This window comes from Rana temporaria, chromosome 4 (genome assembly GCF_905171775.1).
Source record: "Rana temporaria chromosome 4, aRanTem1.1, whole genome shotgun sequence".
NCBI classification, from domain to species: domain Eukaryota; kingdom Metazoa; phylum Chordata; class Amphibia; order Anura; family Ranidae; genus Rana; species Rana temporaria.
In genome coordinates, this window is record NC_053492.1 from 440,621,173 (window position 1) to 440,765,351 (window position 144,179).

Sequence of the window (144,179 nt, forward strand, 5' to 3'; positions counted from 1 at the left end):
AAAAAAATGCAATAAAACTATCCCCTATTTTGTAAACGCTATAAATTTTGCGCAAACCAACCGATAAACGATTATTGCGATTTTTTTTACCAAAAATAGGTAGAAGAATACGTATCGGCCTAAACTGAGGAAAAAAATAAATTTTATTTATGTTTTTGGGGGATATTTATTATAGCAAAAAGTAAAAAATATTGAATTTTTTTCAAAATTGTCGCTCTATTTTTGTTTATAGCGCAAAAAATAAAAACCGCAGAGGTGATCAAATACCATACTATTGGTCCGGGGCTTAAGTGGTTAAACTTGTATAAGTCAAGCTGTGACCAGTTCTCTTTATAGTTTTCACCATCAGGCTATTGCCGAGATTGCCCCTTATATGATACGTAAATGAAACCCCAACCTCAACACAAAGCAAATACCAAAAACACAGAAGAGACCTCTCTGTTCAATCAAGACGCACATCACTGACGCGTTTTGCCCCAAGTCTTTGGTTGTATTGCAGTGATCATTTTATTGTGTATTTTACAGCCAAACAACTCTAACATGGATGTAACAATGTATTTACAACGTTCTTCTTTTAAACACAATTTACTCAACATAACAAAATAAACCGCAATTTGTTATAGGTTTCATGTATTTTTTTTTTTATATACAAAACATTTTATAAATATTTTTTTTCTCTTTTTTTTTTTTTCTTTTTTTAGAAAATGTGTACAAAGCAAGTCATGAAAGAATCTATACAAACAAAGGCCTATCCATAAAAATAAAAGTCAGTCATATGCAGTAAATAAAAGATATGTAAAGCGTCCGTCTTCTACTTCAGTTAAAATTGCTGAGAACAAATGTCAGTTTTAAATTTTTCCTATGATGAAAGTAGGCCTATGCTTCCTTCAGTGATCTGGCCGCCATCTTGTGGTGGCCGTTGGTATGACAAGACAACCAGCAATGCTAATGGAGCTTCCCCTGTCTGTTTTCACTGCCATCTCCTTCCCTCTAATTAGAACCCCCAAACATTATATATATTTTTTATTCCTAACACTCTAGAGAATAAAATGGCGGCCGTTGCAATACTGTTGGTCACACCGTATTCGTGTAGCGGTCTTACAAGCGCACTTTTTGGGGAAAAAATACACTTTTTTAAATAAAAAAATAAGACACCAGTAAAGTTAGTCCAATTTTATTTTATAATGTGAAAGATGTTATGCCGAGTAAATTGATACCCAACATGCGTGACGTGTTGGGTATCAATTTACTCAGCGTAACATTATCTTTCAAAATTGCGTCCGTTCGTGGAATGGCGACAAACTTTTACCGTTTAAAATCTCCATTTAAAAAACTCTACAGGTTGCATGTTTTGAGTTACAGAGGAGGTCTAGGGCTAGAATTATTGCTCTCACTCTACCATTCGTGGAGATACCTCACATGTGTGGTTTGAACACCGCCTTTATATGTGGGCGCTACTCACGTATGCGTTCACTTCTGCGCGCGAGCTCGGCGGGACGGGGCGCGTTCCTGGCTCCTAGATTCCAAGCAAATTTGTCAAGCCCTGGAGGCACCTACTACCAAACGTATGTAGACATAGGACACGCCCCTTGCCACACCCCCTTAAAGGTGAATTAACCAAAAAAAGGTTCATTAAATCCACAAGTGCTTTTTTTCAATCACTACTATTCCTTTATATTGGCTTTTACATTTTACAAATGTAGCAATTTAGAAATCAGATGAAAGGTTTAGCACTGGGAAACACTTTTTGAAAGATAAAAAGTGCATTTTATATACAATTATATAGATCAGACCAAAATGAGGGACAAATGAGGAGGAATGAGGGACAGAGGGACATTGCTCTAAATCAGGGACAGTCCCTCGGAATCAGGGACAGTTGGGAGCTATGCTTAAACCACGGCCAATCGAATGGTCTCTGCATTTTACATAGCGCTTTTGTGCTTGGAGCTTGAGGTTGGAGCGATGCCGCTCCATCACAAAATTCCTATCTATAGCAAATGCCAATGAAGTCTCATTTCCATTTCTATTAATGTGTTTTGTTTTCCAGGGAACAATGTAGATGTCGTACTTTTTTCCATCTTCCTATGTGCCGTTTAACCGCTTGCCGACCTCTGCACGCCGATGTACACCGGCAGAATGGTACGGCTGAGCATATTGGCGTACAGGTACATCCCCTTTGATATTGACAGACGTGGGTCGCGTGCGTGCCGCCAGCGGCGCGCTCCTGACCCGGTCAGGTACTCCGTGACCACGCCCTACGTCACACGCCAAGCCATACCCCCCACACAGTAAGAATCACTCCCTTAGGGCACACTTAACCTCTTCAGCTCCCCCTACCCCTTCACTGCCAGTGTCATTTTCACAGTAATCAGTTCATTTTTATAGCACTGATCGCTGTAAAAATGACAATGGTCCCAAAATAGTGTCAAAAGTGTCCGATGTGTCTGCCATAATGTCGCAGTCATGATAAAAATCACTGATCGCCGCCATTACTAGTAAAAAAAAAATTATTAATAAAAATGCCATAAAACTATCCCCTATTTTGTGGACGCTATAACTTTTGCGCAAACCAATCAATAAGCGCTAATTGCGATTTTTTATTTTTTAACAAAAACATCCAGAAGAATACGTATCGGCCTAAACTGAGGGAAAAAATGTATTTTTATATTTTTTTGGGGGATATTTATTATAGCAAATAGTAAACAATTATGATTTTTTTTTCAAAATTGTCGCTCTATTTTTGTTTATAGCGCAAAAAATAAAAACTGCAGAGGTGATCAAATACCACCAGAAGAAAGCTCCATTTGTGGGGAAAAAAGGACGTCAATTTTGTTTGAGGGGCCAAGTCGCAGGACCGCGCAATTGTCAGTTAAAGCGACGCAGTGCCGAATCACAAAAATTGGCCTGGTCCTTTAGCAACAAAATGGTCCGGGGCTTAAGTGGTTAAATTAGCTGTGACGTCAGAGAAAGCCCCCTTCCTCCCTCCATGGCTGTCTGACAACGCAGCTAGCAAGGAGACGGCTGCTTTGACAAACAGCACTTTTCTCCGTCTCCAAGCACTTGCCAAAGACAAGCATCTCATTATGCTCATCAGATAAAATGTTGCAGGCAAGTGAGCAAGCGCTTGGAGACGGAGAAAAGTGCAGTTGGTCTAAGCAGCCATCTCCTTGCTAGCTGCGTTGTTAGAGGGGAGGAAGGGCGCTCTGTCCAACCCCAAAGCTAGCTTTTGACCGTACATAGGAAGATAGTGTGCATGTAGTCATTTATCCTATCTCCTGATGAGTAGAATCATAGGTGTGCACCCTCAAGCACACTTGTGTACAGGGATGGACTGGCCATTGGGACTACAGGGAGTTTCCCGGTGGGCCGATGGCTCAGTGGGCCGGCTTCAGTGACAGCGGACTGCCACCCCCCTCCGCTCCTCTGTCTCTCCCTTCCCGCAGTGCTCACCTGGGGGGAACAAAGAAGCAGGGGGAGGACCAGAGGAGCAGGGGGGACGACAGAGGAGCATGGGGGGAGGGGACAGACAGCTGACTCAACAGCTATGGCCTGGGAGTTTCTCACTTCTGCCTAATCTTGTCCCATAAGGGCAGGCACCGAACTGATTCTTTGCCCCGGGTGAAATAATGTCTAGCTTCCCCACTGGTACTGCCTATAAGAGTACCAGCCGTTCTACTCTAATAAAGTAGAACAGCTAATGGCTAGTTAAGGGGAGAGGGGGCTTGGGTGGCCAGGGGGGGGGGGGGGGGTGCGGGGGTTGTCCGGCCGCCATGGGAGAGACCTGTCAAAGTGGGCCAGTCTGGATGAAGTCCAGGGCCACATTTTTGTCCCAGTCCAGCCCTGCTTGTGTATCTACACATAAATGGTGCCGGCAGGGAGATCAATCTCCATACTGGCACAGTGAAAGAGAAGTGCATAAGCCCTCTTATGGCAGAGCCGGTAAGATGGAGATCTTTGCCATCTTCCTGTTGGCACACGGAGCGATAATGCTAATGTGCATGGGGTGATTAGGGCGTGCCCAGGCACATCCGGCACAAACTGTGCGCACGCCTATGTGTAGAATACATTAACAAACACGGAAGTGAGACTTCTTTAAGGTTCATTAACACCACCATGAGCGGCGGTAAACATAAGGCCTCGTACACACGATAGGTTAAACATAGGACAGCGGTCTGATGGACCGTTTTCATCGGTCAAAACCGATCGTGTGTGGGCGCCATCGGTTATTTAACCATCGGTTAAAAAAAAGCCAACTTGCTTTAAATTTAACCGATGGATTCCTAACCTAAACCAATCGTTAGTACGCACAACCATCGGTTAAAAATCCACGCATGCTCAGAATCAAGTCGACGCATGCTTGGAAGCATTGAACTTCGTTTTTTTTTCAGCACGTCGTTGTGTTTTACGTCACTGCGTTCTGACACGATCGTTTTTTTTAACCTATGGTGTGTTGGCGCAACAGACCATCAGTCAGCGTCATCGGTTAACCGATGACAACGGTCCATCGGTCCGTTCTCATCGGATGGACTGATCGTGTGTACACGGCATAAGTGCACTGATGTTTGTTGGCATGCTGCATTGCGATACGTTGTGTTTTAACATGCACTTTTCTCCTCATTTTCTGGAGCACGCAAAGGGTATACGGCGCAAACTTGCTCTGGTCTGCTGTTTTACCTGTGCGTTGGGTCTTGTTGTGCTATAAAATTTAGGGCTTGTTCTACTTTTTTCTACCGCAAACCAGCGCATTTCAGTGTAATCCACAAGTATGAATATGCAAATGAGCTAGATACGCCGATTCAGAAACGTACGTGCGCCCGGCACATTTTTTTTACGTCGTTTGCGTAAGGCTTTTTCCGGCGTAAAGTTAGTCGAACAAAAAGCTGGCCTAGCCAATGTTAAGTATGGACGTCATTCCCGTGTCGAATTTTGAAATTTTTACGTCGTTTGCGTAAGTCGTCCTTGAATGGGGCTGGACGTAATTTACGTTCACGTCGAAACCAATACGTCCTTGCGGCGTACTTTGGAGCAATGCACACTGGGATATGTCCACAGACGGCGCATGCGCCGTTCGTTAAAAACGTCAATCACGTCGGGTCACGAGTCATTAACATAAAACAAGCCCCCCTGTTCCTCATTTAAATTAGGCGCGCTTACGCCGGCCCATTTACGATACATCACCGTAACTTAGGAGGCAAGTGCTTTGTGAATACAGCACTTGCCTCTCTGACTTACGGCGGCGTAGCGTATATGCGATACGCTACGCCGCCTCAAAGTTAAGCCAGTCTTTCTGAATCTGGCTACATGCATAAAATGTGTATCAGCCACTGAGAGTGTTTGTGGCTCAAAGCAGAGGCCGGTGACATGGTGACAACACAGGCACAACTAGCAGACAGTTGTCACCCCATAAGAGGAAATGCCTTAAAGCTGAACTAGACAAGTTGTAATCTTACAGTGGCACCCCCACCCATTGCAAGGATTAAATGCTCACCTAGTCTAGGGGTGCTGGAATAAGGTGGTTTACATACCTTATTCCTGGCTTTGTCAGGTGCCCTCCAGCTGTGCAACAGGTCCACTAAGGTGCTTCAGGCGCGGTCACATGCTCACCTCCTTCATGTACAATACAGGGTTAATAGCCCTGCACTGTACATAATGATGCTGAAGGAGTACCCACTGACCCCCCACAGCCCGGAGTTTGAGGACAACACCGCAGCCTGCCACAATAAGGAAAAGGGTAAGTATTTAAAGGGGTTGTAAAGGTTTGTTTTTTATTTTCTAAATAGGTTCCTTTAAGCTAGTGCATTGTTGGTTCACTTACCTTTTCCTTCCATTTCCCTTCTAAATGTTTTTTTTCTTTGTTTTCTTTGTCTGAATTTCTCACTACCTGTTCCTCCTCAGTAAGGTGTTCTGGCTGACTAACCCCCAGCCAGAACGGCTCGGATAATGGTGGAAAGCTTACTGAGGAGAAACAGGAAGTGAGAAATTCAGACAAAAGGAAAAAAACAGGAAAAAGGTAAGTGCACTTGCTTAAATGAACCTATTTAGAAAATAAAAAATGAACCTTTACAACCCCTTTAACCTTATCCCTGCACCCCGAAACAAAACAAACATTCAACCCTCGTAGCTTCGGGGTGGCCCCACTGCAGGGGTGCAATTTTTTTTATTCCTGGAGATCAGCTTTAACAAGGATGGCAGGCTAGATTACACTTCCAAGTTGCAGTAGGGCGCATTGCCCAAAAATGTATGTATGCAATTCCGACGGAAAAAAAAACATGCATACTCGGAAACCATTTGACGCCTGCTCAGAAACATTGTACTTCTTTTTCTTGCTTTTTCTTTCTTTCGTCCTAGTGTTGTACACCACCGCGTTCTTAAAGCTCAAAAGTTCAGAGAACTTTTGTGTGACTGTGTGTATGCAAGCCAAGCTTGAGCGGAATTCTGTCGGAAAAACCATCCAACTTTTTTCAGACGGAAATTCTGCTCGTGTGTACAGGGCATTAGGGTTGCACCGATACCGATACTAGTATCAGTGTCGGTGCCGATACCAAGCATTTGCACGAGTATTTGTACTTGTGCAAACACGCCGATGCTTGACCCGATACTTGGACAGTCAGGAGCGATCGATGCGGCAGTGGGGGGGGGAGTTGCAATCACCGATCTCCCTGTGTGGCTTTCAATAAAGAATCTGACAGACACTTCTCCTCTTCTCCCTCCACACGACTTTCAGCTGCTTTATTGAAAGCCACGCAGGGTGATCAGTGATTGTAACTCCCCCCACTGCCACACCAATCGTTCCTGACTGTCCCCTATGTCCTCCTCCGGTCCCCCTCTGTGTCCTCCTCTGGTCCCCCCTCTGTGTCCTCCTCTGGTCCCCCCTCTGTGTCCTCCTCTGGTCCCCCCTCTGTGTCCTCCTCCCGTCCCCCTCTGTGTCCCCCTTTGTGGACTGGAGGAGGACATGGGGGGAACTGGGGGACAGTTCCCCCCATGTCCTCCTCCAGTCCCCCTCTGTGCTCCTCCGCCCCCCCCGTCCCAGATCTTTCAGGATGGAGAGCCGTTGAAGGAGCCGGTATATATGTAATTTACTGTAATTTACTATAATTTACTATATGTAATTTACTGGCTCCATCCTTTTCTGAATGGACAAAGTCACTGACTCTGTCCATTCATAACTGAGCATTGTAAACTGTGTTTTTACGATGTTTCAGTTTATGAATGGAGAGGAGCCTCTGTCTCCTCGCCATTCATATTCAGTGCAGCTGAGGCTGCAGAGAAAGGGACTGGGGAATCTGTGTCCTCATTCCTTTACCCCATCTCAAAGGGAAAATGTCAGGGGTCTGTTTAGACCCCTGACATCTCACCAAAGCCAGAGTTGATAAAAAAAAAATAGGAAACATTGTAATAAATAAATATTTAAAAGTAAAATTGTAAAAATAATAAAATACAAAAAATGACATTGTCCACAAAAAAGAAAGCATGGTAAAAAAAAATTACGAAAAAAATATAAATTGTAAAAATGAATAAAAAATACATTTGTAAAAAAAAAAAAATTGTAAAAAAAAAACTACTGACACCGTCCATGCCTCATCAGTGCTGTATATTAGCGCCACTGTCAAATGACATTAAAAAAGTATCGGTAAACGGTATTGGCGAGTACTTGAAAAAAGTATCGGTGCTTGTACTCGGTCTTGAAAAAGTGGTATTGGTGCAACCCTGGTATCGCCACAACAAAATGTTAAAAATGCAGATTACATTATTTCTTAAAAAATCAAGTGTTCATTAATTGTACCCAGTTTGATCTCCAGTGTATATACTTACCGATTCTCATCCCGCTCCAGTATGATCACGTGATCTGCCCGCACTGTCACAGCCGGGGGCAGCTGCAAGGGGAGAAGAGGAAGTACCAACAATGGTTGCATAAGGGAGCCTGTGGGTAAAGTCACCCCTCCCGGAGCTCCCAGCTGTTATCAGAGCGCTTTCTCCCCTCCCCTGCAGCCGCCGCTGGCTGACACAGGAGATCGTGTGACCAGACTGGGCTGAGAATAGGTAAATATACAATTTTTTCTTACACAGGTCAGCCAGCACAGGTGTTAGGAGGGGGAGGGAATATTTTTAAGACTAGTTAGCTTTAGCCTGGAATTCTACTTATGGTGATAGAAAGAACAAGGACGGCTTCTTCTTTTGACAATACTAGTCATATTGATCCAGTGGCATCAGGGCTGGTGCAAGGATTTTTGACACCCTAGGCAAACCTCGTTTTGCAGACCCCTGGCTCCACCCCCAATTCCACCCCCTTTGCCCTGCCCATGTATACCCCACCTTTTTATCGAAGCCCCCATTAAATGCAGCCTACCAGAGCCCATCAATTAAAGCCAAAAATTGAACTTCTGCTTTTCGGAGCCCTTCCCCCTTCCGGTGTCACATTTGGCACATTTCAGGGGGGTGCTGATACTTGTATAATACAGGTATTTGCACCCACTTCCGGGGAGAGAGTCCCACGGGAGTCACTCCACTTCCTGTCCCCCCCCCCCCCCGCTGCCTTCTGGGAAACACACTGGTCCCAGGAGACAGCGGGGACCACTGGGAACGCATGCACAGCAGGGAACCGGGCAGTTAAGCCACAAGGCTTCACTTCCTGATTCCCTCACCGAGGATGGCGGCGGGGGCAGCCGAGAGACGAGCGATTTGCTCGTCTTCTGCTGCCGACATCGCGGGCACCCTGGACAGGTAAGTGTCCATTTATTAAAAGTCAGCAGCTACTGTATTTGTAGCTGCTGGCTTTTACTATTTTTTTTTTCTCTGGGTCTCCGCTTTAATGTTTGCTTGCTTCCATTCATTCGGGATTTGGGACACACACACAGTCCTCCGCCACCGCTGCGCCTCTGACACTATGTGCAAATGTAGCGGCGGCTGCCTGCTGATGCTGAGACTTAGTTGGTTGCTGCAGAGAAAAGAGAGCAGGAACGTCAGTGGCTGGGCGCCCTAGGCAGCAGTGCGCCCTAGGCGGCTTCCTAGTTTGCCTAGTGATAGCGCCGGCCCTGAGTGGCATCTGTACTTTCTGATTTTACTAACTTAAAACAAATAGGCAGAGCTGAAGTTTTGAATTCACTGGCTACATACTTGCACCAGGCCATTGATTCCACAACAAGGCAAGCAACTAGCATTTTAGGTGGAGGTCAGCAATGGAAACTCACATGTTTCTCTCCAAATTATTTTTCAGTAAAAATCAGGACACGTCACACCTGTGTAGTGCATTACTGCATTCACCTTAAGGTGCGGCAATCCTTGTGTTAACATGTTGTGTTAGTTTTAAATACCTAAAACTGAAAATACACTATATTGTGAAAAGTATTGGGACGCCTTACTTTACACGCACAAGGGGCCGGATTCAGAAAGAGATACGACAGCGTATCTCCTGATACGCCGTCGCATCTATGCGCCTGATTCATAGAATCAGGTTACGCATAGATATCCCTAAGATCCGACAGGTGTAAGTGACTTACACCGTCGGATCTTAGGCTGCAATCCTAGGCCGGCCGCTAGGTGGCGCTTCCGTATTATTACGCGAGGAATATGCAAATGATATGATATGAATATGCCGATTCAGAAACGAAGGACCGCCCGGCGCTTTTTTTTTACGTCGTTTGCGTTCGGCTTTTTCTGGCGTATAGTTACCCCTGCTATATGATGGGTAGCTAATGTTAAGTATGGCCGTCGTTCCCGCGCCGAGTTTTGAATTTTTTACGTCGTTTGCGTAAGTCGTTCGCGAATACGGATGGACGTAATTTACGCTCACGTTGAAAGCAATGACGTTTTGCGGCGGATTTTCGAGCATGCGCACTGGAATGTTTTCCAGAACGGCGCATGCGCCGTTAAAAAAAAAACGTCAAATACGCGGGGTCAAGCATAATTTAAATAAAACACGCCCCCAGCATCCCCATTTGAATTACGCGGCCTTACGCCGCAACACATACGTTACGCCGCCGTAACTATGGGCGCAAGTTCTTTCTGGATAAAGAACTCGCGCCCAAAGTTAGAGCGGCGTAACGTATCGTAGATATGTTACGCCGGCCGGACAGATACGCGGAGGTATCTGAATCCGGCCCATGAACTTTAATGGCATCCCAGTCTTAGTCCGTAGGGTTCAATATTGAGTTGGCCCACCCATTGCAGCTATAACAGCTTCAACTCTTCTGGGAAGGCTGCCCACAAGGTTTAGGAATGTGTCTATGGGAATGTTTGACCATTCTTCCAGAAGCACATTTGTGAGGTCAGGCACTGATGTTGGACGAGAAGGCCTGGCTCACAGTCTCTAATTCATCAGAAAGGTGTTCTATTGGATTTAGCTCAATACTCTGTGCAGGCCAGTCAAGTTCCTCCACCCCAAACTCGCTCATCCATGTCTTTATGGACCTTGCTTTGTGCACTGGTGCACAGTCTTGTTGGAACAGGAAGGGGCCATCCCCAAACTGTTCCCACACAGATGGGAGCATGAAATTGTCCAAAATGTCTTGGCATGATGACGCCTTAAGAGTTCCCTTCACTGGAACAGCTGCCACATATTTCAGCTTGTCAAATATTTTGACAAGCTGCTGGCAACAGGGGCTGGACGCTGCACCTGCGCCTCCTGGGAGCCAAGAACAGGGCACATGGGCCAACTTGCCAGTGTGTAGGAGGCCTAAATGGAACCTGTGGCCATGAACAGTCAAGTGTTTGCATATTTATAAAGGGCAGTAAAAGAGCTTTAAATCACACTCTCACTGACCTCTATACCTGCAGGCACATGTGGAGCGATTCATGTTCAAAGGTCGAAGAGACGTGGTAAAGTTATCAATGTCAGGGCTCCAAGCAACACTGATTTCTCCCTGTTCATGTGCACTATTGGGAGGGGAGAAGGGGAAGCTAAGCTGCAGAAAGTACTTCTGCTGTAAACTTTGAGCATGAATTCCTCCACAGTGCAGGCAGCTACAAAGGTCAGTTATGGCTTGTTTTAATTTAAAGCTTAGGCTACGAAACTCACCTCCTATCCAATGTTGACTCACACACATTTTTATCGCAAGATGTCCAAAGTTCCCCCAGGTTAGATGGCAGTACACTGCGCTGACTGTGAAATGATACAGAGTTATGCTTATATCACATCAGCACTGCTCTCTGCATCATAAGGACTGCCTACCACTAGAGAATATTGGGAGAGAAAGAGGACCCAGCAGGTTATGTGATCAGCCCGAAGACATCTGGAAAAGGTATTGTTTTTAAAAAGCATAACATTACATGTGGGGTACCTAAGCTTGTTACCACAATGCATATTAGGTGCATTGGTACAATGCAGTGCAACACATTCTTAATGGCACCCCAGTGCACCTGCCAATGGACTAGTGTTGCAATTCAACGCAGGACACAAAAATGCAATTACAAGCTTTGTGGCTTGGTGTGCTTCTAAAAAATACAACATGCACTTATTTTACATCAAAGGAGATTCTAGTCCCCAAACCCATCAGGTTCACTTTCTATAGCAAGACACCTTCCGCGTGATAAAAGCGCACACCGCCAAGGCCATAGAGACAATCCATTGATAAAGCACAACAAAGTACAACAATTTAAGTTCTTTAAAGTCAATTTAAAACTGACATTTTTACTCAGTTTGGAATGTTGAATTACAATGAGTTTATCATTTCCTAAAATTGGCACAAAAAAAAAAAAAAACACATGGCAATGAGAATGTACAAACAGAAAGTATCCCCAAAATGAACAATTACACCAAGGTTTAACGCTTACATTCCTATTGCTGTGGCTATCCCAGAGCCATCATTGTAACATTGTTAATGTCTAGCAAAATTGCCGAGGCTTATGCCAATACCAAAAAAAAAAAGGTTGCGTGTGAATGACATTAACTCTCTAAATAAATTACTCTCTATGAATTATTCAATGCATATTATATAGAAAAAAGGCAGCATATGATTAAAAATAAATGATAGATTAGGGCTGTGTTTATCAACTCCAGTCCTCAAGACCCCCCAACAGGTCGTGTTTTCAGGATTTCCCTCAGATGAAATGGCTGTGGTAATTACTAAGGCAGTGAAACTGATCAAATCACCTGTGAAAAATAATGGAAATCCTGAAAGCATGACCTGATGGGGCGCCTTGAGGACCGGAGTTGAGAAACGCTGGATTAGGGCGTATACCTTTGAAACAATGAATGTGACAGTCACCAAACATTCACTGCAGGTGAATCTTCCAGGTTATTGTGTTTTAAATGGGGCCTCGTACACACGACCGAGAAACTCGACGTGTGAAACACACCATTTTCCTCGTCGAGTTCCTTGTTAGGCTGTCGAGAAACTCGACAAGCCAATTTTCTCCATTCCCGTCAAGGAAATAGAGAACTTGCTCTCTTTTTGGCTCGTCGAGTTTCTCGACAGTTTCCTCTACGATAATGTACACACGACCGGTTTCCTCGGCAAAAAAATATCTCCCAGCAAGTTTCTTGCTGGTTTTTGCCGAGAAACTCGGTCGTGTGTACAAGGACTCAGAGTGATTGATTCGCTACCAGTGAAAGTCACATTTGCCTTTTGATAAATATGCCCCAGTTAACATGGCGCTGAAGTGCACCCAAAACGGATTTCACCCTTATGTGGTACTGATGGGTTTTGTGCTCACTGTCTATTATATCCTTCAAGCATTCTGGCAGTTAGATCTCTATGTCCAATTTTCCATGGCCATAACAAGCTAAACCTACCCTTGCTGCTGGACTTTCCAGATGTGGTCTTCGTTTGGTGATAACAAGCTGTGCCTACCCTTGCGGCTTGGCTTTACAGACATGGTAATTTTTTGTTTGGACATAACAAGCTGAGCCTACTCTTGATGTTTGGCATCCAGATGCGGTCATCCTTTGTTTGGTGATAACAAGCTGTGCCTACCCTTGATGCTTGGCTTTCCAGATGTGGTCATTCTTTGTTTGGCCATAACAAGCTGAGCCTACCCTTGATGCTTGGCTTTCCAGACGTGGTCATTCTTTGTTTGGCCATAACAAGCTGAGCCTACCCTTGCTGCTTCGCTTTGCATATGTGGTCCTTTTTTTGTTTGGCCATAACAAGCTAAGCCTACTATTGCTGTTTGGCTTTCCAGACGTGGTCATTCTTTGTTTGGCCATAACAAGCTAAGCCTACTATTGCTGCTTGGCTTTCCAGACGTGGTCATTCTTTGTTTGGCCATAACAAGCTAAGCCTACTATTGCTGCTTGGCTTTCCAGATGTGGTCATCCTTTGTTTGGTGATAACAAGCTGTGCCTACCCTTGATGTTTGGCTTTCCACACGTTGTCCTTCTTTGTTTGGCCATAATAAGTTGAGCCTACTCTTGCTATTTGGCTTTCCATATGTGGTCCTTTTTTTGTTTGGCCCTAACAAGCTGAGACTACTCTTGCTGCTGGAATTCCCAGATGTGGTAATTTTTTTGTTTTTCCATAACAAGCTGAGCCTACTCTTGCGGCTTGGCTTTCCAGATGTGGTCATTCTTTGTTTGGCCAAAACAGGCGGAGCCTATTTTTGCTGCTGGGCCTTCCAGATGTGGTCATTCTTTGTTTGTCTATAACAAGTTGAGCCTGCTCTTGCTCTTTGTCTTTCCAGATGTGGTTATCCTTTGCTTGTCTTTGTAATGGCCACAGGAAAAAGGGTGAAGGGTATCGGTTTACTGATGGAGTCCCCAAGAGATACAAGTGGGAGGGGACCTACCCACCTATATCCACACAAGGCTGATCTATATGTGTTTTCGCTGGACTCACCATTAAAGGGCCAATACACCTAAAATCATAGCAATGCTCTCAATTTGGGATTTTTTATTTATTTTTTACTGATAATAGAATGATTATGGGATTCCAAAGACCAAGAAGGAAAAAGTCAATGTTTGTCACTTTCTATACAATCTTGATCATCGAGTATTAACTCCTACCACAATCAGGAGGAACAGTGAATGTCTGTTAAAAAAGATGTCCAGGAAAGAGTTAAACTTTTCATACGAGGGATGTTCAGTGATGTAAAGATCATTCAAGGAAACCTTGCAAATACTTAGGCTGGCCATAGGTGGGCTTAACAAGAGTAAATTAATTGATTCTCCCATCCAGACTACCATTGTGGATGGAGGAATCTCCAATCCCGGCTGTGATATTTGAGTAGCAATGGCATCCATGGCTGTCTGAGTTTACCAATAATTTTCCACCCAATTGTAACCCACCTGAAAGTCTATTACATGTCCACAAATTGCTAGGTTTTGGTAGACCTAAAGGAGATTGTACAGACTATCAATCAGTAGTGTGACACTTGCTGGATACTAATACCGCGTACACACGATCATTTTTCAGCATGTCCAAAAAAACTACGTTTTCCCAACGTCATCATTAACCACTTAAGGACCCCTTCACGCCGATATACGTCGGCAGAATGACACGGCTGGGCACATCAACGTATAGGTACGTTGTCCTTTAAGCCCAGTCGTGGGGTCGCGGGCGCGATCGGTCCCTGGAGCTGAAGAACGGGGAGAGCCATGTGTAAACACGGCTTCCTCGTTCTTCACTGTGGTGGCTGCATCGATCGTGTCATCCCTTTATAGGGGGACACAATCGATGACGTCACACCTACAGCCACACTCCCCTACAGTTGTAAACACACTTCAGGTCACGCATAACCCCATCAGCGCCCCCTTGTGGTTAACTCCCAAACTGCAATTGTCATTTTCACAATAAACAATGCATTTTAAATGCATTTTTTGCTGTGAAAATGACAATGGTCCCAAAAATGTGTCAAAATTGTCCGAAGTGTCCGCCATTATGTCGCAGTCATGAAAAAAATAGCTGATCGCCGCCATTAGTAGTAAAAAATTTTTTTTTATAAAAATACAATAAAACTAATTTTGCACAAACCAACCGATAAACGCTTATTGCGATTTTTTTTACCAAAAATAGGTAGATGAATACGTATCGGCCTAAACTGAGGAAAAAAAATGTTTTATATATTTTTGGGGGATATTTATTATAGCAAAAAGTAAAAAATATTGAATTTTTTTCAAAATTGTTTATAGCGCAAAAAATAAAAACCGCAGAGGTGATCAAATACCACCAAAAGAAAGCTCTATTTGTGGGGAAAAAAGGACGCCAATTTTGTTTGGGAGCCACGTCGCACGACCACGCAGTTGTCAGTTGAAGCGACGCAGTGCCGAATCGCAAAAAGGGGCAAGGTCCTTTAGCTGCATTTTGGTCCGGGTCTTAAGTGGTTAAAAACGACGTTGCCCACACACCATCGTTTTTTAAAAATGATCTAGCAAAGCGTGGTGACGTACAACACGTATGACGGCACTATAAAGGGGAAGTTCCATTCGCCTTTGGGCTGCTTTAGCTGATTCCGTGTTAGTAAAAGACGATTCACGCTTTTCTGTCTGTTACAGCGTGATGAATGTGCTTACTCCATTATGAATGGTAGCTTTACCAGAACGAGCGCTCCCGTCTCATAACTTGCTTCTGAGCATGCGTGGGTTTTTTACGTCGTTTTTGCCCACACACGATCATTTTTTACAACCCGAAAAACGACATTGTTCAAAACGACGTTAAAAAATGCAGCATGTTTGAAAAAAACACGTAATTTTAAATGACGTTTTTTAACAACGAATTTTTTTTCATGCTGAAAAATGATCGTGTGTACGCGGCATAAGGCATTAATATTGTGCTAGTGTGTGTGTGTGTTAGTTGGCTGGGCTCAGTCTTGAGCTTAGGACCCTAGTAGTTTCAGAGGGGCACATAAAAGTGTGTTTCCTACCTAGCCAAGGCAATAGCATGTATCTTGTGGCATTTGCTCTCAGGCAGTACTTTTGGTTCCATATGTTTAAACTGGTTGATGATCTTGCTTTAAAAACTGCAGTGTGACTATAAATCAGGATACAGTTTTAATGTGAGGAAATCCTAAAACTGCAAGGCATAGTATGTTTTGTCTTCTATTAAAGCTGGAGGTTGGGTATGAAAATTGTTACATAGCTACGTTAGTCCAGCTTGGACCATAGGTATATATGTATGTGGCATACCTGTGGGATCCCCATAGAAGCTGAAAATCACAGTAGCAGGCACTGCTATGCCAGTGATTGCTGAAAGCTTCTAGGTTCCATGCCATTATTATGGGACACTGGTAGGTCCTGCGCTATTATATGGGACACTGGTAGGTCCAGTACCATTATTATAGGGCACTGGTAGGTTCTGTGACATTATTATGGGGCACTGGTATGTCTTGTGCAATTATAAGGGACACTGGTAGGTCCTGTGCGATTATTATTGGACAGTGGTATATCCTGTGCCATTGTTATGGGCATAGGTGTGCGCAGCCTTTGGCATTAGGGTGTGCACCCCAAAGCTCAAACACACTCTACCAATCATTTACGATGTTCATTCAGAAAGGGAAGGGGCTGGTAAATGGCATATTTACTGGCTTCTTCCCCCACTCACACTTAAATCCACAGCAACAACCGGTGGGAGAGGGGGAAGCCGGCAGTGCTTTGGGGGGAAGGAGGGGGAGCCATGTCAGTAGGGGGAATCTGTTCTTCCCAGGGTGATTAGGGTGTGCCTGGGCACACCTGGCACACCCTGTGCGCACGCCTATGGTTATGGGACACTGGTAGAGGAACAGGTGTGCCTGGGGACCATGGAAGTTATCTAACATTGGCATGCATAGTTAAGAGCAGAAATTAGCACTCATTATTCATCAATACTATCAAGATATTGAATATTTGTGATTGTGGAAATCAAAATAGGATTCAATAGAAGGAATACAATATTATTATCTGAAAATCACATGCACACTAATACTAATCGTGGTCCCCACTGAGTCATCCCAAAAGGTTTCCCCCAGCTTCAGGCATGGGCCCCCTGGAGCAGAGAACCCGGGGGGGGGGGGTGCTGCCGCCTGAAATTGAGAAGTGGGGGGGGGGTGCCGACGCTAATTGAGAAGGGGGGGGGCCCTTTACAAAAAAAATATATATATATTATTTTTGTTATATAAAAAAAAAGGGGGGTTGTATATATATATATATATATATATATATATATATATATATAAATACAAATACAAATACAAAAAAAGGGGGTTGATATCCAGGACCCTGGGGACCTCCGGGGCCTTTATTAAAAATAAAAAATAAAAAAATAAACCTCTGGGCTCTTTAATAAAAAATAAATTAAATATATATATCTAAAAAATTTAAATTTATAAAAAGAAATTAAAAAAAGGGGGTTTGCCATCCGGGGACCTGGGGACCTCTGGGCACTTTAATAATAATAATAATAATAATAATAATAATAATAAATATTATATATATATATATATAAAATTAAAAAATAAATATAAAGAAAAAAATATTTGTTTTATAAAAAAATGGGGGGGGGTTGTAATCCGGGCCCCTGGGGACCTTTGAAAAATAAAGAAATATATATATAACAAAATATTAAAAAAGAGGGGTTGCCATCCGGGGCCCTGGGGACCTCCGGGCCTCTTACAGGTGTACTGCCTGTACCCCCCTGATGGCGGCCCTGATGGTCAATAAAAAAAGGATAATTGTCCCCTTCCTGGACTCCTGAAGAAGCTAGAGTATATGTGAAACGTGTTAAGAAGGAAGACCTCCACGGGTGTCTCCCAAACAGATGAACATCTGCATTACTTGAAATACCATTGTATACAAAGCAAAGGGTCAGACCTTGTGGGGAATTTTTCGCAAGGAGGACTTTTATCAAATTGTATATGCATAGGCGTGCGCACAGGGTGTGCCAGGTGTGCCCAGGCACATTAGTGTAATCGCTCTGTATAGCAGCAGGAACATGGGAAAGATCTCCCTCTTACCGGCTCTGCCATAAGAGAAGTGTTTATGCTCTTCTCTTTCACTATGCTGGCAGGGAGATCAATGTGCCGGGGTCATATATATGTAGACACATCCACATGCATATGTGTTTGAGCTTAAGGGTGCACACCCTAATGCAATAATGCACACCTTTGTGTATATGTTACGTACAACGTAGGGGAAGAAGGGAATGTATATTTTTGTATATTTTTAAGCATTGTGAATAAATAGTGAAATATATTTTAATCCTAGAAGCCTATAAGTAACTGTGTAGCACTTTGAAAGTCCCAGAAAGCTATGGCTAGCAGCTTTTCATGTTGGCCAGTAAAAAGAAAGGGTGCAACTCTTTCCTGCACAACCATTTTAATGCAATTTATTTTCATACTGGACCAGTTTGCATTTTAGGTTTATTGGCCCCTTTTTTTTTATATTAGTATATTTTATGTTCATGTAAACAACAGCACTGACAAAGGCAAAATCATTTTTTTTTTATACTGACCATCTGCAAACATCATACACATTACAAGGACTATACAAAACATTTTAGGTGTTAACAGAAGTGGACAAATGAATGTGACATACAAAGCCCTCTTGACACTATGACTAGATCATATCAGCAGAAATGTAAATTGAAATTTTTTTAGGAAGTAACAGCTATTGGTATTGGTGGAGGGGGGCGGAGTCTCAGAGTGAAGGATAGTTTGCCTATAGTACCGAAAAACAAAATACTATTTCTTTTTAGATTCAAGTCAATTTCTAAGTGTCTTTGGACAGAAACTGCAACCGATTAAATAACCAGGACAGAAGCTGGTTGGATGACTTGACCCTTTTTTAATGGGAGCATTCACAGGTGTGAGGGTCACAGCATCAACATGTACCAATTTTGGGGTTCCACAATGTTTTAACGCACCAGGAAGCAAACCGATTTGTTCTAGAGTAAGAAAAGGGATTGTCGACACTGACATCCATTTTTATTTTTTTATTAAGTAAACATGTATAATGCTGTAAAGCCCCCTACGTGTTTCGGCCATTGGTCCTTAGCTAAGGACTAAAACCCGAAACGCATAGGTATTTACTTAATAAAGAAATACAATTTTTTGTATGTCATCCTGAGTGCCGACCATCCCTTTTCTTACTCTGGTACGTTGGAGGTGTCGGCAGCCTCGAGGTCTGAGCACCGGACGAAGCTTTTACGTGGGAAGGTTGTAACGCCTATACACCTGGTTTCCTTTGCTGTTTGTTTCAGTACAGAACTCATACATCAAACACTGGGGAGAATTTCATGATATCCAGCTGCTCCCTTAGATGCTCGTATGTACAGGATGTTAGCTGGGTAAAATATGCATCCACATTTTGACAAAACACACAGGCTCCATTCACCCCTATTGTCTTTTTAACCCTTTTTAAAACACAGGCAAAATATTTATCATTGCAGGAAATAGGTCAATTCACAGGAGCAGCTTCAAGAAATTCTCCTGTAGCCTAATGACAGAAGTGAACATCGAAATGCACATAAAATGGAAAGAAACACTTGATAATGCATTGTGTGCTTTTTGAAAAGAGAAGCCATATAAAATGTATTAGTTGGGAAATGTTTACCTTGAAAAAAAAGTAAAAAATAAACCCAGAGAAGCAAAGTCATTCATGTAGGAGCGGATCCAGGTTCAGTTTAAATGCACCATGTGCACTCTGAGTTTATCTCTAGTTCAAAGTGCAGAAACACATGGAAACTAGTATCACCCAGTTCAACAGAAACCGGCCAACATTTGGCCCATGTGTACACCAGCTGAACAGCCAGCTTCTGTCGAATGGGCATGCTGGAAAACCAGTGTCCAATCAGCATACGATTAGCGCTGGCAGCCAATGGCTGTGAGTGCTGAATGGTGTGTTCTTGCGTGGGGGCAATCTCCTTTTCAGAACGCAATAGCTCAGCAGGGAGATTGCTGTACTAACATCAGATAGTTAAGCCTGATACACACCATGAGTGTTTTTGGGTTGAATGGAAAAAAAAACGTACAGCTCTGGTCGGATCCGCTGTAATAACAATTCGATGTTAGTACTGCGATCTCCCCCATTGTTCTATTGTATTCTGACATGACAGGGGGTCAGTCCCCCCACCAGAGCACTCTGGCTGAGAGCGCTGATCGGAAACCACTAAGCCAGTGATGTCGATCCTTGGCACCCCAGATGTTTTTGAACTACATTTCCCCATGATGCACATGCAGTCTGCAGTGTAGTTAAGCATCATGGGAAATGTAGTTCCAAAACATCTGGGGGGCCAAGATTCGCCATCACTGCACTAGGCTGCTGGTTCTCCAGCATGCTAGTCTGAAAGAAGCCGGCCAAACAGCTGGCTTCTGTTGGACCGGCTGCCATACACAGTCGGCAAGTTTTTATTGAACCGGTCAATGTCACCGGACATTCGGCCCGTGTGCACTAGGCTTTAGTACAAAAAGCTCCTCCTGAGCACCTCAGTTTTTTTTTCCTTCAGTGCGCTGGATTGAAGGAGAAAAAACTGACAGTGTGTACTAGGGCGTGACATTTTTGTTTCTCCGGGAGCTCCTACATATGATTACTTCTCCATACATGTGCAATCCCAAGCTTAGAAAACATATTACATCACAGATTTATTTAGTTCTGCTGCTGTCCACTAGGGAAGGCAAGGTGTGGACTGGGTTCTAATTAGGGATGAGCTTGGGTTTGGCTCAGTATAAAATCAACATCATCCCTAGACCTAATAAAAGCAACCGCATTGTCTTAAAGAAAAATGTTCTTGTCCGTAGAACTCAATTTCATTGTGGGCCGCATCAGCATTATGATTGCCCCCAAAAGGGCCGGTTTTATCTGTAAGATTAGATGTCCAGCCGATCCCCTCCCCTTACATTAGATGTCAAGAGCCACCCCACCATCAGAAGTTGAGTCCCCCACTCTCCCTTACATCACAATGTACCCCCTTTCCTTATGCTGCTGCTGAGAAGAAGCTGGATGCATTGCTTGAAAGAAGAAAGTAAGGTCTGCAGGAGGACCAGAGGAGGGCTGGAGCTCTCCTGCAGCTGCAGGAGAGGTGCGAGGGCCACATGAAATGGCCTGGAGGGCCAGATTCGGCCTGCGGGCCTTGTGTTTGACATCTGTGCCTTAGAAAGATTCTTCTTTTGTACAAAAGAACCAGAGCAAGGGAACCTGTAGCAAAAAGGGAGCATTTGGTCATATCCACTAATCGGGTTTTATCTTTCATTCACTGACAAAATGTTCACTGGTTGCTTGCTATGGGCAATGGCTCCAGTTGGCCATAATATTCCAATGCCGTATGGAAAAATGAAAGAGGGAATCTGATTGGATACTGTGGACAAATAGAAGAGATTGCTCCTTTAGATATTTAAAAAAACTGTGTGCTGTGAGAATTTATGACTGCTCAATGGTTATGAGTGTGTGTTTCCTGGGGGGATAATGTGGTATCAACTAAACACTATCAGAATTTATATTCGCAAGATGGGTCCAAAAACATCTCTTTTTCTTCTTCTACCTAATACATGTGAATAAATATGACTACCTGAAAGGTTATATTGCTGTGATTACCTGCTAAACATTTGACTTCTAATAGAGTTGTATCATCTGTCTTTGTATACAATAGAGCTAAATAATCCTATGGAAAAAAAAAATGATTTATTGGAAACGATATAAGGAGTAAACGTTACTGCTCTAGCCACTCTTGCCCACAAAAAGATTTCCTGGGTGCACATCCAACTCATCGCTGATGGAATCTCCAATGCGTTTCACACATACGTGATCATAGAGTTTAAGGTTAAGCGCAGGTCTATAATGCTTTAGGATAAGAGATAGGGGGGGGGGTAACAAACCCTGGGACTTTAACGGTGTTCAAGATAGAAAAAGGGTGAAGACACGATTACAAAATGAATAAAATCGAATTTTTTTAGTACAAAAGTAAAAAACATGAGGAATTTGTTTAGTTCCGAATTAGTTTTTTAACGAATGTTGACATATTAGTTAATTCCGAAATCTCGGATATTTGAAAATTTCAAACTTCGAAATCTCAGAAATTTGAAAATTTCAAACTTCGAAATCTCGGAAATTTGAAAATTTCAAACTTCGGACTCTCGGAAATTTGAAAATTTCAAACTTCGAAATCTCGGAAATTTGAAAATTTCAAACTTCGAAATCTTAGAAAATTGAAAGTTTCAAAAACTTCGGAAATTTGGAAATTTCAATCTTCGAAATCTCGGAAATTTGAAAATTTCAAACTTCGGACTCTCGGAAATGTGAAAATTTCAAACTTCGAAATCGTAGAAATTTGAAAATTTCAAACTTCGGACTTTCGGAAATTTGAAAATTTCAAAAACTTCGGAAATTTGAAAATTTCAAAAACTTCAGAAATGTGAAAATTTCAATCTTCGAAATCTCGGAAATTTGAAAATTTCAAACTTTGGACTCTCGGAAATTTGAAAATTTCAAACTTCGAAATCTTAGAAATTTGAAAATTTCAAACTTCGGACTTTCGGAAATTTGAAAATTTCAAAAACTTCGGAAATTTGAACATTTCAAACTTCGGAAATTTCAAAATGTCAAACTTCGGAAATTTCAAAATGTCAAACTTCGGAAATTTCAAAATGTCAAACTTCGGAAATTTCAAAATGTCAAACTTCGGAAATTTCAAAATGTCAAACTTCGGAAATTTCAAAATGTCAAACTTCGGAAATTTCAAAATGTCAAACTTCGGAAATTTCAAAATTTCAAACTTCGGAAATTTGGAAAGTTTCAAACTTCGGAAATTTGGAAAGTTTCAAACTTCGAACTTTGGAAATTCGGAGACTTGAAAATTTCAAACTTCAGAAATTCGGAAAATTGGAAATTCGGAAAATTGGAGATTCAAAATTGAAAATTTAAAAATTGAAAATTTCAAAAATTCGAGATAAGAAATTGCAAAATTCGAAAATCTAAAATTCGAATTTCCGAATTCCAAATTTTCGACTTTCCGAATTTTCAAATCTACCGAATTTACGTGTTTACGAATTTTAGAATTTCCCAAATTTACGAAAAAAGCAAAAAAAAAAAAAACAATAAAATTAAAAACAAATTTTTTGACAGTGCACATATCTACCATTCATATCAAGATTGTATGTTCCATTGTGAGGCATATATACAGATTCTACCACTCAACATGTTTCGCTTTTTTGAGCTTCTTCAGGAGTTTCTGGTGAAGTGTATAATATGCTACGGCTAACAAAAGACAATGGTCTAATTTCCTCGTATTTTTTACTTTTGTAATAATATATTTGATTTCATTGATTTTGTAATCGTGTCTTCACACTTTCTCTATCTTGAACACCGTTAAAGTCCCTGGGTTTGTTACCCCCCCTCCCCTGTCTCTTGTTCTAGAAAAATGGGATGTGGTGTTCTTTCTGATCTCTCTGCCTTACGCTTTACTTATAATGCTTTAGGGATTCCATCTGTTTGCAACCCTATTTTATACAGAATAACATGGAGGGGAGTTAACAGGTGGAGAAAAGTAAAAGCTAAAACGCCTGTAGGAGAAACTTCTTTGAGTTTACAGTGTGCATGAGGCCTAAAGATATTTTGCATTGAGAACTTGGAGTGCTGTCATCCTGGTATTTGTATGGTCTTTAGATTTATTGGCTTAAAGCAAATTTGTCACATGGTCTGAGTAACACAAACAAGCATGTGATACAAAAATGCAAAAGTTACTTTTAGTGAAACTGCACATGTAATTGTCTATCTTGACCCCACCTCTTCCTGCCTCAGAAGACTTCCTGCTGCTTACCCTAAGAAACGGGGTAATATCATTCCCCCAAAGGGGAGCCTTCAAAACTGGCCAGGGCAAAATGCAACTTCCCAAGAAAAGAGTACATACCTTCACTTGTCTAATTCTCTGGATTTACTTACCATTTTTACAGTTATGTTATGTAGTCATGGCATGCTTGGCCCAAATTTACCAATTGTGACAAGTTTACTTTAAAGACAGCGTATATCCAGCCCTTGGGACACCATTCCATCCACCGACACCAACAATGGGGCATGATTCCTGTTGCTGACACCAACAATGAGACACTATTCCTCCGACTGACACCAACAATTTGGCACAATTCCTTCCATTGACACCAATGATGGGGCACAATTCCTTCCATTGACACCAATGGTGTAGCACAATTCCTCCCATTGAGACAAGCAATGGGGCGTAATTCTTTCCATTGATGCCAACGATCTGCTACTATTCCCCCCACTGATGCCAACAATGGGGCACGATTCCTTCCAGTGACAACAACGAAAGGGCACAGTTCCTCCCACTGACATCAACGATGGAGCAGAATTATTTCCATTGACACCAAGGATGGGGAACTATTCCTTCAACTGACACCAACAATGGGACACTATTACTTCCACTGACACCAACAATGAGGCCTTATTCCTCCCACTGACACCAAAGATAGGGCATTGTTTACTCCCACTGGACGCCAGGACATTTTTCAACCCCACTGGCCCTAGTCCAGCCCCACTAAAGTCTGAAGGACAGTAAACTGGCCCTTTGTTTAGAAAGTTTAGAGACCCCTGGTATAGAGGAAAGCACTAGATGCCCTCTGCTTTCTTCAAACTGAATTGCAAGGCATCCTTGCAACATTTAAATCAATGTGAAGCTGAAGTGGGCACCCACTTACGTGGGCTAAGCAATAAAATGTCAAGGAATAGGGAATGGTTTCTAAAATGGCATTAAAGGACCACTAAATAAAAAAACGTTAAACAAAAGCAAAAAAACTACTAATAACACTCATGAGTATCAAACGTCATGGGCAAGTGACAGCAGAAGTGCTACAATAAGAAGTTGGCTGTGTGTCACCCCCTGCTATACCAATTTTATTTTTTTAATATCTTTTGTTTTCAACTTATGCCGAAACGTTTACATTCTCATCAGTTAATGTTGGTAAAAACTATTTTACTTAAATCAACTTTGAACTTATATTTAGTGGCCCTTTAAAATACACACTTAATATGGTCTCGTGCTTTGTCCATGCAGGGCAAACAACTGGTTCACTTAGCAGACGCTCCCTCACCAGCTTCACATACTGTACCACCTTTCATCTCTCCCCTGTAAAGAGAGGTAGCCAGTACTTCCAGGTATGGGCACTATGTGACTTACTGTCCTTCCTCCCATGTGACCTCTCTGGTGCTTAGTGGTTGGCTGGTAAGTGCTGTCACATGGGGCTGGAGGAGGAGAGAGTCTTCAGTCTTATGTAAGCAACAAATTGTGACTTGATTGGCAGAGGAATGAAAGGAAGGAGACTTTGTGGGAAAAAAAAGACTGGGCAATAGTTTGCCCTACATGTGCAAAGCACAGATTCACTTTTTTTCTCTTGCATGTGATTGGGTATTCTTTGCAAAGTTATCCTTTACCTCATTTACAAAGCTCTGGAGCAATTGCACAGTCTATTTGCCTTTACTAAATCGACCCCAATGCATCACATAATGCACTGTGGGGTCCCAGTATATTATATACTGGACATAAGTGTTTCTCAGCTCTCAGTTCTTACTCCAGTAAACTCCCTCTTGAAGGCATGCAAGAATTTCCAGGGATAGCAGGAAACCTTGCAACAGTGGACTGAAAATTTATTACTACCAATCGGGAGCTGGGTGGGCCCATTTTTCACATGCACGTTTTTTCTAGTATAAGTCTTATGACAGGTTTACTTTAAAGCGGAGGTTCACCCAAAAAACAAGTATATAACATTACATTGTGTATACCTCAAACATGTACAGTATACTGTTTGTTTGTTTTTTGGGGGAGTACATACGGTATTATCGCTATTTTTCACCTGGCTTCCGGGTACTAGCTCCCGCGACAGTAGGCGTTCCTATGCAGTGGCGCAATGTCATCTGGGACTTCACCCAGATGATTGACATCCCCCGGCGGATAAGGCGCGGCACGAGTTTCCGTAACTAGCCAAACTGCAGGTCGGCTCTATACGGCGCCTGCGCAGTCAGCTCTACACGGCTCCTAGTCGGTGAGCAGGCGCCATATAGCGCTGTATAGAGCCGACTCGTAGTTCGGCTAGTTTCGGAAACTCGTGACGCGCCTTATCCGCCGGGGGGAAGTTTTTGTCAGGCACGTCAATCATCTGGGCGAAGTCTCAGATCACATTGCGCCACTGCATAGGAACGCCTACTCCCACGGGAGCTAGTACCCAGGTGAAAAATAGCAATAATACCGTATGTACACCCCCAAACAACAAACAAACAAACAGCATACTGTACATGTTTGAGGATACAGAATGTAATGTTATATACTTGTTTTTTGGGTGAACCTCCGCTTTAAGCTTAGCTTCCCCATTCCGACACATTTGATACTGTGTGCCAAACCATTTATTAACCATCTTCTCTATAGACTATTGCAAGCCTATTTCAATAAAGGTGAAAAATTGTGTATTTGCCCCAGGCCAACCAGAAGCTCATATGTCTGCGATCTGTTAGGTGGTATATAGTTCACATATCTCTCATGGCATTCTAAAATGGGGTGTTCTACTTTCACATTGATTATTCCAAGTTAATGTTCAATAAATGTGATTGGTTTAGGCCAGGGGTCTCCAAACATTTCAAACAAAGGGCCAGTCTACTGTCCTTCAGACTTTAGAAGGGCCGGATTGTGGCCCGCGGGGGTATAAAATGTGCCGAGCCCAGCATCAGTAAGAATAAATATGGCCTCAGGGTTGGTGGTCAGTAGGAGGAGTAGTGCCCCATTATTGGTATTAGTAGGAGGAATAGTATCCCATTATTGGTATCAGTGGAAAACATAGTACCCCATTGTCGGTGTCAGTGGGAGGAATAGTGCCCCAAGGGCCGGATAAAGGCTAGCAAAGGGCCACATCTGGCCCTTGGGCCGCAGTTTGGAAACACATGGTTTAGGCTGTCCAAAGACATGGGGTGACAGTTTGAGTATCAATCTCTATAATATCCTATGATATAAGTGTACAGGATTGTTTCAGCTGTGCATCCATGTTTACACACTGAACAGACACCTGTAGCACTAAAAATATCTTTGAAGAACCACTTTTTGGACAATTTGTTTCTCCCGTAGATTAGCTGGGCATGGGGCATCATAAGAGGCTAAAGGGCAAGGGTCATTTTATTCCAAAGAGTACATTTTACACTCATAAATCCTAAACATATTGTAGCTCCCAAACTTTCTTTAATCCCTAATTTAATAAACACATTATTATAGTGCAAACTTTGTTTTGCTGCACTCAAGAAATTTTATAAATATCCTTTCAGGGCTAAAAAAAAAGATTGTCTTTTAAGGTAGCCCGTTTAGTATTGAAATATCCATAGAGTTTAAAATGTCTTCAAACTGTAACACTTGGTGTGCGTTGCCCACCCAAGCATTCCATAGACACTGCTGCCCTCTAGTCCCCAGGGCAACAAATAAATATTAAACATTTCCCATTCCTTCACAGACTGTACAAAAAGAATGGAACAAGGTAGATAATAAATGCTTAATAAGCCTTACATTATCCTGCTTTGCAGTATCAAAACTATTGGAAAAGTGAAGTTTCTATTTTAAGTCACCAAACCCCACCCAAAAATGGCAATTTCACATGGGTCACTAAATTTGTAGCGCTATACTGTGACCTTCATCATTAAATGGTCCGTCCAAACAAACTGGTGTTCCATTTATGGATAAACATTAGTGGGAAGGATCAATTATTATCTTCTAATGCCCCGTACACACGACCGGTTTTCCCGTCGAAAAAAAAAACAATGTTTTCTCAGACGGAATTCCTCTCAAGCTGGCCTTGCATACACAAGACACACAAAAGTCCGGTGAACGTTCGACTGCCAAGAACACGGTGACGTAAAAGACTACGATGAGCCGAGAAAATTAAGTTATATGCTTCTGAGCATGCGTAGATTTAGTTTTGAGCATGCCTGTTTTTTTTGTGCGTCGAAAAAGCATACAGACGAACGGTTTTCCCGCTAGGATTTTTCCTGACAGGAAATAAGAGATCCTGTTGGAAAAAGTCCGATGGAGCATACACAGTTGGCTGGGATTCTCGTCCAGAAGCTCTCATCTGACTTTTTCCGATGGGAAAACCGCTCGTGTGTACAGGGGAATTAGATGTCTGATGGCAGGGATACTGCTTTATAAAGCCATGACAGATGGAAATCAACAACAGATAGAAGAAGGTAGCTGGTAATTCAATACTTCTAGGTGGACTGACCCTTTAATGCCTATTTTGTTGAGTGACTGGTGTCACAAATGGGCCCACCTGTACTAAATGTGGCATATTTTTTTACATGAAATGCTGGCATGTTGTGAATCATCACACAGATCTGGCAAATATAACAGTGAATAAGCCCATTATCACCTAAACCTGGAACAAATAGCTGTACTCTTCCATTACTGACTATAGTAGCAGCGTTTTTGCTACCACTAATGACGTTTTTCATGTATTGCTAGTTGCTGATTCTCTTTTCACATTTTCACAGAACTTATTCAAAAGAAAGTGCAAAGAGTAATGGTCATGTGCACATAGCAACCAATCAGATTTCAGTTTACTGTGGTCCGTTCTAATATTATCTCCTATTGATTGCTATAAATGACTATACAGTAAAACCTTGGTTTGAGAGTAAGGGCTCTTTCACACGGGGCAGACCGTTTTCGGGCTCCGCTTTGCTCAGCGGGGATCGCTCCGTCAATCACCGCTGAGCCGGCAGATGACAGGTCTGTCTCTGCACACTGTGCAGGGACCGACCTGTCAGAGCGCTGCTCTCCCCTATGGGGGATGGATGACGACGGACCATAGAGTGTGTTGTCACCCGATCCGATCCGCCAGATGGATGGAAAACAGGGTTTTCCTCCGTCGCACTTTGGTGGATCGGAGCGGGTCCGATGTCAGCGGGCATGTCACCGCTGACATCCGTGGCTCCATAGAGGAGCACAGAGCGCCTGTTCAGGTCCGCCTAAACGGTCCGCCCGTGTGCTTGGTTTAAGAGCGTTTTGCAAGACAAGCAATATATTTTAATCAATTTTGCTTTGATATACAATTAATGTCTTGATATAAGAGTAGCGTCATGTCACAACTGAGTATAAAAAAGAAGAAATGAGCCTCTAAGTGTAGCAATATGGGGCCAGATTCACAGAGCAAGTACGCCGGCGTATCTACTGATAAACCGGCATACTTTCAAATTTGCCGCGTCGTATGTTTAGTTTGAATCCTCAAACCAAGATACAACGGCTTCTGGCTTCGATCCGACAGGCGTACGGCTTTGTACGCCTTCGAATCGTAGGTGCAATACTTTGGCTTCCGCTGGGTGGAGTTTGCGTCGTTTTCCGCGTCGGGTATGCAAATTAGCTTTTTCCGGCGATCCAAGAAGGTACGCACGGCCGTTGCATTCTCTTACGTCGTCGCTAGTCGGCTTTTCCCGGCGTATAGTTAAAGCTGCTATTTTGCGGCGTATAGATAGACTTGCCATGTTAAAGTATGGCCGTCGTTCCCGTGTCGAATTTTGATTTTTTTTTTTTTTGCGTAAGTCGTCCGTGAATAGGAAAGGACGTAACTCACGTCTAAGTTCAAAACATGATGTCGGTGCGACGTCATTTTGCACAAAGCACGGCGGGAAATTTCAAAACGGAGCATGCGCAGTTCAATCGGCGCGGGGATGCGCTTCATTTAAATGAATCACGCCCCCTACCCGCCCAATTTGAAATACACGCCGAGAAATACACTACGCCGCCATAACTTACGGCGCGAAATCTTTGAGGGTTTCAAAATACGCCAGGTAAGGTACGGCGGCGTAGCGTATCGCTGATACGCTGCGCCTGGGCAATTCTATGTGAATCTGGTCCAAGGTTACATTTAAAGGTACAACATTTAGCAACTTATTGCTACACTTAGAGGTGCCTCTCTTCTATTTTATACCCTGCTTTGATATACAAGTGCTTTGGATTACAAGCATGTTTCTGGAACGAATTATGCTCGCAAACCAAGGTTCTACTGTACAGTACTTTGTGCTTCCTCATTGCTCCTTGCACCGCTTTATTGAATACCCTTACAAATCATCCAAGTCCAACATTGACATTGCTAGCAAATAAAACATATGTAATGGTACATAGAAGCTGGTTAGTTCCAAACCCAGTGGAGTGGTACACGTGTACACTGTATTTCAGTAAAGCTGCAGTCCCCCATAACATATAGTGCAACAAAACAAAGTATCAGAAGTGAGAACTGTTATCATTGCCTCTACTAGCCATTTACATCCCCCTTTATGTTCTCATACTGAAATGGGAAAAATATGTGGCTGCTATAGGCAAACAGACATGTTCTTCCTTCAGATACAAAAATAAGGCTTAATGCAAATATCGCTGTCAACGTGGTTTGAGGTTGCCTGTGTGATTCTAAACTTTAGTCTACATCAGCTAAGCTACATAGGATTTGTTTAACTCCCAGGGCCATGCAAGCTTCCATCATCTGTACGCTTTGGTCCCAGCAAATAAACAAATGCCATCAACATAGTATGGTGGCCTGAAGATAAGCACCATCAGTGTAGGATTTATTTTTTTATTTTTCAGCTGCAGTGCTTAAAAGTGGAGATAGATCATGTTATGTGTTGGTGGCAAGACTGCATCTTTAATGAAACCCAACAAAAAGAAAAATGTAAAACATGTTACCATCTATGAATTCACAAAATGACCTGCTTGTGCAGATCATTCCTGATTGTCTATGGCGGGCTTTCTTGAATCCATCAAACGTGAAAGCCATCTCAGCTGATGTTTTTGTATCCATCTTCATCTTCTGTGAGTTAAATCACTATTGCTCTTCATCCACTTGCGTCATGTGCATCCTACACAATGTTCTGCAGATTGTTTAGCAATCTAAAATACTATTTACAGCTGCTTCTAAAACTGAATCAGTTTCTGCCGCCCCTTCTCTAGTTTGTGAAACTGGCTTGTCCATGCCGTGGTCTTCGGAGCATTTTTTAAGTTCCGTTTCCGCGGAACTGCTACCGGAGACCTCGCTTTTCAAGTGCTTTGCGCTAAGTTTAAGCTCCAGAACGTTTCTGACCGTTGCTTTTACATTCTCGCTACTCATTATGCTTTTGCTGTTTACCATAATGTTAGTTTGCTTGCCTGTGGTTTCTAGAGAGGGTCCTGCAGTTTTGCTCTGGGGGCTTTCTGCATCGTTGGGGTCCGTTTGTGATCCACAATCAGGAATGGACTTTGGAGGTTCTTTTGAGGCTTTACACAACGTGTAGGTTTCTGAAGGACAAGAGGTGTACTTACCCTTTAGTTTGCAAAGGTTTACAATGAGTTCTTTCGTAGGGGAAAACTCTACGTTCTTCAACACAGCATCTTTTTTAAGGCCTTCTGTTTCCTCAGGAGAATTGTTACATGTAGGTACTGGTAAATTGTCAGTAGGCACTAAACATGGGGAATCTGGAATCTTAGGTGAGCTTGAAGCTGTCTGATCTTTCGTATTACTGTCCGTTGGCGAGGAACCACCACTGGTTAGCTCTGCGTCCAGGTCATGATTGCTGAGCTGCTTTTCCTCTGAAGGATCTTCGTGAAATTTACTATAGCAACAGAATTCTGTAAGGTACGCATCTGTGGAAAGAGACATAATAAGAGGTCTGGTGTCACCCCAATATCACCTCCATCCCCTCCATCCCTAATTCAATACATACAGGCGGTCCCCGGGTTTCATTACTTTCTGGGTTGCTGCCCCGGACAAATATATTGTCAGTGAATTTAAAACTCCTGATTTGCATATGTCTTAACCCTCTAAACCAGGGATGCCCAACCTTTTGAAGAGCAAGGGCCACTTAAGCGACTTGGTAACCGGTTGCGGGCCACAATATGCGGAGCGAGTGGATGACAGGTCCATGTGCACTCTGCATATGTAGAGAGGACACGGACACAGCCCACTCTACCCTACAGGCCCTCCGATCCACCCAGATGGAAAGGGACGGATCCCCTTCAGATTTTTTTTTTTTTTTAGCAGTTCACATTAAAGGTGAATGGAGGGTCCGACTGGGTCGGACCAATTGCGTAAAAAAGGGCTTAAGGCTGCTTTCACACTGCCCTACTGCTGGCTTCATTCAGAACACTTGATGCTCTGGGATGTCGATTCCGCCAACCCAGAGCAGGAGGTCGCGGGCCACATCAGAGGGCTCCGCGGGCCACATGTGGCCCCCGGGCCACTGGTTGGGCACCCCTGCTCTAAACCAAGGGTCTCAAACTGTTGGCCCTCCAGCTGTTGTAAAACTACAAGTCCCATCATGCCTCTGCCTGTGGTAATCATAGTTACATAATTACATAGTAGGTGAGGTTGAAAAAGACACAAGTCCATCAGGTCCAACCTATGTGTGTGATTATATGTCTGTATTACCTTGAATATCCCTGTATGTCGTGGTCGTGCTTTTAACTGTCAGCCCTGCAATGGCCTCATGGGACTTGTAGTTTTGCAACAGCTGGAGGGCCGCCAGTTTGAGACCCCAACCCTAATAATAACCCTTATTTAGTATATACAATAAGAAAAATAAGAATAAAACATAATAGTGTATACCCATTTTAATACATGATTCAGTTTATATAATAATAGCAATATGTTAGTATAAACAGTTAATAAGAAGAGTATGAATAATATCCAAAAATATATACTTATTTTATTCACTTTGGTTTGTAATTAATTTAATATTAACCATCAAATTTGATGCATACAATGACTAATCATTTAATCATATTGATAATGTAATGCAATAATTTATACCCATGTATTTAATACTATGTAATTCATATTATATTTAACCATAGCGATAGAATAAATTCCTAATTTTCACTTGGTAGTAATTCATTTTATTAATTAGTACCGTAAATTATTTCTCTCTAATTCAACTTTAAATTACTTCATTAACTTGAACTCCAGAACCCCTCATTGTGAGCTAACCTAACCCCTATTCTAATCCCGAACACTACATCACCCCCTGTAGCGGAATACTAACTTTACCCCGTGCCTAATTTTTTGGAACCAGAAGCTATCAAACCTGCACCAACATCTAACAGCATCAAGATGTCGGTGCTGAGGTCTTTCAGCAGAGGAGGTCACAGTGAGGTTGATTTATTAAGAGTGGAGACTGGAAAATTTGGTGCAGCTGTGCATGGTAGCCCATCAACTTCCAGGTTTTATTGTCAAAGCTTTAGTGCCGGTTCACGCAGGAGCAACACGACTTCCAGCGCGACTTTGCGAGACGACTTCAGCGCGACTTACAGAGCGACTTCAGGTTGCCTCCAGGACAGGCGACTTTGCCTGTGGCCAATCAAACAATAATCAGCTCTGTGGGAGGGAGGGGTTTGCCTGAGAAAAATATTTTCTCTTCCTGTAAAGTTCCTTCAGTTAAGACAGTGATCCGACTTGAAATCAATGGGTACAAGTTGCCTAGAAGTCGCCTTGAAGTAGTACAGGAACCTTTTCTAAAGTCGGAGCGACTTCAGTAGTGTACATTAAGACGGCTCTCATTCACTTCAATGGAATTTCTCATGTCGGGCGACACAAGTCGGATCCCAAGTCGCTATAGTGTGAACAGTCACTTAGTGAACAAGCTGAAGTTGGAAGCTGATTGGCTGCCATGCACAGCTGCACCAGATTTTGCACTCTCCACTTTTGGTAAATCAACCCCAGCGTGCTGTTAGTGAATAACCTGAAAATAGGGTTACCAATTTTTAACACTCACCAGGATCAACCAGTGCTGTTCGTTTCTCACGTGTAAGAGCGGCTCTTTCTTCCTGGTTAAATATTCTGTCCAGCATCACCATTTCTGCAGAAGGAGTGATGCGCTAAAGTAGAAATAAAAATTATCTTCACATTACTATATAGTTAGTACAGCTAAAGTAAGGCAGCATGCTTATTCTAATATCAACCCAATGAGTTGATCTGTCCCAAAGCAATGAGCACTTGAGCATTCACTTATCAGGTCAAGTAATGTTTCTGCTATGCCAATTACTGTCTGGATCCCAATGGAGTAATTAAAGTGATTGTAAATGATCACCTTGTAAAACAACACATTCATTTGTGTATAGATAGGAAAAAAAAAAAAAAACATAAATAACTTTTTTTCCCTTTTTTTCTTTTTTAAAAGTGATGACATAACCTCTGTTCTCAGCTGCATATAAGCTGGGGGAGGAGAATCAACAGCAAACCGATCTTTCCCAGTGAATGGCTGTGCGGGGGGGGGATGTCAGGACAAGTTTGATCATTGAAGGAAGGAGAGCACAGCTTTCGTCACAGCTAGATGAGAACTGACCACATTGTGCTTTCCTGCTTAATGTGGTCAGTTGTTAATAGAAAAGCAAAAGGACTGGCAGGAACACCAGGGATTTCACACAAAGGAAGCAATACAAAGAGAACAGGAGACTTTCTCATACAAGTACATGGTACAGCAGGCACATATCAGGAATATGAAATACTCTTTAATTCAGTGAGGCAGAGGTTATTTTATTTGACTACCTGCAGAGCACAAAGGGGTTCTTCTGTTTAATACAGGGTGATTTAAATAAAAGGAACCAAACACAGATTTTCAGCAGCTGACATTGGCAAATGCTTCTTTGAGAGATTTTAGATGCAAGCTTCCACTCTGACTCCAAGGCTGAGTATTAGTATTGGGGTGGGGACATCACTTGCAATGAAGTGGCACTGTTTAAAAAAATAATAATACAGACCTGGTATGAAAGTCTGAGTCAGAAATGAGCTGCTCCATCAGAGGACTCATATCCAGGTATTCTGTATTGTATGAAGTGATCTGATAGCAGATATCTCTGTAATAAGTTTACATACCTTTGCATCTTCCATAAGCAGCAAACGGTATTTGTTTAGCATTGCCTGGGTCTTTTTTAGGAAATGCGTGGCCATAGCTTCAAATTCATTGTCCACTGAAATGAAACAATAAAATGCTTTTTAGGCAAGTAATGATGAAAAGAATACATATTCCTGTAAAGAAATGTTAAAGTGGATGTAAACCCAACATTTTTTTTTTATGTCACAATGTATAGTATAAGATTTCCTATCGTCTGTGCCCAGTCTTGCCACACAGCGTTAATCCAGCTCTGAGCAATCCTCTTTTATTGTTCAGTGAAATAAAACGGACTTACAGAGAAAAACCTTAGTCCGTTCCGCCCCCTTGCTGTGAGTGACAGGTTATTTACATATCTCATGCACTAGCTTGAAAACAGGCAATATTTTTTAATTCCCACCCCCACTCCTTTTCTGATGTCATGTGGTTACTTTTCTGGATTTTGACTGGATGTTAGTGATCATAGCAGAATTTAGTGTAAGGAATACATAGGAAAAAATGCATGTTGACAAGGGGAGTGCAGAGGTGGGCGGGGAGTCTACTGACATCACGACTCCACCCACCAATCTCCAGACAACAGATCCACCCACAGAATCTGCAGTTTTGCAGTTCTTATAACAGACAGAGGGGAGACATTTGACAGGTAAGGATACATACATGAGGCATCTATATCCTTATAGATCAGCACTATGGTAGTAGTTTAGAAAGGATGAGAGTGGCTTTACATCCACTTTGAGGAACAAACAAACACCTTTAATAGGAACAGGGCTTTTTTTCAGCTGGAACTCAGTTCCACCACCTCCAGCTCGGGCCCTCTGCTCCCTGCTGACCACTATCGCTCTGTGGCAGCCAAGCTGTCACTTGTAAACACAGAAGTCGGACTTGGCTCCATCAGATCTGATCTCCATCAGATCTGATCTCCTGAGTGGCTCCCACTAAATGCAGGATGGGGAGAATGGGGATGCAGGTGCCCAGGGTGTGTGCAGTGCATGGTTGAGTTCCTGCACCTATTATATGAGAAAAAAAGTCCTGAACAGGAACTAACCACTTCTTATATGTAAACTGGCAAGGACACAGAAGCCCAGTGCAGTTTCAGAAAAACAACATTTTCTGTGAAATAATTTGTTATTTACAGCATACACATGTCTTTAACACTTGATCAGATGTAGAATAGTTCAGGAAAAAAAAAAAAAGGACAGTGGGCCATATTCTCAAACAAGTTACGCCGGTGTATCTACTGATACACCGGCGTAAATCGAATTTCCCGCCGGCGTATCATTGTTTTGTATTCACTTTACGTCATTGACGTTTTCCATCGAGAACTGGAGCATGCGCACTGGGCTATTTTAAGCCCGGCGCATGCGCAGTTCGAACGGCACGGGGGCGTGCTTAATTTAAATACAAGCCGCCCCCTTGGAATTACGCGGGGATACGCCGGGCCAATTACACTACGCCGCCCCAAACTACAGAGCAAGTGTTTGGGGAATACAGCACTTGCTCCTGTAAATTTGGGGCGGCATAGTGACGCCGCCGCAGGATCTACGAGAATATGGCCCAGTATCTGTAACAGAATGGCCCGTGATACCCAGAGACTTTTGAAGGATGTGGGATACTCCTGTGCCAGCTTCACTAATGACTCTTGGGTCTAGGGTCATCCTATGTCCCTTTTGGGCATAGGATGACTGAGAATTGATATCTCGGATTACATGAGATGGGACATTAATGATAATTCATGTATTGCAGGAGATCTTGGAAAATTACAAGTGGTTTATTCTGACCTCAATAGGTCAATAGAGTGTGATTCATTCAATGTGTAACATAGACTGTTGAGATGCTAATTAAGTCCACCTGGCTGTAGTGAGGGGGCTTGCTGTGATTGCATTCTGTTGTCCATTGTGCTAATTGGGTCTGCTCCTAAGATATTTCATTGCGTATGCTAATGACACTGTTTTGTGTGAAAATACTATTGATAATAGATGTGGAATGTGACTTGTCAGCTGTAGTAATTAACTCCTCTAGATTCGGTGCCAGAATGTCTGTCTGGGATGTGGATTGAGGGGGAACTCGTTAAACACCCATTGTGTGATGTTTTGGGTGGAGAGTTTCATTGTCCCTGTGATTACTGTAGCATGCTTGTAACTGTATATAACAAGGCTGAGTTACCATTAAAGCATTCATTCGTTTGAACCAGAGACAGAGCTGCGTGTCTCGTCCTTTTGGGGAATGGAATGGGTCCCGTCTGCTGGATTGTCGGAGTGTCGGATAAGCTGTCATGGGTTGGTGGAATGGAATATCGTAAACGGTGTTAACCTCTGACCGTTACAGTATCCAACCCTGTCAGCCTGCCTCCTACTGAACATGCCATAACTAGGCCGGCCTGAACCAGGAACAAAAATTAGATCTTATGTTATTGTGGGGTTTTCTCCTTTCTGCAATGGCACAGCTGGAATATGAATCAGTCTGATGCAGCAACATGGGAGGGGATGCATACAGTTTTTCAAGGTGTCCTGTCCCTGATTTCATATTAGCTGTTCTCTCATTTGTCAGGACGAAGGAAAGGAAGTAAAGATCCTAAAACTGGACGGTGAAAAGTCTGGTGTAGCCAATCAATTTCTTACTTCAGCTTGTTTAATTAACCATTTCAATACAGGGCTTTTATACCACCTCAATACCGGGCCTATTCTGGCACTTCTCTCCTACATATACAAATCATCATTCTTTTGCTAGAAAATTACTCAGAACCCCCAAACATTATATATGTTTTTAGCAGACACCCTAGGGAAAAAAATAATGGTCATTGCAATTTTGTATCTTGCACGGTATTTGTGCAATCATTTTTCAAACGCCTTTTTTTTGGGGAAAAAAAAATGGTTTCATGAATTAAAAAATAACAAAACAGTAAAGTTAGCCCAATTTTTTTGTAAAATATAAAAGATGATGTTACGCCGAGGAAATAGATACCCAACATGTCACGCTTTAAAATTGCGCACACTCATGGAATGGCGCCAAACTTTGGTACTTAAAAATCGATTCTTTGGCCAGGCCCTCGATGGCACAGGAGAGCCCGAAGAAACACCGGATGGCGGCGCGAAAGAATGATATCTGAATGATGCCTCTAGCTGCAGGCATCATTCAGATATACCCCACAAAGCCCAGGCCGTCATATGACATCCACCCAGGATGAAAGATCCCATCTGTGGACGTCATATTACAATGTGGTTAAGTTTTAACAAAAAAAATGGAAGCTGGTTGGTTTCTATGCAGAGCTGCACCTGATTTTGCATTCTCCAGTTTTAGTAAATCAACCAATAAATTGTCTGATAGGACTATCGTAGAATGTCTCGCTTACAAATCAGATCATTAGACGTTGCCCTGCTAGAGCCATTTGCTGATATGGGAGAGTTTGACTGGTCTGCACTCAACCAAGCTAAACACTTGATGGATGAATTGGAATCAAGGGTCTAACTTCTGTGCCATCTTCATTAATGCTATAGGATAAGGCATTAGAGTAAAATCAGACCAACAATTTTTCAGCATCTATTAGAAAGCCTTCCTATATATTTTGCTGTTTCACCTTTCTGCATTTCGTCGTTGGTGGGCAGTGATCCCTGAAACACATGGTATGGGAGAAGCCTCTGGACAGCATCACCCAGCGACTGGAATGGGCTCTTATTGGGATCCAGAGCTTGTTCTTGGTCTCTATGCACCTGCTGATGAATTCTAGAGGAATAAAGAACACTTGTTAGGTTTAGCAGTTTGAAGCCCACAGAACATACAAATGGAAATGTATTAAGCAAATTAGCAGCAAATCAGACTGCTTGTTTTTATGTGTATTCACAACCGATGCACCTGCCATCCTTGGCAGCCAACTGCAACGGATCTCCATAGATCTGCATCAGGTTTACCACTGAAGATGAGACAGAGGTAGGTTTTATTCTGGTGCAGGGTCAATTTAGAGCAGCGGTGGGGGAATTTATAAAAAAAGCTGCCTAACTATTAGAAATCTGACTTAAGTCTGAAATTTATCTCACTGCTCTCAAATTCATAAATGCCCCCCCCCCCCATTATGTGTAAACCTACAGAGTTTCTTTTGTGAGTTGTTTGGTGGACATCCTCTTCAATCCTCTGTTATGTCCTTCAACCTAATAACAGAGAAAAATATTACATTTTACACTTTTTTTTATTGCAAATCACATCACCAACCTGCAGTACTGAAAAGCACCAATCTCTAATCTAATTGTCCTAGATCTATTGTTCTAACATCAGGATTAGCTTCAGGATCATAGCACAACTCTATAGATGGGGATGGTCTCTGGTTTAGATATGAACACACATAATCTCATGACTTCTGTCAATCACAATCACATTCACAGCATATTTCTCCCTTTCCTTTATACTCCTTTTTTAAAACCAAGAAAAGTTTTATTGAAAATAAGGAAGAAAGATACAGCAATTGCAGAACAGATCAACACCCATAGCAAAAGCCAACCGTTCCATATACAGGGTCAAAATCAGTCAATGATACAAACTGGGCATGTCATAGAAAACACCACTAAGTTGATCATAAACCATACCAGTGGCACAATGAATTAAAGGCATTATGCATTATTAAGTAACTTCCTTAGTGATCCAGCAACTCAGCTAAAACCAATAACTAAAGGGGTATACATTAACCTATCAGGATCCTAAACAAAACTTATTCAAGCGGGCTCAGGCTCGGGGTGTTCAAAAAAGACACCCTGAGGAAGAAGGTTTCCCTTCGAAACGCGTCATCCAGCAGTGGTTTTTATGTCCTCTCTTTCAATACCCGGAGACTGTTGATATTGAGTCAATTGTCATCGGTTATAAGCTTTTATATTGCCAGTTTCTTTCAAATGCTTGTGAGTAATTTTCAATCAATTCTTTAAATAAATCTATCAAAGGACAATGCACAAGGCTGGGCAGGTTTCCCATATAACTGGATTGACTGATTACTAAAATGTGCAGTTTTCATTGATGATTCTCTCTGTTGATGCATCCTTTCGTACCGTATTGCCCAGGTTAGTCACAGGTTCACTTTACATATTTGGAAAATATATAAAAAAAATATACAAAAATGTTCACATGCACTAAATCAAATCTTACCTTAGCATTCTGTAGCTGTGATAAATGATGTTGTATTTGTTTACTTCCAGAGTTAGGATCTGCAAAAAAAAAAAGGTAAATCATTTACATATTAAAATTGTATTAAAAGATTTTATAACATGTCAAGCCAGTTCACAGTCCCGTTGAATATTTTGATTGTGTGTAGAAATCATTTTTCCTTGTTGCATTCATGCTGCCATTGCTCTGCAATCAGTAGAGAAACATTTGCAGCTTTGGTGCCATTTATTACATTTCTATCTCCATAAAGGAAAGCACTCTTGGGGGGGAAAGATCATCCGCAGATTCAATGATAATGGTAAATAGGACAAATAGAGAGGGTAAATCTCTCTAATGGGGACACAGGCAGCAATGAAATCTGACAGGTGTTCTAATCCCTCTCCACTCTATTCAAAACTAAAAAAAAAGTTTTGCCTTTATTTACCTCCCTGGCGGTATGATTATGTCCGATTTTTGATGCTCAAAGCGGTACAATTGTTTTGCATGGAAATTTGTAATTTTATATTGTAGGCCTGTAATTCTTAGGAATAACTCACTTAAATCTGTCCAAACAAGAGTCTAGTAGACATCATAAATTATAATATAATTATAATATAATAAATAACTATAAATAATTATAACAAATAATAATATAATAATAATAAAAATGGTTCAATAATGTACCGTATTTATCGCGGTATAACGCGCTCCCGCGTATACCGTGCACCCCTAAAGTGGCCCCCAATCCTGTGGAAAAAAAGTTTTTTTGTACTTACAGTTTTGATGTCTTGCGCGGCGTCCATCGGCGGCCTCGTCGGGTCCGGCGTCCTTCTGCGGCTCGGGTGTCCTCTTCGGCGGGTCCGGTATCCGTCTTCGGCGGGTCGGGGGTCCTCTTCAGCGGGTCGGGGGTCCTCTTCCGCGGGTCCTCTTCGGCGGGTCCGGTGTCCTTCTCCGGCGTCCTCGCGTCCTCCCCGCTCGTTTCCCGCCACGAGTTTGAATACTGCGCCGGCATATACCGAGCGCAGTACACTCGTGAATCTTCGGGCAGGTTTGGCAACTGTCGCGCTGACGTCCTGTACGCTCAGGACGTCAGTGCGAGAGGCGCCGAGACTGCCCGAAGATTCACGAGTGTACTGCGCTCGGTATATGCCGGCGCAGTATTCAAACTCGTGGCGGGAAAGCGGGTATCCACGTATATCGCGCACCCACGATTTTGCCCTGATTTTCAGGGCAAAATAGTGCGTGGTATACGCCGATAAATACGGTAATCAAATCAAAAACACTGAAATTTGCTCAGTTGCAGAATTGTCGCTGTTAATACTTTCAATGTTTGATGACGAATTTCCCCACAAATCGCTATCGCTCAATTCTGCAAGTGATTCTAATTTATTATCGCTGTTTTCTAGCTGGTCTAAATGTCACTTGGTCACTTTTGACATAAAGGGACACGTTTTGGTTGTTATGGACAATCTACAGTTTCCAGGCAGAAATGTATTTATAATATAAAACTGCATGTAGGACACTGGGCAGACCACTGGGTACAAAGGGGATGTGTAATTATTTGATACATTACTGTACTTTATGTGTACTGTGTTTTTATTTTTATTTTATTTGGTGCCATTCTCCGTCCTCGTGCGTCACAACGCTCGCAGGAAATGGAGCTTGGCACTCGGGCACTGTGAATCGAGCGGAGGAGGAGACATCGGAGCTTGCACACACGGCGGGGAGACATCGCAGGATCCAGGGGACAAGGTACAGTAGGTGTTTGTGATATTGTGTTTTTAGCACGACAGCATCGCGCTGATTCTCGGCGACATGGTGCCGAGATCTCGCCGACATCTCGCACTCACTGGAATAGTGACAGCACATCCCAGCAAGCGCGTCATAGAAGCGACGGGAGATCCGACTTGGATTCCCGCCAATTCTACACGTGTGCGGCGTTTGTTATGAATCCTGAGGGGGAAGTCCCCGCCGGATTTTAAATAAAAATCCGGCATGGGTTCCTCCTCAGGAGCATACCGGGCCCTTAGGTCTGTTATGGGTTGTAAGGAGAGCCCCCCTACGCCGAAAAAAAACGGCGTAGGAGGTCCCCCTACAATCCATACCAGACCCGTATCCAAAGCACGCTACCCGGCTGGCCAGGAAGGGAGTGGGGACGAGCGAGCGCCCCCCCCCTCCTGAGCCGTACCAGGCTGCATGCCCTCAACATGGGGGGGTTGGGTGCTCTGGGGCAGGGGGGCGCACTGCGGCCCCCCCACCTCAGAGCACCCTGTCCCCATGTTGATGAGGACAGGGCCCCTTCCCGACAACCCTGGCCGTTGGTTGTCGGGGTATGCGGGCGGGAGGCTTATCGGAATCTGGGAGCCCCCTTTAATAAGGGGGCCCCCAGATACCGGCCCCCCACCCTAAGTGAATGGATATGGGGTACATCGTACCCCTAACCATTCACCTGTAGGAAAAATGTCAAAGTTAATAAACACACCACACAAGGGTTTTTAAAATAATTTCTTTTTCTGCTCCGGAGGCTCCCCCTGTCTTCTTTATTAGCTCTTTTACCAGGGGGAGCTTCTTCTTTGACGTCTTCGGGTGGGTGGGGGCCGCCGTCTGGTTCTCTTCCACCGCCGGGGGGGTCGCTTTTAAAAAAGCCCCCACCCCCCGGCGGGTTTCCTCCGGCGTCTTTGGCGGGGGGGCTTCTTCTTCCGCTATCCCGACGGGTCTTCTCCGCTATCCGGGGGGTCTTCTCAACTCCCCGGGGGTCTCCTTCTATGTTCGCCGCTCTCCGCTGTTGACTCGGCGCACCCCGGTTCTTCCTCTCGCTGTCCGGTGCCTTCTTCTTCCGTGCTGTACGTCTTCTTCTCCTTCCGTGCTGTGAGTTCTTCTTCCGTGCTGTGACGTCATGTTCTTCACTTCTCTTCTTCTCCCGATGTTGACACGTCGCCTTTCCTCGCTGCAATGACGGGTGCGCGGCTTGCATCGAATTTATATAGACCTCACAATCCCATCATGCTCTGGTACCCACCCATGTGATACCTACCCACGTGGGTAGGTATCACATGGGTAGGTACAGAGCATGATGGGACTGTGAGGCCTATATAGGTCCGATGCAAGCCGCGCATCCGTCATTTCAGCGAGAAGAGCCGGCGTGTCAACATCTGGAGAAGAGAAGAAGATGACGTCACAGCCCGGAAGAAGAAGAATACGTCACAGCACGGAAGAAGAAGATAGACGTTCAGCGCTGAAGGAGAAGGCACCGGACAGCTGGAGGAAGAACCGGGGTGCGCCGAGTCAACAGCGGAGAGCGGCGAACATAGCAGAAGACCCCCGGAGAGTGAAGAAGACCCCCCGGATAGCCGAAGAAGACCCCCCCGGATAGCGGAAGAAGAAGCACACCACCCCCCGCCGAAGACGTCGGAGGAAACCCGCCGAGGAGTGGGCGCTTTTATAAAAGCGACCCCCCTGGAGGTGGAAGAGAACCGGACAGCGGCGAAGAGCGGCCCCCACCCGAAGACGTCAAAGAAAAAGCCCCCCCTGGTAAACAGAGCTAAAGAAGACAGTGGGCGGCCTCCGGAGCAGACTAATAAATTATTTTAAAAACTCTTGTGTTGTGTTTATTGACTTTAACATTTTTCCTCCAGGTGAATGGGTAGGGGTACGATGTACCCCATATCCATTCACTTAGGGTGGGGGGCCGGTATCTGGGGGCCCCCTTATTAAAGGGGGCTCCCAGATTCCGATAAGCCTCCCGCCCGCATACCCCGACAACCAACGGCCAGGGTTGTCGGGAAGGGGCCCTGTCCTCATCAACATGGGGACAGGGTGCTCTGGGGTGGGGGGGCCCCGCAGTGTGCCCCCCTGCCCCAGAGCACCCAACCCCCCCATGTTGAGGGCATGCAGCCTGGTACGGCTCAGGAGGGGGGGCGCTCGCTCGTCCCCACTCCTTTCCTGGCCGGCCGGGTAGCGTGCTTTGGATACGGGTCTGGTATGGATTGTAGGGGGACCCCCTACGCCGTTTTTTCGGCGTAGGGGGGGGCTCTCCTTACAACCCATAACAGACCTAAGGGCCCGGTATGCTCCTGAGGGGGGAACCCATGCCGGATTTTTATTTCAAATCCGGCGGGGACTTCCCCCTCAGGATTCATAACAAACGCCGCACACGTGTAGAATTGGCGGGAATCCAAGTTGGATCTCCCGTCGCTTCTATGACGGCTTTGTCTCTATCGCGGCAAGCCAGCTCGGCACTGGCTCCCGCGATGGGGCTCGTATGTGCTCAATCTCGCCGAGAAAGGGAGCGAGATTGACACAATATCGCGTGCACCTACTGTAAGTAACTTTCCTGGGATCCTGCGATGCGATCCCGAGTGTGGCTCGGGGTTACCGCTTTTGGTACTGAAAATTCACCCCGTGCCAGACTCGGGAATACCGCTAAGAAGGTTAAGGAATATAGTGTTTTTTATCTACCGTATTTTCCGGCGTATAAGACGACTTTCTGGATGCAAAAAAATGCATCCAAAGTCGGGGGTCGTCTTATACACCGGTGACAGTCTCCGTGCTGCGAGCGTCCATGATTTGAAAGCCGCGCCTTCTTCTCAGACTGTCCTGTGATAGGCGGAACACAAATTTTCCCAGCAGCGCCTCTGTTCTGTGTTCCTCCTATCACGGATGCCTTCTCATCCTCGGACAAGAGGACGTCTGTGATAGGCGGATCACTGAACAGAGGCCCTGCTGGGAAAATTTGTGTTCCGTCTATCACAGGACAGTCTGAGGAGAAGGCGCGGCTTTCAAATCATGGACGCTCGCAGCAGACGGAGACTGTCACCGGCCTGGAAGCTGCAAAACGTGAGTGATGGCACAGTGGGGGAAAGTGATGGCACAGTGGGGGCAAGTGATGGCACAGGTGGGGCAAGTGATGCACAGTGGGGGCAAGTGATGGCACAGTGGGGGCAAGTGATGGCACAGTGGGGGCAAGTGATGGCACAGTGGGGGCAAGTGATGGCACAGTGGGGGGCAAGTGATGGCACAGTGGGGGCAAGTGATGGCACAGTGGGGGCATGTAATGTAATGGCACAGTGAGGCATGTAATGTAATGTAATGGCACAGTGAGATTTGAAAAAAGCCTGTTTCTGTCAGTGGTTGTTCTGGCTACCCCTCAGCTTCCAGAAAGACTAGTACGAAGGGGGTAGTCTTATACGGTGAGTATATCCCAAAACCAACATTTTTCCTGGAAAATTAGGGGGTCGTCTTATACGCCCAGTCGTCTTATACGCCGGCAAATACGGTAGATAAAAGGTAAGTGTCCGGTTATTAAAAATCAGCAACTGCAGGAGTTGTACTTGCTGACTTTTTTTTTTCCCCCTCAGAATGGAGAACCACTTTAAAATTCAAATGCTAGTTGCATTTAAAAAAAAAAAAAAGATGCATTTAATGATTCATACATAAATACAAAGCTGTATTAATGTGTGTCTTTTATATCTGTCCGATTTCCACTTTTAATGTGTACTTACAGTCCTCTAACCCACTGCTATTTATCCATCAAGATATTACCATATACATATAAAGGTACCTGTCAGTGAAGCAATGTGTGCGTGAGATTGGTTTTTCATTGAAACTGGAGAGAGGGGATTGGAGAGTAATTTTGCAGTCTGCAAGAAAGAAAAAAAAAACATCAAAAACATGCACGTTCAATCTCTTTATATTTATCTATTTCTTGCCATTTAAATTACAAATGCAAATTTCATTCACCTCAAATTTCTGCTCATAAACCTGCCAGTAAATGACAAGCGATTAGGAAACATTGCAAAAGATTACAGTAGAAGATTGTTCACACTGCCGCGGCATCAAAGTCGTGGGACTTTAAATCCGACATGTCTGTGCGACTTCATCGCGGCTTGCATACGACTTCTTTAACAGAAGTCAATGCAAGTCGTGTTGAAGTTGCACCAAAGTAGTGCAGGAAGCTTTTCCTAAGTTGGAGCGACTTGAGACGTATAAATTAGAACGGTTCCATTGCCGTTAATGGGGTGCGACTTTAAGCTCTCAAGTTGCGGCAGTGTGAATCAGGGCTAAATCATGATTGTCAATGTTTACTGGAAGTTTCCAAGGACAAAAAAAAGAAACAATTTTCATAAACAGATACTGTGTTTCCCCCGATAATAAGCCCGGGTCTTATATTAATTTTGGCAACAAAAGACACAGTAGGGCTTATTTTCAGGGTAGGTCTTAACATGTAATGTGATGTCTTCTCTCCCCCTCTCTCTCCCTGCCTGACAGGAATCCCCAGTGTGAACTGAGTTAAAATGCTTGTAAAATCCTATAATCCACTCTATTTCAGTAATATGTAATGTACAATGTGTGTGTTTCTGTAATATAATTGTGCCAAATACTTTTTTTATAGCGCCGCTCTGCGCTTTTGTGACCCGTCGGAGCTCTCTTTCCCAGCAATTATATTACAGAAACACACACATTGTACATGTTATGCCCTATACGCACGATGGGTTAGTCTGATGAAAACGGTCTGATGGATACCTGATGAAGCTGACTGATGATCAGTCGTGCCTACACACCATCAGTTAAAAAAACGATCGTGTCAGAACGCGGTGATGTAAAACACAATGACGTGCTGAAAAAAATGAAGTTCAATGCTTCCAAGCATGCGTCGATTTGATTCTGAGCATGCATGGATTTTTAACCGATGGACGTACCCACAGACGATCGTTTTTTTCTATAGGTTTTTTTATCCATCTGATAATATTAAAACAAGTTCCTATTTTTTTAACCTATTGATAATTAACCGATGGGGCCCACACGCGATTGGTTTGGTCTGATGAAAACGGTCCATCGGACCGTTTTTTATCGGACTAACCTATCGTGTGTACGCAGCATTATACTACTCTAATAGAGTGGATTATAGGATTTTACAAGCATTGTAAACTAAGGCTTATTTTAGGGGTAGGGCTTATTTTGCAACCCCTTCTGGAAAATAACGCTAGGTCTTTTTTTCGGGGTAGGTCTTATTTTCAGGGAAACACTGTAAGTGTTCCTTAAAGCGGTAGTAAACCCTCTGGTACTATTCAAACTATTTACATATTCTTATGCCGGGTACACACGAGAGGATTTATCCGCGGAAACGGTCCTCCGGACCGTATCCGCGGATAAATCCTCTGGCGGATTTTGATCTCCTGGTTGTACTAACCAGGAGATCAAAATCCCAGCGGAATTCCGTCCGCGGTGACGTGTCACGCCGTCGCTGCGATGATGACGCGGCGATGTGCGCGACGCTGTCATATAAGGATATCCACGCATGCGTCGAATCATTACGACGCATGCGAGGGATGTGTTCGGACGGATCGATCCAGTGAGTCTGTACAGACCACCGGATCGATCCGCTGGAGCCGATTCCAGCGGATAGATTTCTTAGCAAATATCCGCTGGATCGTACACACCAGCGGATCTATCCGCTGAAACCGATCCGCGGATCAATTTCAGCGGATCGATCCTCTCGTGTGTACGGGGCCTAAAAAGACCTTCTATTTCAACATCGATTGATCCCTACATTAAAAATCTCATTACTAGTCTTACTGTATCAATTGTTGATTTTGTGAAGTGTAATTTCTGTAGTAAGCACGCGCCATCTCTGTTGTGGTCTTCCACGTCTTACACAGTGAGAATTTCCGCCCACAGTTCCTTTCTGTTTCAGAAATCCCACGCGTGTGCACTGCGGTCATAATATTCAAGCCTAGGTGACGTGATGACCATCATGCTCTAGGTGAGCATCGCGGGTTGTCGGGGCTGATGTCTGCATGAGGAAATGACGCAGCCCCGACATAAACAAATAATTTTTCTGGCCGAGGCTCAGCTTGCCGGATTGAACGGGAATCCGGCGCATGCGCGGTACACGTCCCCACTCGAGAATGCACTGATAACTAAAGATGTATACAGGTAAAAAAAAAAAGGCTACTTGCAAACTATTTAAAATAATGACATGGACTAATAAATCTAAAGTGACATTTTTGTCTATACAACCGCTTTAAATAGAATGTTGTATTCAAACATCTTCAATATTGCAACAATGTATAAAAAACTTCAGTATTCATGTGCAAACAACAACAACATATAGTGCCAGTGCTGGTGCCAAGTTGCCACCGTGGATATCAAATAGGAAAGTGCTCCTTTTCCCCTTGCGATTAGTGAGGATGTCCCCTTACCTACTGCATATAAAGATCTTTCTAGGTACAAGCGGCATACACTCCAGCCGTTTCATGGTGAGGCGTCTTTTGATACTGTTTAACCTAGGTCTCTAAACAGAGTCTCCCTGTGGGGCCCCGTCTGATATATCAGCAGTGATCCTCACAAAGGGAGATACATACGAAAATGGTGTAGTAGTTTAAAATATTTATTGATGAAAAACTCAAATCAGTGTACTCACAATAAAGTGCATAAAAATCAGCATAAAACGAGCAGCATGCTCACACACGTCGCCTCTGGTGGTCGGTCACGTGACTTCATCAGGAGACCGTGACGAATACGCGTCGAGACACCAGAGGCACCTGAGGTCCCCCCCCCCCCCCCCCCCCGGCGGCCGCGTCATTGGATGTGTTTGACAGCAGAATGGCTGTGCTGCTATTACTCTATCCAATCAACAGCCAGACTCAGTGGAGAAGAGGACGCCGGGGGCCGCACACAGCAGGTGAACAGGATCAGGTAAGTAAACGGAGGGGGGGGGGGGGGTCTCGGGGGCCCATGACAGCAAGGTGTTTTTTTCACCTTAATGCATAGGATGCATTAAAATGAAAAAACACGAAGCTTTACAACCCCTTTAATATCGTAGATAAACTGTCTACATGTATTGTTGGCTTCTGTATGCCGTCTTTGTACCTGTTGTATACTTAAATTCTATAATAAAAATATTGAACACGAAAAATATCATACCATATGGGAAACATTGTATTTGCAGTCATCCAAGTATTTCAAACACAAACACAGTTTTTTGCTTGGGGGCTGAGGAAGGTGGAAAATCCACCTAAAGGCCCGTACACACGATCTGACTTTTTGACAACAAACCTCAGACGAACCTGTTTTTGCAGACAATCCGACCGTGTGTACGCTCCATCGGACAAATGTTTGCTGTGTGAACAGACAAACTTTCCGGCAACATATGTCCTAGGTCGGCTAATCTGATCGTGCGTACACAAGTCCATCAGGCTAAAGTCCTGCTCAGAACCAATGCTAAAGATCAGACAACAATAGCAGAATTTGCCCAAAGGGGGCGGTAAAGAGCAGAAAAACCACGTAGTACGTCTATTACGTCACTACGTTCGTGTTTGTTGGCTGGAAAAGTCCTACCGTGTGTTTTTTCATACCAAGTTCACAGACAACATCCTTCGGAGCAAAATCCATGGAAAAGTCCATTGAAAGTCCGATCGTGTGTATGAGGCTTTACAATGGGGAGGAACTCCAATCAAAGAGAAATTTAACATTTTTTTTTATGGATCACTTATATAATATTTTAAACTAAAAACACCTCACAATAGTAACAAAGCTTTACTATGCCTTACCTGGTTAAGGGAAAATGCCTGCTGAGAAGCTGTTTGGGGACTTAAACTGCTGCTGGTTTGAGAACTGGAGGACTGAAGATGAGCTTCATTCATTGCAGTTTGTGCTCTGTTCTGTTCCTGCTCTGTTATATAACTGTCCGTTCCTCGTGGAAATCCCACTCCAGTTCGCTGAAGTCCGGCTCCAGAACTTACAATGGTGTAGCGGTTTCCAGATTGCATATTTGAGCAACTAGATGGCGCTGAAGAGATGCCCGATCTTCCTAGAATGGTGGTGCTTTGACCAGGAGACAAATGCAGTAGTGTAGGAGACAGCTGGGCCATCTGTCCTCCCACACTTTGGGATGGTCCATGGTTCAAAATGACTTGACCTCCAGAACTTGTAAATGACTGTCCAGGAACAATTTGCACAGATGAACCTGGACTATGTAACATTTGCCCTGGATACTGCTGACTAGGCCTAACCATACCTGTTGAGTTTCTGCTCATCAACATGTGTTCGGCAGGAACCTGTTGAGAACCCAGATGGGATTGTTGTGTCTGTGCGAGTTGGTGGTTAATGGCCTGGATTTGCTGCATTGAATGATTATTTAGGGAAAGGCCAGCGGGAATGATAAATTGGTTCTGATGACAGTGTTGTTGACCAACTGGAGAATGAATGACAATGCTACCACCACCTGGCTGCTGATTGGATGGTTTACGAGAACATTGCTGGTTTACTGGCATTTGTTGACTCATAGAGGAACTTTGGGCTGCTGTGACGAACGGCATACCTTGATGCCCATGATGATGTTGTACTCCTACATGACTAACGCTGTAAGGTACCTGCTGTCCTACTTGTGGCTTAGGCTGAATATTTATGTGAGATTTGTTGGAATTTGGTGCTGGTCCTCTATGAATAATAATATTATGAACAGGTAAAGATCCTTGAAAATTGCCACTATTGAATGGTTGTCCTGCTGGACTTGTGTTTGGACTTCCAAAGACAGCATTGCCATTTGGTGTCTGTCTTTGTAATACTTGTTGGCCACCTTTGAGTATAATCTGGGAACCATCAAGATTATTTATAGTCATCACTGGAGATTGGCTATTAATGGAGCCAATTACATGGATCTGCCCAGAACGGCCATGGCCACTATTTGGCATCTGCTGGCCAGGAATAATTCCAACATGTTGCATAAAACCATGCTGCACACCTACAGTGTTTCCTGAAAATGACGCACCTACAGGCACATGGGTCACTCCTACGGGATGTAATGTTTGGCCTGAGTAACTAGGATCAGTGTTGGCCTGAGTAAACGATGCTGATGAATGAGCGTGAAATGAAACATTAGGAAACTGTTGGTCAGATTCTATGCTGGCATCCAAGTAGGCCTCTTCTGCCAATATCTGTTCTGTGATGTTGGCCTCCTGCAATGACTTCTGTAGGATGTCCTCAGTGAGGTCTGGCATAGGGGATGGTTCAAGATCACCGTCAAAGTACTGAATGTTAGTAGACAATTCCATTCCATCTTTGGATTCTTCTTCCTCTGGGCTGTGTGCAGTTTTAGCAGACGATTTAGCGTCAGCAAGCTAAAGAAAAAAGCATGTGGAGGGTTAAATAGAGTGCAGCAAAAAAAAAATTAAGATTTTCATCAGGGGGGTGAGTTTTCTGGGGTTCATTTAAAGAAATGCATAAAGAACACAAATGTGCCAATTCCTTATTAAAATAAATCAAAATTTCTAAAAACTGTTTAGAGCAGACATGTCCAAAGTCTGGCTGGTGTTTCGGTTTGGAATTTGCATATATATACACATCTGTGGCCTGCCAAGTATATCCATCTGTGGCCCCCAAAGCTCGAGCGTGTTATGTTTTTTATGCTGTTAATATATCTATCTTCTTTAGCCTGCCAAATCCCGAGCGCCTCGCTCATTGTTAGTGTAGCACTACCCCCCATGGGAGCTGCTGGTTTAAATTTGGGCCTTGCACGTTACCTCGTTCCTCCTCGTCTAGGAGTTGAGAGTCTGTAAAAAGTTCAAAGTCCACAAGTTATAGCTCCTTTTCTTTCGCTTTTATTTTCAAACAACTTGTAGAAGTAGAGGGATGAAGGATCAGGGGAAGGTTCAGGCACACATGGCAGATCACTGGGGAATTGCTAAACTTCAAAGTCACACTCGCCACTTTCTTTCAAGTGGGTATTGCTCACCCGGATAGGCCCCTCTCATCTGGTCTAGCAGCCGGGATGATGCACGGACAAGAATAATCTCAGTCTCTGCCACAGACTGGTTGCAAATTCAGATGAGGGATTTTGGAATCCTCTGCCACAGGATTTGGTACCCGAAGATCTAGCCTTACAGTTCTAGAACCTTTAAGCCAACCCGGCACACTGTAAGGTATTGTAGGCTACGGTGCATCCTCCAATAAGTTACCAGGCCTCTCCCAAAGTACCAGCCTTCTGCTCAGTCCTTTCCGGGACAGGTCCTCCCCTGGCTTCCTCCATTGAGTGGCTTCCTCCCGCAGGACAGACAGCACAGGATCACCTCCAAAGCATAGGTCCCAGTCAGGATAACTGGGCCTACCAGGCAGAAATGCAGCCTCGGGCCAGAATTGTCCCGAGGCTAAAAATCACACGACACATACCTCGCACCAGGAGGGTCACAAGGCGAAAAAGAGCCTGTAAAATGGCGTCTGCCCCTTAAGTATCCTTCCCCAGCATGCCCAGCGGGGAGACCACTCCCACTGGGCTGTTCCTGAGGAAAGACACCCAATACACCATGGCTTGTCTTAGTTCCAACATTGGCCCGTGATGGTATCGCCACCTACAGGCAAACAAAGGGAAATCCCTCCAAGCACAGCCATAGCCGCAACAGAGGCTGATTTAGCCTTAATTAAGAAAGTCTGAGCTAAACTATCAGCTCAGACACCCTCTAAATTTGACATAGTGTCTGGTCATCAAGAGCAGGGCACTACATAAGTATGAGCCGGGGCGTGTTCAGAAGTCGATGTGCCAGAGCTGCTATGAAGCTAACAGCGCGAAGAGCCAATCACAGGCACTGTGACTATTCCTGATCTCTGCATATGTGGACTGCAGATGCAGAGATTGGGGAAATGTCACAGTGCCTGTGATTGGCGGTGGCACTGCTCGCTGTCAGTTTCCTTCCGGCCCGGGCACATAGACTTGTGAACACGCCCCAGCTCATCCTAAGAAAGAACACGGCGCTCTGGGATTTGTCAGGCTAAAGAAGATAAATATATTAACAGCAAAAAAAACATAACACGCTTGAGCTTTGGGGGCCACAGATGGATATACTTGGGGGGCCACATTAAACTGGAAGAGAGAGATAGAGAGAGAGAGATAGAGAGAGAGAGAGAGAGAGAGAAAGAGAGAGTCCTGAGCGGTTATATATCATCATATATTGTCATCAATGTTATGAAATGAATAATATGCCGTTTACAATAAACTTTGCATAAAATATTTAATTTGCATTTAATTTCACGCATGTTCACTTCATGAAATCTGGCCCTCTTTAAAAAAAAGTTTGGACACCCCTGGTTTAGAGGGAAGAGGGCAGGTTCTGATCATAGAAACCAGGAACTCGTAATGTAGGAACACTTCAATGTCCCACTTATGAACCAGCCTATCATGAATTTATACACTATATTACCAAAAGTATTGGGACGCCTGCCTTTACACGCTCATGAACTTTAATGGCATCCCAGTCTTAGTCCATAGGATTAAATATTGAGTTGGCGCACCAATTTTTGACCATTCTTCCAGAAGTGCATTTGTGAGGTCAGGCACTGATGTTGAATGAAAAGGCCAAGCCCAACCCCCGAAAAACAACCCCACACCATAATCCCCCCTCCACCAAATGATTTGGAGGGGTGGCAGCACTTGACTGACCTGCACAGAGTCCTGATCTCAACCTGATAGAACATCTTTGGGATGAATTAGAACAGAGACTGCGAGCCAGGTCTTCTCATCCAATATCAGTGCCTGACCTCACAATGAATAGTGTCCGATGTGTCCGCCATAATGTTGCAGTCACGATAAAAATCGCAGATCACTGCCATTACTAATAAAAAAATAAATAAAAAAAATGCCATAAATCTAGCCCCTATGTTTTAGGCGCTATAACTTTTGCGGAAACCAATCAATATACGCTTATTGCAATTTTTTTACCAAAATTATGTAGAAGAATACATATCGGCCTAAACTGCTGAAAAAATATTTTTTATATCTTTTTTTGGGAGAAATTTATTATAGCAAAAAGTTAAAAATATAGTTTTTTTTTTCAAAATTGTCGCTATTTTTTTGTTTATAGCGCAAAAAAAAAAAATGCAGAGGTGATCAAATACCACCAAATGAACGCTCTATTTGTGGGGAAAAAAGAACGTCAATTTTGTTTGGGTGCAATGTTGCACGATCGCGCAGTTAAAATTACGCAGTGCCGAATCACGTCATTCCCGGGGCTGAAGTGGTTAAAAAAAAAAAAAAAATTTGAGGGTGGAACAGTAGAGTGTATTTCTGACAAATAAACAGGTATTTGTACTTGCCATATTTAAAGGAATAAAACACAGGGAAATGTGCATGTGTTGCAGAGATGTATGAGATGTCAAAAATAAGACTATAGATTTTTTTTATAGCTCCTAATTTCTGATCACTGTTGTCCAAGACTAGAACCTATAATTTTCTCTAATTTATACTTACACTAGCATTGGCAAAAATAGAGTTTGAATTTGAAGCTGAAAAATCTGCATCCGTTAATTCATCAGCATCCTGTTAAGTAAAACAAAGAACAGTTCATTTAGGGTAAAATATTTAAAAAAAAATTCACATCTCAAGCATTAAACGACAAGAAGCATTTCAATGAGATACAACAAACGTTCTACAAGTATAGTGGAGAGTGTAGCTGCACATTTATTCGTTAAAGAATCGCGATTCTACCTCCTTTGCGATCTTAACACAGCATTTTCCTGATTCAGTGCAAAGAGTTCTCTGCTCACAGCTGACAGCTGTCCAAAAAAAAATGAAAACAGATAGGCTGCCAAGCTTAGCTTAGGAGTAGATAAAGAGAAACATTGTACCAATTTAGGCCCAGATTCACGTACAGCGGCGTATCTTTGTGCGGGCGTAGCGCATCTCATATGCGCTACGCCGACGTAACTTAGAGAGGCAAGGCCAGTATTCACAAAGCACTTGCTCCCTAAGTTACGGTGGCGTAGCGTAAATGGGCCCGCGTAAGCCCACCTAATTCAAAGTAGGCAGGTAGTGGGCGTGATGTATTGAAATGAAGCGTGACCCCATGTAAATGAAGGGCCGAACAAACGGCGCATGTGCGCGCATGCTCAGAATCACGCCGAATTTACGCCCTAAGATACACCGGCTCAATGCCTACGACGTGAACGTAACCTACGCCCAACCCCATTCACGTACGACTTACGTAAACGACGTAAAATACGACGGCTGTTTCGACATTTCCGACGTCCATACCTTAACATGATTTACGCCTGCTTTATGAGGGGTAAACTTATGGCTGACGTACACCTTACGTAAACGGCGTAGATTACTGCGACGGGCGTAAGTAAGTTCGTGAATTGGCGTATCTTGCTCATTTACATATTCGACACGTAAATCAATGGAAGCGCCCCTTGCGGCCAGTGTAAATATGCGCCCAAGATACGACGGCGTAGGAGACTTACGTCGGTCGTATCTTGCCAAAATTCAGGCGTATCTTGTTTGCTGAATAAGGCACATAGATACGACGGCGCATCCGTGGACTTACGCGGCGTATCAGAAGATACGTCGGCGTAAGTCCTTTCTGAATCCGGGCCTTAGTTCCTTAGATCAAAGGGATGAACTTTGGTCTGTAAATGAAGTCAATTAAAATATTTAGAGACTAAACCTTTTTCTGACACTTGTTGCTTACGAGTTAAAATCAGTATTTTTTGCTCGAAAATTACTTAGAGCCCTCAAACATTATTAGCCGGATTCAGGTAGACTTACGACGGCGTATCAGTGGATACGCCGTCGTAAGTCCAAATGAGTGCCTTTGTATATTTAAGCGTATTCTGGAAACCAGATACACTTAAATTTGGCCAAGATACGACCGACGTAAGTCTCCTACGCCGTCGTATCTTATGTGCATATTTACGCTGGCCACTAGGGGCGTGTACGTGGATTTACGGGTTGAATATGTAAATGAGCAAGATACGCCGATTCATGAACGTACGTACGCCCGTCGCAGTAAGATACGCCGTTTACGTAAGACATACGCCGGCATAAAGATAAACCACCAAAAAGATGGCGCAGCCCATGCAAGGTCCGTTTCCATCTGACTGTCATCCGATCTGATCAGAGTGGATGCTGGCAGGTGACAGCTATGGATGGTCCAATCGGGTCCGCATGAAAAACTGACAGGCGAACCCAATCGGTCTGACCGTGTGAAAGGGGCCAAACTGTTCACAGCATCTTTCTAACAATCCCTTTTTCACTCATATTTAGGGTGTAGCACAAAGCATAGTCAGAGTCTGCAGCCCCCACCTTCAAATTGCGACCCCCCCCCCCTTTACAGTAGCCAGGGATGCATCTCCTGTTAAATGTAAAATCAGTGGAGCTCTGTGGCTCTGCATGCACAGCTGCACCATTCATACATAGAAATCTGCCACTGTAGCAAAGAGACTCATAGTTTTCAGTGGAGTATATGCTTGTAGCAGTGTTCATTTATACATCAAATTTCGATTTAGTTTTAGCTATAGTCTTTTGACTAAAAATGTCATTTTAGTTTTAGTCTAATTTGAATCATCTGAGTTGTTTTTGTTTTAGTCGACTATAATCTCCAGCACATTTTAGTCGACTAAAATCGAATAGGTTTAGTTACATTGTAATACATTATTTCTTTACACCTGCCAAACACTATTCAATTTAATTTTAGTCATAGTCTTCTGACTAAAATGCCATTTTAGTTTTAGTCGTATTTTAGTCATTTGAGTTGTTTTAATTTTAGAAATAGAAGAACAGCACTCACATTGCCAACATCCGTAATTAATAAGTTAGAAAAAATCGGGGGGGGGGGGGACCCAAAAGTGAACCCTGTTCGGACTTTTAGCAGCACAGTAAACAATAAAAATATATAAAAATAATTTTAATAGACACAAAAGACACATACATGAAATATAAGGACAGTGCAAATGTTAAAGATCATACATATAGGTACATATTATATGATGAGAAAACGAGATGCACTCGGGCTCTCATCATATAATATGTCAAAAGTCAAAACAGTCAAAAGATGTAAAAATAAAGATACTCTACAGCAGTGGTTCTCAAACGTGCTAGTCCCGTGACCCCTTGATAAAATTTCCCAAGTTTGCACCCCTAACCCACGGACATTTAGCGCTCCCTGAGTCCCTTCCACTCGCACAGTATTAAAACATTTTAGGATGTACCACTCTTTATCTTTGTTTTCCTTTCTTTCCCTTTTATTTCTTGCTATCCTAATTTCTTGTCCCCCCCCCCTCTCTCTAGCCGTCTTTTTTGTTCTTTCTCTAACTTTTCTTTGTTCCACCCCCTCTTTTCCTCTCCCTTCCATGTATTCTCTATTTGTATTCTTTCTCTTACGTCCTTGGTAGGGAGTTGGGATGAGTGGCAGTGGTGGTGGGATCAGTGGTAGTGCTGGTGGGGAGTTGGTATGAGTGGCAATGTTGGGGGGAGTTCTGATCGGCCAACTTAGGTGTTCTTGATCAAGGTCATCTGCTGATCTGAGAACTGTAGTGGGGACGTATAATAAGAACTATAATCACAGGTAGTGTTACTCACTGTGTCTCCGGCTTTGTGGTGTCTCGTAGCAGTGACACCTATGCCAAAATCAGGACATAGGGTCTCCTCCAGCCCCTCCCACTTCACATTCCTCACCAGTCAGTTGACCTCTAGTCTATGCTCCCCAGCCATGTCGTGAACTGGGTGGCTGCGAAAAGGCTGGGAGAGCCGCAGGCTTCAGGAACAGCCCAGGATTTGGTGACCCCTGGCAAATCATCATTCGACCCCCGAGGGGGTCCCGACCCCCAGGTTGAGAACCACTGCTCTACAGTACATTTCATTTGTTTTAATTTGTCATGCACAGCAGAAAACTTACAGATTTATCTCCTGATCCGTGTAGATAATAATTCAATGCCTGAGCGTCCCTTGAAAAAAAAAAAGAAAAAAAAGATTTGCACATATTTAAAAACATAATCATTTATATAAAAGGGTTACCTGTCATTTTCAGCTATGGTGGGATGTCGATGGGCTGAATTGTCCACCAGCTTCTTATAGGACATGAGTAGCTTAACTGTCAGGCTAGAGCTCCTAGTTAGATATGTCAATGAGCCTCAATCCCACAGCTACAAATGAGAACTGTCGTTTTTTGAAGATGTATAATCTGCCATGTAAAATGTATGCAGCCATAAACCCAGGAGCAAAGATTTTGTCCTCCACAGTGAGGGTCTCTTCACACTTTAGCGATCAATTGTGGTGCAGGACCACATTTGCATTAAGAGGTGGTATTTTGTCCATAAAGCCTCGTACACACCACTAGTTTTCAATTGCTGGTTTGAATGAAAACAAAACTGACAGCCCAGGTTGGAGCCGATGTACTAACAATCCGATGTTAGTACTGCAATCTCCCCTGCTGAGCTTTTTTGTTCTGACAGGGGGACAGCCCCCCTGACACAACACTCCGGTCAGCACCCTCAGAGTGCTGGTTGGGAGCCGGTCCATGGACCTTTTACAGCTTTTGTCAGACCAGCTGCCATAAACACGGGCTGAATGTCGGACGGTTTCTATTGAGGTCAACAGAAAACGACAGTTGGCAACTCCATAAAACTCAGATATTTTTACTTTGTCTTACCAGTGAGTGCAAAGACAGTGACAGATGCGTTTCGTCAATAAGCCTGGCTGTGAACAATGCTTATTGACGAAATGCGTATGCCACTGTCTTTGTTCTCACTGGTATGGCAAAATAAAAATATTTGAGGTTTATGGAGTTGCCAGCTGTCTTTTTCCGTTGATTATAATGTATTTTGGTGGATGGGAGGACACCACAGCTTCGGCACCCTGATTGCAACTTCCAGTGATGCATTCAGAGGCGGCTCTATAATTAGGCAAATTAGGCAATTGCCTTAGGCCTCGCCCACAGAAAAGGCCTTGCCGTCACCTAATTTGCCTTTAAGGTGTTGTGTCATATTGTTGTGCACAGTGCGGGACAGACAGGGACTCGCAAGCGGCGGGGTGAGCGGGCGGCGGGCGCGCGGCTGCACATAGCCGCAGACTGAGGGAGCTGAGCCACCGCCACGATCGGCGGCGGCAGACGAGGTGGGCAAACATTGCTATCATTCCTGGGGTGGATGGTGGGCAGGCTCAGGCTGCCTGCGTCCAATAGCAGGCTGCCTGGCTCCCAGGCTCCACCTAAAGTCGGCGATGGCATGCATTCCTTGTGTTTGAGTTACGGTTTCTTTTGTTTTCAAAATTGTCGTTCTGTTTTTGTTTATAGCGCAAAAAATAAAAACCGCATCAAATACCACCAAAAGAAATCTCTATTTGTGGTAAAAAAAAAGGACAGCGTTGCATGCCCGCGCAATTGTTAGTTAAAGTAACGCAGTGCCGTATGGCAAAATATGGCCTGGTCAATAAGGGGGTAAATCCTTCCGGGACTGAAGTGGTTAACTAAGTATTTTTGTACTAAACCTTGATTTTTTTTTTTTTCAAAAGTTTTATTTATAAACAGAGGAGCTGGTCCAGGTCGGACCGCATCATATACATACAGTTCAACTTAGTTAGTGGAGTCTAAACCTTGATTTTATGTTATTAACAGAATGAATCTCTCTCAGGTAACTGGACAGCGTAATAATAAACTGACATGTAGACATAGATTACAACAATGATATGCACATAGTGAACAGTACACTTACCCAATAAAATCGAGAAGCCCAGCGTCATCATCATCGTCCATGTCAGCTACATAAAAAAATGCACTTTCCTTTAATGCATGCATATTTACGGCAAAACTCGTTCTCTTATAAAACTGGACGAAGACAATAATGTTCAAATGTAAACTTCTTTACAATCTTGGCAGAGGTTCTAACAATGTGAATAGTAAGATGCAACGTGTAACAAACAATTATGTCAGAGAGAGCTCAGGCGTCCGCCAATCCTTAAGCACTTGTCAGAAAAATCTCCATTGGACAGCTTAATTGGTAAAATAAATAAAGACAAACATTTTTTACTTCATTAATTGCAGAAAGTACCTTGTATTCCAAAGCTTTAGCACAGCCTTTCCACATGCCAATCATAAAGGACTCCATTTGAAAATGAAGTCAGCAAAATCATTGTAACAAATAAAGACTCCTCTGCCCCTTCAGAATATTGACTTGCATGTCAAGAAACCTGTAACAAAAAAGAGGAAAAATTAAGAAATACATTTTTTTAAGTGGAAGTCACTTCTTGCCTCTGCCCCCTGCCCACCCCTGAGATTCGTCAATTGTTTCTATCCCCTACCCACCTCCCAGTACTGCTCCTTTTATAGAATACAGAGACAAGTATCATTTTGTGGTGCAAAGTAATTTCCATGGAATTTTTTAATGGTAACAAGCAATAAAATCAACCCCCCAGCGACAATAGACCCCCTCCCCCCAGAAACAATAAGCCCCTGCAACAAAATTTACACTGAAGGTATCGAAACTATGAATTGTGAAACAACTGAAAATATATTTCATATTCTAGGTTCTTCAAAGTAGCCACCTTTTGCAGCAGACACATCTCTAGAACTGGTAAGAGGAGACTGGGTGAATCAGGCCTTCGTGGTAGAATATCTGCTAGGAAACCACTGCTAAAGAAAGGCAACAAGCAGAAGAGACTTGTTTGGGCTAAAGAACACAAGGAATGGACATTAGACCAGTGGAAATCTGTGCTTTGGTCTGATGAGTCCAAACTTGAGATCTTTGGTTCCAACCCCCGTGTCTTTGTGCAACGCAGAAAAGGTGAACGGATGGACTCTACATGCCTGGTTCCCACCGTGAAGCATGGTGGAGGAGGTGTGATGGTGTGGGGGTGCTTTGCTGGTGACACTGTTGGGGATTTATTCAAAATTGAAGGCATACTGAACCAGCATGGCTACCACAGCATCTTGCAGCTGCATGCTATTCCATCCGGTTTGCGTTTAGTTGGACCATCATTTATTTTTCAACATGACAATGACCACAAACACACCTCCAGGCTGTGTAAGGGCTATTTGACCAAGAAGGAGAGTGATGGGGTGCTGCGCCAGGTGACTACCTCTTGAAGCTCATCAAGAGAATGCCAAGAGTGTGCCAAGCAGTAATCAAAGCAAAAGGTGGCTACTTTGAAGAACCTAGAATATGAAATATATTTTCAGTTGTTTCACACTTTTTTGTTATGTATAATTCCACATGTGTTACTGTGACGGTATCGGTATGATATCCCCGTCAAAGATTCCCTTCTTCCATAAGAACATCACCCCAATATTCCACTAGGAGGAATATTCCTGAGATCGCCCATTAAGCCACACATTAGTCCAGGCTTACTGCTAGAACAAGACAGACTTTAATGTTATATCACACAGCTTATATGTCATTTCCAAAACTGTTACAATGACAAATCTCCGCCCCCCTCACACTGGGGCTTCCATACAGATCCTTTGGAATAAGGATATTTCTTTGAACTAATCAGTATCTAGCCGGTTCGGCTCCGCATATAGAGAGATAATTACCACAATGAAGCAATCAGCATAATTAACATGAGCCACTTGTCTAATCACAGTAACCAGTAAACACAGGGCTAGAGCAATTAACATTTGAAACAGGACTGGCTGCAGAAGGGTAAATACCATTAACAGCCTTAAACAAGCAGGGAGCATTAAACTGAGACATATAGGCAAATGCATCACAATGGCCCCCCTTTTTCTCCCTGCTCCGGCAAACCCGGTTGGACCTTCCCTGGTCCAGTAGGGTTGACGGGTTCAGAGCTTTTAGTCCGAGGTTAACTCCGTTTGGCGTAAATGACCTCCCTTGGCAACTGCTCCCGACTCAGGTATGTCACCGGGTCGTCAGATCACACGCCGGTCAGTCCCCAAGTCTGTGTGTGATCTGCAGAGTCACCAGAAGTCAGTGTGAAGACAGCGAATGGGTCTGTGCGCCGCCGTCTAGGTGTCCCGCTATGGGAGGGGCAGGTTATGGCTCTGAAGTGACAATCACAGGAGATTCATAAAAAGAAAAAGTTATATTTGTTGAAATGCTGTAGCACCGGTGCTCACCATTAACAGCCTTAAACAAGCAGGGAGCATTAAACTGAGACATATAGGCAAATGCATCACAGTTACTTCATAGTTTTGATGCCTTCAGTGTGAATCTACAATTTTCATAGTCATGAAAATAAAGAAAACTCTTTGAACGAGAAGCTGTGTCCAAACTTTTGGTCTGTACTGTATATATATATGAAAAATGTTCAAGAGTTGCTGCACTTAAAATGGTTTCTTTATTTTTCAAATATCTTCATAAAGGTTACATACCAATAAAGTATTCAAAATAATCAGTTTCGGGCTTACATGCTTATGCCCTTCCTTAGATAAAGTACACGCGAATGAGATTCCCGGCGGTAAAAAGTCCGCCAGGAATCCCGGGGGTAAAACCGAGATCCTGCTCGGCAACTTTCCCCCTGTACACACTAGAGGTTTTCCTGTCTGGAAAACTGCAGTGAGAGCTTTGGAATCCGAGCCGTGTGTATGCTCCACCGCAGTGTTTCCCCATAGGGAAACTGCCGGATAAAAGACCGCCGGGGAATCGTTGCAGGAAAAAATAGAACATGCTCTCATTTTTCCTGCCAGGATTCCCGGAGGTTTTCCTGTTAGAAAAACTGCCATGGAGCATACACACGGCTGGGATTTCCAGCCAAAACCATCCCCGACGGGAAAACTGGTCGTGTGCACGAGGCATAAGTGAGTTTTACTGTATTCCTTTGGCATGCAGACTGGTGCATTTGCTAGGATGGGATAGGTAGTGTGTGGATATGTGTATGTATGCAGATTTGTAGCAATATATGTGGTTGATTTTTTAAAGACAAATATACTATGCACTTTGCAAAGTGCAATTGCTCCAGAGCTTAGCAAATGAGCAGAAACTCTGCTGACTTCCATCATCCAATCATGTGCAAGCAAAAATGCTGTTTTTTGTTTTTACTTTCCTTGCACGTAATTGGGTAATTTTTGCAAAATTAAGCTTTACCTCATTTACTAAGATCTGGAGCAACTGCACTTTGAAAAGTGCAAAGTCTATTTGTCTTTAGTAAATCAACTCCTATATGTCTTGAATTGTATTCCTGTAACCGTAAATAATTTGTTAACACAACATTCTTGTTTATTAAGCATAATTTCACTGCTGTGTAGTTTTCTAAACTTTATTGCATTCAACAGCAATAAAATCAGTAAAACAGCGTGTCCACAATAACTTGGGCTAAGAAGAAGTGGGCTTAGCCACCCTGGCGGTATGATTATGTCAGATTTTTGCGACTCAAATCGGTACTCAAATCGGTACAATTGTTTTTTGCATAGGAATAACTCACCAAAATCTGTCCAAACAAGAGTCCTCTAGACATCCCAGGTATGATAAAGTTTGAATCACAAAATCATAAATTATAATATAACAAATAACTATAAATAATTATAACAAATAATAATATAAAAATGAATTTCCCAGCGATTCACTATCGCTCAATTCTGCAAGTGTAGCACCCGTCACTTTAGATTATTATATGTTTAATAAGGACTGCATATATTAATTATCTTTTTAGAAGAAAGACACACGCGATTGAAGAGCACCGGTCATTTTGGATTTTTATATTAGGATTTTGCACATTAATTGATTTTGTAGCACCCGTCACTTTTTCATGATTACACCGTTTGCACATTAAGTACATGTTTTGTATTTTAGCAGTAGTCACTTAACCACTTGCCAACCACTGTCAGTAAATATACGTTGGCAGAATGGCTCCGGTGTGCAAAACAACGTACAGGTACGTTGCTTTGAAACTTTCGCCGGCGACGGTGCATGCCCGCCGCAAGCTTCGTGACCGTGCATGTGTTGTATGTGTTTTTTCTGGATTTTTGGTTGATATTCTGTCTCTATCATTTAAAATACACTTATGATAAAAAAATGATAGACCCTATATCAGCGTATAACACGTACACACGATTTCCCACTATTTTAAGGGGGCAATAGTGCGTGTTATATGCCGATAAATAGGGTAATTATTTTCCCCACTGTAGTTATGGTATTACTACCACCAACAAATGACAGCATCTGGTCACCAACTTGTTTCCAATGATTTCAAAATATTCTGAATCTGAATATATCCTGGGTGATGTCACTGGTCAAATAGGGTCATAACCATGTTTGGCAACTTTTTGAGATGGGAATGAGGGACACCTATTAGCAAAAGTATGTAGGCATAGGACACGCCCCCCCCCCCCCCCCCTAAAGGAGAATCAAACAAAAAAGATTAGTTAAACCCACAAGTGCTCTTTTTACCTCAACTATTCCTTTATATTGGCTTTTGAAACAGCAATTTAGAATTTGTATAAAAGGTTTAGCATTGGGAAACTCTTTTTGAAAGAAAAATTGTGCATTTTATATACAATTATAGAGATCAGACCAAAATGAGGGACAAACAAGGAAGAAAGAGGGACAGAGGGACTTTGTTCCAAATCAGGGACAGTCGTTTAAAGTCAGGGACAGTTGAGAGCTACTAACTGAAGTGTAGTAAATCAACCACACTGTGTATGAAGCACGTCTGTCGTTTTTAACATTTTCACACTTTTTTTTGTGAAATGGTAGGGGTACATAGCTCCGACCCTTTGGCCGATGCTTCCAGTGTGGGGAGTATCTGTTTGGAGTGGATCAATCCAACGTTTCATGCTATATACAAGCGGCAACGTGGAAGCGCTTGGTGTGTCATGCCCACAATGCGAAGGATTAGCGGTCCAGCTCCGACCCTTTGGCCGATGTCTCCAGTGTGAAGAGTATTTGTTTGCGGTAGACCAGCCTACCGGATCACCCCGCGCCTTTTGGGTGGACTGGATTACAGGCACCGTCACTTTAGAAGAAGCTATTTTTCTGGCCTACTTCCAGCTCTACACCTGCTATGCCTGCTATGGTGAGTGGCACCAACAAATATGTCGCTAATGCAAATGTTCCTGAGCCACCAGCAGATGTTGTTACGGAAAATGTTTGTACAGCGGTTGTACCTGCCATGCCTGCCAGGAAGAAGGTGGACTACGTGAAGGCTTCCCACGGCTGTGGTCGAGGCCTACCCCAGTGTCTACCGGGACCGGACTCCGAGGAAGATGTTGCCCTCGTGGAGACCGCGACAGGGACTGCTAAGCAGGCTGGGGGTAAAGTAGTTAAAGTTGTGCGAACATATTGTAGCACCACCTCCGGAGGAGCTGCTGGATGTTTGGGCGGCACATTACCGCATGGCTCCTCCGAATTCCTAGGGGTGAATGATGCGTATTGCATATAGTAGAAGTAAAGGAATGTCCAATACAGGTGCTCTTTGCTGTGCTCTTTATTACCCAGCCGGGTAAAAACAGTAAACTTGTGGTGAGGAAAGTAAAGTTGAAGAAGGGAGAATAGCAGATTCAGGCGTGAGGATAGGGAAACAGTCCTGCTCCCAAGCATAACACCTCTCTAGTGTACCCGGACAGGCCTCTCTCACTGACATGGCAGTCGGAGTATCACTCGGACAATTGTAGGAAAAAAGTCTCTGCCACAGACCCTCCTTGGTGAACTTGAACTTGAGGAAAAAGTCTCTGCCACAGACCCTCCTCGGTGAGCTTTAGAAAGATACCTCTGCCACAGGCCCCCTCTGGATTGAATTCTTGGAGATATCCCTTCTTAGATGAGTTACGCCTGGATCTCCTTCAACTTATCGCCCAGGTACCGACTGACAGGTCATCAATCCCTCAGTGTCCGTCTACCTTGATCCCCGGTGGTTTGTCCAGGCCCTTTTGGACCGCCAGCCTCTCAATGGCGCTCCTCAGACTGACTCCCCACCGAACAGCAGTACAGCTTGGGATCCTCAAAGGTGGGAACCCAGTCACTTACTGGGTGCCGTCCCTGTTCAGATGCTCCAGGCCAGTATGGCCCCGGAATCAGGAACACCGCATGGCACGCACACCCCGGTCAGGTAGGCCATAACGCCGGTGCGCCGTGATGTGGCCACCCTAAAGTTTTTAACGCTTAGAAAGAGCACCCAAGCCTTGACTCCACTGCTGCCACCTGCAGCACCGGGGTTGAAAGAACACCCCAGTACAACAGAATAAGCCCGCAGCACAGCCAAGCTGAGACAGAGACCCTGTTTTGCACTTAACAATCTGGATCAGAGTGTAACTACACTCTGATCTTACCCTTAAATTTAACTAGCACCGGTACCATAAAGTACACAGACGCTACAATATTTACCTGCAGAGGAGTATGCGGACTCTGATCTGGACTCTTTGTCAGATGCCGGTGGCGATCACTGGTTCGAGCTAGAGTTTCCCGAGTTGAAGTGGGACAAAAGACTTAAAGCTTCCTCTACCTGTAGTTTAGGGAGATGCTCTCCTATGGACTCTGGGGAGATAACGCCTCGGGCGGAAACCCCCGGTTGTGAATTTAGAAGCTGTTATGGATGCAGGCATCGTTACTGGTGGAAAAGATGCGCCTCCAATTATGACGCCTGTTCTGAAGAGATCTCCAGAGGCTTGTGTGATGCTGGGACACTCCCGCACGCTGCCCAAACTTGCCCGATTGCAAAGGATCCTGATGAAAAGGGTAGCTCTTGATTACGGTTGGGAGTTTCCTTACGTGCCAGAAGCAACCATGAAGGAGATCGAGGCGAGCCTTGAGAAATGGTATGCAGAAGCTATATGGGACTATCTCAAAGTGCCTAAGCCCTCCTGGAATTTACGTTTTTCTTTCGTCATGGCTCACCGCTTTGAAGGATCTCGGCAATCCTGGAGTTATGGCCGACACATTTATTCAGATCGGGTGGTTATCCAGTGGCCTGGCAAGGATGACAGGCCCTATTTCATTATCACTCTTGATGATCAGGGAAGATCTCTGACTCTGCCAGATCCCCGGTTCTATCTAAAAAAAAAAAAAAAAAACTGGCAAGACTTGTTGAGGGGTTTTACCCTTTCTCTGAGAAGTTTATGAGGAACTACATTTTCCTCTCTTTTGCTGCTGAGAATTTTGAAGTCTGGGGGGAGGAACTAGTCAGTTAGGACAGGGCCTTTGAGGACTCTGTGTTCAAGAATGGGTTTTTGCTCAAGGATTTGTGCAGCACTTTTGAATTGCAACTTCTACCACTAGGCAGCAGTGGTCAGTTATGCTAGGGAAGGACTTTCTTTTAAGCCTAGCCATCACATTCTTTAGAATTCAGTATTCTTTAGAAGGAAAGGGAAAGCTCCACCTTTTAGGAGGTGCAGTTTTACTCTGTCTTAAAATGTATATGATCTTAGGTATAGGTTTGCTATGTGTCTGCTCTTTTTTTTTTTCAGGTCCAGTTGATCTTCTATCAAGACGGCCGGAGAATGGGGCAAGCTAGACAGACAGGCATGATAATGTAAATTTATATTTTCTCATGATGTGATAATGCCTGTTGTGTTCCTATTTTCTTTCTTCCCCTTCCCATCCTACTTTTTGGGTTCAGGTGTTGGCGCTCAGGCTTGAGATGCCATGGGTCCCGACACTGGGGACAGTGTCTAAATTTAGTGGGGGGGATTGTGTTGTGGCCTGCTGCTGTTGAACAGGCGCTGCTGTAAATTTAGAGGGGGCCTGAGTTGTTATTTGACTCAGACATGTGTAATTATGGGCAATTTAGCCTCTGTTCCAGCCATGGCTGTGCTGGGAGTAACCACCATTGTTCGCCTGGGGGTGTTATTACCATCCCAGGCCAAGGGTGGCAGCAGCAGAGTCAGGGTGTATTGGGTGTCCCCCTCGGCTGCCAATAAGTCATCAGTCGTCTTCAGTGGGGTCTGTCATCCCACGCGCCTTGTGGCCCGCCTGGCCTGGGGTGCGTGTTCCTGAGTCCTGGCTCCGGGACCACGTTGGTCCGGGGTTGCGGCTTCGCTGGTAGGCCCAGTAGTCAGACTGGGGCCTGCCCTTTCATGGTGATCCTGTGCTGTCTGTCCTGCGGGAGGAAGCCACTTGATGAAGGAATCCAGGGGAGGACCTATCCTGGAGAAGATCATGCAAGAGGCTGGTATCTTCGGAGAAGGCCTGGAGACTTAATCGAAGGATGCACCATATACTCAGAGGCTTGATGGTGATCGCCTGTCAGATCTAAATTCTATTAAAGTTAGCCTGGAGAGATCAGGGTGCTGAATTCTGTGGCAGAGGATTCTGGACCAAAAGTGTCTACTCATAAAGGAAGGTCTGTGGCAAAGACTGTACTTTATTCTGTGTGTCATTCCGGCTGCTAGGCCAGTGAGAGGGACCTATCCGGGTGAGCAATACCCACTCTGGCTAGAGTGGCGACGAGAACTGTTTGCTGGAAGCAGGAGTGTTTCCTATTTGAGAGTATACACCTGAACCTATCTACCCATTTACCCTTCCACCCCTTCAACTTCTTTTCTACTACGTTCTGCAAATAAATCTTAGAAAAAGAAGTGTATCTTGTGGACATTGGAATTCTTTAAACTCTCTTTCATTACCCTGGACAGCGAGAATATAGAGGTAACACGCCGCCCGAAATATTCAGCAGCTCCTTCGGGGGTTAGTGCTACACCGGTATACCCGCTGGATGTGTATTATTACTGTATGTAGCTTTGACTACATACAGTATACCGCGCTGAGCCGCAATCACAGTGAGCGATGTATTCTATTAATGAATACAAAGCCTGCTCGGATTGGCAGAGGTTGTAATATCATCAGCCCACGTCTCTCTAAATCTCAAAGCCAATCCGAGCAGGCTTTGCATTCATTAAAAAAATACATTGCTCGCTGTGATTGGCTCAGGGCGGTATACTGTATGTATACTGTATACAGTATGTTACTGAATGTGGCTACTCCTTAGCTCCTCTTTCTTCCACAGCCATCTCGCAATACACCACCGGAGCTTTGGTTTGAAGCACCTGACCCTCCATCTGGCTCTGCACACATTTTCCCTTACAGTGGATTTTGTTGGGCACATGAGGTATTTACCACCACAGCATTGCTTCACAAAGCTAGTGATTAAGTTGCACAGACTTATTTTAGCTGTTTAACCACTTCCCTACCGGCCCATAGTAAAATGACGTCCACAAAGAACCTCTGCCGTTCAGAGTGGACGTCATATGACGTCCTGGGCTTTGTGGGGGGGATATCTGAATGATGCCTGCAGCTAGAGGCATCATTCAGATATCCTTCACTTGTGCCGGCGATTCTGCACAACGTAAGAACGATCATAGCGGCGGTTCCGCCGCTAGATCGTTCTTACAGGCGGCGGGAGGGGACACCCCCCCTCCCGCCGCCATCCGGTGCTTCTCCGGGCTCTCCCGTGCCATCGGGGGCCCGGAGAACGAATCGTCCGGCGCTTGCAGGAAGCATAGAGATGACTGGTGACCAGATGGTCACCAGTCATCTCTATGACCGTCGGAGGACCCGGGCGCGATGTGATGACGTCACGCCCGGGTCCCCGTAAGTAAACAAAGCCGCGATTGCGGCTGCTAAGCAACAGTAAACATGAGATCGGTGAATTTTTTTCACCGATTTCATGCTTTCAGGCCTGGAGGAGAGATGTGCGGTCTTATTGACCCCGCATCTCTCCATAAAGAGTACCTGTCACACACATTCCTATTACAAGGGATGTTTACATTCCTTGTAATAGGAATAAAAGTGATAATAAAAAAAATAAAATAAAATAAAAAAGTGTAAAAAAAGAAACAAATATGTAAAAAAAAAAAAAAAGAAATAAAATTTTTTTTTTAACGCCCCTGTCCCCAGTAGCTTGCGCGCAGAAGCGAACGCACACGCAAGTCCCGCCGACATATGTAAACGCCGTTTAAACCACATATGTGAGGTATCACCGTGTGCGCTAGAGTGCCAGCAACAATTCTAGCACTAGATCTCCTCTGTAAATCTAAACTGGTAACCTGTAAAAAAATTCAAAGCGTTGCCTATGGAGATTTTTAAGTACCGAAGTTTGGCGCCATTCCATGAGTGTGCGCAATTTTAAAGCGTGACATGTTAGGTATCTATTTACTCGGTGTAACATAATCTTTCATATTTAAAAAAAAAATTGGGTTAACTTTACGGTTTTGTTATTTTTTTAATTCATGAAACAATTTTTTTCCAAAAAAAAGGCGTTTGAAAAATTATTGCGCAAATACCGTGCAAAATAAAAGGTTTCAATGACCGTCGTTTTATTCCCTAGGGTGTCTGCTAAAAAAACATATATAATGTTTGGGGGTTCTGCGTAATTTTCTAGCAAAAAAATTATGATTTGTACATGTAGGAGAGAAGTGCCAGAATAGGCCCGGTATGGAGGTGTGTATAAAAGCCCTGTATGGAAGAGGTTAAGTATGTTACCCAAGCTACTAGACAGACTATAGAAAAAAGTGCAGCGCTAAATATATAACAATATATCTGATGACAGATAATAAAAAAATTGACAAAAATTCCTATGATAAACACCACTACATGTGTCCACCGTGATGAAAAGAACTCATAAGCAAACTGAATGTGCAAACAAAAGTCCATAAACCAATCCAACTGTTAAAGTGGAGTTTCCATCAAAGAAAAGTTTTTCCTTTATAGTGAACATTAGACTTAAAAAAAAAAAAAAAATACATTTTTACTTACCTGGAAATGCCTGTTGCTATGCAGTGCCACAAAATCTGCCTTCGGATTCACCTAGGATCCTGACGTCAGCTCCCTCGGCTCCTCAGAACGCTAATGCTCCTGGGAAATGTGTGTCATCATTTCCCAGGATGCAGTGCACTATCCCTAGCGCTGGAATCGCGGGACTTCAAAACAGGAAGTGACGCGATTCCAGCTCCTTACACTGTTATACGTTGTTGTTTTCGGTTGCCATCACAACGGCGGGCACGTCAGACGGTCAGATGGTTATGGGTGGAGTGAGGAGCAAATGTTTATACGTGCATCCTGTACATTTCAATAGGTACATTATCTGTCTGTGCATTGGAAAGTATTGCTGTTTATTCTTCTTTTTTCTATGTTCAATAAACACCTTTTTGATAAAAAAAAAAAACTATAGAACTAATATATTATGCCAATTATATTCCATTTCTGAATGAAGTAAAAGCAGATATAAAAAGCATATCGAGGAGACCTATCTCGTGGATGGGAAGAATAAATCTGTTTAAAATGGTGATCTTACCAAAACTCTTAGGCCCCGTACACACCATAGAATCCATCCGCAGATAAATCCCAGCAAATGGGTTTCAGCGGATAGATTCTATGGTGTGTACACGCCAGCGGATCTTTTTCCACGGATATATCTCCCCTGGGATGGATTCCAGCAGATCGAATATTTGCTGACATGCAGAACAAATCCATCTGCTGGAGTCCATCCCAACGAATGGATCCGCTGGTCTGTACAGACTCACCGGATCCATCCGTCCGAAGGGATCCCCCGCATGCGTCGTAATGATTCGACGCATGCGTGGAATTCCTTATATGACAGCGTCTCGCATGTCGCCACGTCATCATCGCGGCGACGGCGCAACACGTCATCGCCAGAGGATTTCGGCGAGGATTTCGATTTGATGGTGAGTACACTCCATCGGATGGAAATCCGCGGAAATCCTCGAGAGGATTTATCCGTGGAAACGGTCCGCTGGACCGTATCCGCGGATAAATCCTCCCGTGTATGGGGCCTTAGGCCCTGTACACACGAGAGGATATCCACTGGAAACGGTCCGCCGGATGACGATGGTAAATACTTCCACGCATGCGTCGAATCATTACGACGCATGCGAGGGAGGGGAGCGGACGGACTGATCCGGTGAGTCTGTACAGACGACCGGATCAGTCCGCTGGACTGGATTCCAGCGGATAGATTTCTTAGCATGCTAAGAAATTTTTATCCGCTGGAAATCTGTCGGCTGGATTTTTATCCGCCGGGAAATGTCCGCTCGGACGTACACACGACCGGATCTATCTGCTGGAACTGATCCACGGATCAATCCCAGCGGATAGATCCGGTCGTCTGTACGAGGCCTTATACAAATTCCAAATGCTCCCGATAGAGATACCCCAATGTTTTTTTTTATAAAAACAATCATTCTGAAATATATTTGACAGAATAAAAAACCCAGAGTAATTAGTGGGCTCCTAACCAGAAAAAAAAAGAAAGGGGGGTTGGCAGTCCCCGATATTAAAAGATATTACATGGCAGTATCAATTGCAAGGCTAGTAGAATGGGCAAACATAAACACAAAAAAAGAGATGGGTAAAAATGGAAAATATGTTACACAAGGCACAGTTAGGCCCCTTTCACATTGAGGAGTTTTTCAGGCGGTACAGCGCTAAAAATAGCGCTGCTATCGCGCCTGAAAAACTCCTGCACTGCAGACTCAATGTGAAAGCCCGAGGGCTTTCACACTGAGGCGATGCGCTGGCGGGAGACAAAAAAATCTCCTGTCAGCAGCATCTTTGGAGCGGTGAGAGGAGCGGCATGTATACCGCTCCTTCACCGCTCCTTCCCATTGAAAACAATGGGAACCGCGGCAATACCGCCCGCAATGCGCCTCTATAGAGGCGCATTGCGGGCGGTATTAACCCTTTATCGGCCGCTAGCGGGGGTTAATACCGCACCGCTAGCGGCTGATACCCGCGGCAATTCCGGCTGATTGGCTGCTGGAGAAAAGCGCCTCCGCCTGGACCCCTCTGGCGCCACCTGCTATCCAAAGATGGAACGGTATCTTTGGAACACAGGATGAAACCGCAGGAAGCCCAACATGGCAGAAGCCCAATTTAAATGAATCAACATGGATGAGAGCAAAATAACTCTCTCATCCCCCTCTAAATTTAACATAGCACCTGTACTAAAAGTACACAGGCGCTACGGATATATTAACAGAATTAGAAGGAAGGGGACCTCTACTGTATATAGGGAAATGGCAACAAGATCTAGCAATAAAGTTAGACAAAAAAGCAAATGATAGAAGCAGTCTATAACTGCGCAACAGATATTACCATAGAAGCTAACTATAAGTGCTTGGTGAGATGGCATCTGACCCCAGTAAGAATAAATACATTTCAACCAAGTAGGTCCCCCCAGTGTTGGAGGGACTGTAAACAAAGGGGTACGACAATGCATATCTGGTCGGAGTGCCCAAAAAGAAAAGATTATTGGTATAGTATATTAGAGTACATCAAGGAGATAACCGGGGAAAAGATCCCTCAAAATGCTTGGAATGTGTTATTTCACGGGAACAACAAAACCAAAAAACAATATAATAAAACTTTGGTCCCTCCCCTGCTCAATGCAGCAAAGGCTCTGATCCCAAAAAAGTGGCTCCACGTGGAGAAACCATCCACAAAAGAATGGATACAGAGGGTAGATTATATATCTGAGATGGAGTACCTTTTCAGCAGAGAGCAGGGAATGGAGGAAAGACATCGACAAATGTGGAAGAAATGGCGAGACTTTAAAGTGGAGGTTCACCGGGAAATGACAATTTTTAACCTTAGATTGATGCTTATTTTGTCTAGGGGAATCGGGTAGTTTTTTTAAAATCGAAGCTGTACTTACCGTTTTAGAGAGCGATCTTCTCCGCCGCTTCCGGGTATGGGCTGCGGGACTGGGCGTTCCTATTTGATTGACAGGCTTCCGACGGTCGCATCCATCGCGTCACGATTTTCCGAAAGTAGCCGAACGTCGTTGCGCAGGCCGCACCGACGTTCGGCTTCTTTCGGCTACTCGTGACGCGATGGATGCGACCGTCAGAAGCCTGTCGGAAGACTGTCAATCAAATAGGAACGCCCAGTCCCGAAGACCATACCCGGAAGCGGCGGAGAAGATCGCTCTCTAAAACGGTAAGTACAGCTTCGATTTTAAAAAAACTAGCCGATTCCCCTAAACAAAATGAGCATCAATCTAAGGTTAAAATTTTTTTTTAGGGTGAACTTCCGCTTTAAGCTAACAGAAAAATATGCAGTAGCTATAATAGAAACAGAAATTACTGAAATAAGCTAAAATGATGAAAACACTGGATCTTCCTGGGGGGGGGGGGGGGGTTATGATAAATAGGATTTTTGTTAGAATCTTTTATTTTTCATTTGTATCTGTATATCATATGGAAATATCCTTAAAAAAAAACAAATAAAATAAAGTGTTAAAAAAAAAAACAGAAACTGCACTGAAAAACAAAGATGTATTAGTGGAAGTGCCTGAGTGCACAAACATGGTTGAAGTGTAACTTTAGTCAGAAAATTAAGTCCTGCTAGATGACTTCAGGCTGGCCGCTTTTGAAGGTACAGTAAGTAACCTACACACGAAAGAGTTTCGTTCCAAAAGCACGTTCGTAAGTGCAATTTGTTTCTAAGTCCAACACAGCTAGCCTAGGTACCCAACTAACACAATTGGACCAATAAATTACTGTAACAGGTTTATAACACATTTTACACAAATAATAGGTGGAAAAAAAGGTTGAAATATAGATACAGTACTAGTGAAATAGTGAAAATACCCACGCTATGGTTATATGTGCTTTACTGTCTGTGAGATATTAAATATCCCAATAAATCCTGAAAAATAAATGGGGATTATAAAATATATTTTATGTGTACCAAGAAGCTGCTGCTATAGTGTAAAGCAGGTATGTCCAAAGTCCGGCCCCCGGCCCAATTGCGGCCCGTGCTCCGGTTTCGAGCGGCCCACCTGGTAATTTGGACATATATATCTTTTGTGACCTCCAGCGAATCCCCGAGCACCGGGGGCCACAAAAGATATACATGCTGGCTGCCTTGGATGGAACAGGGAGGAGGCGGGACGAGTGCCATACATACAGGGGAATTTCCTGTTTGCACGGCAGCCTCTGTAATAGGAAGTCCCGCTGCCATAGGACGACTGTACTGTCCATCATAGGAGATGGGACTTTGTATTACAGAGGCCGCCGAGAAAACAGATTCTCCTGTATGTAATATGTTGGCGCTCATCCCACCCCTTCCATGTCCTATCCGAGGTTGCAGGTGGGCATAGATAAGGTCTGTATGCATTCCTGGCAATGGTAAGGCTGCATTCGTGGCAACAATGGGTCTGCATTCATGAAAACAGTGGGGCTGCATTCATGGCAAAGGTGGGGCTGCATTAATGGCAACGGTGGGGCTGCATTCATGGCAACGGTGGGGCTGCATTCATGGCAACGGTGGGGCTGCATTCATGGCAACGGTGGGGCTGCATTCATGGCAACGGTGGGGCTGCATTCATGGCAACGGTGGGGCTGCATGCAGATGGGCACTGACCCTTATTTTGCTTCACAGTAATTTAATTAAAATAAAAAAAATCCTAAAACTTCCCTCTTAACCACTTAAGGACCCATTCACGCCGATATACGTCAGTAGAATGGCATGGCTGGGCACATCCACGTACATGTACGTGGCTCTTTAAGCCCAGTCGTGGGGTCGCACGTGCGCTGCGTGCACGCGACCCGGTCCGAAACTCCGTGGCCGCGGGACTCGCGGACCCGATCGCCGCTGGAGCCCCCCGATCGGTCCACGGAGCTGAAGAACGGGGAGAGCTGTGTGTAAACACAGCTTCCCCGTTCTTCACTGTGGCACTGTCATCGATCGTGTGTTCCCTTTTATAGGAAACCACAATCGATGACGTCACTTAGAAACAGACATGAGGTCATACATAACCCCATCAGTGCCCCCTTGTGGTTAACTCCAAAACTGCAATTGTAATACTCCAAAACTGCAATTGTAATTTTCACAGTAAACAATGCATTTTAATTGCATTTTTTGCTGTGAAAATGACAATGGTCCCAAAAATGTGTCAAAATTGTCTGAAGTGTCCGCCATAATGTCGCAGTCACGAAAAAAATCGCTGATCGCCGCCATTAGTAGTAAAAAAAAAAAATGAATAAAAATGCAATAAAACTATCCCCTTTTTTGTAAACGCTATCAATTTTGCGCAAACCAATCGATAAACGCTTATTGCAATTTTTTTTACCAAAAATAGGTAGAAGAATACGTATCGGCCTAAACTGAGGAAAAAAAATAATGTTTTATATATTTTGGGGGATATTTATTATAGAAAAAAGTAAAAAATATTGAATATTTTTTTCAAAATTGTCGCTCTATTTTTGTTTATAGCGCAAAAAATTAAAACCGCAGAGGTGATCAAATACCACCAAAAGAAAGCTCTATTTGTGGTAAAAAAAGGACGCCAATTTTGTTTGGGAGCCACGTCGCACGACCGCGCAATTGTTAGTTAAAGCGGTGCAGTGCCGAATCACAAAAACTAGCCGGGTCCTTTAGCTGCCTAAAGGTCCGGGTCCTAAGTGGTTAAAGTGAAGGTGAGTGTTATACGCCGATAAATACGGTATATCAAAATAACACGCCCAAGCTCATCTCTTCACCACACACAGTCGCAACGGCAAGAGAATTCTTGTTGGGCAGTGTATTAGTGCTCGGACACACTTAGGCCCCATACACACGATAGAATCCATCCGCTGAAAAATCCCAGCGAATGGGTTTCAGCGGATAGATTCTATGGTGTGTACAATCCAGCGGATCTGTTTCCACGGATTTTTTTCCCATGCGATGGATTTCCAGCAGATAAATATTTGAAGACATGTCTTCAAATCTATCCGCTGGAATCCATCCCAACGGATTGATCCGCTGGTCTGTACAGACTCACCGGATCAATCCGTCCAAAGGGATCCCCCGCATGCGTCGTAATGATTCGACGCATGCGGGGAATTCCTTATATGACTGCGTCGCGCACGTCGCCGCGTCATCATCGCGGCGACGGCGCGACACGTCATCGCCAGAGGATTTCGGCGCGGATTTCGATTCGATGGTGAGTACACTCCATTGCATCAAAATCCGCGCAAATCCTCGAGAGGATTTATCCGTGGAAACGGTCCGCTGGACCGTATCCGCGGATAAATCCTCCCGTGTGTATGGGGCCTAAGACCGAATTTTAATGGTTCGAAGAATGTCAGGCAAAATGGTCGGCCCTCAAGCACGTTCACAAATCTGGCCCTCTTTCAAAAAAGTTTGGACACCCCTGCTGTAAGGTCATAGAACCCATAGAATGACAATAGATAATATTAAACTTTGCGCTTCTTTACAATGCACTTCCGCATGGTATTTATCCTGCACCAATGGATGGGTCTATCTCTTTCTTTCTCCTCCGGTTACAAGGTTCCCATTATGGTGGTATGAAATATACCAATGAAGAAAGACATGTATATAGCGAAATACTGCTAAGTTTATTGGAAAAATGTAAAAACAAATGCACTTACAGCAATGAAAAGTCATACAGGGATGTATATAATGATCGCCCCCGTAGTGTGCTTTCCAGCAATAAGATTGTGCTTTCTATCTCGTCCCCAAAGCAGGAATGAGATAGAAAGCACAATCTGACGTCTCGAAAGCACGCTACGGGGGCGATCATTATTTACATTCCCGTATGACTTTTCATTGCTGTAAGTGCATTTGTTTTCAAACTTTTCCAACAAACTTAGCAGTATTTCGCTATATACATCTCTTTCGTCATGGTCTCAGTGGCGGATTTGCCATCTCTGCCGCTTACCTGAGCCGTTGGTAGCGGCGGAGATGATCAGGTCCTCTCCCCTGTAAACTGCATACCGAGTAAGGGAAAGATGGCCCCCACTCGGCTCCATAACATTGGATGACGGAAGCAACGTTATTTTTTTTAACCGCTTAAGGACCGCCTCCTGCACATTTACATTGGCAGAATGGCACAAGCACGTACATGTACGTCCTCTTTCAGTGCCCAGCCGTGGGTCGCGGGTGTGCTCCCGCGACCCGGACGGAAGCTCCGTGACCGCGGGACCCGCGGACCCGATCGCCGCTGGAGTCCCGCGATCGGTCCCCGGAGCTGAAGAACGGGGAGAGCTGTGTGTAAAATGTGTCAAAATTGTCCGAAGTGTCCGCCATAATGTCGCAGTCACTAAAAAAATCGCTGATCGCCACCATTAGTAGTAAAAAAAAAAAAATTATTAATAAAAATGCAATAAAACTATCCCCTATTTTGTAAACGCTATAAATTTTGCGCAAAACTGATAAACGCTTATTGCAATTTTTTTTACCAAAAATAGGTAGAAGAATACGTATCAGCCTAAACTGAGGAAAAAAAAACAATTTTATATATTTTTGGGGGATATTTATTATAGCAAAAAGTAAAAAATATTGATTTTTTTTCAAAATTGTCGCTCTATTTTTGTTTATAGCACAAAAAATAAAAACCGCAGAGGTGATCAAAAACCACCAAAAGAAAGCTCTATTTGTGGGAAAAAAAGGACGCCAATTTTGTTTGGAAGCCACGTCGCACGATCGCGCAATTGTCAGTTAAAGTGACGCAGTGCCGAATCGCAAAAACTGGCCAGGTAATTTAGCTGCCTAAAGGTCCAGTTTTTAAGTGGTTAAATGACATTTATTTAAAAAATGTTATTACATTTAATTCTAAATATGAGATCTGAAGTCTTTTTAACCCCAGATCTCACATTAACCACTTGCCGATCAGCCGTTGTTTTACTGCGGCAGCATAGCTCGGCTGGGCGAAAAACAACGTTATGTTACATCACTTCGCCCTGTTGCCACTAGTATCATGCGCACACACCCGCTGCTCGCCCACGGAGCCGATGCGAGTGCCCGGCGGGCGCGTTGACGCCGGGCACCCACGATCGCTCATGACACAGCGAGAACTAGGATCTGTGGGTGTAAACCAGGGGAGACATGACTGATTGTCTGTTCATACATTGAACAGCGATCTGTCGTTTCTCCTAGTATGTCCCATCCCCCCTTCAGTTAGAGAGAACACAATTAACCCCTTGATCACCCCCTAGTGTTAACCCCTTCTCTGCCAGTGACATTTTCACAGTAATCAGTGCATTTTTAAAGCATTAATCGCTGTAAAATTGTCATTGGTCCCAAAAATGTGTCAAAAGTATCCAATGTGTCCGCCATAATGTCACTGTCCTGATTAAAATTGCTGATCACTGCCACTAGTAGTAAAAAAATAAATAATAAAAATGCCATAATTTTATCCCCTATATTGTAGACGCTATAACTTTTGCGCAAACCAATCAATATACGCAAAAAAAAAACGTGGGATATTTTTTATAGCAAAAGTAAAAGATATTGTGTTTTTTCAAAATTGACGCTGTTCTTTTGTTTATAGCGCAAAAAATAAAAACTGCAGAGGTGATCCAATACCACCAAAAGAAAGCTCTATTTGTGGGGAAAAAAAGGATGCAAATTTTGTTTGGGTACAGCGTCACAGGACCGCGCAATTGTCAGTTAAAGTGATGCCGTGCAAAATTGTAAACAGTGGAAGGGGGTAAAGTCTTCCAGGGCTGAAGCAGTTAAAGAGGTCCTATCATGCTTTTTTCCTATTACAAGGGATGTTTACATTCCTTGTAATCGGACTAAAAGTGACCCATTTTTTTTTTTTTAAAGGACAGTGTAAAAAAAGGAATAAAAGTTAAATAAATAATAATAAAAAAAATGTAAGCTCCTCGTCCCACCGAGCTCGCGCGCAGAAGCGAACACATATGTAAGTCACGCCCAAATATAAAAATGGTATTTAACCACTAGAGAGCCGCGCTATAGACGAAAGATGTCCACAGCGCGGCTCTCATCTGCCGGGTGGACGTCCTTTTATGTGCATTCCCCGGGCGCGCAGCGGGGAAACACTGTGCCCGGCGCATCGCTGAGATGCCGATATGCGTGCCTGGCGGCCGCGATGTCCACCACGTACCCGTGATCGGCGGTGACAGCAGGGACGTGGAGCTCTGTGTGTAAACACAGAACTCCACGTCCTGTCAGGGAGAGAGGAGGCCGATGCTGTGTCCCTTGTACATAGGGACACAGATCGGTCACCTCCCCCAGTCAGTCCCCTCCCCCCACACAGTTAGAACACACCCAGGGAATACATTTAACCCCTTCCTCACCCCCTAGTGTTAACCCCTTCTCTGCCAGTCACATTTATACAGTAATTAGTGCATTTTTATAGCACTGAACGCTGTATAAATGTGAATGGTCCCAAAATTGTGTCAAAAGTGTCCGATATGTCAGCCACAATATTGCAGGCCTGACCAAAAAAAAAAAAACGCCGCCATTACTAGTAAAAAATAAAAAATAAATCATAAATCTATCCCCTATTTTGTAGGCGCTATAACTTTTGCGCAAACCAATCAATATACGGTTATTGTGATTTTTTTAAACAAAAATATGTAGAAAAATACGTATCGGCCTAAACCGAGGAAAAATTGGGATATTATTAAAACAAAAAGTAAAAAATATTGTGTTTTTTTTTTTGTTTATAGCGCAAAAAAATAAAAATCGCAGAGATGATCAAATACCCTCAAAAGAAAGCTCTATTTGTGGGAAAAAGATAAAAATATAATTTGGGTACAGTGTTGTATGACCGCGCAATTGTCATTCAAAATGCGTCAGCGCTAAAAGCTGAAAATTAGTCTGGGCAGGAAGGGGGTTTAAGTGCCCAGTAATGAAGTGGTTAAACCACACATGTGAGGTATCAACAGCCGAGAGCAGTTATTCAAGCCCTGGACCTCCTCTGTAACTCAAAACTGGTAATCTGTAGAATTTTTAAACGTCGCCAATGGAGATTTTTAAATGTAAAACTTTGTCACCATTCCATGAGCGGGTGCAATTTTGAAGCGTGACATGTTGGGTATCAATTTACTCTTTACTTTCACGATATAGAAAAAAATTGGGCTAACTTTACTGTCATCTTATTTTTTTTTATTTAAAAAAAGTGTATTTTCTCCAATATAATTGCATTTGTAAAACTGCTGCGCAAATAAGGTGTGACATAAAGTATTTCCAACGACCGCCACTTTATTCTCTAGGGTGTCTGAAAATATACTGTTTCTAGCAAAAAAATAAAAATATTTTAACTCAACAAATCTCAAAAAAAGGCTTGGTCCTTAAGTGGTTAAACAGGTTGGAATCACAGACCCAGAATGAAAAGCCCTAAAGTGCAGGGAGAAAAGATAAATAGGGATATAAGGACTAGCATGTTATGCCAGAGAGGTTCACCGAGTAAAACATATGATACGAACCTGGTTGCCTAGAATAAATGGCAGATGTCAGGGTAGTTGCCTGCAGAGTATCTGATGACAGATGAAATGATGTGTCATGAGATTGCAGTGGGAGATATTCACTCATAGGTGTGTGTATTCCCTCTACAGACACTGAGTCTGAAAAACAAATTGTGGCTCCTGACAATAGTTAACCACTTGACTCCCAGGTCACTCTAACACTTCTCACATACATATAAAAATCTAAATTGTTTTGCCAGAAAATTACTTAGAACCTCCAAACCTTTTATATATTTTTTAAGCAAAGGCCCTAGAGAATAAAATAGTGTGTCTTTTTTTTATAGAACCACTGACACCTAAAAAAGTTACTTTTTAAATCTTACCAGGCTACTTAAAAACACCTGATCTTAATAAGTAAATACGAGGATTCGGTCACACCATATGGCCATACCGTGCTTAAGCCCACCACTGCGTCAAAGTACCCCATTTTCAGCGGTTCGCACGGTATTTGCGCAGCTGTATTTCTAAACAATTTGTTTTGGAAAAAATACACTTTAAAAAATTTAAGTGCAAAAAATTTAATACACAATTGTTTAGAAAGATATAAAAATTGCAAAGGCCCTTGGAACAGGGCCAAACTGCGGTACCTAAAAATCTTTTAATTTAAAAGCCTTAAAGCGGGAGTTCACCCGAAATTTTTTTTTTTAACATTAGATTCATGCTCATTTTGTCTAGGGGAATCGGGTAGTTTTTTTAAAATCGAAGCAGTACTTACCGTTTTAGAGATAGATCTTCTCCGCCGCTTCCGGGTATGGTCTTCGGTACTGGGCGTTCCTATTTCATTGACAGGCTTCCGACAGTCGCATACATCGCGTCACGAGTAGCCGAAAGAAGCCGAACGTTGGTGCGGCTCTATACGGCGCCTGCGCACCGACGTTCGGCTACTTTTGGAAAATCGTGACGCGATGTATGCGACCGTCGGAAGCCTGTCAATCAAGTAGGAACGCCCAGTCCCGCAGCCCATACCCGGAAGCGGCGGAAAAGATCGCTCTCTAAAACGGTAAGTACTGCTTCGATTGTAAAAAAAACACCTGATTCCTCTTGACAAAACGAGCATCAATCTAATGTAAAAAAAAAAGGTTTTTGGGTGAACCTCCACTTTAAGCCCTTTACACACGATCGGAATTTACGATGGGATAAAATCCAATGGAATTCCATTCAAACTGTCTTGCATACACACTGTCAGACCAAATTCCAACCGTCCAAAACGCGGTGACGTAAAACACTACGACGAGCTGAGAAAAATGAAGTTCAATGCTTCCGAGCATGCGTTGACTTGATTCTGAGCATGCGTGTTTTTTTTCTCCATCGGAAGTTCCACACAGCGATCAGATTTTTCTGTCGGTTTTTTTATCCATAGGAAAAATTTAAAACATGTTCTATTTTTTAACACCTATGGAAAAAAGACTGATGGGGCCCACACACGATCGGTTTGTCCGATGAAAACAGTCCATCGGTCTGTTTTCATCGGACAAATCGACCGTGTGTACACGGCTTTAGTGACACTTTTTGAGTGACACCAATACAGTGCTCAGTGCTAAAGAAACTTAAATAAAAAAATATTTAGGCCAATGTGTATTCTGCTACATATTTTTGGTAAAAATAAATCCCAATAAGCGTATATTGATTGGTTTGTGCAAAAGTTATAGTGTCTACAAATTTTGGGATATTTTTATGGAATCTTTATTTATTTATATATTTTTACTAGCAATGGCAGAGATCAGCGACTTATAGGAGGACTGCGACATTGCAGTGACACCAATACATTGACCTGTGCTAAATAATGTGCACCGTCACTGTACTAATGACACTGGCAGGGAAGGGGTTAACATCAGAGGCAATCAAAGGGTTAAATGTGTTCCTAGGGGGTGCTAACTGTGGGGGGTGCTTGCACTGTAAAGAGACAGAGATCCGTGTTCCTGCTTAGCTCTGTGTTCTCCTGTCACAGAATGGCGATTTGTTTTTTTTTACATAGACAGACTGTCGAACCCTCTGATTGGCTCCCGCTGTGTCCAGTCAGAAAGGAAGCTGGTCGCTGGCTGCGTGCGCATGCGCCCCAGACCGGTACGTGATTTTCCGCTGAAGGGCCGCCCTGCCACGGTACATATATATGTAGGGCAGTTTGGAAGCGAAGTAGAACTATAGGCAAAACTTTTTTTTTTCAATTTGGATAGAGCAAGGGAGGGCTATAACTCCTGTCAGATTTTTTTTCCCCGCCATCTGTGTGCCATTTTGGAGATTTCCCTTCACTTCCTGTTCCATAGCCAAACAGGAAGTGAGAGGAAATCCCTGCAAATTAAGAGAGTCCCTTAAACTAATGCCCCCAATGGAGGATTTGCCCTTCATTACTTTTCTGGGGACAACTCAAAATGTGGGAATTTGTTTACTTTCATATTTCATGATAATGGTAAACAGGACAAATAGAGAGGGTTAATCTCCTTAACAGGGACAGCGACAGCAATAAAAACTGGCAGGTATTTGAATTCATCTCCACTCTGTCTGATGCCGCGTACACACGATCGGAAATTTCGACAACAAAACTGTGGATTTTTTTCAGACGGAATTTTGGCTCAAACTTATCTTGCAGGCACACGGTCACACAAATGTTGTCGGAAATTCCGAACGTCAAGGGCGCGGTGACGTACAACACTACGACGAGCCGAGAAAAATGAAGTTCAATGATTCCGAGCTTGCGTAGGATTTTTTTTGCGTTGGAATTGCATACAGACGATCGGAATTTCCGACAAGAACTTTTGCTGTCGGAAAAATTGAGAACCATGCTCTCAAATTTTTCTTGTTGGAAATTCCGATGGAGCCTACACACGGTCGGAATTTCCGACAAAAAGCTCACAGCGAACATTTGTTGTCGGAATTTCCGACAAAAAGCTCACATCGAACATTTGTTGTCGGAATTTGTACGCGGCATAAAACTAAAAAAAATAAAAGTTTTGCCTTTGGTTATATTTTAAATTAACAATGTGCAGGTTTGGAAAGGGCAGAAACACAGGGTGGAGAGTTCGGTATTAATCCTAAATGACACGACCGGACATTCTCAGCATATACTTTTGACATACTGGGTAGATCTCTATATAATCACACCTTGCTTGCATTCTACAGGCACACACCAGGGCTGGAACACAAGATTATCATATAATGGATTTTTATTGTAAAATTTAATAAATATTGGAATATTTGTGGTTGCCAATAGTAGCTGTCACATCCTATGTTTTGTGTGTTTGGTTTTCTTGGTATAGTGGAGACACCTCCCCATACCTCCCAACAAGCACGCATTCTGCGGGATTTTCCCACACTGACTGCATATTCCCGCAGTCCCGCTAAAGGGTTAGGCGGGCGGAGCTGAATGGGCAGTACTGAAGGAGGAGGCGGGCGGAGCTGAATGGGCAGTACTGAAGGAGGAGGCGGGCGGAGCTGAATGGGCAGTACTGAAGGAGGAGGCGGGCGGAGCTGAATGGGCAGTACTGCTGGAGGAGGAACCGTAGCGGTGCGACGATGACTGCTGAGGGAGGAGACACTCTGTGCACATGTGAGAGGCATCCACCCCCCCCCCCCTCATCAATTCAAATTCACGCCCCCCCCCATTCAACAACTTCGACCCCCCCCCCGCTCAACAACTGTCCCGCAATGGACTTTTTTTAAATGTTGGGAGGTATGCCTCCCCATTACTAAAAAAGAGGGACCAGGAAGCGGGATGAGGGGCCGAAAATGACTTCTCACCAGGCGGGGGCCTCTAGTAATTTGGGGGCCCTACGCAGCTTTGCGGGGCCCTAAGCGGCTTGCATAGTGAGCCTATAGGGCGGATCGGCCCTGGGTGTAGGTCCTTTTCTAGCATAAATTGTTTGTTTCGGAAACCCCAGGAGAGTAAAGTTGAAGCCAGTGACCACAAGTCTAAAGAAGACATTAAAGCAGTGGTTCTCAACCTGGGGGTCGGGACCCCCTCGGGGGTCGAATGATGATTTGCCAGGGGTCACCAAATCCTGGGCTGTTCCTGAAGCCCGCAGCGCTCTCCTGGCCTTTTTGCGACCGCTCAGCAGGGCTGTCCCTTGAGCCTGTGGCCGCCCAGCTGGGCTGTTCCTGGAGCCCCGCAGCCGCCCACTCAGCCTTTTTGCAGCCGCCCATTCAGTTCATGGCATGGCTGTGACTAGAGGTCAGCTGACTGGTGAGGAATGTGAAGTGGGAGGGGCTGGAGGAGACCCTATCTCCTGATTTCGGGCATAGGTGACACAACAAAGTCAGAGACGCAGAGAGTAAAATTACCTGTGATTAGAGTTGCCATTAAAAGTCCCCACTACAGTTCTGATGCCGCGTACACACCATCACTTTATGTGATGAAAAAAAATGACGTTTTTAAAAACGTCACTTTAATTGACCGTGTGTGGGGGAAAACGTCGTTTTATGTCTTCTAAAAAACGACCAAAAAAAATTGAAGCATGTTTCAGTTTTATGTGTCGTTTTTCAAAACGTCAACTTTTACTTCACAGAAATTGACCGTGTGTAGTAAAAAATGTCGTTTAAAACGACGTTTTTTCACCCGCGCATGCCCAGAAGCTACTTAGGAAGCGAGCTTCAATGGAAAAAGTGGTGAGAACGTAACCTCGCTTTGCTAGAACATTGTGAGAAAAACGATGGTGTGTAGGCAACTTCGTCTTTGAAAATTGAAGTTTCAAAAACGTCATTTTTTACTTCACAGAAAATTTCGGGTTTTTTCATCACATAAAGTGATGGTGTGTACGCGGCATGAGATCAGCAGATGATCTTCATCAAGAACACCTAAGTTGGCCGATCAGAACTCCCCCCAGCACACCATTCCATAGCTTAGGGGCGCAAATTACTTTTCTTACCTTGGGTGCTGACAACCCATGCTACAAAAATAATTTTACTGTTGGGGGTCCCCACAACTTGGGAAATGTTATTAAGGGGTCACGGCACTAATAAGGTTGAGAACCACTGCATTAAAGAGAAGGTCCGGTAAAAAATTTTTTTAAAGCCAGCAGCTTCACATACTGCAGCTGCTGGCTTTTAATAAATGGGCACTTACCTGTCCTGCTGTCCCTCCATGTGGGCAATAGGGTTCCCGGCGCGAAGCTGAAAGGCTACACTGCCACCGCCATTGCGGGTAAGGGAACCCGGCAGTGTAGCCTTTCGGTTTCACGCCGGGAATCCTATGGTGCATGCACAAGGCCCCACTTCTCTCTCCTATTAGCCCGACGTCCAGGGGAGGAGGAGGAGGGAGCCCCGCGGTGACGTCAGTACCGCGCCGCGGCCGGACTCCCGGAAGTGGGAAAGGATACCTGTCAAAGACAGGTATGCTGTCCCCACGAAAGGTGCCAATTGTGGCACCGGAGGGGGGGAGGAATCCGATGAGCAAAAGTTCCACTTTAGGGTGGAGCTCCGCTTTAAGGTGGCACTAAAGGAAAAGTGTCTCTTCTCTGTGTTACTAATGTCATCAGATAAAACAAGAAGTGTTACTAAACCCAGTAATATGAAACTAGTTCATCTGCCCACAGCTTTTAAATCGTCTTTTTACATTAAAGCGGGAGTTCACCCATTTTAAAAAAAAAAAAAAATCTCCCCTTAGCTTCCTGCTCGTTCGGTCTAGGGGAATCGGCTATTTATATTAAAATATGAGCAGTACTTACCCGTTTTCGAGCTGCATCTTCTTCCGTCGCTTCCGGGTATGGGTCTTCGGGAGCGGGCGTTCCTTCTTGATTGACATTCTTCCGAGAGGCTTCCGACGGTCGCATCCATCGCGTCACTCGTAGCCGAAAGAAGCCGAACGTCGGTGCGGCTCTATACTGCGCCTGCGCACCGACGTTCGGCTTCTTTCGGAAAATCGTGACGCGATGGATGCGACCGTCGGAAGCCTCTCGGAAGACTGTCAATCAAGAAGGAACGCCCATTCCCGAAGCCCATACCCGGAAGCGACGGAGAGGATGCGTCTCGTAAACGGGTAAGTACTGCACATATTTTAAAATAAATAGCCGATTCCCCTAGTAATAACGAGCAGGAATCTAAGGGGGAAAAGTGCCCTCTAAGGGTGAACCCCCGCTTTAAATACTGCCACTATATACTTTTTTGGCTGATCTGTGTACCATGGTCGTGTGATAAACTGCAGGGTCCACCCAAGTGCTGAGTGTTCAGGTAGGAGGAAATTTCCACTACAGCCTGTGTCCTCATGCTGTTATGGGAGGCGGATGATCCATGAATCAAGATGTGACATCCCACCCGCTGTGTTCTTTTTTAGTTACTGGGCATGGAGGAGGAGGAGGGAGGGACTGGGCTGTCATTTAGGATCTGTATACACACCCAAATGTGTGATGTCAATACCATGTGACTTGAAAATCTCAGCTCAAACAGGAACTGTTCTCTCCAGCAATAGAGACCAAACTGAGCAGGTGCAGCTTTACTACTCTGACTATGTGTTATCTGGCCTTGTCAAGAGAGGCCCTGCAGGAGGGGGAGGATCTGTCCATATGGGATCACACAGTCTTTTTACACAATGCAGTGGATTAACCCCTTAAGTTCCACAGTGAGTATAACAAGCATGCTATTCTGCATATGCAGATTTTACTGTTGTGGGTTTAGTAACACTTAAATAATAACCCAGGTAAATGTTGTCAGCCATTGCTTGTGGATGCACACTTATAAGCCCATTTTAGAATGTCTTTTTGGAAGTGTTATTGTGTTCTTTTAATAAAAAAAAAAAAACTTTACTTACAAATTTATATGCACTTTTTTTTTACGCTAGTACAGCTTATCTTTTAGATTTTGGAAGAACTTTTGGAAGTTATGCTATATCTGTGAGCACCAATAATGAATACAGTAAAACCTTGGATTGCGAGTATAATTCGTTCCGGAAGCATGCTTGTAATCCAAAGCACTTGTATATCAAAGCAACTTTTCCCATAAGAAATAATGGAAACTCAAATGCAGGAGAAGTGCGAGGGCCGAATTTTTCATAGGTCATGGGACTCAAAAACTTAACACTGGTGCGTTATTGATGCATTCTTGCCAGATTCTTAACACAACGGAAGCGCAACGGACCAGTGTGAAGACATACATAGAACTGAAGGGGATGCATTTTTCTTGAGCTTTTCTTGCGCTAAAGGTGCCGATAATGGCCGACAATAAATTCATGATATTAATTAAAACGTCAAATATAATACAAGTACCGTATTTATCGGCGTATAACGCACACTTTTTTCCCCTTAAAATCGGGAAAATCGTCGGTGCGCAATATACGCCGATCCGCTGTCTCTGAGCGCCGCCGCCGACATATACCGAGCGCAGTACACTCGGGTACACTCGGCCCCGCTCGCGGTCACGCCCTGTGCCGCCTCCTAGCCTTTATGCGAGAGGAGCCGAGCGTGGCCGAGCATAGCCGAGTGTACTGCGCTCAGTATATGTCGGCGGCGGCGCTCAGAGACAGCGGGGGAGAGCTCAGAGACAGGGCGAGAGAAGTGGGGAGGACACCACCAAGGCCGCAGACGGACGCCGGACCGGACAAGGCTGCCGATGGACGCCGGGCAAGACACCGACAAACTGTAAGTAATTCTTTTTTTTTCAGGAATTTCCCTTCTAGAGTATGGGTGCGCGCTATAGGAAAATAAATACGGTATATATTTATTTATTTATTATTAAACTGTCATTTTCAGTTTTGGCCAAGTGCATCCTGAATTTAGAATTCAGTACCAAAATGTCCATTCAGTGCACCTCTAATTTCCAGAAGGTGGACAGCAATGACAGACCTCTATATTTCACCAAGTGCAAAAGGGCCCCCAATCTGCCCCAGCAGTACATACTTAAAGGGGTTGTAAAGGTAAAAAAAAGAAATCCCTAAATAGCTTCCTTTACCTTAGTGCAGTCCTCATTCACTTACCTCATCCTTCAATTTTGCTTTTAAATGTCCTTATTTCTTCTGAGAAATCCTCACTTCCTGTTCTTCTGTCTGTAACTCCACACCGTAATGCAAGGCTTTCTCCCTGGTGTGGAGAAAGCCTCTTGAGGGGGAAGAGGGCGAGCAGGAGGGTCAGGACGCTCTCTTCTTTGCAGATAGAGAAAGGAGCTGTGTGTTAGTGGGCGTCCTGACTCTCCTGCTCGCCCCCTCAAGGGAGGAAGCGAGCACGACACTCCACACCAGGGAGAAAGCCTTGCATTACTGTGTGGAGTTACAGACAGAAGAACGGGAAGTGAGGATTTCTCAGAAGAAATAAGGACATTTAACAGCAAAATGGAAGGATGAGGTAAGTGAAGGAGGACTGCACTAAGGTAAAGGAAGCTATTTAGGGGAATTTTTTTTACCTTTACAACCCCTTTAAGTTTCCTTCAATGTAAAGGAAAGCCATATGGAGGTTTGCCACTGTTGACCTTTGAAAATCCTAGTTACTTAGGTCTGTGGCATTAATACTTTCCAAGTCACTGAGCCGGAACGAACACACAAGTAATGTACACTGAACTTCTGATCTGCCATGTATACTTGTTTCAGGTCAATAGTTTAAAGCAGTGGTCCCCAACCTTTTTGGCTCCGGGGACCGGCTGCATGGAAGAAAATTTTCCAAGGCCCGATTGGGGGGAGGTTGGGGATGGCATGCGGGGGGTAAGCGATTTTTCGCGGGCAATTTGTCAGCGCATTATTTCTATTTATTACATTGTAGTAAAAAATAAAGTTAAACCCACCATAATGCAGAATCAGTGGGAGCTTTGAGTGTGTCACTTGCCATGCTGCCTGCCACCAGATGCGGATTGTCACTTGCCACGCTGCCTGCCACAAGATGTGGTAAGGCCCCAACAGATGAAGCTAGTGCCCCCACTAGGAGGATCTGTCCATATGGGATCACACAGTCTTTTTACACAATGCAGTGGATTAACCCCTTAAGTTCCACAGTGAGTATAACAAGCATGCTATTCTGCATATGCAGATTTTACTGTTGTGGGTTTAGTAACACTTAAATAATAACCCAGGTAAATGTTGTCAGCCATTGCTTGTGGATGCACACTTATAAGCCCATTTTAGAATGTCTTTTTGGAAGTGTTATTGTGTTCTTTTAATAATAAAAAAAAAAAAAAAAAAAAACTTTACTTACAAATGTATATGCCCTTTTTTTTACGCTAGTACAGCTTATCTTTTAGATTTTGGAAGAACTTTTGGAAGTTATGCTATATCTGTGAGCACCAATAATGAATACAGTAAAACCTTGGATTGCGAGTATAATTCGTTCCGGAACCATGCATGTAATCCAAAGCACTTGTATATCAAAGCAACTTTTCCCATAAGAAATAATGGAAACTCAAATGATTTGTTCCACAATAATTTTTTCATAGGTCCTTCAGTTTATAGTCCATATAAAAAGATTATAGCGATGTGATAAGTTGTGTAACCATAAAATGTCCATCCACCAATGGAAGCCAAGGGGATTAGAAGCAAAATCCAGCAGGAGCTACAGAGTATAAAAGAGAAGAGAGGCGCCTCTAAGTGTAGCAATATGGTTACATTTAATGAAGGTACAACATTTAGCAACTCACATGGTTGATGAATAAAAGAGGCACATCTAAGTATGCAGGTATCCGGGGTCAACGCTGTATCCTCACCTAGGCCAACAAGGCCCAGGCCTAGGGCAGCACTTTGCAGGGGAGGCGGGGGGAAGCACTTAAAGAGCCCCTGCCGGCTTGCGCTACACTGTTAGTGTAGCACCAGTCTTATGGGGCGGACTGGGCTGAGAGGCAAATTAGTCTAGCGCCCCCATAAAGCGGCCGCACTGCTTCTGGTATGCGGGTAACCGGCATTCCGTGACTGGGGTGGGGGGCCTTCCTCACCGCTGACTCTCACCGCTGTCAGTCTGCAATCGTGACCAGGAAGACTACCCTCCAGTAGAGTGATCTGAAAGCGAGGCTTGAACCACTTGTGGAAGGGATGACATCAATGGTGGTGCAGATGATGGTCTATGTCAGGGGTGTCAAACTCAATTTCATCGTGGGTTGCATCAGCATTATGATTGCCCTCCCCTTACATTAGATATCAAGACCCCCCCCACCATCAGAAGTTGAGTCCCCCATTCTCCCTTACATCAGTGTACCCCCCTTTCATTGTGCTGCTGCTGGGAAGAAGCTGGATGCATTGCTTGAAAGCAGAAAGTAAGGGTCTGGAGGACCAGAGGAGGGCTGGAGCTCTCCTGCAGCTGCAGGAGAGGTGCGAGGGCCGAATTTGGCCCGCGGGCCTTGTGTTTGACACCTGTGGTCTATGTGGACAGCTTTACCCTGGATGCAGGCATACTTAGATGTGCCTCTTTTAATCATCAACCATGTGAGTTTCTAAATGTTGTACCTTCATTAAATGTAACCATATTGCTATACTTCTCTTGTATACTCTGTTGTGACATGATGCTACTCTTATATCAAGACATCGCTTGTTTATCAAGTCAAAATTTATTTAAAATTTTTGCTTGTCTTTCAAAACACTCTCAAACCAAGGTTTTACTATATTTGGAATTATTTAATTAAAATAAAGATCTGATAAACGTTCACACAACTATCATGGGCCATACAAAATCAATAGCAATATCTTTTTAATTTTACAGGCCTTTTACTTACAGAAAATATATGGCTTGGTGGGTATTTTAATAATTTTTAAAGCTTTGGGTAAATAGTAAAAGAAATAAAAAATAAAAAATAAAAAAGTGAAAAACGACAAAAATGGTTTGGTCACCTAATGTGAAAAATAGGAGGCTGAGCCTATCAGTAAAAGAGTCTCCCCATCCTCCCTGAGGGCAGCCCACATCTAGTCTAAGGCTGCTTTCACATTGGGCGGTGGAGCCGCGGTGACGGTATAGCCGCGCTATTTGTAGCGCTGCTATACCGTCGTATTTACCGCGATATTCGGGCACTAGCGGTGAGGTTTTAACCCCCGCTAGCGGCCGAAAAAGGGTTAATACCGCGGTATTACCGCGGTTTACCATTGATTTCAATGGGAAGGCGTGGTATAGGAGCGGTAAACACACCGCTCCTATACCACTCCAAAGATGCGGCTAGCAGGACTTTTGGAGCGGTCCTGCTACCGCACCGCTTCAGTGTGAAAGCCTTCGGGCTTTCACATTGAAGCCTGCAGGGCATGATTTTTTCATGCGGTATAGCAGCGCTATTTTTAGCGCTGTACCGCATGAAAAACGCCTCAATGTGAAAGGGGCCTAATGGCGCGTACACACGATCATTTTTCGGCATGAAAAAAACGTAATTTAAAAAAAAAAAATGTCATTTAAAATTAAAAAATTTCGGCTTCTGAAAAACGACAACGTTTTATTTCGAACATGCTGCCTTTTTTAACAACGTTTTAAACTATGTCGTTTTTCGGGTTGTAAAAAATGATCGTGTGTGGGCTAAAACGACGCTAAAAACCCGCGCATGCTCAGAAGCAAGTTATGAGACAGGAGCGCTTGTTCTGGTAAAACTACCGTTCGTAATGGAGTAAGCACATTCATCACGCTGTAACAGACAGAAAAGTGCGAATCGTCTTTTACTAACACGGAATCAGCTAAAGCAGCCCCAAGGGTGGCGTCATCCGCATGGAACTTCCCCTTTATAGTGCCGTCGTACGTGTTGTACATCACCGCGCTTTGCAGTTGAAAAACGATGGTGTGTGGGCAACGTCGTTTTAATGATGAAGTTGGAAAAACTTCGTTTTTTTTTCATGTCGAAAAATGATCGTGTGTACGCGGTATAAAACTTACCTAGGTCTCTGTTCCAGAAAACATCACAGTGCTGCTTCATGCAGAAACTACCCCTGCCAGGACCTCTTCTTTCTACACATGCATGCCGCATCACCATTCACTGCCGAGAGCTATACTCCACGGGACTGCTGGAATCTGCCATAAGGCTCCCCATAGGAATAAATGGGGCTGCCAGAGGCATGCTCAGAAAAAAGGAGGACCTGGAAGGGACAGAATATGTAGAAAGTCTATGTAGCTCTGCGCAGAGCCACACAGTAACCATTGCTGTGACAAGGGCCAAGGTAAAGTGTTTAGGTGGGCTACACTAAGAGGGGTATCAAAGGGTACAACTGCCTTTTAGCCTTTCTAAACTAGAGCGGCATGGTTCTTAAAAAGACAAAACACACTGAGGCGTCGCGCTGAACTGTAAATTTTTATGCGATTTTCGGCCACTAGCGGGGCATTTTTAACCCCTGCTAGCGGCCGAAAAAGGCTGCAGCGGCACTTTGAGGGCAGTTCGAAGGCACTGTCCATTGATTTTAATGGGCAGGGGTGCTTTAGGAGCGGTATGTTCACCGCTCCTACAGCGCCTCAAAGATGCGGCTGGCAGAACTTTTTTTACAGTCCTGCCAGCGCAATGCTCCAGTGTGAAATGCCTTGAGATAAAGGAGCGGCTCTTTCAGGGCGCTATTTTTAGCGCAAAAGCGCCTCAGTGTGAAAGCAGCCTTAGGTTCTTGGTTTTACATCATTTCAATATAACCATGGCTTTGCGTTCCAGGCCACTGTCCTTCTGGAAGCAGTGTTGCCAACCTCCCGAAGCATTTTTTTATGAGACCACAAAACCTTCTTCCATGCTTGCTGCGTCTCCCACGTGCCTTCTGGCAAACTCCATAAGGATTTAAAGCAGGGGTCAAGTCCTGGGGAAAAAAGTGTGGGAACTCCCACCCAAGATCCACTCCCCCACCAAAAAAAAAAATATGATACGCTCATATGCATAATTACTAAACCGCATGTTTTTTTTTTTTCGATCCACTGTACCTTAGTAATCCTTTATTTTACTGCCCGCAATGTTGCTTCTTTCTAAATCCCGTGATAACTCGCGGCAGGACTCCGCAATGTCTCCTGGGAACAATGACAAAAGCTCCCAGGAGACATTGCGGCATTGAGGAAGTGATGGAATACCACGCACACTACCTGATGAATCCATATACAGGAAGCGGCCAGTAACATAAAGGATTACTAAGGTTCGCCTGCCCCTGACAGTGACTCGAGCTGGGCATCGAAGGATTGGCTCGGGTGGCTTGGCTGTTCTCGGCTGCTCTAATACTGCAAAGGGAATTGAGTTCCTGCTGTAAAAATAGTGCAGGAACTCCGTTCCCACGCGTTCCCGCAGGACTTGAGCCCTGATTTAAAGTTTCTTTTTCACATGGACACTTTCTATATACCAACTGTGTATTGCTGTAGCTCAAAAAAAACAATGGTCTTTTGGATGCTTCTATAAAGTCTTTATCCGATTGATGACTTTTGGTTCACAGTCTTCTCTGGGCACAACCATAATACTAGTTTTAACCGCTTGACCTCCAGAAGGTTTTATCCCCTTCATGAACAGGGCATTTTTTTGCTATTCTGCTACATATCGCAAGTGCTGGCAATGATTGGGGGCTGATCCTGCTCACACTGCGTTTTTGGGGACATTAGTATAGTTCTGATCTTGATCAAGATACTGATCCTAAAAGACACTTTACTAGTAATGGCAGTGATCAGCAACTTATATTGTGAATTTAGTGTGGCGGGCAATCTGTCGCTACCAGACACTGGTTGGGAGGGACACTAACATCACTGGTGGCGGGCAGTGGCAATTTTCTTTGGGGGGGGGGCATAAAACAGTAGCATCACCCCCCCCCCATCGGTCGGTGGGCGGGTCTGGTGCATGTACCACACCTATGCAGCGCTTCTCCCAGGCTCTCGGCGGCTCTTCCCTTCTACTGCTCACCACGGGTGACGGCTCTGGCCTCAGTTTCCTCCTCCTTCTTGGCGGCCAATCAGGAGTCGTGTCTTTTCGGCCAAACAGAAAACGGGTCTCACACCTGCTTCTGATTGGCCGGATTGAGGATTAGTGTTACAACAGCGAATATTCATTATTCTGTGCCATGAGCCCACATATTTTGAAGCCTATTAGAGCCTATCTCTAATCAGGTGTTTCAAAAAAACACCCGAGTCGCTGTTATTCAGGCGCCCGCCATCCTGAAAGGGGCCGGACGCCTGAATAGGGGGTGGCAGTGGCAGCCGTAGATAGATTCATGCTATGCGGTGCCTGGGCACCCCTAATGGCCGGACCACCACTGCTGGTGACACTAATACAATGATAATACTGTACTAATGGCACTGGTTGGGTGATCAGGAGGGCAATCAAGGGGTTATCGTGTGCCTAACAAAAGTATGGAAGAGTATGTGTCCTTTACACACTGGTGTGGCTGGGTTTCCCTCCTTGCTTTCAGTTCTGAACAACAGGGAGAGATCCAGCCAGATCCTGTTTACAAACACACAGATTTGTGCTATGAGTCTCCACAGCTGACCAGCAGGTATACTGCCAAAATGACGGGCTGTAACCTGCTGACAAACTCATACTGTGTCCAATCACAGCACAGGTCAACAGGGGGGCACGCGCATGCAACCTCTAAAGAAGGAAGTATACTGGGTAAGTTGCTGTGCAGCCCACTAGCAATAAATGTGTTGTTAGCGAGCGACAGGTGGTTAAAGGAAACTGTACTGAGAAATGTGAGGACCGCTTATGCTGACTTTACCTTAAAGTGGTTGTGAACCTCTGACATGAAATATGAACTAAGCATATCCCTCTATAGCAGTGTTTCTCAACTCCAGTCCTCGGGGCGCACCAACAGGTCTTGTTTTCAGGCTTTCCATTATTGTGCACAGGTGATTTTATCAGTTTCACTGCCTTAGTAATTACCACAGCAGTTTGATCTGAGGGAAATCCTGAAAACATGACCTGTTGGTGCGCCCCGAGGACTGGAGTTGAGAAACACTGCTCTATAGCAAGCATATGCAATTAGCGGACCTCCAGATGTTGCAAAACTACAATTCCCATCATGCCTCTGCCTCTGGGTGTCATGCTTGTGGCTGTCAGAGTCTTGCTATGCCTCATGGGACTTGTAGTTCTGCAACAGCTGGAGGTCCGCTAATTGCATATCCCTGCTCTATAGTGTGTACTTGGCTGAGTCCAGAGGACTAAGTGTCATTTCTCTCTGCTGCCCCATCCCTCTGCTATCAGCATGATACTTCTGACAAAAGATGATAGGAAAAGCTCAATTCTGCACTTTGAACAGATGTAAAGAAGAGAAGACTGCAGATAAACAGGTACAACTTATGTAGGATTTGTATCATCCCTGTGTATCACCTGATGCCAGTCACTTCACTGCGTATAGTTAAAGGTTTACAAACACTTAAAAAGCTGATCCAGAGTGCTGGCTTAACTTGTTGCATGCTTGTTCTGGGGTTGAAAACTATGTTTTCAGCATTTTGCCAATTGAGAAAAGGGTGCCCATAAAAATGCTGCGATTTTAGTGTGCTTATGGTGTATTTTTCATAGGTCATGGGACTCAAAAACGTAACACTGGTGCGTTATTGATGCATTCTTGTCAGATTCTTAACACAACGGAAGCGCAACGGACCAGTGTGAAGACATACATAGAACTGAAGGGGATGCATTTTTCTTGAGCTTTTCTTGCGCTAAAGGTGCCGATAATGGCCGACAATAAATTCATGATATTAATTAAAACGTCAAATATAATACAAGTACCGTATTTATCGGCGTATAACGCACTTTTTTCCCCTTAAAATCGGGAAAATCGTGGGTGCGCATTATACGCCGATCCGCTGTCTCTGAGCGCCGCCGCCGACATATACCGAGCGCAGTACACTCGGCCCCGCTCGCGGCCACGCCCTGTGCCGCCTCCTAGCCTTTATGCGAGAGGAGCCGAGCGTAGCCGAGTGTACTGCGCTCAGTATATGTCGGCGGCGGCGCTCAGAGACAGCGGGGGAGAGCTCAGAGACAGGACGAGAGAAGTGGGGAGGACACCACCGAGGCCGCAGACGGACGCCGGACCGGACAAGGCTGCCGATGGACGCCGGGCAAGACACCGACAAACTAAGTAATTCTTTTTTTTTCAGGAATTTCCCTTCTAGAGTATGGGTGCGCGCTATAGGAAAATAAATACGGTATATATTTATTATTAAACTGTCATTTTCAGTTTTGGCCAAGTGCATCCTGAATTTAAAATTCAGTACCAAAATTTCCATTCAGTGCACCTCTAATTTCCAGAAGGTGGACAGCAATGACAGACTTCTATATTTCACCAGCTGCAAAAGGGCCCCCAATTTGCCCCAGCAGTACATTCTTAAAGGGGTTGTAAAGGTAAAAAAAAAAACCTAAATAGCTTCCTTTACCTTAGTGCAGTCCTCCTTCACTTACCTCATCCTTAAATTTTGCTTTTAAATGTCCTTATTTCTTCTGAGAAATCCTCACTTCCTGTTCTTCTGTCTGTAACTCCACACAGTAATGCAATGCTTCCTCCCTGGTGTGGAGAAAGCCTCTTGAGGGGGAAGGGGGCGAGCAGGAGGGTCAGGACGCTCTCTTCTTTGCAGATAGAGAAAGGAGCTGTGTGTTAGTTGGCGTCCTGACTCTCCTGCTCGCCCCCTCAAGGGAGGGAGCGATCACGACACTCCACACCAGGGAAAAAGCCTCGCATTACTGTGTGGAGTTAGACAGAAGAACAGGAAGTGAGGATTTCTCAGAAGAAATAAGGACATTTAAAAGCAAAACAGAAGGATGAGGTAAGTGAAGGGGGACTGCACTAAGGTAAAGGAAACTATTTAGGGGAATTTTTTTTACCTTTACAACCCCTTTAAGTTTCCTTCAATGTAAAGGAAAGCCATATGGAGGTTTGCCACTGTTGACCTTTGAAAATCCTAGTTACTTAGGTCTGTGGCATTAATACTTTCCAAGTCACTGAGCCGGAACGAACACACAAGTAATGTACACTGAACTTCTGATCTGCCATGTATACTGGTTTCAGGTCAATAGTTTAAAGTACTGAAGTGACATGGTAAATACAAGTCAGGCAATTGTCCTTTTTTTAAGGAGAAAAAATAAGCTCTGTGTTGCTCTCAGTAGTGGGGTTTATGAAATATATCAAGGCCTATTCTTCAAACCTTAAAGTGGATTTCCATCTCATACCTAACTAGCCTTAAAGCTGATCACTTCCCCCTTCTAACACCCATGCTAACTAACCTGCTAAGAAAGATGTACATACCTACCTATTTTCAAGCCGCAATGGTTGAGTCCGGTGATCGCCAACAATGCCAGCTAGTGCCAGCTGCAGGGGAGAGGAGAAAGAGCTGCAACAACAGCTAGTAAAGCCTGGAGGAGTGACATCATCAATAGGTTTCAATAGCTAACCCCTTGTCTGCGCTCTCAGCTCTTCCTTGAAGCAAAACTGGCTGACATATGGAGATGGATAATTTGACTGGACCGAAACGCCTTGAAAATAATTATATACATCTTAGGAGATTGGAGAGGACAATTTTTAACTACCTCCCTCCCACCATATAGTAGATCCCTGCATCTCCTCGTAGGGAGATGCACTAACATGCCGCACTGATTGGTGTCACTGATGGGCACTGCTGGGGCTGAACTGATGATCAGTGCCCTGCATAGCTATGATTAAACACTAAATACAGTGTGAAACGCGTCAGATTTGCTGTGACATGTAGTGCTGTTTTTCTATCTTGGATTTTTACAATAAGAGCCGGTTCACACTGGGGCGGCACGACTTCGGGGGCGACTCGGCAAGGCGTCCTGAAGACGACTTCAGAGGCGACTTGCAAAATGACTTCTGTAAAGAAGTCAATGCAAGTCGCCCCCAAAGTCGTACAAGAACCTTTTTCTATTAGAACGGTTCTATTGACTAGAATGGGACGCGACTTGCCAGGCGGCTGAGTCGCCCCAGTGTGAACCGGCTCTAAGCCCAGGTTCACACTGGGATGCGGGAGTGAAGCCGTGCGAGTTCAGTTGAACTCGCACGATTCCACTCCCGCTGGCAGTCCCGATTTCGGCTGCAAATTAAAAGAGACATCTGTGCAGGTTTCTGCACAGATATCAATGTAAATCGCGGCCCAAAATCGCAAAAAGTAGTACAGGAACTACTTTTTGAAATCGGTGGAGCACCGCAGATGCGGCGTCGCACCGATTAGGACGGTGCCATTGCCGGCAAATGCCGCCGATTTAAGATGCGATTAGACAAGTGAAATCAAATCTCAAATCGTACCCAGTGTGAACCTGGGCTAAAGGCAACTTTTGTTGGGAGTGCGGCTGTCCAGAAGAATCCTTTCTTTTGTTTTGCAATCTCGTATGCATTGCCTGTACCTGTGGTCCTGGGGGAAGCATTTATTCGGAAGATTTCCACACCTGAGCGGTTTCTCTTCCAGGGCTTTTTTTCAGGGGGAACTCAGTTCCACCACCTCTGGCTCAGACCCTTTGGTGCCTGCTCACCACAATCACTTGTAAACACAGAAGTCTGGTTTCTGTGTTTACAAGTGACAGTTCTGCACTCTGTGTGTAACCCCCCTGAACTCTACACTCTGTATGTAATGCAATCCTGGTATTTAATGCCCCTTTAAGACCCTTCTACTGTTTGTGAAATCTGAACGGAGTCGTGGTTGAGTTCCTGCACCTATTTTCTGAGAAAAAAAGCTCTGCTCTTTCCAGTGCAGCATTATTGGCAGGCATCATTCTCTCTCTAAAGTGTGACCTGCAGCCTGTGCAGCTTTTACTCACTCCTCAAAGTGTGGACATTACTCAAAGTGTGGACACGCTTCCATCAAGTGGCAGGCCAGGAAATAACCAATGACACTAGGCTGCCCGCACCATAGAAATAAATGCCATTGCAGCCAGTCACTATTACTGAATTTTAGCATACCCCATGTTGTAAAGTGGTACTGGTACACAGTTATCCTTATACTGTAACAAATGCTGCCTTTATTTGCTCTTGTTTAACCACTTGACTTCCGAAGATTTACACCACCCCCCCCCCCCCCCCTTATGACCAGGCCATTTATTGACATTGCACTGTCATGCAACGTTGTTCCCCCCACAAATAGAGCTTCCATTTGGTGGTATTTGATCACCTCTGGGATTTTTATTTGTTGCGCTATAAACATAAAGGAACTGACAATTTTGAAAAAACAAACAATGTTTTACTTTCTGCTATAAAACCTATCCAAAAAAAATAAAAAATGTCTATACAAATTTAGACCAATGTGTATTCTCCTACATATTTTTGGTTAAAAAATCACAATAAGCGTATACGTATGCTTGCGCAAAAGTTATAGCTTCTACAAACTACGGGCTATATACTGGAATTTTTATTTATTTTCATACTAGTAATGTCAGCAATCCGCGACTTATAGTGGTCCGGCGATATTGCGGTATATAATCTGACACTTAGGCTACTTTCACACTGAGGTGCTTTGCAGGCGTTATAGCGCTAAAAATAGGGCCTGCAAACAGCCAATCCTTTCACTCCAATGTGAATGCTCCAGGGGTTTCACACCGGAGCGGTGCACTGGCAGGACACTCAAAAAAGTCCTGCTAGCTGCACATTTGAGGCGCTGTAGGAGCGGTGTATACAATCAATGGGCAGCAGCGATTTGCGGGCGGTTTTAACCCTTTCTCAACCACCAGCAGGGGTTAAAAGCGCCCCCCGCTAGCAGCTGAAAAGCACTGCAAAAACAACAATAAATCGTCGCTAAAAGCGGTGCTTTACCGCCGACGCCCATGTGTGAAAGTAGCCTAACTGATACTTTGTAGAAACCAGTGACACTAGTACAGTGATCAGTGAAAAAATTGTACACTGTATTAATGACACTGGCTGGGAAGGGGTTAAACATCTAGGGTGATCAAAGGGTTAAATGTGTGCCCAACCAGTGTTTTTGTACTACCTGTGAAGTTTTTACTAAGGGATGCTTTGCAGGGAAATAAAAACCATCAGGCCTCGTACACACGACCGAACATGTCTGCTGAAACTGGTCCGTCGGACATGTTCGGTTGTGTGTAGGGCCGACAGGACAATTGTCCGGCGGATCGGACAGGTTTCCAGCGGACAAATGTTTCTTAGCATGCTAAGAAACATGTCCGCTGGTAGCCTGTCCGTCGGACATGTTCGGTCGTCTGTACAGACTCACCGGACATGTCCGCTCGGCCGAAAGCCCTCGCATGCGTCGAAGTGATTCGACACATGCGTGGAAGCATTGACCTTCCAGGGCCGCGCACGTCGTCGCGGCCACGTCACCGCGTATCGTGTCCGCGCGGATTTCTGTTTGATGGTGTGTACAACCATCAGACAGAAATCTCCGAGCGGACATGTCCAATGAAAACGGTCCCCTCGTGTGTACGGGGCCTCACATCCACACTGACCGGATGGAGCTCCACATTGTTTACATATGCAGAGCTCCCTCCAGCCTCTCTCCTCGACGATCAGCGGGTGTCGGTGGACATCCATTGGCCGGCAACCCGCTGATCGGCTTCTACTGTGACTAATCACAGCAGAAGCGGCGCGTGCCCGTGTGTGATTCTGCACAGAATGGCCACCCTGTAGCAGTAAATCTGCTATGGGGCGGTCGGGAAGTGGTTAAATCCTCGCTACATCTTTCATGCTTTTTAGGTTTTGAATATACAAATCCCATGTCAGCACATACTGTACATCATACAAACTACTACTATCAAAAGAGAGCTAAAGTCCAACATCAAGCACAGACATTCCAACTCTACAAATCCAATGGTTAGCCAAGAATTTCAGGAATCTATTGTACAGTTATAAAAACATTAAACAAAACAAAAAAGTTCCATCTCAGTATGGTATACAATCCAGGCACATAAAAATAAACCAGTACAGTATCAATATTTTGTACTTAAACTGTAATTATAACAAAACTCATCCTATTAATATATAACCCGACCTTAGGATAGACCCTATTGTGCCTAACCATTTACCTTTACATGTTTTTTTCCATTTCAATAAATACACAGCCAAACTGTATTTAGATTGGGATCCCAGAATGTGTGTGAAATGCCTTACAAAACACCACAGAGCATTGTCCTCAACCCCAAACTTCCAACGTCCTAAAATGTTCAGCTTAAATGTCCTTGATCATGCGATTTACACTAAAATCTTATCTGCACAGTAATTCATGTTTTTTTTTTATACAATATTTACACAAATTATAGTTCTAAAGTGTTAACCATAGTTAATAACAGAAATCTGATTTACTAAGGGCTGCTTCACACCAGATGCAGTCCTGTGCATCTTTACTCTGCATTAACAATACATCAGAATAAATCCTCAATACAGATGACGGGGAAAGAAATGCATGCAGAAAACACATCCGGAATGCAAAATTGGGGTGTGAACCAGCCCTGAAAGGGGTGAGATTATTTGCACAATAAATTGTTCACTTCAATAACCCAATCATGGGCAGATAAATAACTGATTCATTTTTCCCAGAATTGAGAAATTGCAGTGTAACTCCTTTACTAAATCAGCAATATTAATTTTTGAAAAAAATTGTGAAAACTGTTGGCAATATCCAAGTCCTGTATCGTAATAATATTAATATTCACCTTACAGTGATTTCAGTGTTGTGATAACTGTGATAGGAGTAATGTGTAATATGAATGTGCCCAGCTATAGGCTCCCTTTCCCAGCCATGAACCTCCAGATATAGGCTCCCCTTCCCAGTCATACACTCCCAGGTATAGGCTTCCCTTCCCAGCAATGGGCCCCCCCACTATAGGCTCCCCTTCCCAACCATAGACCCTCAGCTATAGGCTCCCCTTCCCAGCAATGGACCCCCTGCTATAGGCTCCCCTTCCCAACCATAGGCTCCAGATATCCCAGCCATGGACCCCCAGTTATAGGCTCCCCTTCCCAGACATAAACCCCCAGCTATCATAGCCATAAACCCTCAGTTATAGGCCCCCTTCCCAGCCATGAACTCTTAGCTATAGGCACCCCTTCCCAGCCATAGCCTCCCCTTCCTAGCTATGGACCCCCAGCTGTAGGCTCCAGATATCCCAGCCATGGACCCCCAGCTATAGGCTCCCCTTCCCAGACATAAACCCCCAGCTATAGCCTTCAGATATCATAGCCATAAACCCCCAGCTATAGGCCCCCCTTTCCAGCCATGGACTCTTAGCTATAGGCACCCCTTTCCAGGCATAGCCTCCCCTTCCTAGCTATGGACTCCCAGCTGTAGGCTCCAGATATCCCAGCCATGGACCCCCAGCTATAGGCTCCCCTTCCCAGCCAAGAACCCTCAGCTATAGGCTCCCCTTCCCAGTCATGCACTCTCAACTACTGTCTCCCCTTCCCAACCATAGACCATCAGCTATAGGTTCCCCTTTCCAGCCATATACCTCCATCTATAGGCTCCCCTTCCCAGCCATAGGCTCTAGATATCCCAGCCATGTACCCCCAGCTATAGGCTCCAGATATCCCAGCCAAGGACACACAGCTATAGGCTCCCCTTCTCAGCCATAACCCCCCGGCTATATGCTCCCCTTCCCAGTAATGCACTCCCAGCTATAGGCCCCCCTTATCAACAATAGACCATCAGCTATTAGGTTCCCCTTCCCAGCCATAGGCTCTAGATATCCCAGCAATGGACCCCCAGCTATAGGCTTCCCATTCCCAGCTATAGGCTCCAGATATCCCAGCCATGGACCCCCACCTATAGGCTCCCTTTCCCAGCCATGGACCCTTAGTTATAGGCAACCCTTCCCAGCCAAGGACCCCCAGCTATAGGCTCCACCCCCCCCCCCCATGAACCCCCAGATATATGCTCCCCGTTCCCAGTCATGCACTCCCAGCTATAGGCTCCATTTCCAACCATAGACCATCAGCTATAGGTTCCCCTTTCCAGCCATAGGCTCCCTTCCCACCCATGGACCCCCAGCTATAGGCTCCCCTTCTCAGCCATAAACCCCCACCTATAGGCTCAACTTCCCAGCCATGGACCCTTAGCTATAGACTTCCCAGCCAAGGACCCTTAGCTATAGACTTCCCAGCCATGGACCCTTGGCAAAAGGCTCCAGATATCTCAGCCATAAACCCCCAGCTCTAGGACCCCCTTCCCAGCCATAGGCTCCAGATATCCCAGCCATGGACCCCCAGCTATAGGCTCCCCTTCCCAGCCAAGAACCCTCAGCTATATGCCCCCCTTCCCAGTCATGCACTCCCAGCTATAGGCTCCCTTTCCAACCATCAGCTATAGGGTTTCCCTTTCCAGCTATAGGCTCACCTTCCCAGCCATAGGCTTTAGATATCCCAGCCATGGACCCCCCAGCTATAGGCTCCCCTTCTCAGCCATAAACCCCCACCTATAGGCTCCACTTCCCAGCCATGGACCCTTGGCAAAAGGCTCCAGATATCTCAGCCATAAACCCCCAGCTCTAGGACCCCCTTCCCAGCCATGAACCCCCAGCTATATGCCCCCCTTCCCAGTCATGCACTCCCAGCTATAGGCCCCCCTTAACAATAGACAATCGGCTATAGGTTCCCCCTTCTTAGCCATAGGCTCTAGATATCCCAGTTATCGACTCCCCTTCCCAGCCATGCACTCCTGAGTCCTGTCAGCTACACTATACAAACATAAAACACTCTATACACAACCTACAACGAATAATAAATACAGCTGACTAGATACAAGTAAAGAAAACAGCTTTAATACATACAAACATAATCTAACAGGCAATGCTGAGCACAGAGGAGGAGGAGGCGGCGCCGCGGTGAGGAATGGAGGGAGCTCAGTCAGTCAGTCCCGGGCTCTAATGGCCACCGTGTGAAGTGCGCCATCTCCCCTGGCCCTCCGCCAACGGCCGCCGCCATCTTCCCTCCTCACATACAAATCCCGCAATGTAACCCGCAAATTACGTCAGAAAACCCGCAAAAAAAACGCGTTGGTAAATAATAAAAATACCTAAAAAAAAAAAAAAAACACAGCCCAGTCCTTGAATTTATCAGAAGTGAGTCGGGTATAGCAGGGGGTGTAATTTTACAAATACAAAGCCGCCATGATAATAAAACGAGCGATAAACGGCCCGCCGAATATACAGCGGATATAGGGAGCGGCGCGCGGAGACAGAATGGAGTGTGAGGGGAAAGGGGCGCGCGGTCGGACCGTTGGTAATGGATGGTGAAGGGGCGCGCGGATGGAATGTTGAGGGGGATATAATGTAGCGCGCTATAAGGGGGGACAGGGGCGCGCGGATGGAACGTTGAGGAGATACAATGTAGCGCGCTGTAGGATGTGAGGGGAACCGGGGCGCGCGGATGGAACGTTGAGGGGATACAGTAGAAAAGGAGTGCCCGTCTCCCTTGGGGCCGTCTTCTTCTCCGTCGCCGGTCGCCTCAACCGTAACCCCTCAACAAAAAAAAAAAAAAAACGTTTCCATAAACCGGTAACATCCAGAAGGCCGAGCTTGAGTGGAAACCGGAAATAAATAGAAGCGGAGAGGCGCCGTCGGTGCTTCCCTGAGGTAGGCCCGGCCTGGAAGAAGGAGACAATCCGCCGTCGGTCCTGAGGAAGAGCCGTCCATTTGTCTCCTCAGCTCTATAGACAACCGTCAAATAAAAAAAAAAAACCGGCGATGCAGCTTAACGCCAGTAACAGGAGAGAGGAAAAAGAAGGGGGAGGGGATAGCTAAAGATTATTTTTCTTTTTCTATTTTCCCCCCTCTTATGGTGGTGATCCAGGGCTGGGAGGAGGGGGTGGGAGGAAGAAGGAAAAAAAAAAGGGAGAGAGAGAAAAACTAATTTTAAACCGGCTCAAATCAATGAGTCATTGAAAAGAAGAGTTTCTCTTTCCCCCCTTCTTCAATTTGCATCGAGAAGAAAAAAAAAACCTCACAAACTACCCCTCCCTTGTTACGCTGTCACCTTTTTTTGGCTACTTTCTTTCCACCTCCAGCTAAAAAACAAGCCTTCCCCTCCCCCCAGGATGATAAACATCACCCCCCACCCCCTCTCTCTCTCTCTCTGCTACTCGCACAAGGAAATATAGAAAGGGAAATAAATATTTTCTTTCCCTTTTTTATATATCTGCCAAATTGAAAAAAAAAAAAGAGAGAGAAGGGGGGATAAAAAACGCGCTAGCCAATCGCTCTTTAGCCTGAAACCTAATCTGCTGCCTTTTTGGCAACTGTATTTTTTTTTATTAATATTATTTGCTCCTCTTTTTTTTTTTTCTCCTTGTCTGTCTGGAGATAGATTTCCCCGTCTCTCTCTTTTTTTTTTTCTCCCTCCCCGAAGGAAGGGAGGAAGGAGGTTGTGTGTTTTTTTTTTCCTTGAAATTTTTATCACAAAATTATAATACACTCAAAGGGAAACTCACCGTCATGAAAAAGCAGTGCCTTGTCAACGGGGTTTCTTCGCCATCACATCAGGGGCTGGCAGTGTAAAGAGAAAGAGAGAGAGCAACATGAACCTCGCTCAGCCACAAGGAGCAGACAGAGAGAGAGAGAGAGAGCGCACACACGCAGAGAGAGGGGGGACACACACACACACACACTCACACATGCAAAAAAAAAGAGAGAGAGAAAAAAACAATGCAATAACAATATATTTGTATAGTTTTGCATATTTTATGCATTGATTCTTTATCATGTGGGTAAGAGAAGTCTATTTTCTACTTTTTATTTAATTTTTTCGTTTCATTTTTTCTCCCCCCTCGATTGATGTGGTAGAAATAGAAACTTTACAAGAAGCCATGGAGCTTTAAAGCGGAGGTTCACCCATAGCTTACACTTTTTAGCCTTAGATTCCTGCTCGTTTTGTCTAGGGGAATCGGCTATTGGTTTTAAAATATGATCCGTACTTACCCGTTTACGAGATGCATCTTCTCCGTCGCTTCCGGGTATGGGCTGCGGGACTGGGCGTTCCTTCTTGATTGACAGTCTTCCGAGAGGCTTCCGACGGTCGCATCCATCGCGTCACGATTTTCCGAAAGAAGCCGAACGTCGGTGCGCAGGCGCAGTATAGAGCCGCACCGACGTTCGGCTTCTTTCGGCTACGAGTGACGCGATGGATGCGACCGTCGGAAGCCTCTCGGAAGACTGTCAATCAAGAAGGAACGCCCGCTCCCGAAGACCCATACCCGGAAGCGGCGGAGAGGATGCATCTCGAAAACGGGTAAGTACGGATCATATTTTAAAACCAATAGCCGATTCCCCTAGACAAAACGAGCAGGAATCTAAGGGGAAAATAGAAACAAAAACCGAATTGGGTGAACTCCCGCTTTAAAGGGTAAACTTCACATTGGTATTCTTTTTGGTGAAAGTTGGTCACGTGAGTTAGGGTAGAAAAATAATCTGCAAATCAATTGTTTCTTTTTTTTTTTTACAGATTTTTTTGCATCCTTTTGCTGGTAGAGACTCGATAATTCACCTGAAAATTTTAAGATTTTGTTTGTTGACTTATTATTATTATACAGGATTTATATAGCGCCAACAGTTTGGGTAACACTTAAAGCGGGAGTTCACCCATAAGAGCCCATTCACACCTAGGCGTTTTGTCGCCTGTAGCGCAACGCTCACAAACGCCAGAGGGACCAAAATACATTAAAGTCTATGGGGATGGTTCACATCTGAACGCTGATGCGCCTGACGCCCATCGCCTGTAGCCAAAAAAAGTTCCGGACCCTTTTTTGTCGCGCGTATCGGGCGGTTTGGGCGTATTTGAGCGTTTCCATTTCCCATAGAAAGTAATGGAAACGCTCGATTCAAGCGACTTGCGCGACAACGGGCGTTTGCTACGGGCGTTTCGTCGCTTTTATCAATAGAACTTGTCGCCCATGCAGAAGAATAAAAAAATCTACCAACATAGCAACAAGTGATGAAAAGATGATAGTTTTTCCTATTGGCTAAAATAAAAAACATCAAAGTACAAAAATGTCGCACAACGCTGTATGCAAACGCGCAAATAAGCATGAATACGCGCGTCAAAACGCCGGAAAAAAACGCCGAAAAAAAACGCTGAACGACCGACGCTCAGGTGTGAATGCAGCCTAAAACCATTTTTCCCCTTAGATGGATGCTCGTTTTGTCTAGGGGAATCGGCTAGTTGTTTTAAAATATGATCCGTACTTACCGTTTACGAGATGCATCTTCTCCGCCGCTTCTGGGTATGGTCTTCGGGAGCGGGCGTTCCTTCTTGATTGTCAGTCTTCCGAGAGGCTTCCGACGGTCGCATCCATCGCGTCACTAGTAGCCGAAAGAAGCCGAACGTCGGTGCGGCTCTATACTGCGCCTGCGCACCGACGTTCGGCTTTTTTACCGTCGGAAGCCTCTCGGAAGACTGTCAATCAAAATAGGAACGCCCAGTCCCGCAGCCCATACCCGGAAGCGGCGGAGAAGATGCATCTCGTAAACGGTAAGTACAGCTCATATTTTAAAACAACTAGCTGATTCCCCTAGACAAAACGAGCATCCATCTAAGGGGAAAAAAGTGTTCTCCATGGGTGAACCTCCGCTTTAACAACATGGACTTAGGCCCCCTTTACACGGGCTGTCAGATCAGGTATGTCTGTCAGTTTTTCCGGCGGACCTGATCGGACGTTCAAATATATTAATAGTAAAAAGGTCAGGTCTGAGCATATAGGCTCTTTACAAAATAATTTTTTTCCCATAGAGGAGAGCGAGACTGTGTCCATCTCCACTCTGCACAGTAAGCAGAGACACATTATCCCCTGCTCAGGGGGGATCAGCAGAGAAATTGCCCATTGAGCAAGCAGAGTCCCCCAAATGAAGGCGCCCCGTGTGAAAGGGGCCTTGAGAGCACTCCATAAATGTTGTAAAGTTTTGTTTATGTGAACCACTTGACCTCCAGACGTTTTTTTTTTTACTTTTTTACTCAGAGTAGTTCAGTGTCATCATAGTGGGGGGTGATCAGGGATTTTTTTTTACACTTTGATGTTACAGTGATGATCACTGTAACAACAATGTTTTGAACTGTCATGAATGGGTTGCATTCATAACAGCTATGATTACTAGTGATCTGTGATTGGCTACAGCTAATCATGTGGTACAGGGTGCTGTGCTTGGCCCAGGTACCATGTGATAGCTGAGAAACTCAATAGCTGGAATGCTATGATGTGGGTGGGACTCAGTCCATTGTACAGTGGGAAAAATAATTATTTGATCCCCTGCAGATTTTGTAAGTTTGAAATTAAGGGTCTATAATTTTTATCATAAGTGCATTTTAAATGATAGAGACAGAATATCAACCAAAAATCCAGAAAAACACATGATGCAAATGTTATAAATTGAGTTGTAGTTCAGTAAGTAAAATAAGTATTTGATTGCCAAGCAAAACAGGACTTATTACTTGGTGGAGAAACCCTTGTTGGCAAGCATAGAGGCAAGAAATTTCTTGTAGTTGGTGACCAGGTTTGCACACATCTCAGGGGAGGATTTTGGTCCTCTCTTCTTTACAGATCTTCTCTAAATACTCAAGGTGTCTTAACTGCCACTTGGTAACTCAAAGTTTCAGCTCCCTCCATAAATGTTCTATAGGATTAAGGTCTGGAGATTGGCTAGACCACTCCATGACCTCAATGTTCTTGAGCCACTCCTTTGCTGTCTTGGCGGTATGTTTTGAGTCATTGTCATGCTTTAAGTCTCATCCACGACCCATCGTCAGTGTTCTGGCTGAGGAAAGAAGGTTCTCATTCAAGTTTCCAATACATGGCCTCGTCCATTGGTCCCTCAATGCAGCAACATTGGTCTGTACTTTTAGCAGAGAAACTGCTCCAAAGCATAATGTTTCCACCTCCGTGCTTGACTGTAGGGATGGTGGGCCAGATTCTCGTAGAATTACGTTGCTCCACGGCAGCGTAACGTATGTGATTTACGTTACACCGCCGCAGGTTTACAGCGTAAGTGCCTGATTCTCAGAACTCTTACCTGTAAACTTGCGGCGGTGTAACGTAAATGCGCTCGGCGCAAGCCCGCCCTATTCAAATGGGGCGGGCACCATTTAAATTAGGCGCGTTCCCGCGCCGAACGTACTGCGCATGCTCCGTCGGCTATATTCCCCGACGTGCATTGCGCTAAATGACGTCGCACGGACGTCATTTGTTTAGATGTGAACGTAAATGGCGTCCAGCGCCATTCACGGACGATTTACGCAAGCGGCGTTGTTTTTTAAATTTCGACGCGGGAACGACGGCCATACTTAACATGGCTTAGGACAACTAGGGTTCAGCCCTAATTTTAACTCGACGGAAACAACGTAAAGTTAGATCGACGGGCAGCGCGGACGTTCGTGGATCGCTGTAACTATCTATTTGCATATTCTACGCCGACCGCAATGGCCTTGCCACCTAGCGGCCGGCCTAGAATTGCATCCTTAAGATCCGTCAGTGTAATTCAATTACACCTGTCGGATCTTAGGGCTAGCTATGAGTAACTGATTCTATGAATCAGTCGCATAGTTAGGACAGCCCTAACACAGAGATACGACGGCGTATCAGGAGATACGCCGTCGTATCTCTTTTGTGAGTCTGGCCCGGTGTTCTTAGCAGCGTAGTCAGCATTTTTCTTCCACAAAATACTGCGAGTCGAGTTAATGCCAAAGAGCTACATTTTGGTCTCATCTGACCACAGCACTTTCTCCTAATCCTTCTCTGAATAATTTAGATGTTCACCTAAACTTCAGATGGGCCTGTAATTGTGCCTTCTTGAGGACGAGGACCTTGCGGGCACTGCAGGATTTCTATCCATATCGGTGTATTGTGATTCCAATGGTTTGTTTGGTGACTGTGGTCCCAACTGCCTTGAGATCATTTACAAGTTCCTCCCATGTAGTTTTGGGCTGATCTCATACGTTTCTCATGATCATCCTTCTTACCCCATGAGGCTGTGATTAAACTGTAGCTCAATTTATAACATTTGTATCATGTGTTTTTTCTGGATTTTTGGTTGATATTCTGTATCTATTATTTAAAATACACCTATGATAAAAAATTATAGACCCTTCATTTCTTTGTAAGTGGGCAAACTTACAAAATCTGCAGGGGATCAAATAATTTTTTATCGCTGTACAAAGGATTAACAAAAACAATATTTTCTTATGGGACTTTGAGAGACAAGTAGCCATATAATCAATATGTAATAGTTGTAAACATTAATGTCTATTACACAATTCAAATACAAATAATTTATCAATTTATCAAGTACTGATAATCTCGACAGGTTTCGCAAACAAAGTTTGCATCTTCAGGAGAATAAATAAGTCAAATAGAATTAAAATTTTCCCCCAAACCTTATATGTTAAAAAGAAACCAAACAAGGTACTCACACCCAACAAAAAGCACAGGGGCATCACAGAAACAAAAATTACCCACAAAGGGCAAATGTATGTTGGGGCTACGTCAGACAAGTCTCGGCTGGCAGATGAAGGTAGGGTGGGTCACAGAGACCAGCATATGTGTATAAGTCATTTATGGCCTGTGTACAAAAATAAAAAAATAGTAAATAACTATATTATTAATCAGCCCTGAATTTATGAAACCCCACCACAAAGTCAAATCAGCGCCAAGTGAAAAGGAAACGAAGTGCGGAGAATGATGAAAGATGTGTGTAGGGAGAGCTGGGTAGTTATAGAATTATAGCTGGGCCAATCACAGCATTACTATAGGAATTACAGCTGTTCTAAGTTAAATTTATTCATAACAGCATTGATAACATTGTGATTATGTGGACACAGCAGTTGCGGGAGCGGCGTACTGCACACCCCTAACCTGAAACAGGCTGGATCACGTACATGTATGTGATACAGCCTACTTGTGCCATCTTCTTGAAGTAAAAGCACTGTGGGCATTCTTAAAACAGTTAAAAGAGAAGTGCGGGATTAATTAAAAAACAAACATACATACTCACCTAGGTGGATGCAGCATCAATCCACTGCCACCTCTAAGATCAAGAACCAAATGATTAACTACTTGCCGACCTGCCGCGACGGCAGGTTGGCTCTCCTACGTCGGCTCTCTCGCAGGCCACTAGGGGCGCGTGTGTGCCCGGCGGGCGCGATGTATGAACAGAAGATCAGTGATTTCCCCTAGTGAGGCCACCCCCCCTACAGTTATAACACACCCAGGGACATACTTAACCCCGCCCCTAGTGTTAACCCCTTCACTGCCAGTGGCATTTTTATAGTAATACAATGCATTTTTATAGCACTGATCGCTATAAAAATGCCAATGATCCCAAAAATGTGTCAAAAGTGTCCGCCATAATGTCGCAGTACCGAAAAAAATCGCTGATCGCCGCCATTACTAGTAAAAAAAAAATATTAATAAAAATGCCATAAAAATACCCCCTATTTTGTAAACGCTATAACTTTTGCGCAAACCAATCAATAAACGCTTATTGCGATTTTTTTTTTTTTACGAAAAATATGTAGAAGAATACGTATCGGCCTAAACTGAGGAAAAAAATTGTTTTTTTTATATATTTTTGGGGGATATTTATTACAGCAAAAAGTAAAAAATATTAATTTTTTTCAAAATTGGCGCTCTATTTTTGTTTATAGCGCAAAAACTAAAAACCACAGAGGTGATCAAATACCACCAAAAAAAAGCTCTATTTGTGTGAAAAAAAGGACGCCAATTTTGTTTGGGAGCCACGTCGCACGACCACGCAATTGTCAGTTAAAGCGACGCAGTGCCGAAACGCAAAAGTACTCTGGTCTTTGACCAGCAATATGGTCCGGGGATTAAGTGGTTAAAGACCACTGATCACTCAGGTTAATGGTTTTCAGTGAGCAGAGAACCAATGCCTGTCAATCCCTAGCTCTCTGCTCTGCCCCTCCAGTGCTTACTGGAGAGCCCGGCTGTGGAGGGGGTGGGAGCACCTGGCTCAGGCTCTTAGCAACGTGCTAAGAGGCTGAACCAGCTTCTGATCAGGCATCTGGGTGGATCCCGACATTAAAGTCAGGATCTCTCAAGAGTCTAGACCGACTGATGTCAGTCTGCTGTCAGCTGAAAAAGGGTCACAGGAGTGCAGAACAAAGTGCACTCTTTTGACCCACAGGAGAAATAGGGCTAAAAGAGGTTTAGCCATACTTTTCGCTTTAATCTTGGAACAGAGGTGAGACACCAAAAATTCTCTCCTGCAAACATCGACAGGCAATGTCATGTTAAACAATGTGTACCAGCAGACCAACCTTAAGAGGGGGAGGGATTAATCCTGTATCATTTTTTTTTCTCGCTACCTGTGTCTTGCTGGGTAGTTTTCCATCCTGAAGATGCAACAGGAAATAAAAGCAACTATTTTAAAGGTGCAAAGGAAGGTGGGAAAAATAAGATCTATGGCCCAGATTCACGAAGGAGATACGACGGAGTATCTCAGATACTCCATCGTATCTCTCAGAGTATCTATGCGACTGATTCATAGAATCAGTTACGCATAGATATCCCTAAGATCCGACAGGTGTAATAGTTTTACACTGTCGGATCTTAGGATGCAGTACCACGGCCGCCGCTGGGGGGAGTTCGCGTCGTAAACCAGCGTCGGGTATGCAAATTAGGAGTTACGGCGATCCACGATGGTTTTTCGCGTTCGCTACGTCGCTGCTAGTCTAGTTTCCCGTCGCAAATTTAGTCAACGTTTTGGGTGCCCGAACTTTACACAGCCCATGTTAAAGTATGGCCGTCGTTCCCGCGTCGAAATTTAAAAATTGACGTTGTTTGCGTAAGACGTCCGGGAATACGGAAGTACGCTACACACGTCGCCGTTTGAAAAAATTACGTCAGTTCGCGCAAAGCACGGCGGGAATTTCAGAACGGAGCATTTGCAGTAGGTCCGGCGCGGGAGCGCGCCTAATTTAAATGGCACACATCCCTTTGAATTACGCTGGCTTACGCAGGAGGCCGCCAGCGTAGGTTTTCATTGCAAGTGCTTTGTGAATCAGGCACTTGCGATAAAAACTTGCGGCGCTGTAACGTATCTACGATACGTTACGCCGCCGCACTTCTACGTGAATCTGGCCCATAGGATGCAAGTATTCTGCAGATTGCATGACACTGAAAAATAGATGTGAACTTGGGGGGGGGGGGAGAGGGAACAAACATTTTAAGATACCTCATTCAATTTCCATCAAAATGCAGAAATCCCTACCCCTAAGGCAGAAGGAAAGAAAGAGAGAAAAATAGCAGATACTGTGGACCTTTTCTGGTTGATAGGGACAACAGGCTAAAAATATCTTTACCAAATGTTGTTGACAAATATGAAGTTAACCAGTTCAATTGCGCGGTCGTGCAAAGTTGGACCCAAACAAAATTGACATCCTTTTTTTCCCCCACAAATAGGGCTTTCTTTTTGTGGTATTTGATCACCTCTGCGGTTTTTATTTTTTGCTCTATAAACAAAAAAAGACTGACAATTTTGAAAAAAAAGCAGTATTTTTAACTTTTTGCTTTAATAAATATCCTCATTTCCCCGTTCTTCCTCTCCTCGTCGCAACCACGGGCCACCAGCGGATATCGTGTCTGTGGGACCCACGGGCATGCTCCCGCGGCACAGTGGGTGCGAGTGCTAGCCCTGTATTACAAAAGGATGTATAGGTATGTCCTTTTGCACACCCATGCCATTCTACATCGGCGTGCGGCAGTAGGGAAGTGGTTAAAATACATAGATACATAAAGATTAAAATGGGGGGTCCTCGTCCACCTTTTTGCTGCCTACGCGTTTCATAGGGAAAACAACCTGCTTCCTCAGGAGGACTTCAAGACGTGATAATCTAAATGTTGTTTACATTTATAATTTTTATTTTAGATTATCACGCCAACGAAGTTCCTGAGGAAGTGAGTTGTTTCCCCCACAAAACGTGTAGAGGCAGCAATATGGTGGACAAGGACCTCTTCATGTACCAATCATGGCATTGTTCAGCCTTTGGGGAGCCCTCGATATAAAATAGTTTTTATATCATTTTAATCTTTATGTACAGTGACTTGAAAAAGTATTCATACCCCTTGAAATTTCCACATTTTGTCATGTTACAACCAAAAACTTAAATGTTGGGATTTTATGTGATAGACCAACACAGAGTGGCACATAATTGTGAAGTGGAAGCAAAATGATCAGTGGTTTGCAATTTTTTTTTAATACAAATAAATATACAAATAAACATTGAAAAGTGTTGCGTGCATTTGTATTCAGTTACGTTTTTGGTTGTAAAATGACAAAATGTGGAAATTTTTTAAATCGTATGAATACTTTTTCAAGGCACTGTATCTATGTATCTTAACTACTTCAGACCCGGGCTACTGTAAAAAGACGGCCTCAAGGTGGCTCTATAAATCCGGGAGGCCGTCTTTTTACAGCCTCGGATCCTCCGGCCACTGGGGGCGCGCGCGGCGGCGCGCAAGCGCACCCTGCTTGTCACCGCGATGCCGATGCGCGTGCCTGGCGGCCACAATGTCCGCCAGGTACCCGCGATCGGCAGTTTTAGAGCAGGGACGTGGAGCTCTGTGTGTAAACACAGAGCTCCACGTCCTGTCAGGGAGAGGAGACTGATGCTGTGTCCCTTGTACATAGGGACACAGCATCGGTCACCCAGTCAGTCCCCTCCCCCCACAGTAAGAATCCCTCCCAGGATCCACATTTAACCCTGTCCTCGCCCCCTAGTGTTAACCCCTTCCCTGCCAGTCACATTTATACAGGTTGTACTGGATAGACTGTTGTCTTTATTCAACCTTACCAACCAACATTTATACAAATACATTTTTGTAAAGATATTTTTAGTCGCCTTTCTGCTATCCGCGCCATCATGGTGTTCAAACACTATGTGCAGATAGGCCGTGTTGCCTATGTCTCTTTTGGTCCCCATGCTGGTAAACTTGTGGCAATTGTTGATGTCATTGACCAAAATAGAGCTCTTATCGATGGTCCCTGCAGTGGTGTGAGAAGGCAAGCCATGCCATTCAAGTGCATGCAGCCAACTGACTTTGTTCTGAAGTTCCCCCACGGTGCTCGTCAGAAATATGTCCGTAAAGCCTGGGAGAGGGAGAAGATCAATGAGAAATGGACTGCTACTAACTGGGCAAAGAGGATTGATACAAGAGAGAGGAAAGCAAAGATGACAGATTTTGACTGTTTACAAACTCACGATAGCAAAGAAAATGAGGAACAAGATAATAAAACATGAGATGAAGAAACTCCGGAAAGAGACTACCAAGCCAGCAGCATAAATTTCTCTTAAAATAAATTAAATCTTGTTTATACTTAGACCCCTCTTCACACTAAGGAGTTTTTCAGGCGGTACAGCGCAAAAAATAGCGCTGCTATACCGCCTGAAAAACTCCTTCACTGCCTACTCAATGTGAAAGCGCGAGGGCTTCCACACTGAGGCAATGCGCTGGCGGGAGAGAAAAAAATCTCCTGTCAGCGGCATCTTTGGAGCGGTGAGAGGAGCGGCATGTATACCGCTCCTTCCCATTTAAAACAATGGGAAACTGCGGCAATACCGCCCGCAATGCGCCTCTGCAGAGGCACATTGTGGGCGGTATTAACCCTTTATCGGCCGCTAGCGGGGGTTAATACTGCACCGCTAGCGGCCGATTCCCGCAGCAATCCCGGCGGTATAGTGCCGCTATTTTTAGCGGCGCTATACCGCCCCCGCGGCTCCCGCTCCAATGTGAAAGGGGCCTTAGACTAAAAATATATATTTTTTTATCATCCTTATGCACCACTAAAAGTTCACAGTGTCCATTATTTTTCTCCCCTCCCTTTTGCCTTAGGGGTGGGGATTTCTCCATTTTCTGTTTCCCCCCCAGATATAGAAACCTAGAAAAGTGAAGGCAGAAAAAGACAGCGTAGTCCATTTTTTTTTTGTTTACTTTATTGGCTGACTATAGATCCATGTTTGTCCCAAGCATGTTTGAAGCCATTTACTGTTGACTGTCTCACTACCTCTTCTGGTAGTTTATTCCAAGCATCAATTACCCTTTCAGTAAAATAATACTTTCTAAGATTAGTACTATGCCGCGTACACAAGATAATTTTTCAACATGAAAAAAACGTCATTTAAAATGATCGTGTGTGGGCTTCACATAATTTTTCAGGTTCTGAAAAACTACATTTTTTTTTTCGAACATGCTGCATTTTTTTACGTCGTTTTAAACTATGTCTTTTTTCAGGTTGTAAAAAATTATCGTGTGTGGGCTAAAACGACGTAAAAAAAACCCGCGCATGCTCAGAAGCAAGTAATGAGACGGGAGCGCTCGTTCTGGTAAAACTATCGTTCATAATGGAGTAAGCACATTCATCACGCTGTAACAGACAAAAAAGCGCAAATCGTCTTTTACTAACACAGAATCAGTTAAAGCAGCCCAAAGGCGAATGGAACTTCCCCTTTATAGCGCCGTCGTACGTGTTGCACGTCACCGCGCTTTGCTAGATCATTTTTTTAAAACGATGGTGTGTGGGCAACATCGTTTTAATGATGAAGTTGGGAAAACGACGTTTTTTAGACATGCTGAAAAACAAAAAAAATTTTCATGCTGAAAAATGATCGTGTGTACGCGGCATTAATTTTGAACTTTACTCCAGTTAGTTTGAGGTCATATCCCTGTGTTCTTGATTCTTGTATCATATTGAAAAAACTTCCCTCCCAAACCTTATTCATTCCTTATTCAATGTTTCAGTCATGTCTCCCCTTTCCCTTCTTTCCTCCAGACATATTAAGTTCCTGAAGTCGCTCTCAATATGTTTTATCACCACAAACCTTTCACCATTTGTTTTACCCATCTCTAGACTCGTTCTATTTTATCAATATCCTTCTGTAAATGAGGTCTCCAGGACTGGACACAGTGGGCCAAATCCTCAAAAGGGATACGCAGGCGGAACTGCTGTTCAGCCTGCGTATCCCTGTGCCTATCTTTGGATCTGATCCTCAGAATCAGTTTTCCAAAGATAGGCAGAAGATCCGACATCTGTAAGAGACTTACACTGTCAGATCTTAGGATGCAGTACCGCATCCGCCGCTGGGGGCATTTTGAGTCGAAATGCCGCTTTGCGTATGCAAATGAGGACTTAGGCAGATCCACAAAGCTTTTTAGCTTTGTGTTTTCTGCGTAAGTTATGTTTTGCATACGTAAAATTAGGGATGCTTTTACAAGGTGTAAACTAGTAACACCTTGTAAAAACATACCTTTTTTTCGATCGCAGCTATTTTTTTTAAATTTCAAATTTTATTTTTCGCCGCGTAACTTTTTTTTTCCCCGACGCAACTTTATTGTCCCGTCGCAATCCACAAAGCCCGACGTAACGTAATTTCGTGCGCTGCCCGTCGGGAAAAATGACGTCACACGCATGCGCAGAATGTCCGGCGCGGGAGCGCGCCTCATTTAAATTGTCATCGCCCCCTGGATGAGAAGACCGCCTTGCGACGGAGGCACTTAAGTTACACAGCCGAAAATTTCTAGGTAAGTGCTTTGTGGATCGGGCACTTAGGTAGAAATTTTCCGCCAGTGTAACTTAACTGCTAAAAGTTAAGTTAGGCAGGTTTTTTGAGGATTTGCCCCAGTATTCTAAACAGAAGCGTATCTAGTGAAAATGGTGCCTATGGCAAGCAATGAAACTGCGCTCCTGTCAAAACATTTGAAACCCATATTACAAATAACCTTAAGAAAAAAAAACAGCTAACAAAACTACAAGTCCAGCTCTTTAATCTTTCAATTAACGAATTATGGATTGGCACTGATGAGCTGCACTGATGGGCACAGATATGCAGCACTGATGGGCAGAGATAGGCAGCACTGATGGGCACTTATAAGGCAGCACTAACACTGATAGGTTGCACTGGTGAGCTGCACTGATAGGTGACAGTGGCACTGATAGGTAACACCAATGAGCTGCACTGATAGACAGTGCCCCCTTAACACTACTGTTTATCAATGCTGAAGGATGTCCAAGGGACTCTGGAAAAAGCAAAAGGGCACTCTGGAAAAAGTAAAGGAGCACCCTGGAGGTTTTAATGGGACACCCTGGAGGATGTAAGGGGTCACTCCGGAGGCACTAAGATAGTACCTCCAGAGTGCCCCCTTCAGAGAGCCCTAAGGAGCGATGACCATTAATCCATGCCATGTCAATGTTAGGAGAAGCAGAGTACACTACCCACCTCACGGCCACCCTATTCCAGTCCTGCTTGCCCTATCTCTGCCACAGCCCCTTCTGTACCTATGTGGCTTACTGCAGCTCCTTGTCGGTGTGACTTGCTTGCTGTGTTTACGGTGAAGTGCAGGGAGAAGGAGTTCCGGGACCGAAGTTTGGATACTTCGTGGTCCTCTGGGGTCAGCCTGACAGCCTCTGCCACTCCAGCTTCCTCGCACTGCCATGGCTGGTAACCAGACCCACCGCCTGCCACCCGAGCGGTAGCAGCAGTCGGGCAGGCTGACACACAGTAGGTGGGCTGGTCAGGGACTTGAGAGACACTGTCCTGGCTCCATGCCGCTGGGAAAGGAGGAGGTGCTGACTGCCGAGGTGGGTGGAGACAGCAGGGCAGCAATAGGCACGGGCCTTGCTCCCGGGCTCACTGTCTGACAGTCTATGACGTCACTGGTTGCTAGACGCCAGGTTTGGCCAGCCCTAGCAACCAGTTCCACAAATGTAGTTAATAGGGTGGCTGCATTGTCTGTGTTCACTATTTCATTCCGGGACACTGGGAAACGTGGGCACCCTACCAGCCACTCACAAGCGCCCCCTTCATATGGCACCCATAGCACTTGTCATATGTTCCATACCCTGGATTTGTCACTGATTCTATATGAGGTCTCACTAAAGATCTATAGAAGGGAATCAGGACCTCCTTCCTCCTTCTGGTGATCCCTCTAGTGATGCATCCTAGAATTAAATTTGCTTATCCCACTGCTTGGTCACACCGTTTGCTCTTTTTGCAATCATCTAAAATAAGTACCCTCAAATCTTTTACTTCTTTAGTGCTGGCTACAACACTGGGGTCCAGACATGGTCCTGTGCTTTCCAACAACCAAGCTGGCATTAGCTGTGGAATGGGCTGTACCATGGCCATCTTTACTGCAGGGCAAATGGGGAAGGTGCCCTGGGCCCTGTCACTGTTGGGGGCCCAAAGCAACCCACTTTAAAAAAAAAAAATGTTTTTTTTTTTTTTTTTTTAGGGGTCCGGAGGGGCAATTTTTTTTAGGGGTCCTCAGGGGCCCGGAGGCCCCCAGGGCCCTAGATGGCAACCCCCCTTTTTTTATTTATTTTTAAAAAAAATTAAATTTAATATATTTTATTTTTTATTAAAGGGACAATTTTTTTTTAGAGGCCTGGGGGTCCCCAGGGGCCCGTAGTTCCCCAGGGCCCCGGATGACAACCCCCCTTTTTTTATAATTTTTTTATATATTTCTTATATATATATATATATATATATATATATATATATATATATATATATATATATATATATATATGTGTATATATCTTATATAATATAAATGTTATTATTATTATTATTATTAAAGGACCCAGAGGTCCCCAGGGCCCCGGATGGCAACCCCCCCTTTTTTTATAAATGTTTCTTTTTTATATATATTTTTTTATTTTTTATTAAAGGGCCCAGAGGTCCCGGATGGTAACCCCCCTTTTTTTTGTAATTTATTTTTATTAAAAAAAAAATATTAAAGGGCCCAGAGGTCCCCAGGGCCCCAGATGGCAACCCCCTTTTTAAAATATATTTTTTATATATATTTTTTATTTAAGGGCCCAGAGGTCCCCAGGGCCCCGGATGCCTACACCCCTTTTTTATATATATTTTTCTTTATTTCTTTCTTTATTTCTTTTTTTGTAAAGGGCCCCCGCTTCTAAATTCGCGGCAGCCCCCCCCCCCCTGCTTCTCAATTTCAGGCGGCAGCACCCCCCCATCCCGGTTCTCTGCTCCAGGGGGCCCATGCCTGAAGCTGTGTAAGTGGCCCCATAATTCCTGATGGCGGCCCTGCCTCCCGTTAAGCCCCTGTGCTGCCCACAAATCAGGCTGAAAATCATCAGCGGCACGCAGCCAGTGACAGTACTGCTTCCCTTCCCAGTGTTTTAAAATGTACAGCACCCCTGGCTTCCCTTTAGACGTGCACTTCTCCCTTCCTGCCACTGGGTGCTGCTTGTATATAAAAGTGAATTAGAATGTGATTTTATAACATCCCCAGTTTGCTCTTCCCGAGGCTGACTTCTTCATGTCCTGCTCCTCAAGGTATGTCACTGTTTGCTAATCTATATTGTAAATTGAAGTTTTCTGTAGAGTGTGCCCAAAGTCTTTATAATATTTGATGATTCACTGCAGGTCTGGTCAGTGTTTTAAAAAGTTCCTCTATTTTACACATGGCATGGCATGGGGTCACAGCACCGTCTGTCCATTCTGCTTTAGCACCATGGGACCCCATGCCATGCCATGTGTAAAATAGAGGAACTCTTTAAATCACAGACCAGACCTGCAGTCCAGGCTGAGTAAAGCCTCAAAACACATGGCATTACTGTCTGTATTTAACTGCTTGATGGGCTTATTTTGGGCCTGGCTGGTTCACATGTATGTGTTTTGGCGGCCCACATTTGCGCAGGCACAGCAGCCCATTCATTTGAATGGGCCGCCATGCCTGCGTTTCCTGCAAAGAAAAGCGCATGCCTCATGTAATAGGTTGCGCACACGGCACGCCTATGCCCATCAAGCACTGAAATACAGCACTGTCTGTCCATTCTGCTGTCTGCTGTGACTTATCTGCAGTTCCTGCACTGTCAAACTTGCTGTATTTTTAGACGTTTAGGTCATGCTTTTAAAAACACAGTGCGTTTGTGTGTGCAAGAACTGCAGGTAAGTAGCATGGTGCAAAAGCAGAATGGATTTCAAGGCAACTGTATTTTTAAAATGCTGAATGCACCTTTTTTCTGCAGGAAACAAAGGCATGGCAGCCCATTCAAATCAATGGGCTGCTGTACCTGCACAAATGAGGGCCGCCAAAACACATACATGTGAACCAGCCAGGCCCAAAATAAGCTGGAGGGGGGCCCAAAAAAAATGTTTGCCCAGGGCCCAAACCATATTAAAGACGGCCCTGGGCTGTACCATGGAAAGATGGTGTTGAAGGACCTTACAAGAGTACAAGAAAGCCGACGTTTACATTGGGCTTATTTGCAGGCAATAGCATCATCCGACTTTGCGGCGCAGCACCAATTTCCAAAAGTAGTTTCTGTACTACTTTTGGAGACTTTGGGGGGAATTTGAATAGACATCTGTGCATGAACCCGCACAGATGTCTGTCAAATCGAAAAATGCCGCTTTCAAAATGATCGTACGATAATCAGATCGTTAGTACAGAGCTTTCGAGAGCCGATCAGGACAGTTCATCCAATATTATTCTATCGGACATGCACGGAATTGTTTTTCGTACGATGCCAGATCGTACAATTTTCGTTTAATCAGTACAGCTGTCGTTCGAAAATGCAATACAAATGCATTACAACACATGACATCACTTCCGATTTTTTATTCTGTCATACAAGAATTTTAATGACTTTAGTAAACTCATCATATTCGACGTGAGATTAGCATACAAAAAAAAACGGACGATCATTCGTCTGATAATCGGATCGTGTGTACCGGGCATTTGCTCTACACTACAGAATTTGAAGTTTCTCTAAACCCACATCATAAAAAAAACTATCAATAAATGGTGTATTACATGCTGTTCATACTCACTCAGTCACTATGAGATTCATATTCTGTATTCTGCAAAAAAAAATGGTTGATCCTGCTGTACTCTATCGCCACCATCTGTCCATGTTCCCAGTTCAGCTAGGGATTTGACAGCTGTGGTGGTAGCTCTGCACATGCTCAGTTTTCCGTGAGTTTCTATTCTGAGCATTTCCTCACTATCACATCTGAGCAGCCCATGTGACTATACTGAGTCACACATGTAGGCGTATACACAGTGGTAAATAACAGCCACTTCCTCAATCCTCCTCCATGCCCACTAACCAGCTAAACACAATGGGCCAGATCCACAAACGAATTACGCCGGCGTATCTATGGATACGCCGCAAAATTTTTAAAATGCCCCGTCGTATCTGTGTTTTGTATCCACAAAACAAGATACGACTGAATCTGGGCTCGATCCGACTGGCGTACGTCTTAGTACGCCATCGGATCGTAGGTGCATATTTACGCTGGCCGCTAGGTGGCGTTTCCGTCGAATTCCGCGTTGAGTATGCAAATTAGCTAGATACGGCGATCCACGAACGTACGTCCGGCGCATTTTTTTACGTAGTTTGCGTAAGGCTTTTTTCGGCGTATAGTTACCCCTGCTATATGAGGCCTATCCTATGTTAAGTATGGCCGTCGTTCCCGCGTCGAATTTTGAAAATGTTACGTCGTTTGCGTAAGTCGTTCGCGAATAGGGCTTTGCATAGAAAGACGTCACCGTCGTAAGCATTGGCTTGTTGCGGGTTAATTTGGAGCATGCGCACTGGGATACCCCCACGGATGGCGCATGCGCAGTTAAAAAAAAAAGGCCTTTTAGGTCGGGTCAAGACGTATTAACATAAAACACGCCCCCATCACATACATTTGAATTGTGCGCCCTTACGCCGCCTAAGTTACACTATGCCGCCGTTACTTACGGCGGAAATTCTTTCAGGATACAAAAAAAACCTGTAAGTTACGGCGGCGTAGTGTATCAGAGATACGCTACGCCGGACAGAAGAATGCGCCGCGCTACGTGGATCTGGCCCAATGGGGATGGAATATTGTATGTAGATTAATGGAGGGATCACCTCCTTCTTATTCTAAGACACAGGCTGAAGGGGTGTGACACAGCCTGTGACTGGGAGAAATCCACCCACACCATGTTATTTCCACAAAATAATAAAGATTTGATTTCCAATATACTGTATGCCAGGGGGTCCCCAAACCCCGGCCCGCGGGCCACATCCGGCCCGCTTGTGTGTTTTATCCGGCCCACAGGCCGCAGTGTAAACAACACCGCCCATGCTGCCACGCCGTTTTTTTTTTTTTTTAAACAAGAGAAGCCGAGGCGCGTCACCTCCCCTCTTCCCACCCGCTGTTTGAATTTGCGATCTCACGAGTGACGTCACAGGTGCGGCACCTCCCCTCTTCCTGCCCGCTGCTACACTCGTGGAAGGATCGTTAATTCAAACAGTGGGCGGGAAGAGGGGAGGTGCCGCGCCTCGGAGACTGTAGCTGCAGAAGACCAGAAGTCATCTAGTACGGAGGTCAGAGGCTGATCATGTTATTGTGTTTCACAACGCTGATAAGCACACTACAGGGGAGATTGTTACATTGCTGTGCTGATGGGAACATTACTGGGGACACTGCTGATGGGGACATGATGGGGACATCGCTAATGGGCACACATCAGCGGCGTCCCCATCAGCAATGATGGGGATGCTGTTGATGGGGACCAGTGCCGGCCCAAGACATTGTGCTGCCTGGTACCAAGAATGAAATGCTGCCCCCCTCAAAAAAAATTCACCAAAATGCCCCCACATCCATTATTTTATATCATGATAACTAAAGTGGACCTATCATGGCTCTATACATGTATATAGGAGTATAAAAAAGAACCTGTTATGGCTCTATTCATGCAATTAACCCCACAGTGGCGCGGAGAGCGGAACGGGAGGAGCGGTCGGGCGGCAATTAGCCCCACAGTGGAGTGGAGAGTGGAGCTGGCGGAATGGGATGGCGTGCGGGCAGGAAATTTGCTGCCCCCTGAAAGTGCTGCCTGGTACAATGGTACCATCCGGTCCCATGGTAGGGCCGGCCCTGATGGGGACACCACTGATGGGGTCACTGCTGATGGGGACACCGGTGTCCCCATCAGCGGCATCCCCATCATTGGTGTGCCCATCAGCAGTGTCCCCATCAACAATGATGGGCATGCTGTTGATGGGGACGCAGATGATGGGGACACCGCTGATGGGGACACCGGTGATATTTTATACATAACTGATTTTTTTTTTCGCCCCCCGAAAACTTGTAAAATCTACAATGTGAAAAGTTTGTTTTTTTGTTGTTGTTTTTTTTAACATGTGACCAGCAGCAGAGGACTAGAAGCTCCTCCTATTTACATTTTCCTGCAGACAGGCTGGGAGAGAGCTGGGCCATGTGATATGGATTAGGAAAAAGGTATTACGATGTTTTTTTTTTATTATTAAAATAATAATTATTATTATTATACACGATTTATATAGCCCAAACAGTTTACGCAGAACTTTACAATGTAGAGGGGGGACAGCACAATTACAGTACAGTTCTTTACAGAAGGAACAGGAGGGCCCTGCTGGTAGAGCTTACATCTAAAGGGACGATGGGGTGGTGGTACAAAAGGTAAAAGCTGCGGAGAATGATTTGATGGGGGTGGCTCTGGGACAGTTGTTAGGTGGGTGTGGGATAGGTTTCCCTGAATAAATTCGTTTTCAGGGATCTCCTAAAGGTGGGCAGGGTAGGAGCTTTATAATTACAAAATAATTACAAATAATTTAAATAATTAAAAATAATTACAGTGCCATCATCCACATACAGAAAGAAAAGGGACAATGTAAATTAAACAGTGTGTGTTTAGTTTCACTTTAGGAGAGAGAGAGGAACTGGTCCCTGTAGCATGATGCAAAATTTGAGGGTCTTATTCACATCTGTCTGCTCCGTTGTTTTGCAGTAATGTGCACAATTTGCAATAGAAAAAGCCCATTATTTTTGAGAAGGCTGTCAACACACCATACCAGACAAAAAAATCATACCTACATCCCCCCCCCCATACCTACATTACCACAGTACAATAGTGTGAAGAGGCCCTAAACATTTACAAGAGGCTCCAGAAGGATACTTTTAAAATGCTGGGTAGGTTTAATGTGAACGTGTACTTTGCCCAAAGGGTACGCTTGAAGGCTGAGCTCCTCCCCTGTTGATATTCCCTGCACTCTCCTATCACCGTTTAACAACTTCCATACAGGGCACTTACGCACCTTCCCGCCCAAGCCAATTTTCAGCTTTCAGCACTGTCGCACTTTGAATGGTAATTGCGCGGTCATGCTACACTGTACCCAAACAAAATTGGCGTCCTTTTTCCCCCACAAATAGAGCTTTATTTTGGTGGTATTTGATCACCTCTGCGATTTTTTTTTTTTTGCGCAACAACTAAAAAAAGACTGAAAATTTTGAAAAAAAAATACGTTTTTATTTTTTTCTGTTAATTTTTTTGTAAATAAGTACGTTTTCTCTTTCAATTACAGGCACTGATATGGCGGCACTGATGGGCACCGATAAGATGGCACTGATGGACATCGATGAGGTAGTACTGACTGGCACAGATGAGGTGGCACTGATTGGCGGCGCTGGTATGCAGCACTGATGGGCACACATAGGCGGCACTCATGGGCGGCACTGATGGGCAGCACTGATGGGCACTCATAGGCGGCACTGGGCACTCATAGGCGGCACAGATGGGCACTCATGGGCGGCACTTATGGGTGGCACTGATGGATACTTATGGGTGGCACAGATGGGCACTGATAGGTGGGCACTGGGCATGGATGGGCACTGTGGGGTGGCACTGATGGACACTGTGGGGCGGCACTGATTTACCCATGTTGCCAATCAGTGCCCATTTGTGGGCACTGATTGGCATCTTTTTTATTTTTTTTGCCCACATTTCCCCCCCCCCCCTTTTTTTTGTCCTTCCCTGGTGGTCCAGGGTGGGCTTCCCTGGTGGTCCAGTGTGGCGTTCCGAGGGGGGCTGCGCTGATAAACAATCAGCGCGAACCCCCCCCTGTCAGGAGAGCTGCCGATCGGCTCTCCTCTACTCGCGTCTGTCAGACGCGAGTGAGGAAGAGCCATCAACGGCTCTTCCTGTTTACATTGTGATCAGCCGTGGTTGGACACGGCTAATCACGTGGTAAAGAGTCTCCGTGAGAGACTCTTTACCGAGATCGGTGTTGCGGGGTGTCAGACTGACACCCTGCAGCAACGAACGCCGCGATGAGCGCCCCCGGGGGCGCGCAGCGGCTCAGAATCCTGAGAACATCATATGACGTCCAGTCAGGATTCTACAACCACTTTGCCGCCGTCAATCTGTCATTGGCGGGCGGCAAGTGGTTAAATTAGGCAGTACTTTTGGGTATGTGACTTTCATCCTGTGCCCACTGCTGGGAAGATTTTTTAAGAAATACTGTATGGCACCAGACAAGTCATCCATTAAAGATCTCCAAAGGAGTTCTATACATTGGCTAATAGCCTTTTATTGGGAATCACCAACTGTTCCACTTGTACAACTAAAAACAAGAATAAATAATATAAATGTTATGGAAAAATTATTTCATACAATATATGTAGCGCCCTGCTCTCATTGAGTGGGCGCTATATGTTAAATTATAGTTGCCTGAGCAGTAGTTTTGGCTCAGGATGATTATTCTAAATTGTTGGTTCTGTTCAGTTCAGCTGGGTTGCACAAGTTTCCCCCTGACGGTGGGTGTCGCAGGTCACGGTTGGAAAGGCAACAGGCTGAATGTATTGGGTATCTCTCTCTCAGAAGAGGCTCAGGGGGCATGGTGAACCCGTTGTGCATTCTGGGGAGGGGTACTTAAGGGACAGATGCCGTTTTGCTGGGTTCGTCTTCCGATCCCGACCTGAGGGCCCTCCTGCCCTCAGGGATTCTGAGCTGTTTTATAGCCTCTGGGCTGGCTGGCCCGAGGCCTAGCAACTGAGAGTAGGCCCAGGAGTTTCTGGGGCCTACTGATCCAGGGATGGTCCTACGCTACCTTATCTAAGGAAAGGAGCTGAACCAGTGAGATTCAATTGATGGACGTACCCTGGTGGATTAACCTCACTTTGCTGCCGGTCCGGCTGAAAGATTCTAAGCACCGTAAGTCGTGTAACTTTTGTTGGAACCATATCGAGTGTGCAGGTCGGCCTCCCTTATATCTCCAACCCAAGCTCCACTGAAGGTGGTACAGATGGTGGCTAGGGTGAGGAGAAACACGAGTGCCTGTAGGTGTTGCGTGCAGAACTTGTAAGTGGAGTTGCAGGCTTGAGGGTGCAGGCAAAGCATCCGGTAAGGAGCTGGACCCAGGAAAGCTGATAGGATGGATAGCCAGCACAGGCACTCTGAGACAGCGTTGAGCCAAGCAGGAGACAGGAGCAAGGTCACAGGGATAGCCGGGTTCGGTAACAGGCGGGCAGCGAGGTAACAAGGCATAGGCAGGAGCAAGGTCAGATGGGAAGCCAGGATCAGGAACCAGTAATCAGAGTCCAAAAGCAGGGTCAAAGAAAGCCAAGGTTCAGCAACAGGAATCAAGCCGGGTTTAACAGAGTTCAGATTATCTGAACACAGCTGAAGACGAGTCAGCACTTGTCAGAAGTCAGGACATCCTTTAAATAGGCCGTCTGGCGTCAATTGTGGATAGGGAAGCGCTCCTGCGCGTGCACGCCGTGCGATGCGCATGCCGTTGCCCATGCATATGCGAATGCGCACGCGTGCGCGCCGGATGCATTCTAACAGTCCTCTTACAATAAGCAGCACCAGAGCCCAGCATGGCTCGGGCAGTGCTGGTGGGTGGCGGGTCTGGTGGAATCAGTGCCTGAGCATTTTGTGTCAGGGTGCAAGGGAGGTGGCCCGAGGGAACCTACTGTGAGCAAGGCAAGCTGGGAGGGGGACTGTCAGTGCTGTTTGGACTTAAGTGACCATCTGGCATTGAGAGAAACTGTCACTAACTCAGGAGGGGACATGTTGTGTCGTGTCGGTAAGGTTATCTGCTGCTGCACACTGCTGTCAGTGTCACAGTGAGAGTCAATTTCACGTGTGTGCGTGCCTGCCCATTTTCATTTCTTGCCCCCCTGAGTCCTGACCCTGATCTACTTACTAGTAAATTGTATTTACTATCATAAATAAAATGAGAATTGTATTTTTTGCCTTAATATCTACTTTAACCACTTAACCATTTGGCTGGCCAAAGACCAGAGCACTTTTTGCGATTCGGCACTGCGTCACTTTAACTGACAATTAAGCGGTCGTGCGACGTGGCTCCCAAATAAAATTGTTGTCCTTTTTTTCCCCACAAATAGAGCTTTATTTTGGTGGTATTTGATCACTTCTGTGGTTTTTATTTTTTGCACTATAAACAAAAATAGAGCGACACTTTTGAAAAAAAGCAATATTTTTTACTTTTTGCTATAATAAATATCCCCCAAAAATATATATAAAAAAGTTTTTTTCCCTCAGTTTAGGCCGATACGTATTCTTCTACATATTTTTGGTAAAAAAATCGCAATAAGCGTTTATTGATTGGTTTGCGCAAAAGTTATAGCGTCTACAAAATAAGGGATAGTTTTATGGCATTTTTATTAATAATTACATTTTTTACTAGTAATGGCGGCGATCAGCGATTTTTATCGTGACTGCTTCATTATGGAGGAAACATCGGACACTTTTAATGCCATTTTGGGACCATTGTGATTGATACAGCGATCAGTGCTAGAAAAATGCACTGATTACTGGAAAAATGACACTGGCAGTGGAGGGGTTAACCAGTAAGGGGCACTGAAGGAGTTAAGTGTGTCCTAGGTAATGATTCTAACTGTAGAGGGGATGGGCTGTGTATGACATGACACTGATCACCGCCCCTGATTACAGGGAGCTGTGATCAGTGTCCTGTCACTAGGAAGAATGGGGAAATGCTTGTTTACATCAGCATTTCCCTGTTCTTCCTCACCGTGAGATGATTGTGGGTATCCCCGTGGGTAGGAGTCACGGAGCTCGCGGCGGGCGCGCGTACGCGCCGGCGGCGGCACATGTGCACGCCCACAATGCCGCATCTTAAAGGGGACGTACAGGTACGTCCATCTGCCCAGCCGTGCCATTGTGCCGACGTATATAGTCGTGCACTGGTCCTTAAGCGGTTAAATCACATTGCTAAATTGCATATCTTACTTGTTTGTAGCCTAAATCCTAAAATGTGTGCTTAAAACTGTAATTTTGTAACTTTTGGAAATGCCAGTAAAAACATGGCTGTGCCAGTAAATTTTGGGTGTTGTGTCAGTAAATTTCAATCTGGTAGGTTGGTAAAACTGGTACTACCCACTGCCATACACTTCGCACTGTACATTCCCTATTTAACATGACTGTATTCTGCACTATGTAAGTCATCTCAGACTCTATTAAACCACACCCCTTTAACCCACGCCCATCGTCTGGGGGGGCCCGGAGCTCAACCTCCCTGAAATTAGGTTGCCACCTCCCTGAAATGAGTCTTGGCAGGTTGGGATGTCTGCCAGTTCTTAAAGCGGATGTCCCCTGAAAAAATAAAATAATTAAAAGCCAGCAGCTACAAATACTGCAGCTCCTGGGCTAGATTCAGATAGAGATACGACGGCGTATCTCTGAGTTCCGTCCGTCGTATCTATCGACTGATTCATAGAATAAGTTCCGCATAGATCTCCCTAAGATCCGCCAGGTGTAAGTGACTTACACCGTCGGATCTTAGGCTGCAATCTCACGCTGGCCGCCAGGTGGCGCTTCCGTTTGTATACGCGACGAATATGCAAATTTACGCCGATTCAGAAAGGAACGACCGCCCAGCGTTTTTTTTTTACGTTGTTTGCGTTCGGCTTTTTCCGGTGTATAGTTACCCCTGCTATATGCGGCGTATCCTATGTTAAGTATGGCCGTCGTTCACCGGGTAGAATTTTGAATTTTTTCCGTCGTTTGCGTAAGTCGTCACGAATACGGATGGACGTAATTTACGTTCACGACGAAACCAATGACGTCCTAGCGACGTCATTTGGAGCAATGCACGCTGGGAAATTTAGCGGACGGCGCATGCGCAGTTCGTTCGGCGTGGGGACGCGCCTGATTTAAATTCTACACGCCCCCTAGACTTGGAATTTGAATTCCGCCGGGGGATTTACGATACGCCGCCGCAACTTTAGAGGCAAGTGCTTTCTGAATAAAGCACTTGCCTCAAAAACTTGCGCCGGCGGATCGTAAATCAGATGGGTTACGCGGATCTAAAGATCCGCTAACCTATCTGAATCTAGCCCAGTGACTTTTAATATCGGCACACTTACCTGTCCTGGAGTCCAGCGCCGTCCACAGCAGAGGAGGAGCGATCGCTCGTCACTCTGCTGCCCCCACCGCCATCCTCGGTGAGGGAACCAGGAAGTGAAGCGCTACGGCTTCACTGCCCAGTTCCCTACGGCGCATGCGCGAATCGCGCTGCTCCGTGCTGACTGGTTCCCGCTGTGCTCTGGGAGCCGAGTGTTTTCCAGAACACAACGGGGGTTGGATCTGACGTCCTCCCGCAGTCTACCCGCAGACTGTGTGGCCGGAAGTGGGTGCAAATACCAGGTTTCTGCACCCCCCTCCCCCTGAAAGGTGTCAAATGTGACACCGGAGGGGGGGGGGAGGGTTCCGATGAGCGGGAGTGGAAGTGGAGGGTGGAGCTCCGCTTTAAGGTCCCATCACTATCTAATGCTTCTTGGATGCAATTCAATCATTTGAAGGTCCACATTTCAGTTTTGACAAGAGATTGTCTTGAAAACAAAATGGTTCTTGAATGAGCTATCTTATCTAGACGTCACAGAATGTGTAACAAAGAGTAATTAACTTAATTATTCCTGTATAGATTGGCCATCTGTTTCCGAATCTGTCAATATTAAGTGTCCAGTTCAATTGGCTCGTTCTACCGTGTCCTGGAAAGCAGAAAAACACATGTCACAACGCCATGTAAGTATTAACACTGGCAGCTCACTGAAGAATTACTATGATAGGCATTTGGCAAGCTATACTGTAGTGGGAAAAGTAATATAGGGCCAGATTCACAAAATGAGATACGACGGCATTTCTCCTGATACGCCGTCGTATCTCTGTTTCTATCTATGCGACTGATTCATAGAATCAGTTACGCATAGATATCCATAAGATCCGACAGATGTAATAGTTTTACACTGTCGGATCTTAGGATGCAGTACCGCGGCCGCCGCTGGGGGGAGTTTGCGTCGTAAACCAGCGTCGGGTATGCAAATTAGGAGTTACGGCGATCCACAATGGATTTTCGCGTTCGCTACGTAGCCGCTAGTCTAGTTTCCCGTCGCAAAGTTAGTCGTCGTTTTGGGTGCCCTAACTTTAGTCAGCAATCGTATTGCTGTCTAAAGTATGGCCGTCGTTCCCGCGTTGAAATTTTTAATTTAACGTCATTTGCGTAACACGTCCGGGAATACGGAATTACGCTACGCGCACTGCCGTTTGAAAAAATGACGTCACGGTGCGCAAAACACGATGGGAATTGCGAAAAAAGTAGGTCCGGCGCGGGAGCACGCCTAATTTAAATGGCACACGCCCATTTGAATTGGCCCGCCTTGCGCCGGAGGCTGCCAGTGTAGTTTTCATCGCAAGTGCTTTGTGAATCAGGCACTTGCGATGAAAACTTGCAGCAGTGTAACGTATCTACGATACGTTACGCCGCCGCTCACCTACGTGAATCTGGCCCATAGTCAATTAACTGACACCTCTAACATTGTGTGCATATATATTTGTATAATTCTGATGCACAGACAGCAGTTCTGATTTTTTTTGCTAAACTATGAAGTAACAGTATTAGCTGGATTCACGTAGGGCGGCGTATTTTTGAGGCGGCGTAGCGTATCGTATTTACGATACGCCGCCATAAAGTCAGAGAGGCAAGTGCTGTATTCACAAAGCACTTGCCTCCTAAGTTTCGGCGGCGTAGCGTAAATGGGCTGGCGTAAGCGCGCCTAATTCAAATTGTGAAGAGGTGGGCGTGTTTTATGTAAATAAACCATGACCCGACGTGATTGACGTTTTTAACGAACGGCGCATGCGCCGTCCGTGGACATATCCCAGTGTGCATTGCTCCAAAGTACGCCGCAAGGACTTATTAGTTTCGACGTGAACGTAAATTACGTCCAGCCCCATTCACGGACGACTTACGCAAACGACGTAAAATTTTCAAAATTCAACGCGGGAACGACGTCCATACTTAACATTGACTAGGCCAGCTTTTTGTTCGACTAACTTTACGCCTGAAAACGCCTTACATAAACGGCGTATCTTTAGTGCGACGGGCAAGCGTAGGTTCGTGAATAAGCGTATCTCGCTGATTTACGCATCCTAGGCATAAATCAGCGTTCACGCCCCTAGCAGCCGGCCTAAGTAGAAAGCTAAGATACGATGGCGCAGGCCGTCGTATCTTAGCTACATTTAAGTGTATCTCATTTTGAGAATAGACTTAACCACTTGCTTACTGGGCACATAAACCCCCTTCGTGCCCAGGCAAAATTTCAGCTTCCGGCACTGCGTCGCTTTAACTGACATTTGCGCGGTCGTGCGACGTGGCTCCCAAATAAAATTGACGTCCTTTTTTTCCCCACAAATAGAACTTTATTTTGGTGGTATTTGATCACCTCTGCGGTTTTTATTTTTTGCGCTATAAACAAAAAAAGAGCGACAATTTAAAAAAAATATATTTTTTTTTACTTGTTGCCATAATAAATATCCCATTTTTAAAAAAAAAAAAAAAAAATTTTCTCAGTTAAGGCCGATACGTATTTTTCTACGTATTTTTGTAAAAAAAAAAAAAAAAAATCGCAATAAGCGACTGGTTTGCGCAAAAGTTATAGCGCCTACAAAATAGGGGACAGAATTATGATTTTTTTGATTTTTTTTTTTACTAGTAATGGCGGCGATCTGCGATTTTTATTGGGACTGCGATATTGCGGCGGACATATTGGACACTTTTGACACAAATTTGGGACCATTCACATTTATACAGCGATCAGTGCTATAAAAATGCACTAATTACTGTATAAATGTGACTGGCAGGGAAGGGGTTAACACTAGGGGGTGAGGAAGGGGTTAAATGTATTCCCTGGGTGTGTTCTAACTGTGTGGGGGGAGGGGGCTGACTGGGGGAGGTGACCGATGCTGTGTCCCTATGTACAAGAGACACAGATCGGTCTCCTCTCTCCCTGACAGCACGTGGAGCTCTGTGTTTACACACAGAGCTCCACGTCCCTGCTGTGTCACCGCCGATCGCGTGTACCCGGACATCGCGGCTGCCAGGTACACGCATCGGCTCTTTAGCGATGCGCCGGGACAGTGTTTACCCGCTGCGCGCCACGCGCTGTTGACGTCTTTTGTCAATAGTGCGGGTCTGAAGTGGTTAAAGATACGACGGCTTAGATTCAGAGTTACGACGGCGTATCTACTGATAAGCCGGCTTAACTCTTTGTGAATCCAGCTATATATGTGTCTGATAATTGGGTATTCAAGGTAAACTCCAGGAGGTCCTGTGCTAAATGCTAAAATCAGTTTCCTGTAGCTAAGTAAACTTGTGATCAACTGCTTTGTAAATGTTTCTACTTTGCATCAGAGTACATTTTCTGCAAATAAGTCAATGCCTACAATTCACATAAATGATCCTCCTTCCTTTCTCTTTCTGCCTGTGGGGTTCACATGGCCCCATACAATGTTTCAGTTGGAGAGAGTCTGAAGGCAAACATCTTCTACTGTGCTGTCTTTAACCACTTAAGCCCTGGAAGGATTTACCCCCTTAATGACCAGGCCATTTATATATAACTTATATAGGGGACATTCTATTCTTTTCTATTCTATTATTTTCTATTTTATTATTTTACTTTTATTTTGGATTCCATTCTTATCTATTCTATTTGAATTTGAATGTATTCTGTTCGAAAATCGAATTTCAGAAGACGGTCATATTCTTTCTATTTTATTCTATTGCTCCTTTATTCTATTATTTTCTATTTAAATTCATTCTATTCAAAATTGTAATTTCTGAAGATGGTTAGGTTATTAATTCTATTTTATTCTAGTGTTTTCTATTTTATTCTGGTCTTTTCTAGTTTATTCTATTCTATTGTTTTTCTATTCTTTTCTCTTCTTTTCTATTCTATTCTTTTCTATTATTTTAGATTCCATTGTTTTGAATTTCTAATTCTGCACGGTGACAGATGTGCATGGGGCACTGGTGGTACACTGTGACAAATGTTGATGGACAATGATACACTGTGACAGATATTGATTGGGGAACTAGTATACTGTGAAAGATGTTGATGGGGGCACTGGTGCTCTTTGACAGATGTTGATGGGACACTGGTACACTGCGAAAGATGTTGATAGGGCACCGGTGCACTTTGACAGATGTTAATGGGGGTGCTGGTACCCTGTGACAGATGTTGATGGGGCACTGGTACACTGCAAAAGATGTTGATGTGGCACTGTGACAGATGTTGATAAGGGCACTGATACCCTGTGGCTGATGTTGATGGGGCACTGGTACACTATGACAGTTGTGCAAGGAGCACTGTGGTACCCTGTCACCGATGTTGACAGATGTTGATGGGGCAATGGTACACTGCGAAAGATGTTGATGGGGCACTGGTGCACTGTGACAGATGTTGATAGGGGGCACTGGTACCCTGTGGCCGATGTTGATGGGCCACTGGTGCACTGTGACAGATGTGCAAGGAGCACTGTGGTACCCTGTCACCGATGTTGACAGATGTTGATGGGGCAATGGTACACTGCGAAAGATGTTGATGGGGCACTGGTGCACTGTGACAGATGTTGATAGGGGGCACTGGTACCCTGTGGCCGATGTTGATGGGCCACTGGTGCACTGTGACAGATGTGCAAGGAGCACTGTGGTACCCTGTCACCAATGTTGATGGGACAATTGTACACTGACAGATGCCGATGAAGCATTGGTGGTACACTGTGACAAATGTTGATGGCACACTGGTACACTGTGACAGATGTGCATGGGGCACTGGTGGTACACTATGACAGATGTTGATGGGACATAACTGTTATATTCTATTGCTTTTCTATTCTATTCCTTTCTGTTCTATTCTTCTTTTGTATTATTTCCTATTCTAATCCTTTCTATTCAAATTCATTCTGTTCAAATTCAGAAGATAGTTCTAATATAACCATCTTAAGAATTTTGAATAGAATGAATTTGAATAGAAAAGATTAGAATTGAATATAATAGAAAAGAAAAGAATATAAAAAGAATGCAATAAAATAGAAAGAATATATAAAAATCTCCTGAAATTCGAATTTCGAATAGAATAAATTTGTATTTGAATAGAAAAGGTTAGACTAGAATAGAATAGAATGGACAATAAGAAAATAAAATAGAAAATTAATAGAATAAAATTAAATAGAAAGAATATAACAATTATATTCTTTCTATTTTAATCTAGCCTATATTAATTGTTTTTCAATTATTTTCTATTCTATTCTTTTCTATTATTTTATATTGCAATCTTTTCTATACAAATTCATTCTATTCAAAATTCAAATTTCTGAAGATATTCTTTATATTTTTTTTCTATTCTATTCTATTCTCTTATTTTCTATTCTATTATTTTGGATTCCTTTGCTTTGAATTCTATTCAAATTCTATTTTATCTTATCCTATTCTATTCGTTACTAGTCTTTCATTTTTATTCTATTGCTTTATTATTTTATATTCTATTTTAATGCATTCTTTTTTAGAAAATAGATTTAACATTTTTTAAAATTTGATTCAAATTTGTTTTCAAATTCAAATCGAATTTCGTCCGAATTTCGTTTAATTACTTTGGATGCCTTTAAATTCGTTACTATTGTAATTTAGATACATCCAAATTTCTGAATAAAGACATATTCCTCCGACTTTCGTTTCGGAACGAAACAAGCCACACATGTCTAACCAGGATGACGCCTGTAGGTGAAGGCATCATCCTGGTATATCCACTTCAATCCCAGGACGTCATAAGATGTCCACCCAGGGGAAGTGGTTAAAACCCCATCTCCGGACACTATTAGGTAGATTCAGAGAGAATGCCGCAAATTTGCGGCGGCGTAGCTTAGCGTGTTTAGGCTACGCCGCCGTAAGTTAGCGAGGCAAGTACTTGATTCTCAAAGTACTTGCCTGCTAAGTTACGACGGCGTAGCCTAAAGCGGGCGGGCGTAGGGGCGCCTAATTCAAATTTGTATGAGGGGGCGTGTTTAATGGTAATGAGGCTTGACCCGACGTGATTGACGTTTTTTACTAACTGCGCATGCGCCGGGCGCCTACATTTCCCAGTGTGCATTGCGGCTAAGTACGCCGCACGGGCCTATTGATTTCGACGTGGACGTAAACTACGTAAATCCCTATTCACGGACGACTTACGCAAACGACGTAAACATTTTGAATTTTGACGCGGGAACGGCGGCCATACTTAACATTACTATTCCATCTATTTGATGGAATAACTTTAGGCGGCCTATCTCTTACGTAAACGGCGTAAATGTACTGCGGCGGCCGGGCGTACGTTCGTGAATCGGCGTATCCACTGTTTTGCATATTCTATGCCGACCGCAATGGAAGCGCCACCTAGCGCCAGCCTCAATATTGCAATCTAAGAAAGGACGGCGCAAGCCGTCGTATCTTAGATATGTTTAAGCGTATCTCTGTTTGAGAATACACTTAAACATAAGTTGGCGTAGATTCTGAGTTAGGCCGGCGTACTGATACGCCGGCCTAACTCTACCTGAATCTACCTATATAAACTTACCAAGGTTAAAGTGGGTACACTTTTTTAGTTAGTCATTAAGGGACACAGGGTATAATTAATTCTGAGACATTGGATTATGCTGCTGCCTACAGGAGACTGGACACTAGCAAATACAATTAGAAGATAGATGGGTATAACCCTTCCACTCCCATTATGTTATAGTTTTTTGCTAGTGTCCTAGGGGAATAGACGTTTTCTCTCATTGGAAACAAGCAAACCCAATTCTCTTCTTTCTTTTTGTATTTTTATGCATTTTACCAAGATTCTTTTTTCTGCAATCAAGATTGTCCAGTTGCTGTTCAGCTGGAGGAACGCACTTTGCAGCTTTTCAGACCAGCTAATCCTTGGCATACCCATGAAGGCCATACCTGGACCCCTCAGTGAGGAAGTCTCCAGACTAGCCTCTAATGTGACTTGCAGGCAATGTGCTCACCAGGTAGTTTGTTTACTGACTGAGTTAGCTGAAGATGGAACTACAGGTCCAGGGCCACGATACACCAATCTGGTGGATTCCTTAAAGACTGACTTGGGTGTATGCCCAGGGAGGAGTACAAGGAGCATCCTGTTGATCATCAAGACCAATTCTTGGTAAGTAACAAGCAGGACCATTTTTAAGGCAGGGCAAAAAGGGAAGCTGCCCTGGGCCCCATCATTGTTGTGGGGCCCAAAGCAGCTGCCTCATACTTGCCAACTATGCCAGTTTAAATTCCCTTATCCGTTGAAGTTTTAGTCCTGTGCTGTGTCCCGATATCTCAGTGTAAAGTTCTGCCCAGCTCTGTCCTTTTGCCATGTACAGATGACTCACCTTACATGTAAATAACCTGCATTTATATGTAAATAGCGGCGGTATTAAACAGTTGCCGACCAGCCGCCATCGTTAAATGGGGGAAGGTTGGCTCCCCTGGGTGATTTGCCGCAGCTGTATGGCGGTCGCTTTAAGGGGTATAGGGGGGGCGCGCGCGCATCACTGGAGGCACGTGAGCCAGCCGTGTGATGTAGGAGCTGATGCCAGAACTTGGCGGCCACGATGTTCACCAAGCACCCGCGATCGCTCCTGAGAGAGACAGAACGGAGCTCTGTCAATCTAAACAGACAGATCCCCGTTTTGTCAGGGGAGAGGTGACAGATCTGCTGTTTATACTAGTTATGAACATTGATCGCTCTCCTCCAGGCAGTCACATCTCCCCACAGTTAGAAACACTCCCTAGGACACACATTTAACCCCTTGATCGCCCCCTAATGTTAACCCCTTCCCTGCCAATGAAATTTATACAGCAATCAGTGGCTATTTTTAGCTCTGATCGCTGTATAAATGTCAATGGTCCCAAAAAAGGGACAAAAGTGTCCGATCTGTCCGCTGCAATGTCGCATTCCCACTAAAAATCGCAGATCGCCGCCATTGCTAGTAAAAAAAATAACAATAAAAATGCCATAAATATATTCCTTATTTTGCGCAAACCAATCAATATACGCTTATTGCGATTTTTTTTTTTACCAAAAATATGTAGAAGAATGCATATCGGCCTAAACTAATGAAGATTTTTTTGGGGGGGATATTTATTATAGCAGAAAGTAAAAAAAATTGTGTTTTTTTTTTTCAAAATTTACGCTCTTTTTTGTTTATAGCGCAAAAAATAAAAACCGCAGGTGATCGAATACCACCAAAAGAAAGCTCCATTTGTGGGAAAAAAGGACATCAATTTTGTTTGGGCGCAGCGTCACGCAACTGCGTGATGGTCTGAGCATGGAGCAGTGACTTACGCCCGGCGTATCATGAACGGAGCATGCGCAGTGACGTGGACGTATGATCGCTCCCCTGTGCGCATGCTCACAACTACGCCGGGGTAACTTCCTGGGATACATAGCATTATCTTGACAAACGTTGATTATCATCCCTTATAGTTACATCCTATAGATTTTGCATTAACTGCCTTTTCTTTTACAAATATTTTCCTATTCATCTACTATAAATCTGTCTGACCTCTACCCTTGTTGCATTTTCGTTAACCCAGGCCATGCCCCAGTATTCCTCCATCCTAAAGTAACCAAGCAAAACAAACTGAAACAAACCAACAACAAAAAAAATTCTTTAGACAAAAAACAATTACTGTATTTATTGGCGTATAACACGCACCCTAACTTTAAGAGGATAGTTTCAGGAAAAAACTTTCCACAGCCCCCTGCGTATAACACACAGGCACAGTTTACCCTCTATTTTCAGGGTAAAAAAGTGAGTGTTATACGCCAATAAATACAGTAATTAACAGAAATTCATACAAAAGTATAGAATAAGAAAAGTCAAGAAAGGTGGGCAAATTAAAAAAAAAAAAAAAAAAAAAAAAAAAATATATATATATATATATATATATATATATAAAACCCCCTCCCCCTGACGCTCCCCTACACAGCCGATCGGAGAATTCTTTATTCCTTAAGAGTATTTGTCATGTTACATGATATTATTTTTATTATGTACTGTCTCTTTAATGCCTATCTAGTTTGACTCTTGTGGCATTCCTTAGTTTGCATGCTGCTCAGTCTCCTCCCCCTCTTTGCTGTATCAGTCATTTTAATGCTGTAATTCATCTGACCTGTGTCTATTCTTTATACCTGCATGGAAGAATCGTTCTTTTACCTGTTGTAACTTGCATTCTACGGATCATACGACGAATAAACATCGCCAGATCTTCTTTCATGTGAGTTGTGACTGAGTAAGCTATCTGGAAAGGTGATTTGGGATGGATAATCTCTTCAGGGCAATGAGCTCCATGTGCTACTGAAAAATACATTCATAGCCTTTGCAGCCGATTCAGAATAGTAAAAGAACGTATCCAGCAGCCTGCACAGAGATAACTGCGTCACAGGACAGATCATAGTGAAGTGTAACTGTGTGTATTGCATGAGAATTCTGCATACAACCCCAGCACAGCTTGTTACAGCTCCTCACAGTATACAGACACTCTTCACTGCTACAGTCAAGCCTGTGCACTGCAGGCCATCATGAGTGGAAAGGGCTCAGTGTGTGATGAAACACCACAGCATGCACCACACAGAGAAAGCCAGGATGAGGACCCAGAGTTCACTGCATTGACCAAACGCTCTGTGAAACCCACTTGGAAGGTTAAAGAGAACTATGAATCCATGAGAACTGAACTAGCAACCAGTTTGAAGCAGATTTGGGATAAAATCCTCACCCACATTGATGTGATTTCATGTCCCAGCCATGAGGTACTGCAACTAGAGGGCGCCATAAAGCATCTCTCTGCTTCATACGAACTGTACCAGACTACAAGCAACAAATATAAAACTATTCTGCAAAGCATCAACACTGAGGAGTCCTTAGAGCAACTTAACAATGCCCAGCTTCTTAATGAGGAAAGAGAAAGCTTTATCCAGCGAACTAAAGCAAAGGCAGAAGCAAAATTAATGCTGCCACGGGACACTGTATCTCACAAATCTGTATCCACCAGACGTTCTAAAGGTTCCTCTAGATCCCGAAGTTCAAGGCACTCAACGCTTAGTGAACAGCTAATAAATGCCCGCGCCGAAGCAGAGGCTATCAAGGTACGGGCCGCATATGCAAAAAAGAGAGCAGAAATGGAAACCGAGGCAGCGCATCAAAAGGCAGTAATGGAAACCGAGGCAGCGCATCAAAAGGCAGTAATGGAAGCCGAGGCAGCGCATCAAAAGGCAGCAATAGAAGCTCAAACGGCACGTCAAAGGGCAGCAATTGAAGCTTTAAAGGAACAGAGCAACTACGAGGCAGCTGCAGCAAAACTAAAGGTTTTGGAACAAGCTATCGGTGCAGATGAAAACGCTAGCGAAAGGGTCAGCGTCAAGGCAGATGTAGAAGATCCTTTTGAACGCACTAAGAACTATGTTCTAAACCACAGCAGTGAACACTCAATTACCTCCACGTTTCACGGCAACGCAAGTACTTCACCACATCATCAGGTAAAAGCCGTTCCAGCCACTTCCTACATGCAAACCCACCCCAGTGCAGCTCCCGACTGTCATGCTGATCCCGCATATGTCACAAAACGGCACACTAATCCGCAAGCAAGTCGCCAGCCTCCTGCTAACAGTACTGTTCCAGACCTTCACCCAACAATTCAGCTGAATGCCCTTGCTGCACCATATCTTCCCACGTCTCTTTGCAACGATACCATAAACAATGCTATCCACAACAATCAACCAGCAACCTCCTATGTAAAGTCAGAGGCAACCGATACAACAGAGGTAGTAAAGTACTTACTTCGACATGAGCTCGCCAAGTCAGGCCTAGTAAACTTCGACGACCATCCTGAAAATTATAGAAGCTGGAAAGCCGCTTTCAAAACTACATTAGGCGGTATCGGTTTTACTGCCGATCGTGAGCTGGATCTGCTGATCGGGTTGCTTGGCCCACAGTCAACAGAACGTGTCAAGAGCCTCAGGTCAGTTTACATCGACAATCCAACTGCAGGTCTCACCGCAGCATGGGAGCGTCTAGAACAGACTTACGGTAGTCCTGAAGCCATAGAGAATGCATTGCTCAAACGATTGGAAAATTTCCCAAGGATATCTGGTAAGGACAATATAGAGTTCCAGAGACTCAGCGACCTTCTTCTCGAAGTCCAGCTTGCCAAAACTGACCCTAAGCTACCTGGCCTCAGTTACCTGGACACTGCTCGAGGAGTTAACCCTATCGTTTGCAAGCTTCCGCATGGCCTACAAGAAAAGTGGATCCAAGTTGGGTCATCATACAAACGGGAAAACAAGGTTTCCTTTCCCCCGTTCTCCTACTTCTGCAATTTCGTCAGGAACATTGCTGACACCAAGAACGATCCTAGTTTTGCATTCAGCGAGTTCAATACTCCCTCACCTAAAGGTGACAACCTACATACTAGCTACAGGAACCGCAGAGGTCCCGTGTCCGTTAGGAAGACAGACATTATTCCCACTCCCGCCCCAAACAAGAGCGGCAAGATCGAAAACCCAAACCGATTATGTCCCATCCACAAGAAGCCTCATCCCCTCAAAAAATGTATCGGTTTCAGAAAGAAGCCCCTACAAGAACGAAAGGAACTCCTAAAGACTTTTGGGGTATGTTATAGATGCTGTGCTTCCACCGATCACTTTGCCAAGGAATGTAAAACTCCTATCAAGTGCATAGAGTGCGGTTCCGAGGACCATGTGCAAGCACTCCATCCCCTTGAGTCCAATCCTTCACAACATGCAGACCTTCCTCCTGGGCAGAACCACAGCGGGAAGAGTACAGATCACGTACCTAATTCCACCATGGTATTTTCTTCGTGCACTGAAGTCTGTGGGGAAGACCACTGTGACAAATCTTGCGCTAAAATATGCCTAGTGAATATTCATCACAAGGATCAGCCAGAAAAGACTTTAAGGGTGTATGCTATCTTAGACGATCAAAGCAATCGATCGCTTGCACGATCCGAACTGTTCGATCTATTTTGCACAAAAGGAGAGGTTCACCCTTACACCTTAGGCACTTGTAGTGGAACTACAGAGGTTTTTGGAAGAAGGGCTCATGGTTTTATTGTGTCCTCCCTAGAAAATAACCTACAATTACCCTTACCTACACTTGTAGAGTGTAACCAGATACCAGCCAACAAAGAAGAAATACCTACACCAGAAGTTGCCTTCTACCACCCTCATCTAAGGTCAATAGCCAGTGAAATCCCACCACTTGACAAAGATGCTAAAATCCTTCTTCTGCTGGGAAGAGATATTCTAAGGATCCACAAGGTACACAGGCAGGTCAGCGGACCTCCAGAGGCCCCATTCGCCCAGTACCTGGACTTAGGCTGGGTCATCATAGGCAACGTCTGTATAGGCAAAATGAAAAGGCCTACTAACATTTCTTCATTCAAGACAAATGTATTGCCAAATGGTCGTAATACTCACTTTGAGCCATGCCCACATCACTACTGGGTAAAGGAGAAGGTAACTAGCTGCAAGTTGCGACATTGCAACACAAACCTTTCCCGCACCTACGATGACAGCTTTGGTTCTACAGTTTTCAATGTAAGCAGTGAAGACGACAAGTTGGCTCCTTCGGCAGAAGACAAAGAATTCCTTAAAGTAATGGACAATGAGTTCTTTCAGGAAGATTCCAATAGCTGGGTAGCACCCCTACCCTTTCGCCTCCCGAGAGAGAAGCTACCAAACAATCTACATCAAGCAGTCAAAAGATTCTCCTCCTTAAAGCGTACCTTAAGCAGGAAGCCAGAGATGGAAAGACATTTTGTGGACTTCATACAGAATATCTTTGACAGGGGTCATGCCGAACCCGCACCCCCATTGAAAGAAGGAGAAGAATGCTGGTACCTCCCTTCCTTCGGTGTGTATCACCCACGAAAGCCAGACCAAATCAGAGTTGTCTTTGACTCCAGTGCCCAACATGAAGGCTTCTCACTTAACGACATGCTCCTCACAGGGCCCAACTTGAACAACAACCTCATTGGAGTCCTAATTCGCTTTCGTCAAGAACCTGTAGCGGTGATGGCCGACATTCAACAAATGTTCCACTGCTTCATCGTCAAGGAAGATAACAGGAATTACCTCAGGTTTCTATGGCACAAGGACAACGACATCAACAAAGAGGTAATTGATTACCGAATGAGGGTACATGTCTTTGGGAACAGCCCTTCCCCAGCTGTAGCAATCTATGGACTAAAAAAGACAGCTCAGCTTGGAGAAGCTGAGTATGGATCCGATGCTCGTCAATTTGTTGAAAGGAACTTTTACGTAGACGACGGGCTCAAATCCTTTCCTACTGCTAAAGAAGCAATTAATCTTCTTACCAGAACAAAGGAGATGCTAGCTGTAGCAAACTTGAGACTTCACAAAATTATATCTAACAGCCAAGAGCTAATGAATGCATTTCACCCTGAGGACTATGCTGCCAGTGTGAAAGACCTTGACCTCGGGTCAGACACACCCCCTATGCAGAGAAGTCTAGGTCTGCTGTGGAACATCAAAGTAGACACAT

General features: G+C 44.4%; 1 protein-coding gene and 1 pseudogene across 1 annotated transcript; one reads left to right on the plus strand and one right to left on the minus strand.

Moving 5' to 3' along the window:
- Window positions 1–29,796: 29,796 nt before the first annotated feature.
- On the minus strand, window positions 29,797–104,868 carry BICRAL (BRD4 interacting chromatin remodeling complex associated protein like). The gene is made up of 13 exons (XM_040351509.1): window positions 104,251–104,868; window positions 59,657–59,795; window positions 59,321–59,366; window positions 57,508–57,556; window positions 54,084–54,152; window positions 49,396–50,964; window positions 45,405–45,483; window positions 39,848–39,906; window positions 38,804–38,865; window positions 38,298–38,443; window positions 34,708–34,802; window positions 33,608–33,710; window positions 29,797–31,481 (listed from the first exon to the last, which is right to left on the minus strand). The coding sequence occupies exons 3-13, from the start codon at window positions 59,359–59,361 to the stop codon at window positions 30,745–30,747; spliced, it is 3,009 nt and encodes a 1,002-aa protein (XP_040207443.1). The 5' UTR covers window positions 59,362–59,366; window positions 59,657–59,795; window positions 104,251–104,868; the 3' UTR covers window positions 29,797–30,744.
- A 10,433-nt stretch (window positions 104,869–115,301) lies between these two features.
- On the plus strand, window positions 115,302–115,797 carry LOC120935461 (annotated as a pseudogene).
- Window positions 115,798–144,179: the final 28,382 nt, after the last annotated feature.

Excerpts from the sequence above, each read along its gene's own strand:
- BICRAL (XM_040351509.1), bottom strand. The coding sequence starts at position 59,361 with ATGGACGATGATGATGACGCTGGGCTTCTCGATTTTATTGG. Across the intron at positions 54,153-57,507 it reads ACGGATCAGGAGATAAATCT|GATGCTGATGAATTAACGGA; the intron begins GTAAGTTTTCTG and ends TTTACTTAACAG. Across the intron at positions 50,965-54,083 it reads CTATTTTTGCCAATGCTAGT|CTTGCTGACGCTAAATCGTC; the intron begins GTAAGTATAAAT and ends TTTTTTCTTTAG.